Source organism: Panthera onca, chromosome C1, assembly GCF_046562875.1.
Source record: "Panthera onca isolate mPanOnc1 chromosome C1, mPanOnc1 haplotype 2, whole genome shotgun sequence".
NCBI lineage: Eukaryota > Metazoa > Chordata > Mammalia > Carnivora > Felidae > Panthera > Panthera onca.
The window spans coordinates 188,020,329-188,163,906 of record NC_138346.1 but is presented as its reverse complement, the minus strand read 5'-3'; the positions used below and the strand labels follow the sequence as shown (position 1 = coordinate 188,163,906).

The 143,578-nt window shown below is 47.5% G+C and overlaps 1 protein-coding gene and 2 long non-coding RNA genes across 3 annotated transcripts; 2 read left to right on the top strand and 1 right to left on the bottom strand.

Moving 5' to 3' along the window:
• Nucleotides 1–33,061: 33,061 nt before the first annotated feature.
• On the bottom strand, nucleotides 33,062–61,407 carry SLC2A1 (solute carrier family 2 member 1). Its single transcript, XM_060624690.3, has 10 exons — nucleotides 61,194–61,407; nucleotides 49,096–49,191; nucleotides 38,267–38,427; nucleotides 37,878–38,118; nucleotides 37,106–37,268; nucleotides 36,824–37,011; nucleotides 36,475–36,579; nucleotides 35,916–36,017; nucleotides 34,543–34,746; nucleotides 33,062–34,151 (listed from the first exon to the last, which is right to left on the bottom strand). The coding sequence occupies exons 1-10, from the start codon at nucleotides 61,209–61,211 to the stop codon at nucleotides 33,951–33,953; spliced, it is 1,479 nt and encodes a 492-aa protein (XP_060480673.1). The 5' UTR covers nucleotides 61,212–61,407; the 3' UTR covers nucleotides 33,062–33,950.
• Nucleotides 61,408–61,548: 141 nt separating this feature from the next.
• LOC132672548 (uncharacterized) lies at nucleotides 61,549–142,759 on the top strand. Its single transcript, XR_013557620.2, has 4 exons — nucleotides 61,549–62,150; nucleotides 82,592–82,765; nucleotides 134,716–134,785; nucleotides 140,146–142,759. It is a non-coding gene; the product is annotated as an uncharacterized LOC132672548 (long non-coding RNA).
• Nucleotides 74,835–77,729, top strand: LOC144617259 (uncharacterized). Its single transcript, XR_013557621.2, has 2 exons — nucleotides 74,835–75,553; nucleotides 75,917–77,729. It is a non-coding gene; the product is annotated as an uncharacterized LOC144617259 (long non-coding RNA).
• Nucleotides 142,760–143,578: the final 819 nt, after the last annotated feature.

Here is a 143,578-nt window from a genome sequence, read left to right as displayed (position 1 = left end):
CAACAGTTTCTAAAAGTAGATGACACACACTGATGGCTCAGCAGAGTGGGAGGAAGCCATGGCCCAGAATTCAGGCATGGAAATGAGAGCCAGTCTTCCCGGCAAAACCACAGAGAGGCTCTGAGTTCATGGTTGGCAGGTACTAATGACAGACAGGAGGAGTGGGTCTAGAAACTATACTCTCCGTAGAAAGTCTGTGCAGCTGCACGAGTCACCTCCCTCTTACGTCCAGAATGGAGAGTAACTAGCACTTACCTCCGGACAAAAATAAAACGTACACGGCAAGACCCCAGAAGGCTCATTCTATAGAAATCAAATCTGGTGTTGATACCCCAGAATAAAACTTTTGTCATTGTGACATTTACAAACCCTCTCCCTACCTCATCCCCCAACAACCCATCCACTCACACTACAGAAAAACCTCCCAGAAGACCCCACTCAGCTTTCCTGTTCAAGGGGGTGACCTCTCAGGGAAGCATAGAGCAACAGAGGAAATACACAGCAACTGAGGGAGCCAACTCAATTACTGAGATTAACCAACTAGATCTGTCATTCTATAAACAGGCAACCAGGAGGACCAGAGTTATGAGGACAGCTAGAAGCATGAAAGAGAGAAGGGGAAACAGAATAAGTGACTCCGGACAACAGAAAGTTATAATGTAACAGTAAAATCTTTAAAAATTCTAGTTATATCTTCAGGAAGATCTGGGAAGTTACTGCCTCCATAAAACAAAAAGGTCACTAGTGGCAAGGACCAGTTGGAAAATAGGAAATACCTTTGGAAAGTTAAACATATGACAGCTAAATTAAGATATTCAAGAGACCACTTGGAAGATAAAATCAAGAAAAGCCCCAACAATGTAGAGCAAAAATACAAAGATAAGGAAAGAAGAAATAAAGCACCTAGAAGATCAATCCTGGAAGTTCTTATGATGAAGACTGCTAGTTGTCCTCCAAAATCTGTTCACCCATTTTTTTTTTATTTTTTATTTTTATTTTTTTTTTGGAGCACTTAACTAACCAACGTTTCCCAGCCTCCTTTGTAGTTAGGTATAAGTCATATGACTTAACTTCTTATCATTGGAAAATGAGCAGAAATGGTACATGACACTTCTGGGCTTAGACCTCAGGAAAGAGCAGGCATGCCTTCAGTTCATTTTCTTCCCCCTTTTCACTTTTTGTAACCTGTGGGAACCCAGCTTTGATAGTTGCAGACTATATAGTTTGCTAGTATCGATTTGCCAGATAAAACACAGGACACCCAAATAGATTTGAATTTCAGGTAAACAATGAATAATTTTTAGTATAATTATGTCCTAGATATTGCATCCTAGTGGGTGGCAGAGCAACAGGATAAAAGGAAGTGGGTTTTTGAACTTAGCATGTAGCAGTGCTATCCCACTCACCTGCCTAGATGCTTCACAACTGTTAGTGAGAGAGAAACAGATTTTTTTGTACTCTAAGCCACTGCTTTGTTGAGTCTCTTTTTTATAGCACTTAACTTTTCATCCTAATACTTAGAAGTGAGTTAATTTCTTCTTTCTTTTCCTTTTCCTTTCTTTTTTCTTTTCTTTTTTTTCTTTTTCTTTCTTTTTCTTTTTCTTTCTTTCTTTCTTTCTTTCTTTCTTTCTTTCTTTCCTTATGGGGTAGTTTGGGAGTGCGATTTATTCTTATTATTTAAATTCATGTTAGTTAACATATAGTGTAGTATTGGTTTCATGAGTAGAATTTAGTGGTTCATCACTTACATATAACACCCAGTGTTCATCCCAGCAAGTACCCTCCTTAATGTGCATCATCATCATGCATTTAGCCCATCCCCCTCACCTACTTCCCCTCCAGCAACCCTAGTTTGTTCTCTATATTTAAGAGTCTCCTATGGTTTGTCTCCCTCTGTTTTTATCTTATTTTATCTTTCCTTCCGTTCCCCTATGTTCATTTGTTTTGTTTCTTAAATTCCACATATGAGTGAAATCCTATATTTGTCTTTCTCTGACTTACTGAAGTGAGCTTCTGCCATAACAAGACTGTAGCACATCTTACTACAGATGGTGTCTTACTGTTGCCATTGGTTATTCTCCCCCATTTTAACATCTCCAAAATTGGAATATGTCTAATAATTGATACTAGCTTAGATTTGATGAAATATCACATTACATGAAAGAGATGAGGCAGTGATGTCAACAAGATGGTGGAATAAGAAGTCCCAGTCTTTACTCCCCAACAGAGACAGTGACTGAATAACAAAGTATGGACCAAAATACCTTTATAGGAACTCCAGAAATGAGCACAGCTCAGATCAGGTTTTCTGTGGGGGGTAGGGGGAAGGCAGGGAAAAGAGTGGAACATGTATCAAACATTCTGGATTTTCAGAGGGCTGCCCAAGGAACTGGTTTATGTCTTACATGATTTGGCGTACTGATGGGAAGCCAAAATACTTTTGATGCCGCTAAGTACAAAATACTTTGGATGTCACTGAGCACAACATACTTTTGGATGCCACTGAGTGGGGTGGCTTTGTGCTACACCACGAGAGAACCTGCAATACCACAGATAGACACCAGAGGGAGCAAGAGATATATGAGGCCCTGAAAAAGAAACCACCAAACCTTTAACTGGGAAATTAGCTCACAAACTCAGAGAAATTGCATCCACCGAAAAGGTTTTCAGAAGTCCTAGAATCCCAAGCCAGGCTGATTATTGAAGGTTTCCCCCTGCTTAAAGCCAGACTATAGAAAAATCAGGAAAATAATGCATGGACAAAATGAGAATATCAAGAAAGAGATAAAAACTATAAAAAAAGAACCAAACAGAAATTCCAGAGTTGAAGAATATTTAATAGCTGAACTGAAAAACTCATTAGAGGGGTTCAACGACACACTTGACCAAACAAGGAAGAATCCATGAACTCAAGGACAAGTTATTTGAGATTATTGAGTCAGAGGAACAAAAACAAACAAGAATGAAGAAAAGTGAAGAAAGCCTAAGGGATTTACAGGATATTATAAAGCTACCCAATGTATACATTATGGGAGTTCCAGAAGGAGAAAAGAGAGAGAAAGGGGTGGAGTGGCTAATTAAAGAAATAATGACCAAGATATACCATTTCAAGTATGAGACACTCAGTAGTCTCTAAGTATGATGAATCCAAAGAGGCTCACAGCAAGACAAATTATAATTAAACTGTCAAAAGTCAAAGACAAAGAATCTTGAAAACAATAAGAGAAAAGCAACTCACTACATACAAGGGAGCTCCCTTAAGATTATCACTGTTTTCTCAGCAGAAACCTGAGATAATATATTCAAGGTGAGCGAGACAATGTATTCAAGGTGTTGAGAGAAGAAAAACCTGCCAGTCAAGATTATTATATCTGAAAAAACTGTCCTTCAAAAATGAAGAAGAAAGAGGGGTGCCTGGGTGGCTCAGTGGGTTTAGCGTCTGACTTTGGCTCAGGTCATGATCTCTTGGTTTGTGGGTTCAAGCCCCGTGTTGGGCTCTGTGCTGACAGCTCAGAGCCTGGAGCCTGCTCTGGATTCTGTGTCTCCATCTCTCTTTGCTTTTCCTCCACTCCTGCTCTCTTTCTCTCTCTCTCAGAAATAAATAAATATTAAAAAATATTTAAAAAATTTTTTTAAATGAAGGGGAAATATACACTTTCCAGAAAACAAAAGCTGAAGGACTTTACCCACTAGACCTTCCTTACAATAAATGCTAAAGGGAGTTCACAAGTTGAAACAAAAGGATGCTAGACAGAAACATGAAATATAAAAATATATAGCTTGTTGATAAATGTAAAAAAAAGATAGAGAATACTTCATTACTGTAATGGTATTGCAAAAAACACTTAACGCTGGTATAGAATTTAAAAGACAAAAGCATAAAAACAAAAAACTATGGCTATAAAACTATGAATACAATTTATATAAAGATATAATTTGTGACATCAATAACAAAGTTAGGGATGGAGAGATGCAAAAGAGTTGGGTTTTGTTTTTTTTTATGTTTATTTATTTTTGAGAGAGACAGAGACAGAATGCGAGTGGGTTAGGGACAGAGGGAGAGGGAGACACAGAATTGGAAGCAGGATCCAGGCTCTGAGCTGTCAGCACAGAGCCCAACATGGGGCTTGAACTCACGAGCCATGAGATCATGACCTGAGCCGAAGTTGGATGCTCAACCGACTGAGCCACCCAGGTGCCCCAAGAGTTGGGTTTTGTATATGATTAAAGTTGTTATCAACTTAAAACAGATTATTAGCCCTATGGTAACCACACACACACAAATACCTATAGAATATATACAAAAGAAAATGAGAACGGAATCAAAGCTTGTGAATACAAAAAATCAACAACACACAAGGAGGGCAGAAAGAGAGGAAACCAGGGAAAAAATAGCTACCAGACAGACAAAAAAAAAAAAAATGAACAAAATGCCAATAGTAGGTCTGTCCCCTTTAGTAATTATTTTAAACCTTCTTATTTTTAAATTTTTATTTATTTTAAGAGAGAGCACAAGTGGGGGAGGGGCGGAGAGAGAGAGAGAGGGAGAGAGAGAATCCCACGCAGGCTCTGCACTGTCTGTGTGGAGCCCGATGCGGGGCTTGAACTCACAAACTGTGAAATTATGACCTGAGCTTAAACCAAGAGTCAGACAGTTAACTGACTGAGCCACCCAGATGTCCCAGTAAGTATTTTAAATGTAACTGGATAAGCTCCCCAATCAAAAGACTTTGAATGGCTGAATGGATTATAAAACAAAAACAAAAACAAAAAAACTATACCCAACTATATGCTGTCTGCAGGAGATCCTCTTTACACATAAAAACACACATAGAATGAAAATGAACAAAAGAGAAAAGATCCCATGCAAATAGTAACCAAAAGAGAACAGAAATGGCCATCTTTACATCAAACAGACTTTAAGGAAAAACTGTTACAAGAGATAAAGATGGACATTATAAGGGGCAGTTGGGTGGCTCAGTGGGTTAAGTGTCCGACTTTGGCTCAGGTCATAATCTCACAGGTGGTGAGTTCAAGCCCTGCGCGGGGCTCTGTGCTGACAGCTCAGAGCCTGGAGCCTGCTTCGGATCCTGTGTCTCCCTTTCTCTCTGTGCCCCTCCCCTGCTTGTGCTCTGTTTCTCTCTGTCTCTCAAAAATGAGTAAATGTTAAAATAAAATTGAAAGAAAAAAGAAAGACATTATAAAATGGTAAAAGGGTCAATTCGCCGGAAAGATACAATTACAAATATACACGGCCTCAACACTAGAGCACCCAAATATACGAAGCAAACATTGTCAGAATGGAAGAGAAAAACAGACTGTAATATAATAATAGTAGGATATTTCAATAGCCTACTTTCAATAATGGGTAGAACAACCAGACAGAAGATCAATAAGGAAACAGAGGGCCTGAACGACACAATACGCCAAATGGATTTAACACATATATACAGAAAATTCCACCCAACATCAGCAGAATACACATTATTCTCAAGTGTACATGAAACATTCCCCAGGACAGATAGCTTGTTAGGCCACAAAACAAGTCTTACCTAATTTAATAAGACTTACATCATACCAAGTATCTCTTCTGACTACAATGGAATGAAACTAGAAATCAGTAACAGAAGAAAAATTGGAAAATTAAAAATATATATGGAAATTAAATCACACACTCTTGAAGAACCAAGGTGTTCAAATATTTCTTCACAAGGGAAATCAGAAAATATCTTGAGACAAATGAGAATGAAAACACAACATACCAAAATTTATGGGATGCAGAAAAGCGGTATTAAGAGGGAAGTTGATAGCAGAACATGTCTACATTGAAAAAGAAGAAAGTTCTCAAACCACTGACTTTATGCTTCAAGGAACTAGAAAAAAACAAAACTAAACTAAGCCCAAAGTTATCAGAAGGAAGGAAATAATAAAGATAAAGGCAGAAATAAATGAAATAGAGATTAGAAAAACAATAGAAAATCAACAAGGTACTCAGTTGGCTTTTAAGATCAACAAAATTGACAAACCCTTATCTAGACTAAGTAGGACAAAGAAGGGAAGACTCAAATAATGAAAATCAAATGCAAGAGGGGACATTGCCACAGAAGTAAAAAAAAGATCAAAAGAGACTACTATGAACAATTACCTAGAAGAAATAAATAAATTCTTGGAAACATACAACCTACACAGATTGAATCATGAAGAAATAGAGAATCTGAACATACCAATAACTATTAATGAGATTGAATCAGCAATCAAAATGCTCTCAACAAAGAAAAGTCCAAAACCAGATGGCTTCAAGGGACAATTCTACCAAATATCTAAAGAAGAATTAACACCAATCCCTCTCAAATTCTTCCAAAAAAAAAAGAGGAAGGAACATATCTAAACTCATTTTCTAAGACCAGCATTACCCTAATATCAAAGCCAGATAGACACTACAAAAAAACTACAAACCAATATCCCTGAAGAATACGAGGCAAAAATCCTGACTAAAATACTAGCAAAGTGAATTCAATAGCATATTGAAACTATTATACATCACGATCATGACCATGACATATCATGATCACATCATAGTCTCAACTGATGCAGAAAAGCATCTGACAAAATTCAACACCCTATCTTGATAAAAACACTCAGCAACCTAGGTATACTGCAACAAAATAAGGCCATATATGAAGAATCCACAGGGAACATCATAATCAATGGTGAAAGACTGAAACCTCTAAGGTTTAGGAACAAGGCAAGGATGTCCTTTCTCACCACTTTTATTCATAGTACTTGAAATTTATCCAGAGAAATAGATAGATAAATAGACAGATAAATAAATAAAAGGCATCCAAATTGGAAAAGAAGTAAAATTATCTCTTTCACAGATGACCTGATCTTACATGCAGAAAACCCTGAAGACACCATAAAAAACTGTTAGAACCAATAAGTGAATTCAGTTAAATTGCAGCATAGAAGATCAACATACAAAAATTAGTTGCATTTCTATACACTAATAACGAACTAACAGAAAATGAAATTAAGGAAACAATCCCATTTACAACAGCATCAAAGATAATAAAATTCTTAGGAATAAACTTGAGCAACAAGGCAGAAGACTCCTACACTGAAAATAACAAAACATTGCTGAAAGAAATTAGACACAAATAAATTGAAATGAGACACAAATAAGTGAATTGAAAGATAATATTGTTAAGATGTCCATAGTACACAAAGCAACATACAGGTTCAATGTTACCCCATCAATATCCTGGCATTTTTTACAGAAGTAGAAAAAACAATCCTGAAAGTAACATGGAACCACAAAAGAAAAAATAGCCAAAGCAATCTTGAGAAAGATTGACAAAACTGGAACATCATACTTTGATTTCAAAATATATTACAAAGCTACAATTATCAAAATAGGATGGTATTGGTATAAAGACAGACATATAGAACAATGGAACAGAACAGGGCCCAGAAATAAACCCATGTACACACAGCCAGCTGATTTTCATTAGAGAACCAAGAATTCACAATGAGAAAGGGTAGTTTCCTCAACAAATGGTGTTGGGAAAACTGGGTATCCATATGCAAAAGAATGAAATTGGATCCTTATCTTAGACCATACATAAAATTCAACTGAAAATGGATTAAAGACTTAAATGTAAGACCCAAAACTGTAAAACTCCTAGAATAAAACACAAGGAAAATCTTCTTGATATTGGTCTTGGTCATTTCTTCGATTGATACCAAAGCACAAATAGACAAGTTAGTCAACATCAAAGTAAAAAAAATTCTGAACAGCAAAGGACACTACCAACAAAATGAAAGGTAACCTACAGAATGGAAGAAAATATTACAAATCCTATATCTGATATAAGGGGTTAATATCAAAAATGTATAAGGAACTCCTACAACTCAATTGCAAAAAACCAAATAACCTGATTTTAAAAATGGGTAAGGAATTGAACAGGCATTTCTCCAGAGAAGACATACAAATGGACAAGTATATGAAAAGGTGCTCAACATCACCAATCCTCAGGGAAACGTAAATCAAAACCACCATGAGATGCTACCTCACATCTGTTAGGATGGTCACTCACAAAAAAGAAAACAAGTGTTGGTGAGGTTGTGGAGAAACTGGAACCCTTGTACACGTTGGTGGAAATATAAAATGGCACTACTATGGAAAATAATATGTAGATGCCTCAAAAAATTAAAAATTGAACTACCATATGATTCAGCAATCCCATTTCTGGGTATCTATCTAAAAGAATTGAAAGAAGGGTCTCAAAGAGATATCCACATTCCCATTTCATTGCAGCATTATTCACAATAGCCAGGATGTGGAAACCACCTAAATGTGCATCAAGATAGAACTGATAAGGAAAATATGGCATATGCATACAATGGAATATTAATCAGCCTTTAAAAATAAGGAAGTCCTAAACTTAAACAGAAAAAAATAGAAAATTTCATAACCAGCAAAGAAATAGAAAATCCATAACCAGCAAAGAAATTGAATCAATAATCAAAAATCTCCCAACAAACAAGAGTCCTGGGCCAGATGACTTCCTAAGGGGAATTCTAGCAGAGATTTAAAGAAGAGTTAATACCTATTCTTCTCAAATTGTTCCAAAAAATAGAAATGGAAGGAAGGCTTCCAAACTCATTCTACGAAGCCAGCATTACCATGATTCCAAAACCAAAGACCTCACTAAAAAGGAGAATTACCAATATCCCTGATGAACCTGGAGGCAAAAATTCTCAACAAGATACTAGCAAATCTAATTCAACTGTACATTAAAAGAATTATTTACCATGATCAAGTGGGATTTATTCCTGGGCTGCAGGGCTGGTTCAATATTTATAAATCAACATGATACACTGCATTAATAAAAGAAAGGATAAGAACCATATGATGATCCTCTCAATAATTGCAGAAAAAGCATTTGACCAAATACAGCATCCTTTCATGATAAAACCCTCAAGAAAGCAGGGATAGAAGGCATATGCCTCAATATCATAAAGGCCATATATGAAAGACCCACAGCTAATATCATCCTCAATGGGGAAAAACTGAGAGCTTTCCCCCTAAGTTCAGGAACATGACAGGGATGTCCACCCTTACCACTGTTGTTCAACATAGTACTGGAAGTCCTAACCTCAGCAATCAGACAACAAAAAGAAATAAAAGGCATATAAATTGGCAAGGAAGAAGTCAAACTTTCACTCTTCTCAGGTGACATGATACTCTCGTGGAAAACCTGAAAGACTCCACCAAAAAAACCTGCTAGAACTGATATATGAATTCAGCAAAGTCACAGGGATATAAAATCAATGTACAGAAATCAGTTACATTTCTATACATCAGTAATGAAGCAGCAGAAAGAGAAATTGATCCCATTTACAAATGCATCAAAACCCATAAGATACCTAGGAATAAACCTAACCAAAGAAGTAAAAGATTTGTATGTTGAAAACTATAGAAAGCTTATGAAAGAAACTGAAGAAGAGGGGCGCCTGGGTGGCTCAGTCGGTTAAGCGTCCGACTTCAGCTCAGGTCACAATCTCACGGTCCGTGAGTTCGAGCCCCGCATCGGGCTCTGGGCTAATGGCTCAGAGCCTGGAGCCTGCTTCCGATTCTGTGTCTCCCTCTCTCTCTGCCCCTCCCCCGTTCATGCTCTGTCTCTCTCTGTCTCAAAAATAAATAAACGTTTAAAAAAAATTAAAAAAAAAAAAAGAAACTGAAGAAGACATGAAAGAAATGGAAAAATATTCCATGCTCATGGATTAGAAGAACAAATATTGTTAAAATGTCTATACTACTCAAAGCAATCTACACATTCAATGCAATCCATATCAAAATAACACCAGCATTCTTCACAGAGCTAGAACAAACAATTCTAAAATTTGTATGGAACCAGAAAAGATCCCAGATAGCCAAAATAATGTTAAAAAAGAAAATAAAAACTGGAGGCATCACAATTCTGAACTGTATTACAAAGCTGTAATCATCAAGACGGTATGGTACTGGCACAAAAACAGACACATAGATCAATGGAACAGAATAGAGAATCCAGAAATGAGCCCATAAATGTATGGCCAACTGATCTTCGACAAAGCAGGAAAGAGCATCTGATGTAAACAAGACAGTCTCTTCAGCATATGGTGCTGGGAAAACTGGACAGCGACATGCAGAAGAATGAACCTGGACCACTTTCTTACACCATACACAAAAATAAATTCAAAATGGATGGAAGACCTAAATATGAGACCGGAAACCATCAAAATCATAGAGGAGAAAACAGGCAGCAAACTTTCTGACCTTGTCCACAGGAACTTCTTACTAAACATGCCTCCAGAGGCAAGGACAACAAAAGCAAAAATGAACTATTGGGGGTCATGTGGGTGGCTCAGTCAGATAAGCATCTGACTGTTGGTTTTGGTTCAGGTCATGATCTCATGGTTTCGTGAGTTCAAGTCCCACATCAGGCTCTGTGCTGATAGTGTGGGGCCTGCTTGGGGATTCTCTCTCTCTCTCTCCTCTCTCTCCCTCCCTCTTTCTTTGCCCCTCCCCCACTCATGCTGTCTCTCTCTCAAAAATAAATAAATAAACTTTAAAAAATCTTTTTAATGAACTATTGGGACCTCATCAAGATAAAAAGCTTCTGTACAGCAAAGGAAACAATCAACAAAACTAAAAGGCAACTAATGGAATGGGAGAAGGTGTTTGCAAATGATGTATCAGATAAAGGTTAGTATCTGAAATCTATAAAGAACTTATCAAACTCAATACCCAAAAAACAAATAATCCAGTGAAGAAATGGGCAGAAGACATGAATGGACACTTTCCCAAAGAAGACATTCAGATGACTAACAGACACATGAAAAGATGCTCCACATCACTCATCATCAGGGAAATAGAAATCAAAACCACAATGAAATACCACGTCACACCTGTCAAGATGGCTAAAATTAACAACACAGGAAACAACAGATGTCAGCAAGGATGCGGAGAAAGAGGAACACTTTTGTACAGCTGGTGGGAATGCAAACTGGTGCAGCCACTCTGGAAAACAGTATGGAGGTTCCTCAAAAAATTAAAAATAGAACTACCTTGGGGCACCTGGGTGGCTCAGTTGCTTGAGTGTTCAACTTCGGCTCAGGTCATGATCTTGCGGTTTGTGGGTTCAAGCCCCGCGTCAGGCTCTGTGCTGATGTTTCAGAGCCTGGAGCCTCCTGCAGATTCTGAGTCTCCTGCTCTCTCTCTGCCCCTCCTCTGCTTGCTCTCTCTCCCTCTCTGTCGAAATAAACATTTAAAAAAGGGTCACATAATGATGAGTTACAATTTATCCAAGGTATATAATAATTCTGAAGCTATGGACACCCAATAAAACTTCAAAAGTTAGAAGTGACCTTGTTACTTCTAGGTGAAAGTTCTAAAAGTCTGTATGTGTTGCTATGTGCTCTCTTTTCCCTCTGCCATAGCAATTAGGACTGTCCTAGATAGTGTCTTCTCCATTAGCCTGGGTCCCAGCCTGAGGATGATGATAATACTTTTAGCCAATTCATGATGGACATGGAGCATGAGCAAAAAATAAATCTTTAATAAGTTGTTTTTGACAGCCTTATTGAGCTATAATCGACACACAATGAATTAAACATATTTAAAGTGTCCAGTCTGATCAATTTTGACATAGGCATATACCTAGAGAGCCATCACCACAATCAAGATAATGAACATATGAGTTCCAGTCCAAGATGGCTACATAGGAAGACCCTGAACTCACCTCTCCCACAACACAGCAAATCTACACCTATTTACAGAGCAATCCCTTCTCAAGGAAGAACTGAGAGCTGACCAAACAGTGTCTGCACAGCAAAGGGTAGAGAGACCACACTGAGAAAGGCAAGAAAGACAGAGACATAGTAACAAAGGGAATCCCCACTCCCAACTACTAGAATCTGAAAGATTCAGCCCTAGAACTGTGCCAAATGGCAGGAGGAGCTGCTGGAACTCTCCAGGTTGTGGGCAGTGAGCTGGATCTGGGTGCCATTGCTGGCCTGCTTGCCCACACCAATCCTGGACCCCTAGGGCACAGGAAAAAAAAGCTGTGGGTTTAAGATAGTAACTAGAATATAAAAGATCCAGGCTTAGAACATTACCAGGCAGCAGGAGAGCTGCTGGAACTCTCTCTGTGTCGAGTGGTGAGTGCTATGGTTTATCTTCCCCTTCTACCTTGCTGGTGGGGATGGGAGTAGGGTCCAGGCACCTTAGGCAGCCTACCATCTCAGCAAGCACTGGGCCCCTAGTCCACACCAGCCCCAGATGTCCAACCAAGGCAACCCTAGCACAGTGCACACTGGGACACAGGTGTAAAGCACCCTGGAACACTCCAAGCCTGCACCACTTTGGTTCCAAATGACTTGACAGGGCACCCCTGGAGCACAGTGCCCCAGGCCTACACCTGTCTCAGTTCCAGCCTCCCTGTCAGGGGCCCCCTGTGCAGAGCATCCTGGGACACCCCCAGTTTGCACCCACTTCAGCTTCAGCTGTCCTCCCAGTGTGCCCACAACACAGAGGAGCCCTGGGATAGCCTCAGCCTGCACTCACTTCAGTTCTGGCTATCCCACCAGGTTGGCCCCAGTATAGAGTGCTCTGGGACCCCCAACCCACACCAGCCACAGCTCCAGCCAGCCAAAGTCACCAGTCACACACATTCTACATAGGGGATGACCATACATAAGATCATTCCTTTCAGTTAAGGAAGTTGCTGTTCCACCTAATTCATAGAAACAAACACAGAAAGTCAAACAAGATGAAGAGACAGGAATATGTTCCAAACAAAAGAACAAGACAAACCTCAGAAAAAGAATGAAATGAAATGGAGATAAGCAATCCACCTGATAAAGAGCTGAAGGCAATCGTCATAAAGATGTTCATCAGATTGGAGAGAAGAGTAGAACTTAGTGAGAACTTCAACAAAAAGATAGAAAATATTAAAAAGAACCCATCAGAGTTGAAAGTACAATAACTTAAGACTACATGACAGGGAATCAATGGTAGATGGGAGGTGCAGAAGAACGGGTTAGTGATCTGGAAGATGGTATTGCAGAGCACCCAAGATGAACAGAAAAAAAAAAAGAAAAGAAAAGAAAGAAAAAAAATGAGGATAGGTTAAGGGAGGTCTTGGACAACATCAAGCCAACAAATGTTCACATTATAGGGGTTCCAGAAAGAGAAGACAGAGAGAATGTGGCAGAAAACTTGTTTGAAGAAAAAATAGCTGAAAACTTCCATAACCCGGGGAAGAAAACAGACATCCAAGATCAGGAAGCACAGAAAATTCCAAACAAGATGAACCCAAGGAGATCCATGCCACCACACATAATAATTAAAATGCCAAAGACTAATAATATTGAAAACCTTTTTATGTGCTTATTTGGCATCCACATCTCATCTTTGGTGAAGTGTCTGTTCAAACATTTCCTTATTTTTTTTTTATTGGGTTGTTTGTTTTCTTTTTCAACTGGAAACTTATGGTCTTTGAAAGATACTGTTAAAGAATGAAAAGATGAGCAGGGGCTGGGGCTGGGATGTGATTAGAAACAGTAGCACAAGGAGATTTTTGTGGCAAAGGAATAGTTCTGTGTCTTGATTGTGGTGGTGGTTACACAAATATGCACATGTGATAAAATAACACATGTCTATACACCTACATCATACTGTTATGTTCCTGGTTTCGATAGTGTGTAATAATAATGTAAGCTATGATTGTGAGGTAGTAGAAAACATATATATTAGTCTCTGCCCCAGTTCTTGGCACAGAACTCCTAAAACTCTTGTAATTCCCTAAGTGATAGGAGCACTAGGAACATCTTTTGTTCTAACATTTGTTCTTTGCCCCTGGTTTCTGACACAGAGTTCCTAAGTCTCTGGGAATTTCTTTGTTCTAGGTGACTCTTGATGGGCCCTTGGATGAGGGCTGGTCACCAAAAAGACCAAGCCATGACTGGAAGCTTGAAATTTTCAGCTCCACCCACCCCCATTTTCTAGAGAGGAGAGAGGGGCTGGAAATGGGCTTAATAATTGATCATGCCTACGTGAGAAAGCCTGTGTAAGAATCCCGATCGTATGGGGTTCAGAGAGCATCCAGGTTGGTGAACATATCCGTATATGCGGGGAAGGGGGTGATGTACCCCTACTCCACAAGGACAGAAGACCCTGTGCTCAGTATTCTCTCAGCCCTTGCCCTATATATCTTTTCTGGCTGTTCATCTGTATCCCTTATCACATCCTTTAATAAACTGGTAAATGTAAGTGTTTCCCTGAGTGTTCTGTTCTGGTAAATAATTTAATCTGAGGGAGAGGAGGTCATGGGAACCTCTGATTTATAGCGAAGTCAGACACAAGTTGTGGGTAACTTGGGGACTTATTACTATTTGCAATTGGCATCTAAAGTAGGGGGCAGTCTTGTGGGACTGAACCCCTAACCTGTGGAATGTGCTATCTATAGGTAGATAATGTTAGAATTGAGTTAAATTGTGGGTCACCTCGCTGGTGTCATGAATAATGGCTTCTTGTCGGGAACCCCCCCCCCCCACATCTGGTGCCAGAAGTGTTGTGGATATGGTGGTGGTGTGAGATTAATGGGGAAATGCAGGTTTCCAACTCAGTAACCATTGAGGGAAACTGGGTGAAGCTGATATAAGGTCTCTCTGTACTATCTTTGAAAATACCTGTGAATGTAAAATTATTTCAAAACAAAAAACTAAAAAGCAAAAGACAAACAGACATTCTAAAATAAATGGTGTTTGGATAATTGATTATCCATTAGGGAGAAAGTAAAATTGGATCCCTATCTTACAATATACATAAAGTCAATTCCTAGAGTTTTAAAGACCTTGATACAAACAGAAAATTATTAGAGAACATACAGGACTGACTTTGTGACTACAAGATATTTCTTTCTCTTTTTTTAAAATTTATTTCCAAGTTAGTTAACATACAGTGTAGTGTCGGCTTTAGAAGTAGAAGCCAGTGATTCATCTCATACGTATGACAGTGTTCATCCCGAAAAGTGCCCTCCTTAATGCCTGTCACCCATTTAACCCAGCCCTCCAGCAACCCTCAGTTTGTTTTCTGCATTTAAGAGTCTCTTATGGTTTGCCTCCCTCTCTGTTTTTATCTTATTTTTCCTTCCCTTCCCCTATGTTCATCTACTGAGTTTCTCAAATTACACATATGAGTTAAATCATATGATATGTCTTTCTCTGTCTTATTTCACTTAGCATAATACCCTCCAGTTCCATCCATGTTGTTTCAAATGGCAAGATTTCATTATTTTTCATTGCTGAGTAGTATTCCATTGTGTGTGTGTATATATATATATATATATATATATATATATATATATATATATCCCACATCTTCTTAATCCATTCATCAGTTGATGGACATTTGGGCTCTTTCCACAGTTTGGCTATTGTTAATAGAGCTGCTGTAAACATTGTGGTGCATGTGCCCCTTCAAATCAGCATTTTTGAATCCTTTGGATAAATTCCTCATAGTGCAATTTGCTGGGTAGGTCTATTTTTAATTTTTTGAGTAACATCCATAATGTTTTCCAGAGTGGACCAGTTTGTTCCCACCAGCAGTGCAAAAGAGATCTCCTTTCTCTGCATCCTCGCCAACATCTGTTGTTTCCTGTGTTGTTAATTTTAGCCATTCTGACAGGTGTAAGGTGGTATCTCATCATGGTTTTGATTTGTATTTTCCTGATGATGAGTGATGTTGAGCATCTTTTCATGTGCCTGTTAGCCATCTAGATGTCTTCTTTGGAAAAGTGTCTATCAATGTCTTTTGCCCATTTCTTCACTGGATTATTTGTTTTTTGGGTGTTGAGTTTGAAAAGTTCTTTATAGATTTTGGATACTAACCTTTATCTGATATATCATTTGCAAATATCTTCTCCCATTCTGCCAGTTGCCTTTTAGTTTTGCGGTTTCCCTCGCTATGCTGAAGCTTTTTATCTTGATGAAGTCCCAATAGTTCATTTTTGCTTTTGTTTCTCTTGCCTCCAGAGACACGTTCAGTAAAAAGTTGCTGCAGCCTAGGTCAAAGAGGTTGCTGCCTGTTTTCTCCTCTAGGATTTTGATGGTTTCCTGTCTCACATTTAGGTCTTTCATCCATTTTGAATTTATTTTTGTGTATGGTGTAAGAAAGTGGTCCAGTTTCATTCTTCTGCATGTTGCTGTCCAGTCCTCTCAACACCATTTGCTTAAGAGACTGTCTTTTTTCCATTGGATACCCCTCCCTGCCTTGTCAAAGATTAGTTGGCCGTACATTTGTGGGCCCATTTCTGGATTCTGGATTCTATTCCATCGATCTATGTGTCTGTTTTTGTGCTAATGTCATACTGTCTTGATGATTATAGCTTTGTAGTTCAGGTTAAAGTCTGGGATTCTGATGCCTCCAGCTTTGTTTTTCTTTTTCAATATTACTTTGGCTATTCGGGGTCTTTTGTGGTTTGATAGGAAAATATTTCTTAATTCGTTCAAAAAAGAAAAAGAAGGGGCACCTGGGTGACTCCGTCGGTTGAGGATCTGACTTCGGCTCAGGTAATGATCTCATAGTTTGTGAGTTCGAGCCCCGTGTCAGGCCTGTGGAGTCTGCTTCAAGATTCTGTGTCTCCCTCTCTCTGCCCCTCCCCTGCTCACACTCTGTCTCTGTCTCTCTCTCTCAAAAATAAATAAACATTAAAAAATTTTTTTAAAAAGAAAAAGAGAATTAACATATTTAACTATATGAACATTAGACATTTATAGTCACATAAAGAGAGTGAAAAGATAAGCTACAAACTGAGAGAATAATTGCAACACATAAAAGTAAGTATAATTTAATATCTACAATATATGTCTATAAATCAACAAGACAACTCAATTAACAAAATGGACGAAGAAATGAACAGTGCTTTCACTCCAGAGAAAGCATAAGTAATCCATAAACATATGAACGAAATGCCAGGTTCACTTGAAATCTGGGATATGTAAGTTGAAATCACAATAACATCCAATTTCACAACCACCAAATGTAACAGTTGAATAATACCAAATATCAGCTAGAATATATACAGTAGTGGGAAATTTTATATTGTTGCTGACAGTAGTATAAATTGGAAAAGTCCCACTACCTTAAAAAGTTGATCATGCATGTACCCTACAAGCTAGCAATTCTACTAGGTATATATCCTAGGAAAACTTGCACGTGCACACCAAGAGACATGTAGAAAAATGTTTATAATGGCATTGTCCATAAGAACAAAACAAAACAAACAAAAATAACAAAAGTGACTGTTTTTATGGTTTTGAGATTTACCTAGGTCATTACAAGAAGCTGTATTCTTTGATTTTTTACTGCTCTCTTGTGTGAATACTACTGTATTAGGGAAATGCTATGACTTGTTTAATCTATTCTCTTCTTATAAAGCACTAAAGCCAGACTGTCTTGCTAAACTTTCAAGGGTACAGATAATTCTTCTCCATATGCATATTATTCCAAAGGGGAGAAATTATCCAACTTATTTTTAAGAGGTTAATGTATTACTGATAACCATTTAAGGGCAGTAGAATGGATAATCTCATTTATAAATATGGATGCAAAAATTCTAATCCAACAGCAAATTTTAACATAAGGCATTACAACCAAAGTACAGCTTATTCCAGGAATGTAAGGATTTTTTGAATATTGGAAACCATCTCTGCTTTTGGCTTCCTAACCTAGTCCCACTACTTCTGAGGCAATGGCACGGGCGAGGAGAACCATCCAGGCAGTCAGCCACTACAATTACTCTGGGAGTAATTGGGACCAGGGAGTGAATGTCTGGGGCTCATTCATACAGAAAGGCTAGTAATTCCAACACACAGATAAAACAGATATGCAAGTGCATGATTTACTAACTTACACTGACTAGAGTGAAGTCACCAGTAGAAGTGGCTGTTTCATGGATCCAGAACCCAGAAGCTCTCTTGAGTATAAAGGCTCAAGATAATATTTTCTTTCATGACATCACGTGTCTTCTGCACAAATCCCTTGTGCCTCCCCAGACCTTCCCCCCACCGTGAGGTAGAGCTAACTTCTCTAATTTCCATTTACTTCCTTTGCACATGGTATTATTGCCTCAGTAGATCACTACTTTACAGTCATCAGCATAATGGATGGATTCAGGTGAGGATCATCAATGATTGCTAAAACCATTGGGTGAAAGATTGCTGCACAATAGGTTATTTAAACAGTTGCAAAGTATAACTCCATAGGTTACTTGATTAACTACAAAGAGATAAAAGGACCCTTAAAATGGAGATCTGACGAACATCACCTGAACCAAATGATCAAACTTACTATCACCAATTAGAGACAAAATGACATTACATGCTTCCTAACATGATGTAACGGGAAGTACACATCACATATGTAGTATTTTTTTTGCCAAGAATGATTAACCTGAATCTAATAGTGGCGGGAAAGGGACCAAATCCAGATTGTGGGACATTCGAAAGACAACTTCCCTGGACTCTTCAAAATAGTAGAGTCAAGAAGGACTATCCATATGACGTGTGCATGTGTACCACGTGTGTGTGTGTGTGTGTGTGTGTGTGTGTGTGTGTGTGTGTGTGAGAGATTCAATATAAAGATGAAAGGATACTAAAAAAGGCTTGAGGGGCACCTGGGTGGCTCACTCAGTTGAGTGACCGGCTCTTGAACTTGGCTCAGGTCATGATCTCACAGTTCGTGGAATTGAGCTCTGCATCAGACTCTGCACTGACAGCGTGGAGCCTGCGTGGGATTCTGTCTCCCTCTCTCTGTCCCTCCTCTGCTTATGCTCTCTTTCTCTCTCTCAAAAATAAAATAAACAAACAAAAATAAATAAACAAAAAAAGGCTTGACAACTCAGTGCAATATGGAATCCCTACTTGGAGTTTAGATCAAATAACAAAAATGTTATAAAGGAAACATGGAGGACAACTGATGAAATTTTAATGTTATTGTATATGAGATATTATATTCATGTTACATTTTTGGATGTGATAGTGGTGTCGCAGATATTTAGAAGAATGTTCACTTTCTTAAAGAGTTATATGCTGAAATATTGAGGCATAAAATGTCTCAATGTCTGGAACTTTCAAATGGTTCAGCAAAAAAGAAAAAATTACATAGATGGATACTTAGATAAGTAAAATGTGGCCAAATGGTGATAGTTGGTGAATCTAGGTGTTGGATAAATTAGGTGTTGGATTAATTCATTATGCTATAATTTTACCTTTCCTGGGGATTATTTTTCAAAAGAAAAATTCTGCAGGAAAGTAAAAACAAAAATCTAGAAAATGCACCTAATGTGTTTTACAGAAGCAAGAGCAGGAAAGGATAAGGAAATGCAGTGCATCCATTACTAAAGCTTTAATTCTAATTGGTTAATCACCCACTGTGTTCTTGAAACCCTAACTTTTGTCGTCCCCAAAATGGAAACATTCCTTAATTTCTGCTTGTTTCTCTTCTCTCTCTTCATAAGGTCTGACTGATCTGAACAGTTTCTCCTGAATTTACTGCCTTAGTTTTATTTTTTCTAGTTAACCGTATGTCTTTCCCTCCTCCTGTACATTATGTAAATTCCTGCAGGAGTGCTGACAACACTGACTCCATCTTTGGCCCTCCATCTTGTTCATGCTTGCGCAATGACCTCCCTGGAGGCTAGGCGTTCCAGGCCCCATGGAGGTTAATGTATGCCCTGATCTTCCCTAAAGTGGTGGACAGGAGGCGCCACGTTAGATAACTTGTAAAGATTTTGGGGTGCACAGATGGTGCCACTTTAGATAGCACCGCCTTTTGACCTCACCACAATGCCCCTTGTTCTAGAAGAGCTGTGGGTTAAGATCCAGATTAGGGGGGAAATAGCTGCATGATATTTGGATTGTCTGTTCTCCTGATTTCCTTGTCAGTAAGTTACCCTGGATAAAATTCTGTATAAACAGTAGGGAGTGGTTTGCATTGTTTTTTCCATCTCCAAGTGCTTTTTCAGTTTAAATACTTAACTGACTCTCCTCCACCTCATAACAATTTCCCTTCCTAATTTCCCCTCCTTTGATCAATGCTGTCCTTTCAACAAATGGAATTCACCTTAATAGATTAAAGGAGGAAAACCATATGATCATTTCCCTTGATGTAAGGAAAACATGCAATAAAATTCAGTGCCTCCTAAAAAATGAGAAAACTTCCTTTTTAAAACAACAAAAAAAGTATCTATAGCAACATCTCTATCAAAACTCATACTCGGAAGTATCATTATGCTTCTAAACTTTAGAAGCATTTCCTTTCACATTGGTAACTAAGCAGGCCAATAAGATGGGGTACTTCTATCACCATTAATGCTCAATATGATAATGGAGGTGCTGACCAATACAATAAGACCAGAAAATGAAGGCAGATGTATAAGGATTGGAAAGGAAGAGATTTAACTGCAGATTATCTCACCATTTGCATAAAAAATAAGAATAACTAACATTTACTGAGCACTTAATATGTGCAGGTTCTGTTCAGTAAGCATTACATGTATAATGCCATTTAATCCTACTTTTTAAAAAACCCTAGGAGGTGGTCACAGTTATTGTCCCCATCTTACAGCTGGTGACACTAGGGCAGAGAAGGTAAGAAATTGACTTAAGACAACTAAGCAGTCTAATCCTAGGGCCTTAAGTTTTAACCACATTCTATATTATAACTTTACTGTCATTGATGCAACCTGCTTCAGCAAAGAGAGGAGTGAGAAGATCTGATGTAAGAAAATTAACGTGTCTTTAGAGCTGGAGGAGAAGGCATAAGAATGGTTCTCAACTTTGCATATTAGAATCACTTGGGAAGCTTTCTGAAAAACCCAAATGCCCACACTGCCCCAGACCGATTACATCGCAATCCTGGAAGAAGGGTGGAAAGGCCTCAGTTTCTAAAAAACAACATAATTAAAAGTGCTCTTAAGAGCACTCAAGGATTCACTCAAATTGTGATAGAAGTTTCCTTTCTTGCAACCTGGGTGAAGTTGCAAACTTCAGTCAGATGAATTACAGAAGAGTGTAATTTGAACCCAGGAGAAGGGAATAGACAAGAAGTCCCCTGTAGTTACGGTGACTATAAGAAGGGGTCACTGCATCCACAGGTGGCTCAGGTAGAATCACCTTGGAAGCCTGCAGAGCTCAGGTCCTGCTTCCCAGTGTTGAATCTCTTGCTGATAATGACCTCACTGTGTTAATAAATTGTCAACCCAATAGCCTCTGCTTGTTTAAGATGTCAACTTCAGCCTTGCTGAGAAGGTAACTATATCAGAGCCATGAACTGTTGAGCTGGTCACCTCAAGGTGGCCTCCCCTAGATGGTAACTCTATCATGGTTGTGAATTGCTGACCCAGTAATGTGATCTCCCTGGAGATGCTAGAACTTCTTTCTTAGTGATTAAGTAGCTTTCAACCCTGAAAAGGCTTAAAGTTAAATATAGTGATGATAGAGGCACCTGGGTGGTTCAGTTGGTTAAGTGCCTGACTGTTGATTTCGGCTCAGGTCATGATCTCACTGTTTTGTGAGTTCAAGCCCTGCGTTGGCTCCCCAGTGACAGTATGGAGCCTGCTTGGAATTCTCCATCTCCCTTTCTGCCCTTCCCCTGCTCACATACCTGTATGCACTCTCTCTCTCTCTCAAAATAAACATTAAAAAAATAATAAAAATATAGAGATGATAAATCAAATCTATCATATTCATACTTTTGTGTTTAAAATATACGTCTGTGTTGTAATTTTGAATAATAATAATATAATTCGTCATATTGACGAATCTGGTAGATTAGTCTGTGAGGTGTAAGAAAATGTAATTAAGTTTGGAAATAGTATTGGAATACCTCACAATTAGATCTACTAGATTTGTGTTACATGTACATATATAAAACAAATTTTTGTCAACTACTTGGGAAAGATTTGCTCATTAGGGATGGTAACTAAATGAAAATAGAATATATGAGATCTATAAATTTAGTTCAAAATGCTTAATGGGGGGGCACCTGGCTGGCTCAGTTGGTAGAGCATGTGACTCTTGATCTTGGGGTTGTGGATTTGAGCCCCAAATTGGGTGTAGAGAATATTTAAAAATAAAATCTGTAAAAAAAAAAAATGTTAAAGGAATTACATTTTATAAGTTTTAAAAATGGGATTAATTTTTTTTTTAATTTTTTTAACGTTTATTTATTTTTGAGACAGAGAGAGACAGAGCATGAACGCGGGAGGGTCAGAGAGAGGGAGACACAGAATCTGAAACAGGCTCCCGGCTCTGAGCTGTCAGCACAGAGCCCGACGCGGGGCTTGAACTCACTGACCGCGAGATCATGACTTGAGCCGAAGTCCGTCGCTTAACCGACTGAGCCACCCAGGCGCCCCTAATTTTTTAAGAGTTTAGATTTTTCTGCCTGTTACTTGAACAATATTAAAAGATCCCCTTAAACCTAATTAATATTTGTATATAAGTATACAAAACTTACAAATAGAATAGTATAGCTGTAAATTAAACATTTAAAGCTTAAATAAGACCGAAGTTTTGAATTTGTAAATGAATAAAGTTAATATTAACATAAAACCAAAGATGCTATAAACAGTTTTTTCTGTTCACAAAAATCTGTCCTCAGACATGAAAAAAAAACCACACTGATGCTATTATTATCTGGATTTAACCAGTGAAGAAGCTGAAGCTCAGAAAGGTTAAGACAGCAATCAACTCTATGCATGTCTGGCTCTAAAGCCTGGGCTTTTTTTTTTTTTTTTTAATTTTTTAAATGTCTATTTTTGAGAGAGAGAGAGAGAGAGAGAGAGAGCAAGTGGGAGAGGGGTGGAGAGAGAGAGAGACACAGAATCCAAAGCAGGCTCCAGGCTCCGAGCTGTCAGCACAGAGCCCGATGCAGGGCTTGAACTCACAGACCATGAGATCATTACCTGAGCCTAAGTTGGACGCTTAACCGAGTGAGCCCCCCAGGCACCCCTAAAGCCTGTGCTTCTTAACCAGTTTACATGTGGCTTCCATGACTGACCAACCCCCTAAAAAGTCAGGTGACTTTGGATCAATTAAATAAAATCTTTTGAAGTGACTTAATGTTTGCTTACATGCATTATAGATTGACTTTACAGCAAAGCAGGCAATTTTAGCTCAAGGAAAGAGAATTTATTGGCTTATATAACTGAAAAGTCCAGCTTCTGACAGGGTTGCTAGAGACTCCAATCCTGCTTCTTTCTGCCCATCTATCTATATTAGCTCCATTTAGAGACAGGCTTTCTTTCCCCTTTTGGTGCCAGATGGCTGGACCTTTCCTCTGGGCTCAAGTACAGCTAAAAAACATGTGACTGCCTCTCCCAAATGTCCCCCTCAAGGAGTCATTGCATCTCATTAACTCTGGGTAGCTTATGGGTCTGTTCACGAACCAATCACTGTGTCTGGGAAATGTGATGCTTTAATTGGCCATGCCTGTGATTGACCCCAGAATTTGAGGTAGAGTCAACTCCATCACAAACACGACAGGTTTGAAGTAGGGATTGTGCAGTGTGTGTGGGACAGTATCAGATGGACCAACATATGCATTGTGGACATCCCAGAAGGAGGAGAGAAAAAGAAAGGGACAGAGAGAATATCTGAAGAAACAATGCTGAAAACTTCCCAAATCTGATGAAAGATATGAATATAAACACCTAAGAAGCTCCATGAACTCCAAGTAAGATGAACTCAAAGAGACTCACATTGAGACACATTATGATCAAACTTGGAAAAGAAAGACAAAGAGAGAATCATAAAAGCAGCAAGAGAGAAATCATCAAACACAAGGGATCCTCAATAAGATCATAAGCAAATTTCTCATCAGAAACTTTGGAGGCCGGAAGGCAGCGAACCAACATATTCAGTGTTCAAAGAACAAAAACTGCCAGCTAGAATCTATATGTGACAAAAATGTCTTCAAAAGGGAAGGAGAAATTAAGGCATTTTCTGATAAACAAAAGCTGAAGGAATTTGTGGCCACTCGATCTGATCTGCAAGAAATGCTCAAGGGAGTCTGGAGAGGTGAAATTAAAGGACACTAGACAGTGACTTGAAGCTATATACAGAAATAGAAATCTCAATAGAAGTAAATACATGGTAACTACAAAAGCTAGTATTATTGTAACAGTGGTTTGTAACTTTTCTGCACTTGGTGTTTTCTACTTGAGTAAAGGGAATAATATTTTAAAGGAAAAAAAACCCCTCATTATTGGTTTAAAACGTGTTATGTGTTATCATAACTTTGGTTTATAACTCCAAATTTGGTTTTTGACATAATTTAAGAGACTAATTAATTTAATTTTTTTTAATGTTTGTTTCTGAGAGAGAGAGAGAGAGACAGAGTGTGAGTGGGGGAGGGGCAGAGAGAGGGAGAGGGAGACACAGAATGTGAAGAGGCTCCAGGCTCTGAGCTGTCAGCACAGAGCCTGATGCGGGGCTTGAACTCACCAACTGCGAGATCATGACCTGAGCTGAAGTCAGACGCTTAACCAACTGAGCTACCCAGGTGCCCCAGGAAACTAATGAATTTAAAAGAATTATTAGTTTATGTTTTGAGGCACACGATGTATAAAGATGTAGTTTTGCAGCATCAACAACCAAAAGGGTGGGGACAGAACTGAAAAGGAATAGGTTTTGTTTTGTTTTGTTTTTTAAGAATGTGTATTTATTTACTTTGAGAGACAGAGAGCTTGAGCAGGGGAGGGGCAGAGAGGGAGGGAGAGAGAGAATCCCAAGCAGGCTCTGCACTGTCAGCACAGAGCCTGATACAGGGCTCAAACTCACAAAGCATGAGGTCATGACCTGAGCCAAAATCAAGAGTTGGACACTTACCCAACTGAGCCACCCCGGCTCCCCAAGGAACAGATTTTTTGTATCTTATTGAAGTTAAACTCTTATAAATTCAAATTAGAGTGGTATAACTTTAGGATGTTAAGTGCAATCCCCATGTAATCACAAAGAAAACAGCCACAGAAAAATCACAAACAAAAGGAAAAGAGAAAGGAATTTAAACATTTTACTACAAAACAAAAACAAAAACAAAACAAAAAACTAAACACAAAAGAAGATAGTAATGCAGAAAACATGAGACAAAAAAAGCTATGGGGTATATAGAAAATAAATAGCAAAATGACACAAGTAAATCCGTCTTTATTAGTAATTACATGTAAATGGGTTAAATTCTCCAATCAAAAGACAGACTGGCAGGATGGATCCAACTAGATGCTGTCTACCAAAGACTCACTTTATTTATTTATTTTTTTGGGGGGGGTTATTTATTGGGGCACCTGGGTGGCTCAGTTGGTTAAGCAACGGGGTCTTGATTTCGGTTCAGGTCATGATCTCACAGTTTGTGAGATTGAGCCCCGGGGCAGGGTCTGTGCTGACAGCACAAAGCCTGTTTGGGATTCTCCCTTTCTCCCTCTCTCTCTCTCTCTCTCTCTCTCTCTCTCTGCCCCACCCCCACTCACTTCCAGGAGCTCTTTCTCTCTGTCTCTCTCTCAAAATAAATAAATAAACATTTTATTAAGTTTATTTATTTTGAGAGAGAGACAGAGAGCATGCACATACATGCATGAGTAGGGGAAGGGACAGAGAGAGATAGAGAAAGAGTGAGAGAAAATCCTAAGCAGGCTCTACACTGTCAGCACAGAGTCCGGTGCAGGGCTCAATCTCACAACATATGAGATCATGACCTGATCCGAAATCAAGAGCTGGATGCTTAGCTGACTGAGCCACCCAGGTGCCCCCAAAGACTCACTTTAGATCCAAAGACAGATAGATTGAAAGTGAAAAGATACAAGTATGTAGTCCATACAAATAGTAACCAAAGGGGAGTAAAGATAGCTCTCCTAATATCAGCAAAATAGACTTTAAAACAAAAAAGTTTACAGATTACTAGGGGCATGAGCAGGAGGTAAGCATGTTAGAAAAAGCAGGCCATAGAGTACAGAGCCTTAAATGACAGGTTGGGTATTCTTTCTGCAATGTGCAGTCAACAAGGCTATCCAGGAGTAAGGACTGATAATCCCAGATCTGAGTGAGAAGAACTGAAACAGTGAAGAGTATGGAGGAAGTGAACTTGGTTGAGGAGGTATTTCAGTTTACTCAGAGAACAATAAATGTTTTCCCATAAATGACTTGGCTTGAAATATCCCTTATTGAGCTAGCCTCTGAAGATACATCCTAAAGAGTCAGATGTGATTTTTGAAAGTATAAAATGAAAGACTAAAGCCTGCCTGAGCTCCAGCACCTTCACCCAAAGAATAAAAGAACAATTTTATAGATTTTTGGCCCAGTTGCTTTGGATCTATGTGGTTTTTAACAAATCCAGCATAAGTTGGCTATATAATAATAGTTATTATAGTAACCATTTAATGAACACTTGCTGTGACAAGGTACTGTAAGTCTCTTCTCATCCAATACTCACAATGACCCTGTGATGATATACGTTCAGTTATTCTCTTTTCATACTTGAAAAAACTGAGTCTAAGAGCAGCCACAGAATCAATATGCAGCATTACTTAAAGTTCTGTGCTTCCTATTTCAAAATCATGTTCTCAGCCACCACACTTCACATACATAAGCAGTTGCACTTGGCGAACAGCATATGGCACTGCCCCCGGGATTATGGGCTCACAAAAGAACTGCTTGACTTTTCTTTTTTAATGTTTTATTTATTTTTGAGGGGGGGGAGGGGTAGAGAGAGAAGGGGACAAAAGATCTGAAACGGTGAGCCCATGTGGGGCTTGAACTCATGAACGGAGAGATCATGACCTGAGCCAAAGTTGGATGCTCAACTGACTGAGCCACCCAAGAGACCCAAGAACTGCTTGACTTCTTTAGGCCTCAATTTGTTCAGCAATAAATGGAAATAAAAAATGCTTCTTTATTGAGCAGGGTGATGGAAGATAAGACCAGTTTTTCCTCTTGATTGGATTTTAGAGGAAGCAGATGGAAATAGGAGGCCAGTTAAGAGGGTGTAGTTACACTGGCACCCAACTGCAGTCACCTCATCTAGACAATGGGCATAATAATAGTAATATCTACCCCCTAGGGGGTTATAAAGATCCAATGTATTAATAGAGGTCATAGATTTAGAACAGTGCTTGAGAAATAGTACTCATTATCTAGACGCCAGCTGCTATTGGTATTAAAGATAGAAACTAGGCCACCAGGGATCCTTGTGGCTGTAAATATATGTAACCTCCAAGCAGACAGAGAAGCCCGCACTCACTTTGGCTGCCTCTCAGTTGGCATTTAGCTTGGAGGATTAGCTAGCTATAATCTTGGCTAATAGAAAGAGGAACACAAAGACATGACATGGATGGAGACAGAAAGTGTTGAAAACCTAGTTCCTATTTTTTATCATTTCTCTGGTCAAGCACTACATGAGGAACATACCACTGGGTCTTGTCTAATCCTCACAGATCTCCAAAGTCAGTATTCTTACCTGTGTCCTTTGTCTTAGCTTCCAACTCCCACCTCTGTAAAAAGACAATAAAAAGTGATGAGGAGTTGTGTCTGGGCAATATGCCCCATGAGCCTGTACTCCTGGCCCCTATCTTCATATTTCTTGAGGATCTGCCACTAAGAACCAGATGTCAAGGCCAGGTGTCAACAAAGCTATGGTGTGGGGGGACTGGGACACACTGTAGATTACATCACAATCTGCACTAAAGCATGTGGAAATAAATGATAAGCTCCAAATACTTTGATATGCCTTGTTTAAAATTAGAGTTTAAACCCTAGGCTACAAGTATCAATGATACTTCCTGAGAAACTTTGAGGGCAGCCTATTGACACAAGCACTTTTGAAATACAAAACACTAAAAGACCTTCTATCCTCTGCTTAGAAAGAAGGGGGGGGGGGGGGGCGGCGCCTGGGTGGCTCAGTTGGTTAAGCATCTGACTCTTGATTTTGGCTTAGATCATGATCTTGTGATTTGTGAGTTCTAGCCCCATGTCAGGCTCTATAAGTCTGCTTGGGATCCTTTCTCTTCTCCTCCCCAACTTGTGCACATGCGCACGCTCTGTCTCTCAAAATAAATAAATAAAGCTTAAGAAAGAAAGGAAGGAAGGAAGAAAGAGGAAGGGAGGGAGGGAGGAGGGAGGAAGGAAGGAAGGAAGAGGAGAGGTAAGAGAATATTTACCTATAAGTTTTTATAAAGTTTAATTAAATCTATCCTTATTCTTTATACTTATTTCTACCAGAGACAGCAATTGAATTCTGAAGCCTCCTTACTAGGAAAGGCAATGAAATTCTTGTAACGGTCAGAGGTTTGTTTTCATAATTATCTTTCATGGGTTGTTGTAACCCTACAACTCTATTTTTATTATAGAAAACTACATATGTAGAAATGTGGAGAATTAATTGTATTGGTCCCCTCAGAGTTGTAAAATATGCCACAGGAGTTTGGATTTGCTCACCAACCCTGTGATAACTAACATGCTGACCATAACCACTGATCATAAATAACAGAAAATATAAAAATTGTGAAGTCTCTTCTTACATTTAAAAACAAAACAAAAAAGTTTTCATATGGTCTAAAGGCCCTGTGTGATATAAACACCCTTTCACATTTCTGACCTCTTCTCCTTGTTACCCTGGTCCCAGTTGCCCCAGCCTCCTTGCTAGTCCTCCAACACATGAGCATGGTCTCACCTTTGCACCTTAGAGCTTACTGTACCCTTGACTGACAAGGTTTTTTCCTCTCAGACATGTGTATGATTTGCTTCCTCGCTTCACTCCAGCCTGTACTGAAATATTGCTCCCTCAGGGAAGACTTCAGGTTATCTCGTCTAAAACTGACCTATCTGCACATGTCCTCACAATCCATCAGCCTCTCTCCTAGATTGCCTTTTACCCCACAACACAAATCACCATCTGATACATTTTTATTGATTGCTCACACTCCTGCCCCCCGCCCCCCATTCCAGCCCCAGAATGTAAGCTCCTTGAAAGACTATCTTTCTTATCCCCAGCACTGGAATAATGCCGGACACCCAGTAGTTGGCCAGTAAATGAATGAAGCAAAATGAAAGAAAAAATCTGAGTCCCAAGACAGGAAACAGCTTGCACTGGGAATCCATCACCACGTGGTTTACGAGATGCTGACCGTCAGAGCCAGAGATGACCTTGAGAATGGAAGAGACCCCTGGGAAATCACAGAAATCTCAGGGGTAAGTACCAGACTTTCTGAATAGAGTGGAAGGGAGAATATGGACTAATTCTAACTGATGCCAGCTTTATACATATCTTATTTCATGTTAATATCACTACAGGCGAGGAAACTGAAGATCAGAAAAGGGAACTGATTTCTCCAGGGTTATTCCACCAAGTAACATGTTCTTTCCAAGACACCACACAGCTTAAGAAAAAGCTTGGCAAAGAGTGTATGCTCAGTTAAGTAACAGTTGAAGGAATGAATGGATGCTTTGTAGAGAAAGTGACAGTTAAACGGCCTTATAGAGAGAGCAAAGGCAGACCAGGAGAAAGAAGGAGAATGAACAAAAAGTTTTGGGTTAGGTGAGGAGCTGTCCAGGGAACACTGAGCACATCATTGTGGCTGGATCCTAGAGTGCTGAAGGAGTGTGTTGGGAGATAAGGGCTCCAAAGACCAGAATGTGAAAGATCTTCACTACTAAGTTAAGGAATTTGGGCTTTATCATGAGATAGTGGGGAGCATTAAACCCTAGGATAATGTAGTCAGACACTGCTTTAGGAAGGTCATTCTGGGATGCCAATGACAGGGTAACCAAACAGATTTGTTGTAATAGTCCCAGTGAAGGATTATCTCCAAAGCAATCTATTCTCTCTGAACCCCTGAGAGGTTGAGGTTAAAACCTGCCCCAAGTGTTCACACAACAGCCACTAGTTGGCAGCAGTGTCCCAAGGAGCAGCTTCTCCCGGGGCTGTGATGGGATAAACCACCTGGTGGACAACAGGAGTAGGTGGGAAGGCCATCTGCGTGGAGGGAACCCAAAGCCCCTAAGGCAAGGAGTATGTAAAGGTCAAAGGACAGAGTAATCAATGCCTAGAGGATGGTTCAGGTGAGGTGGTGGGGAGGGGGCAGTGGTGAAAGATGAGGCTGCGTGTGAGTGCTAGAAACTGATCCTGAATGGTCTTGAATTTCTGGACTAAGGAAGCTGGGCATTATCCAAAGGGAATTGAGGACCCAGGGAAGGTTTTAAGTAGGAGAGAGACATGACCAGATGTGCATTGTATAAAGATTTGCAAGGGTGCCTGGCTGGCTCAGTCAGTAGAGCGTGAAACTCTTGATCTTGGGGTTGTGAGTTCAAGCCCCACATTGGGTGTAGAGATTACTTAAAAATAAAATCAGAAAAGAGAAAGAAAGAAAGATATAGATAGATAGATAGATAGATAGATAGATAGATAGATAGATGATAGATAGATTTGAGAATAAGGGAAGGCAGAAAGCAGAGAGAACAGTGAGGAAGTGCTTCAGTGATCCCTGGAGAGAGATGAGTGGCCCGCAGCCTGCAATAAACAGAATGGGTCAGATCTGTAGGTGATTTAGGAAATCAAAATCATAGGATGAGAAAGGGGGCACTAAACATACTGAACATTCATTCCCCCTTATACATACGGTGAATTGTTGGATTTTCTGCCTAAAACTGCCCTGGAAAAAAAATCAGATTGTGGAACATCACTGAATCTAAATTCTAGTTCATTTGGTCGCCTGACCAAATTGTGTGGTGAGATCTGAGGCCAAAGGAATGGCTCAGCAGTTGCCTCCCCAGTCTGGTGTTGGGACAGCCAACTCCCATGTAGTTGATGGAGGAAATACACGATGCTGCGGGGTCCAGCGGGTAACCTGATCCAGGTGTCCAGGGAGAGGAGGCTTTTGAGCAGAGGATATCCGACGAAGGAGCTCACAAACTGTCAGCGAACTTAGCTAAGCCCTGGAAAAGAAGGTGGCCGGGAGCACTCTCGTTACCTATTTACTCCTTTTCGTCAGAATGTGTAGCCGTCCCCTTATGGGCGATAGGAATCCCAGGTGGCCTAGGTTCTCCAGGTGCCGGCGCTAAGGTTCAGCGCAAAGGCACCTCCCAGAAGGCAGACTTACAAGACGCTACAGGATCGCCGCCGGAGAAGCCAGGCTGTGATTGGTGGTGGCCTGGGGCCCGCCTCCCCGCCAGCCAACAGTGCGGCCTGATTGGCGGAGGTACCGCGTAGCCCCACCCCTCCCGCGAGGCGACCAAGGGAGCGACCGCCAGAGCAGGTCCTGGAGCACCGCTGGTGGGGTCTGGGGAGGACAGCCTGTCGCCCCGGCCGTGGTGGACGCCAGGAGAAAAGGCGTCGAGGGAACGGAAGCTGTGCCTCCCACAGCATTGTGGGCCACGGCTGGGGCGGGACTGGGCTCCGGGCGCCTGCGCGCACTGCGCACTTTGGGAAATGGCCGGCACCAGGCACATAGGGGCAACCTAGTGCGGGCAGGGAACCAGGGAGGGGGTTCTCGGGCCTTTTCACACCCGGGTCTGGAGCCCTGGGCCGGGGCGGGGCTGGGGTGCTGTGGGCTGTGCCCCGCTTCGGAGCCCGGGGATCGTGGGCGCCAAGGAGCGGCGCGGTCTCTGCACGCCATGGTCTTTGCATCCTCGAGCTTCGGCCCTGGGTACGCCCCTTCCGCCCCAACCCAGCCCTGGTCTGTTAACTTGCATCCAGCGCAGCAGCCGCCGAGTGCCGCCATGAGCTTTTAAGAGCCTGGATGAAACCCTGGCATTCTGGGCCCCTAACTCTTCTCTTTACACTGCCCCTTCGGGTGCCTCCTCGAAGTTTACAAAGATATCTTGCTTTCAGCGTTAGATTTTTGGAGAGACACAAGGCTTTCTCCATCCCACGCAACCTCTCACGTGGCCTCAACCCTTCGCGCTTTAAGCCTTCAGGCTCAGGCAGGGCATTACTCTGAATCGCACCCCTCATTTGTGAGATGGGGATGGATAGATAACGCCTCAGATTCTTTGTAACTAATAACATACATAGACACTTCCATTTACTAAGTTCCATTTCCCTTCTCACTCCCTCCTCTTGGTGCCAAGGAAATTTTATAGTTTTGCCTGACTGCAGTTATAAAGGCTTCTACCGGCAGATTCCCCTGATTTTCTCCTCTGAGTCTCTAGGGACAAATACCCTTAGTGCTTTATTTCATCAACTATTTTCCAAGCGCCTGCTGTGTGCCAAGCCTGCCTTTAGTGCTTAAGACACAGATGAACCAAATTTGACTTTCTATGACATTGATACAAGGGGAAAATTAGGAGTTGTAGATAAAGGGTGCAAGAGTACAGTGCCATAGGAAAGGAACAGAGGAGGCCCTTGAAATTCCTGGGTGGGAAAGGGGGTGAGAAGTCTTTTGAGAGGCCCCAGTAGCATGTAAGCTGGATCAGAGGGGTCATTTCCTAGTTTAAAGGTTGGAGGAAATCAGCTATGGGGTAGGGGTTGTGTAGTGTAACTGTTAAAAGTAGGGGTTCTAGCATGATTTACTTGGAGGTTTCAGGCACATAACCTCTGAGCCTTTCAAAGGCAGATATGGTACCTATCTCACATTCAAGATAATGTGTATCAAGGCCTGAGCATCAAGGTTAGCACATAGCTGTCATTTTTTGAATACCAACTATCATGTGAAGGAAAATAGGAATGTCTTGGATGCCAAGATATTTAGATTTTCTCTGGGGAATAGGGATTAGACAGATTTTTAAGCAATGGAGGGTCTCCCATCCAAGTACTAACCAGGTCCGACCCTGCTTAGCTTCTGGAGATCAGAGGAGCTCAGATGCCTTCAAGGTAGTATGACCCTAGACTAAGCAATAGTGGGTGTTCAGTCCTTGGAAGGGACTGGGTTTCAAGTCACAAAGTTCAAAGTCACTATAGCCATTATTTCGCTCCCATTCCATCTCATTCTCCCTACCCTTAACGCACAAGCATTTCAAAACCATGTTTCTAAAAACCAGCCATTTATATCTGTTTAGGTAAGTTACAGAGGAAGTAAGGTGGTGTATTTACAAGTTGGTTTGTCCAGATAGACTATAACTTAGTGTCTGTATTTAATATTGACAACCAAAAAATATATATAAATATCTTCCATCTATACACAGCAGGGCAGGAGTGTCCATGTCTTCTTGAGCAGTGAGTTCTCAGTCTCCTACGGCCCTCCTCTCATGGTGATCGTCTGGCCCTCAGTGCAAAGGAGACTAGAAGCTGGCAGCCCAGTCTGGCCCTTCCCCTCTCCTCCCTGCACTCCAGTGCTCCCAACTGGTCTCAGGCAAGGCAAGATTACTTTGAGTGGTTGGGCAGGAAGGGATGGGTATGGGCGAACCCTAGTGGAGCCTAACCATTAGGGTAGGGAGATCCAGGCCTCAGAAGAGAGCGGCCACAGCTACCTCTTGGGGTAGAAGCCTCATAGTTCGTTGTTTGATTAGTATGTCCTTGGTCATAGGTCCAGCCCTACAGATTAGCGTGGCGAAGAAGGCAAGTGTCTAGGCAGGACTTGGTCCCCACCTTCAGGTACTGAGCCATTCAGAGTGAAGTCTGGGTGTAGGTACAGGAGACTCTGGCTGATAAAAAAATAATAACAAAATCAGTAATAAAAAAAAATTATAAAACCTGTTGCTTGTCTGAATAGATCTGAGCAACAGTCTTGTTTTTGTTAAAATCCTGGAGCCATTAAAGTCCTAATATTCTTCTGGACATCACTGTTGGCTGAAGAAAGGAGCCCCAGGCCCGGCTCTGCTGAAATCCATCAGTTTGAAAGTCTCATCCAGCTGCCTGTGCTCCGAGAGATCCTTGGGGCTGCTGGGAGCAGGCCGGGCTGGTGGTGTGGGGCACCTCACACTTGGGAATCGGCCCCCAGGGGGTGAAACAGCTCCTCGGGTGTCTTGTCACTTTGACCGGCTCCTCCCTGCCGGAAGCCGGAAGCAATCTCATCGAAGGTCCGGCCTTTCGTCTCGGGAACTTTGAAGTAGGTGAAGATGAAGAACAGAACCAGGAGTACGGTGAAGATGATGAAGACATATGGACCACACAGTTGCTGAAAGACACACACACACACTTGGTTGGAGTACTGATCCTACATCCTGACTGTAGGACCTTGGCTTATAGGACTTGATCTTTGATCTGAAAAAGGGAACAGCTACTCAAGGCCCAGGCATGCTGGGATGATTAAATGAGACTGCCTGCATCTCGCATATGATGGGCTCCAGGGAGCAGGGTCCCACCGCAGAGCAGAATAGAGACAATTCAAAGCTAAGGAAAGAACCCTGGAATTGAGGTGTTTTTAGCTGTGTGACCTGGGCTTCTGAGCCTCAATTTCCTCCTCAGCAGGATTCCAATGAGAACAGCTGGGAGAGCATTTTGCAGAGCAGCATAGGGTCCTGCATGCAGGAGAGCAATGGTGAGCAGGGACAGTGCAGGGTTCTTACCTCTACATACTGGAAGCACATGCCCACAATGAAATTGGAGGTCCAGTTGGAGAAGCCAGCAACAGCAATCGCAGCTGGGCGAGGACCCTGGCTGAAGAGTTCAGCCACAATGAACCATGGGATAGGGCCAGGGCCCACTTCAAAGAAGGCCACGAAGCCAAAGATGGCCACGATGCTGAGATAGGACATCCAGGGCAGCTGTTCCTGTTGAGGACAACAGAAGGGTGGAAAGTTAGATTAGGTTGTTATGGATCCTCAGAGGAAACCAAAACTGCAGAGGTAGCCCAGGGCAGGGCTAAGAGTCCTAGGCTGGGAGGCAGTCCTGGGGGCTGATCCTGGATTTGCCACATAGCTTAGGTTCCCTCCACTGGGTCTCCGCTTCCTCATCTGAACAAAATGATCTAAGTCCTGCAGGATGGCTGTGAGCTCAAGCCTACCCTCTGGGAATGGTAATGCGGTGTGCACACGGAAGGTGCTAAGAAGAGGTCCCTGTGGTCCCCTGGCTCTAGATGCAGAGCAGTCCGCCTGAAGCAGAATGCTGTGGAAGAGCATTCCTAGGACTAAGTGTTAAACAGTTTGTAAGGTGCCCAGCTCAGGGCCAGCAGAGTAGGCCCAAAGCATGTGGTCCTATATCCTCATTCTCTTCGAGGAGGCCACAGTAGAAAAGGTATAGGCTTTGGGTCTGATCCCAGATCTGCCCCACATCACCTGCTGCGTGCTGGACCTCTCAGGTATCACCAGACTTTCTATGCTCTGGTTAAGTTGTAAAATGAGCATACTGTTGCTTCCTTGCCCAGAGGGTAGACAAAGGAGGGTTCGTGCATGTGAAGTGCCTGGCACAGGGTTACCACAGTGGTTACAGTCACAGGCGCAGGGCCAGTAGACCTGGGGTCGATTCCTGGCTTTGTCCTTTATCTGCTGAGTTACGAACCTCAGCAGGACTAGAATTTCTCACTTGTGAAATGGGAATACTAACTACACCTGGCAGGGGTGAGAACTGAGAAAAGGCATGTTTCCATGTCTTGGTGGTAAGGAGGGGAGTACTTTCTAGGGCTGTTCTGAAGATGAACTAAGGTCACAGTTGAAGACTTTGGAAGACTTAGTACTGGGCAGAGCAATTCCTGGGGAAAGGGGCCTTAGGTCCTGGGGCCAGAGGTGCTGTGGTGAGAAAGCACGGAACAGGGAGGAGCCAGTTCAAGACAGGATGTGAGTGGGTAGGAGACAATCTAGGGAGCCAGAACTAGGGAGAAGGCAGCCCCTACCTGGTCTCTGGATGCTTCTGGCCAGACTGGGGCTGACACAGTCACTCGGATCAGAAGCTGTCGTGAGCTTTCCCCCCAACCCCTGCTGTCTCCCAGAGCAGAGCAACTCACCAGCAGTGCCAGCGCGATGGTCATGAGCACAGCACAGCCTGCCATGCCAGCCAGGCCTATGAGGTGCAGGGTCCGCCGGCCAGCTCGTTCCACCACAAACAGCTGTGGGCAGAGACAGAGTCAGTGCCACCCCCTCCTAGTGCCTCTCTGACCACGCCCGCCCCCCATCTAGAGGCTCGTCCCAAGTGTTGAGAAAGCCAAACAGCACTGCCTCCTCCGTGGGGCTCAGCTTAAGGACCACATAGGATCTGAGGGGCAGAGAGCTGACTCCAGGCAGCAGGACAGGGGGTGAGAGCCAGCCCCAGAGAGCCAGACAGCGGAGCATCCTGGCTGTGACTTTGGGCAAGCCGCTGCCCTTCTCTGAGCATCAGTGCCATGGGCTGTTTGATATGAGTAATGAACTTGACAGGTTTGTGAGGACGAGACGACACAGCACTCGGGAAGAACCTGACACACTGCTTGGCTTGCAGTAAATGCTGCCGTTCGGTCACAAGGCCCTGAGGCCACCCTGAGCTGGACCCTGGCAGCTGACCGGTGGTGGGCAATGACGCAGACTCACCGACACGACAGTGAAGGCTGTGTTGACGATGCCGGAGCCAATGGTGGCATACACAGGCTGCTGCACCCCCGCCTTCTCGAAGATACTTGTGGAGTAATAGAAAACCTAAGGGACAGAGAGTTTGTTGGGACTTGGCCAGGTGCCGTGGCTCTTTCCCCACCTCCGTCGCTGTGGGTGTGGGACACGGGTGAGTGTAGAATGAAGGGGACATGTCTGGGTTTTGGTTCTGAAGGAAAGCTGCTCCATTGGAAGGGGCTTGTCCGTTTTAAGTTTGGGATCTGTTCACAGCACACACTTGACCACGGGATTTGGCTGGGCCCAAAGGAAAGGGTGGGTGAGGGGCACTCACAGCGTTGATGCCCGACAGCTGCTGGGACAGCTGCAGGACCACGGCGATGAGGATGGGCTGGCGGTAGGCGGGCGAGCGGAACAGCTCCAGGATGGTGACCTTCTTCTCCCGCATCATCTGCCGACTCTCCTCCTTCATCTCCTGCAGGTCGCGGGTCACGTCAGCCGTCCCGCGCAGCTTCTTCAGCACTGGGGGAACCGGAGGGAAGGTGGGGGTGGCTCAGAGCAGGAAGGAGGCCGGGGCGGGAGGGGGGCTGGGGGGAAGGCAGGGCCCCGCCCGTACCGCTCTTGGCCCGGTTCTCCTCGTTGCGGTTGATGAGCAGGAAGCGGGGGCTCTCGGGGCAGAAGGGCAGCAGGACGCACTGCAGCAGCGCCGGGACGAAGATGACGCTCAACAGCAGGGGCCACAGCTCCTCGCTGCCCATGATGGAGTCCAAGCCAAACACCTGCGGGCAGCAGGGGTGGGGAAAGCCGCCCTGAGCGCCCTAGCCCCGCCCCCACACGGGCCCCGCCCCCCCCAGTGGCCTCCGTGGTGTCAGCGGCCACTTTACCCCAGTGTCCTCATTTGTCACATGAAGAAAGGAGGACCGACCTCACAGCATAAGTGGGAGGACAAATGGCACACGGCATAGGGGCTGTCACTCTGCAGCGGGACAACTTTGGGGAGGGGAAAGGGAAAGCCTTCTAGAGAGAGGGTAATGTATACAAGGAAGGCCTCAAGGCCTGCAGGCAGCAGAGAACCTGGCATGTGGAGGTCCCAGGGGGCTTCCCTGTGGCTGGCTCCCCAGGGGAAGGACAGGTCACGAGGCTGGGACCAGAAGGGTCAAATCATCTGGGACTTGCGCTCACACCAGGGAGGCCTTGGCGGAACTATGAGTGACAGAGTGCTCTCTGGGGCCTGTGCCTACTAGGGTGTGTGCACGAGGCTATCCCTTGCTGCAGGGCTGTGGAAGGCTGGGTGACAACTCTGATCAGGGTGTCATCTGGACACAGGAGAGCCACCAAAGCTGTGGGGTGAGGGCAGTGCTGGGCAAGGAGACCCAGCCCCAGCTTACCTGGGCGATGAGGATGCCAACAACGATGCCCAGCTGGTGCAGGGTGCCCAGGGCCCCACGGAGGGCCGTAGGGGACACCTCCCCCACATACATGGGGACGAAGCCTGTGGTCAGGCCACAGTACACACCGATGATGAAGCGGCCCAGGATCAGCATCTCAAAGGACTTGGCCAGTTTCGAGAAGCCCATGAGCATAGAGGACAGGACGGCCAGCAGGTTTATTATCAGCATTGAGTTCCGTCTGGGGGTGGGGTCACAGGTCAGGTGGGTGCCTGGATCTCCCCAGATTCCCAGGGGCTAGGTCATAGGCAACACCCTGAACAGGCAGGGAAGTCTCCCCCACTCCCATCTGGGATGCCCTGGCCAGGGCCAGGACCCCTTCTGCTCACCGGCCAAAGCGGTTAACAAAAAGGCCCACAGAGAAGGAGCCAATCATGCCTCCTACAGAGAAGATGGCCACGGAGAGGGACCACAGCGTGGTGAGCGTGGTAGGCAAGATGCTCTCCCCATAGCGGTGGATCCAAGTCTGGTTGTAGAACTCTTCAATCACCTGCAGTGGGGGAAGCAGCCTGTTGAGTCGGCCGGGACCCAGCCTCCTTTTCCCCTTGCACTGCACTGCCCCCTCAAAGAGGGCCCAGCACCCGGCCAGACCCCAAACTCACTGCATGTCATTGAGCCAAGTCCCTCCCTTTTGTGGGCCTTAGTTTCCCCAGGTGAGAAACAAGGGGATGGGCTCCATCTCCAGAGTGGCACCAGCTCTCCTGCTTCCCCCAGGTGTGATTTCCAGTGCTCTATGGTTTCATCTGTTCCACAGAACTTGCTGGAGTGGACAGCAAATGACCAATGGTGGAACTTCAGGCACAGAGCAGAGAGAGGTTCAGGGAGAAAGTGCTTCTTCCCACTTGCCCCTTTTCTCTTCAAAGTGCCTAAGGTGCTAGGCCCTGGCCACCTGGGCCCTGTCCCCAAACCCCTGCTGGGAAGGAAATACAGCTGGACAGATGGTTCCACGTTCCAGACGCTCTGGGATGAAGGGAAGGCTCATGGACTTCACGCTCAGGGCCTGTTGTGACCAACCTGCACATAAGACATGCTCCAGAGACTTGTGCAAATTGTTTTCTGACCCCCAGGCCCAGCTATTTGTGGGAGTTACACCCTGAAGGACCCATGGCCTCCTCCCCTCTCCAGGGTGCCGAGCTGGGAGGCATGGGGAAAGCTAAGGACAAGGAAGCAGTTCCAGGAACTGGAAACACCTGTCCTAGAGGCCTGCCCACTACCCCCGCCCCCGCCCAATGGAGGGCCTTACCTGATCCACCGGTTCTGCCTGAGCACGTTCACCCTACTCTAAGGCAACACAGATATACACCCAGTGCCACGGGACTGGCCAGACCCACCCAGCCACATGCGTAGCTGGGCACAGGCCCAACATACCCAGAAACAGCTTCCTGTGTACATGCACCATCACACACACATACTAGTGCTCACACGATCTGAATATTCCCGGCTTCAGCCAGTCACAAACCTGGATGTCCCTCTTTCCCTTCAACCACCTGCAGCTAAAACTTGCGTAGCTAGCCCATCCTGGCACCCCTCTGCACATGCATGCTGCAAGTTCATGTGCACGCAGCAGTATGCAGCCTCTTAACACAACCTGCATGCCACTGCCCTTGAACCTCTCTAATCCTCCCCCAAGCCCCAGGGGTCTAGCAGAAAGGATGAGGTGGGTAAGCCATAATTGCCAAGGGGAGAACGAGGCTCTTGGTCCCAGGAATGCTCATCGAGTATGCTGGGCCTGGCTGCACAGTTGCAACGGGTCCTTGACCTCTACCTTCTTCCTGTCCTGCTGCCATGATCTGTCCCAAGTCTGGAGACACCTGACAGAGGCCGGGCTCTAGGGGGTGAGGACAGATTGACACAGGAATGGGGAGAGGAGAAAGGCAGACCTAAAGATCTTATGTCCCAAGGAAGCCAGACAGAGTGTAGGGCTTAGGAACCTGGACAACAATTGAGTTCAGATCCCAGCTCCACCATTTATCTCAACTGGGACCGAGGGCAAATTATTTCATCTCAAATGGCGACATCAGCAATATCTATTTCATCATGCTGCAGGGGAGTAATGAAACGTAGAGTGCTTACATGGTTCCTGGCACGTTCACTGAGCCAAGGGACCCCACCATGTTCTGGTACTGACCCAAGGGCAGTCAGACCACTGACAAAGTACAACCAACCCTGCATCCCATCATTCAAAATCAAGGCTCCTGTCAGGTATCAGTCTGACCTCCCCACCTAACACCATCTCTACCTTTGCTCTCGGCCTCATTTTCATGCTCTTCATGGTTACTCTGCCTTGAAGGCCCATCCTGCCTTACCATGCTGAAACCTTTTGAGATCCAGCTCAAAGGCTCCCAGGAGTGTGTCCTCCCTGAGCGCAGGGACCCTAGTGGATTCACACTGGGACCTGTCCCAGAGCTGGTGCCAGGGATCCCTGGTGAGTGAATGAAGAGAAGGCCTTAGGCTCTCCTCCTGGGAGCCCCTGCTTCTGCTGGGGGCAGAAAGAAGGCAGATTTTAACAAAACAAAACAAAGTGCTGTGTTCTTCAAGGGATAAAACCAACCCCAGAGGAGGACTGGTTGGGAGCAGTAATGGTCCATTTATCAGGCCCTGCAGAGAACAAGCTGTCCTGGATAAGGGGACTGTCCAGATAAATGACGCTTGCCCCACTAAGGACCCATCATCAGGGTGGAAATCTTTCTCCCTTCGTCACTCTCACTCTGCTGCCCTTGGGGCTCTCCACGGGGGCAGGAAGAGATGTTTGCCCCAGATGGCCTTTAATTGATGCATTCTGTAGTTCTCAGGGTCTTCCTCCACACCCCCGTGGTTCAGATGCTGTCTCAAGAGAACTCTCCACATCCAATTTAAATTTTGCCAAGAAGTCAGCTAATGGAATTGCCTGAATTGTGTGCAGAGTCAACAAGGGCTGAGTAAGGGCTTTCTACCTAAAGGAGCTTAAAGATGTGAGGCTGAGGTTTCTGTTCTGGCTGCTCGGGTCTTTAACCCTCTTCTTGGGGCTGGCTGGAGATGTTGAGGCAGCCAGTAAGAGGACCACAATCCCAGAGGCTCCCTTCCCCCAGTGAAGTGTGCTCCTTGTGGTAACAAGTGAGAGGGACCAAACCTTGTCGAGAGGTAGCTCCTCAATGGCTCATGAGCTCCCCTGCTACTCAGATCAGACCTCTTTATGGGCATGCATAACGGGGAATACCCAGCCCCCTTCACCTTCACCTTGGCCTCAGGCTCATCCTTTCCACCCCCAGCAGCACTTCCTGGCCAAGCTGAGGCTGCGCAGTGAGTTCCTGCCTTCTGATCTGGGGGTCTATGCCCCACGTGGGGCTGAACTGGCCCTTGGCCCAGGAAAGGCAGGGAGTCCCTGGAGAATGGGAAGAACCCTACGTGGGGACAAGTTCTGGGGTCACCATCCACCCAGTCCCTGCCCTCAGCATCCACCCTAGCACTGGCTGAGTGCCCCTAAGCAAAGAAGGGCCTTCTTCCTCAGAAGGATCCCACAGACCCAGTCTCCACTACACAGTCACTGGCAGCCTCTGCAACCCTGGCTCATGTTTGAGGCCTGGCTGGTGCTTCTGAAAGCTCCCACTCCCGTGCTCCCTCCCACCTCACATGCTTTTCACGAGGCTGGAAGACCCTTGATCCTGCCACCGCCCACATCCAATCAGTCACTAGGTCCCGGTCAGTTCGCCCTCTTCATCTATCCTATTCTCTGCCTGTACAGCACCTGCCCTAGGTCTCACCCGGATTCTCCTCCTGACTCCTCCCATCCACCCAACTGATTCTGCCTCCCGTGATTAATTACTCTCCATGGAGCCCTGCACATCAAATGCATCAGGTTTAGCCAGATCTGTCTGTATCTCTGCTCCCTTCCCAACCTATTCCCAACCTCTCTACCCACCGAGGGTCTGTGTGAATGCATGCATGCTGGGCAGAAGTGGGGGGTGCTCCTAGTCAGCTTGAGGGGGGACCGCCATGGCATCAGACTCTCAGGAGTTGAGGGCTATGAAGGATCTCTGTCCAATCACCCCACATTGACCCTAGAGGGCAGATGCCTGCTTAGTGACACTGTAGGAGCCAGCGTGGTGAAGCAGACCTCCTCTGGGCTGCTGAGATCCCTTAGACTGGATGGTTCCCAGTAAAACCTATTCCTCATCCCAGCAGTTCTCAAGAGGGTGGCAGTGGCGGGAGGCTTGCATCACATCTGACTCCTTGGGAATCCCCCCTCCTCCCTCTCCCCACCCGGGCAACTGTGGGAGAAGGACCACACGTCTGCCTGTCTGCAGAGGAAGTTCTGACTTCCTCTGTGTCTGGGCAGTGTCTGTAGTGAGGGCCTGGGCATGAGGCACAGTCTGCTGCCCAGCATACAGAATAAGCGGTTACTTAAGTCACTGTTGTTCTTTCAAGGAGAGAAGCTGCCATCTTCAGAGGAGCATTAAGGACAGACAGGGTTTTCCATTTTTAAAGTGCCTGAAGATATAGCATTATCCTAAGGAATTTATAGTGCAAGAAAGACCTGAAGGAACTAGGGCCCTGCCTCAAGGAGTCTTTCTTCAGACCCTGCCTGGCTGCCCCACTCATAGAGAAACCCAGCAGGTCTGCAGAGCCCCAGGGCACAGGCTTCACCTCGGGGAAGAAAAGCTTTCTAGGCTTCAGAGGAGGAGATTGTCTACCTTACAGGTAGTGAGCTCCCTGTCAGCAGGGAGCATACAAGTCAAAGTTTAGGGCAAAGATTGCTAAACATTTTATGTAAAAGGCTTGACAGAAAATATTAGGGTCTGCTGACCACATATGGCCACAGTTGCTTATTTTTCTTCCCCCGTCTCAATGTAACGTAATTTTCTCCCCCCTTTAAAAACGTAAAAACCATTCTTAGCACATGAGCCATACAAAATCAGCTGCTAGCTGGACCTGGCCTCCCTGCCAACCCTTGATCTAGAGTTCTAGATTACTGCCAAGAGAAGGGGTATGCTTCAGAACCCCCAGCCGGTCTCAACATCCTTCCGTGTAGACTCCTCCAACCCAGGGTCTTCTAGATCATCCTGTGAGGGAGAGTTAGAGCTCCCACCTCAGCTTCTCTTCTCTCTCCCAGATGTTACTGGGGGGCGAAAGGGTTAAAGAGCCACCTAAGCTCTGAGCTCCAGTTAGAAAGAGGAAAGGGCCAGCTTGTCCAGTTCAGTCCCTCAGCCCGGCCTTGACCACGATTTCCTATTCCCTGCTATCCCTTCCCCCACAGCTACCCTCCCTCAGCCCAGAGTTTATGTCTCCATAGCAACTTTCAGCCACACCCCAGGGTCAGCTGAGAGTTCAGAGCAGATGCCACAGGTGGTGTTGGACAGATAGCCCCACCTGCTGGGTCCCCTGGGGCCCCTCCTTGGAGCCTGGGGAAGAGGCCCAGGCAGCCAGATGGAACTGGAAGCTGGGCCCCAAGCCCACAGGAGAGGTTCCCATCACCCATGCTGCTTCTCCAGAACAGCCCTGGCATGGTTTCTCTCTAAACCCAGGCCAGGCCTTCACCCTGGCCTCCTCACTGGTCCCTGATCTCCAGAGTCTCCCCTGCCAGCAGAGAGATCTTCATGTCCCTGCAGGAGCCCTGCTCCCAGCCCTTCTTGGCTCCCCATTGCCCCCTCCCACCCCCACACAGTGACTCCCCCATACCACCCAGGCACCCCACATTGCTGCAATTTCGCTTGTGCTGCTCCTCTGCCTTCTCCCTGGCGAGTTTCAGAGAATACACAAACACTCCTCTGGAGAGCCTTCCTGAAAGTACCCCTCCTCCTCACTGCAGTGGCTCTCAAACATGGGCGGTGTGGCTTTGCAGAGGACATCTGGCTACGTCGGGACATTTTTGGTTGTCGCGCTGGCAAGGATGCTGCTAAACATCCTACAATGCATGGGACAGCCTGCCACAGCACCAAAGAACTATCTGGCCCCAAAGGTGAATGTTGAGAAAAACCCTGCTCTGTGGGCCAGGTACCTTCTCCCTCTCCCTTCTCCACTCCCACAGAGCCTGCCCACGCTTCCATCCACGCTTCTGTCCGTTGTTGCCCCAAGAGCTAACTACAAGGAAACATGTGCTCCCTCTAGACTACATTTCAACACGGGAGACGTCCGATTCATCTGTGTCACTAGGTCCCAGCACAGGGCTAGGGGTAGAAAGAGTTGTCATTAATTGATAAACACGCCATGAATTCGAGGGGCTTAAGCGATGACGTAGCTATGACAGGGCTATAATGGTGTAAGAAAATTATGCAACCATGTGTGGGAAACCGTTGAGATGTCTGTACGTGACTGAGCTTGACTCGGCCTGGAAGTCAGAGTAAGAGGGGGCAGCTGGGTAGCAGTTATAGGTGTGTGAAAGGGTGTTTCAGTGCCCATCTGACTGTAGTATAATTGCCATTCCTTCTACGGTGGTCAAGGATGCAGACTGGAGCCAGACTCCCTGGATTCCAATCCCAGCTCTGCCACGTCCTGGCTGTGTGTCCTTGGTTTAGTCGCTTAACATCTTTGTGTCCCAGTTTCTTATAAAACAGGGATTATAGTGCGTACCTAACAAGGTGATTATAAGAAACAATCGAATTCTGATTTCTGTGCACTTACACAGTAAGCTGTAAGGGTCTGTATTAGTGGAGATGGGTGAAGGCCAGAGGGAACACAGAACTCTCTGGATCTTGACAGAGATAAGGGGAGGCTACCTGGAGCCTGGAGCCCAGTGCAGCCCCAGTGGGCAGAAGTCTGGGCTGAGAAGTGGGCCTCTAGTACTTCCGCTCATAAGCCGGGTCATCTCAGGCAGACTTCGCCTGCTTTCCAGGCCAAGTTCCTCCTTTGTCAAATAAGGAATGCTAAACCAGTGGACCATCAGGCCCCTTCCAGCCCTAACTCTGGCTTCTGAGGATGCTTCATTCTGAGACATGCCCGACACTGTCCCTTGGCCAGGAACACATGGTTTCTAAATGGCCTTTAGTCATCTCTATTGGCAACTCGGCCATTTGGGGAAGGGAGAGGCCGTTCTCTCCACCCAGTATGGTGGTCAGGATGCCTTGTTCATTTATTTGCTCTCTGTGTGGCTGGGCTTCCCTCCTCCTTCCTCCCCAGAAGGCAGGAGGCCTGGCAGGGGCGTCACAGTGATGTGGTCATCACTCCCTGGTGAAGCCTGGAGGCCAGCCGTAGCTCAGCCTCTCACTTTCCAGGTGACCTCATCAGCCTAGTTTCCTCCTTTATAAGAAGGCAAGATAACCCAGCCCCACCCACCTTGTGGGGTGGCCATGAGGAGATGATTTATGGGGAGGTGCTCTGTAAACATTTAAGATAATGTTATGATTAATTAACCACTTCCAGGAGGAAGCCCTTTGGGGCCTTTTTTATGGAGGAGCCCCAGCTTCTGGCATCCTCACCATTAGTGAGGTGCAGGCTCCTCAGGAAAGCAGGCCGACCCGGCCAGCCCAGGGCAGCTTCCTAACAGTCCTAAACAGACAGGGGACATCAGTGTGTGGGCGCAACACTTCTGCCACCACATGACCCCAGTGCCTGGGCCACCTGCCCCTTGAAAGGCTGCCCCCTCCCCCTCTGCATAAGCCTGCCTTCCTCTTTCTCCAGTGGCACCCAGAAGCTCTCCATTAGCTATGTTCTGGATCTTCCCAGGGGTCTCCCCGAGTGCGCAGACCTTGGCACAGCTCCACCCCTGCCCCACCTCCCACTGTCTGGGATAGAGCCTGTAGACCTTGTGGAGCGAAAGTGTCCGCAGGGCTGAGGCAGGGCTGAGTCACTGTGCTCGTCACCCTTACCCTTGTGTCATCCCATCCCCTCTTCGCAGCTTAAGTTTATCACATTGAACCCGCCCCTGCCTGGAAGGACTATGACCAGACTTTCGAGAAGTGTCTGCAACACGGGGAGTCCGAGCACACACCCTGGAAACACCACTCCATTTCAGTGTGTGCACAATCAACTGTGGCCACTCCGGGCCTCGCTGCCTGGCTCCTGAAGTGATCTCTGGACAGGTGTTCACAAATGCTCCCAGAAATGCCCTCTGTGCCGCCCACCAGGCCTGCTAGACGCCCCGGCCAGCTGCCCCTCCCATCCTTCTCAGCTGTTCTCCCCTTCCGTCTGTCTCTAATTAGGCGGGAGGCACTGAGAACCCGAGAACTTCACTGTGGGTTTGTCCGCATCTACAGCCTCAGAAGAATCTCGGGCCCTCCCCGCCCAGTGCCACCCTGGTGCCTCTGCTCCAGCAGCCCCTGAGTCCTGAGACCTCTCCCCAGCTCACCCTCACCCTCTCTGGTGATTCCTTACAGCACATTTAAAAATGAAGTCTTCGCATGGGAAAAAGCATCCCAGCCAGATGACCCCTGCAACCACCACCCTCTTTTCTTCTTTCTCCACTAAGTCTCTTGGAAGAGCCATCTCTAATCTTTCCCATGCCCTCCGCCCTCCTCAACCTGCTGGAGGGAGGTTTCTACCCACATGGCTTCACCCAAACTTTGGTCACCACAGGGTCACCATCCAGTCTTTGGCATTCAGCAATATGGGGCTGACTTGTCCAGGTTAACCTCTGGGGCACCTGATAGCACTCCTTCTTCACCTCATCCATCACCTCCTACTTGACTCTTCCTTCTCTTTTCATTCCAGTCTCTCCAGGACATCTCCTGCTATTTGGATACCAGTGACCAGCGCTCAGGTTTTCTCCAGCTGACCACACGCCCGAGAAACAGACCCCCATGTCCAAGTGCTTCCTGTACATCTCCAAATATGTCACCTCAGTTCTGGCACCTATCAATTATTCCTCCCATACCTGCTCCTCCAGATCCCATATTGCCCAAGCCAGAAACCTAGAAGCCATTTTTTTTTAAATGTTTTTTTATTGAGAGAGCATGGAAGTGGGAGAGGGGCAGAGACGGAGAGAATCCCAAGCAGGCTTCGCACCATCAGTGTGGAGCCTGATGCGGGGCTGGATCTCACGAACTGTGAGATCATGACCTGAGCTGCAATCAAGAGTCAGATACTTAACTGAGAGTCACCCAGGTGCCCCTAGAATCCCTTTTTAAACCCCACTCTTATCCTCACACTGAACTGATGACCAAACCCTGCCCATTCTTCCTGCGTGGTGTTTGTTTTTCCTATCCCTATTCCAAAGCGGCTTTCTTGCTATTTCCTGGTCTCTCATTTCCCATTCTTAGATCCCTCCCACCGCCCAGATGCCCGAATCCTTTCCCTAAAATGCAAATCTGATCATATCTGTCCTCTTCAATGAGTCCCTATTGTCCTCACTCTGAAGTCCCTACTCCTAGCTTGGCCGACTCTTCGGTGCCTACGTGCCCGTCCTGATGGTGCCCTGCCATGCCAGCGGCTGAGATTTTCTAGATGAAATCTACCCACGACGCCCTTTGTAGTCAGGCCTGGGCTTACCTGTTGGCCTCCCCAGCCTTCTTTCTCTTCCCACTCACCCTACAGACACACGAGCCTCTCTCCTCTGCATACCAATCCCTGTTCTGTTTCTGGAAAACACTTCTTCTATCCTGATCTTAGAGTCCCCGTTCTCTCATTAATTCACTAGGTGATAGGTCGAGACATCACTTAATCCAGGAGCTCTGGACTTTGGACACACATTAGGATCAGCAGGGGAGCATTAAACATTCCATGCCCAAACAGCATCCCAGATCAATTACATCAGAATTGGGAGTGTCAGGAGCATCCAGGACACCACAAGTGCAGAACTCAACCTCCCTCTAAGACTGCAGGATTTCCATCTGTAGATTCCCAAAGGGAGTCAGTGTCGAGGCACGCACCTTGGCAAGAGTTGCTCAGAGCACTTAGCTAAAGCAGGGCTTGGTGCTGTTCCAAGCATGGGAGCCATTTCAGACGAGTTTGGAAAAGTCCCGTCACCTCCGCTGCAGCTGAGCATGACTCAGCAGGCCAGGCCTTCCTGGTGACCTGCTCCCGGGCATCAGGCATGGCCCCTCACAGCCACCCTCTGCCTATTTGGAGGAGGACAGCTCTGACTCCCAACACTCCCAGTTCCCCCAGACAGGCCACTGGGCCTCGGGAGCCAGCCACACTCACTTTCTAGCCTCCCCTTCTGCACAATGAATGTGGTCCCGACAGGACTGTCCACTCTCATTTCGTCCTCCCCAGGAAGGTACAGATTTTCCAACTGACATGGCGACTGATCAAGGAGATAGCCTGTGGTTGTGGAAACAGAGTCTGGCTTCCGGAGCCACCATTCACTAGCTATGCGACCTTGAGCCTGTTGGTCATTTCATCTGTCCAGGGCCTCAGTCTTTGGGTCTATGAAATGGGGACTCACCACCCAACCTCATAAACATATGCAAAAGGGCTGGTATAGAGAAGGGACTCCTTACAGTATCCTGTCCTGCCCCTTGACCCCTTTCATCTTCTCTCCTTCCTGAAGCAGGTGGGCTGAGCTGGGGGTGATCACGGGGGACCCTCCCAGTCCTGACATTCAAGGAACAAGTGAGGACGGATCTGGGATGTGCTGTGAGAAGAAGGAAGCAAGCCTTCCTTCCAGCAGACCCCTAATCCCTCTGGTTCCCTAGGATAAGACACCATTTTTGATGTGACTGGCGCTGGGCCTCCAGGGGAAGGAGGCTGTTTCCACATGGAACAGGATGCTTTACGAGGGAGGGTGGTAGGAGCACCTGGTCTGGAGGGCTCCATGGCAGACTAGGGTTGGATACCAGCTCCATCCCTGCCTAGCTGGGGGGATACTGGGCAGGTTTCCTTTCTCTGGCCCCTCTTCCCACCTGCAGGAGGGGAGTGCTGGCTGATTGTTGCCTGCCTGCCTTATAGAGCACTGTGAGCAGCAAGTGAGGTAAGCACCACAAAGCCCTATGTAATCCCAGAGTGTTATGTAAATGGAGCATCATCACACCAAGCATCGTTTTGATTATTAGAAATGTCCGTGTGGGTGCGAGGTTGGTCAAAATGACTTATAAAGACCCCATGATTCTGCAGCCCTGAGATTCCAAGGCCAAAGCCAAGGGTTTTTGACCTTTTCGGGGCCAGAATAATTGGCCGGTGGGAGCAGATGGTGAATTGATGTGAACGACTGACACCCAACAGGCAGGGTGAGCATGTGGGATGTGGGGTGTGCAGTGTGCAGCACAGCAAGCTGGTGTTGATAATCCAAGGAAGGCACGGCACTCACCTTCTGGGGGGCATTGATGACTCCAGTGTTGTAGCCGAACTGCAGGGAGCCGAGCACTGCCCCTCCCACGGCCAGCATGAGGCGGCCAGTCAGCTTCTGCAGAGAAAAAAAACCATACTGTGACAGGCATGTCTGGGCCCAGGTTACAACAGGGCAGGACATGGGCTGGTTCCCTCGTTCAGATATCTGGCCTGACTCCTGGCACCACACCAGCCCTTCTCCCAGGAAACTCGGCCACTTCCTGATCTCAGATGCCTGAACCAGCTCCGGGGACTTCTAGACACTGGGCCGGCCAGACTCGTTCCTGGGGAGAGAGGGGAATTAGGGTCTTCTTTCTTTGCAGCCAGGTCTTGGCACTCCGGAGTCTCATTCCTCTGGTGGAGCCATGCCCTGGGTCCAGGTGGCTCTAGACTGTTTGGGAAGCCCAGGAATCAACTCTCCTAAACAATGGGGGCCAAATTATGTGGGAGGAGCTGCATAGGTAGGGGGAAGCACCCTAGATTTGGACCAGAGAATGCTGCCTTCTGATTCTAGCCCCCCTGCTACTTGTTCTGTGAATTCCAGCAGGCTGTCGCCCATCCTCACTCCTCCCTGGACCCTCGTTTGTTTCTGTGCAAGACGGGAACAGTCATGCCAGTCAGCATTGGAGGTGGGGTCTTGCCCTTTCCTCTCCTCTCCTCCCTCCATTGACGGGGCAGGAAACTGAATCCTGAGAGGCAGAGTAAGTCCCAAATTACTCAGGAGACTGCAAAGAGCCAGACTGGAGCTCAGGGCTCCTGACTCCCTATCTCGTGCCTTTCATGGCAACCATCTGCAGACCATGAGCTTCCCAGGGTTATTTGGACATAGATGACAACAGCAAGGAATGTGCTTTGGAAAAGTACAGGACACCAGGCAAGTAAGAGTATTGGACCAAGGTCTTTCTTCCTTTTTCTTTTTTTCTTTCTTTCTTTCTTTCATATTTATTTATTTAGAGAGAGACAGAGACAGTGTGTGAGAGAGGAGCGGGGGGGGGGGGGGAGGGAGAGAGAGAGAGAGAGAGAGAGAGAGAGAGAGAGAGAGAGAGAATCCCAAGCAGGCTTCACACTCAGTGTGGATGGAGCCGGACACTGGGCTTGATCCCATGACCCTGAGGTCATGACCTGAGCCCAAATCAAGAGTCAAACATTTAACTGACTGAACCACCCAGGCGCCCGTGGCCAAGGTGTTTCAACGGGCAAAGGTCTGGGAGAGAAAAAGGGTGGTGGGTTTTTGTCCCATGGCAGCCTGGGGCATGAAGGCCACAGGCAGGGAAGAGGCCGGCAGGCAGGACAGCCCTAGGTGAGCAAGATGACCTTGCTGGAGAAAGGGAGAGGACTCTTCTTTTCTGGCTTATAAAATGAAAAAGCCAAGGGACACCTGGGTGGCTCAGCTGGTTGAGCATGTGACTGTTGACTTTGGCTTAGGTCACGATCTCAGGGTCGTGTGGGATTGAGCCCCATGTCAGGCTCCGTGCTGAGCACAGAGCCTGCCTGAGATTCATTCTCTCCCCCTCTCTCTGCCCCTTCCCTGTGCACATGTGTGCTCTCTATCAAAAAATAAAAATAAGATAAAATAAAATAAGATAAATAAAATATAATAAAATAAAGAAGCCAAAATGTGACATGAGGCAGGCCCTTAATTGGTTGTGAAAGAATGGAACTGGGGGAGGGGCACCAAAGCAATTGGCATTCACTGTGGGCACCACACACACCCTGGGCTGGGGGCTGGGCGCTAGGGGGGAAGGTTGGGAAGCACTGAGCCACACATGTGGAGGGGAGAGCTGCTTGGCCATGGCCTTCGGCCTCAGTTTCCCCACAGAATCCCGAAGCAGCCCTGACTTCAAGACCCTCACAGAGAGCACTGGGCTTATGGTTAATCAGACAGGTTTCTAGTATGGCCTTTTCATTCCCTAGAAGCTTTCAGGCCAACGATCGCAAAAGCCAAGGTTCTCACATCAGATGCGGAGAAAGAGAAAGAGGCTTTGGCTAGTACAAGTGCACAGGCTGGTCCATTCTTCATCAGATGAGTGCTGAGACCACCTTCCCACTGGCCCACCTGGCCCCTTTCTGGCCCAACTCTGGACATCCCTCCTATGCTGGAGCTTTCCTCATGGCAGAGGCTGGGTGGAAGAGAGACTTTTCATTTTACCCCCTTTTGTGTGGTTTTGAATTTTGAACCATGTGAATGTGTCACCTACTCAGAAGAATTTTTTTGTATAAGCCCCGTGGTTTCATATTACTTAGAACAAAGCATTTAGATAAAAATATAAGTGAAAAATAATACAGATGATAACGTGGATCTGGTAAGAGCCATGCTGGTAGCACAGGAATGAATGACACTGCAGCAGGGGCTCCATGAGAGCTAAGTCCTCGTATTACAGACCCTGTTTTCAGTCTGGCTCTGATGTTCCAGGGGTGTCTGGGCCTCTGAAGTTGTTGCTCTTAGGGCCCTGTTGGGCAGCTGTGGCCTCTGGCAGTAGGGGCTACTGGGAGCCAAAGACAAACCCCTGGGCTGGAATTGCATGGGCAGGTCAAGGTCAAACTCTACTTTAGAAAACCTGCCTACCCACGCCCTGGGTTATATCCACAGCCACCCAGGCAGGCTGCTGCACTAGGACTAATGCTCAGTGGCCCATGCTCCAGGCCCTGGATGAAAGAGGCCCCTGTCCTGACATCAAGGAAGAGGTACCCCAGCAAGTGCAGAGGCCAGAGTGGTCTGAGTTTCAACAGGGGGGTGGGGGAAGGCATTGTGGGAGCCCTGGAGGGAGAGACTTCTAATTTCGCCTGGGGACAATCGAAAGATAGGTTCCCAGGAGGTGACATTGGAGTTGGGCCGTGAAGGACATGCAGACAGTCTGCCAAGTGGGGAAGCAGCGGCAAGACTGCATTCCAGGTAGACAGAACAGTGTGTGCAGGGGAAAGAAGAGGGGCCTGATTCCACCAGATTAAACAGGGAGCGCTCCGTGCAGCTGGGTGCAGCTGGGTGCGAGATACAGGGGGAGGAGCATCACCCACTCCTGGGTAGGCTGCCCCCACCACATCCAGCTTGATCATGGCTGTACTGAGAATCAGGAGACCTGGGCTGAAAGGCCAAGAACTGCTTCCCTTCACTTGGGAGTTGGGATATGTGGAGGCCTCTGGGCCTCGGTTTCCTCACATAGGAAATGGGGATCGGAGTTCTTTCCCTCAAGAGTTGCTGTCAAGTTCTGTATCAGTGGCCATCATGGAGCCTGGCAGGGTTCACCTGACAAGCATTTGCTTGCTGAATCAGGGAAGAATGGGAAGCCACCCTCAATTGGGCCACCAGGGCACCATCTGTCCCCACCAGCTCTGTGGCTGCAACTGAAATGCCGTGATGGAATCATTCATTCCATGTGATTCCACAGATACTTATTTATGTACCAAGCTGATGAACTGCTTGGTGAAAACTTAAGAGAAGGGGAACAAAGCCCACAGCTGTGGCTTTCTTGTGAGGCCTTCTTTAGGAGTGGAGGAGCAACATATTTGGGATCTGTGACCCCCAGCAGCCCATCACCGCCCTGGGGCTGAGGCTACCTTCTAGAACATCCCACACTCTTCCAGGGTTTTTGCCCTTATGTCCTCTGCAGTCTCTAGCTGTGGCTTCTAGCAGTTGGGAATACCCATTTGCTGTTCACCTACCAGTCTGGGAACTCCCTAAAAATGGGACCTGGGTCTTACCCAGCTCTGCAGCCAGAGTGCCCAGGGTCGGGCATGGCACAGAACATTTGTAAAACAGACCACTTTGGAATTTAGCTCTCAGGCAAAACAGGCTCTACGTGTATCCACTTTGCCAGAACAGTACTCATCCTAACAGATTTTAACCCGGCCATTATCGAACCTCTGATGAGTACTGGAACATCAGCTCTGAGAGGCAGAGAAACAGGCTAACAGTAACTCACAACTCCCGGGACCAGAGAGAAAAGATCTCTGAAATTAGGCAGAGTACAAACCCTGACTCTCCTAGGAGCGCCATAGACCTCTCAGTTCAGCAAATGCCCAGGCTCAGAGTCTAGCACAGAGGAGGTCCTCACCCCCTCACCCCGACCAGCCTTATGCCAGTGTGAGGGTCCCAGGGCCCACTGAGGGTTCTCCCCCTCCCAGGGTGTCAGCCTCAGGACCTCTCCTCCTACATGCCGGGATGCCAAATGGCACCGGCCGTGTCGCATCACTTGCTAAGCATTGTGGCCTTTTGACCCATGCCTGTGTGCCCTTCCTCAGCACAGTGCTCCAGCCTTGGGTTTGGCCCTTGGTCAATATTGGCAGAGGGAGGGCATATGGCTACTGCCATTCAGAGGCAGGGCCTTCTCTGCAGGAGGGTCACGGTGCTGGCACGATCCAGACGTTGCTCTCATCCTGGCCTCCTCCCACAGCTTCCCCATGGTTTTGGGAGGTGCACTGAAGCCTAGGACATGGGGAGCTTTTAATGGCTTGGCCCCCAGTTCTAAGGAGGGCGGGAGGGGTTGGTGAGGGAGGGGATTATGGAATCCGTAACAGCTCCTTTTTTATTTATTTTGTGTATGGTTCTGTTTGTTTTTAATTCTGGGCATTAAAAAAGAAGCCCAAGAAATTGCAGAATTCCTGTAGCACTCTTATGCGACAGATGGGGAGCCTAAGGTCAGAGGGCAGAGGCCCAGGATAGTCAGAAAACAAAAGCCAGGGCTGGGACTTGAGTTCTTTGGATTCCTTGACTGGCAGTTTACTCTCTGACCTCTTCCATCCTGCCAAGTCTTTTCACAAAGAAGAGTGATGGGTTACCCCCTCCAAAGCCTAACCTTCAGGTGACCTCAGGCATTTACTCCTCTTGCCGTTTCCTTCAATGCACCCCACGGTGGCCCTGGGGACAGAAGGTACTCATCAATCTTTAAAGCAGAGGGGAAAGGAGGGAGCTGCTGCATTTATCAGTACCAGCAGCACCAGTGAGGGAGGCCCTAGGCGCCATGCCAGGGGCTCACGGGTACTGATTTAAATCACCGTGAACACACGCTGGGGGAGAGATTACTCTGACTTCACAGATAAGAAAACGGGAGGCTCTGAGAGGAAAAAGTAGATAATCAGAAGGTCCTCGGCTTCTGTGAAGCTTCCAGCAGGAGGTCTCTGATGCCAAATCCTATGCCCTTCCTGCTCATGTCCTCCCCCACACCTTGCTTCCGGGTACTCTCCCTGAAGGAAACAAGGTTTCTACCTGGTGCTTCCTATGTAGGTCAAATTCTATTCTAGAAACTTTTGGGCCTTGGCCAGTCTGAGCCAGGACAGCCCAGGCCAGAGCTCAGAAAACTTTGGCCACTTGGGTAGATTTTGCCCTAAGCCAAGGTTGGCAAACTATGGTCTGTTGGCTAAATCTAGCTTGCCAGCTAAGAACGAAGTTTACATTTTTAAGTGGCTGGGAAAAAAAAGACTAATATTTTGTGGTACATGAAAATGATACCAAATTCAAATTTCAGTGACCACTAAGAACATATTATTGGAACACAGTCACACTCATTGATTTATATGTTGTTTATAGCTGCTTTTGCACTACAATGGCACACAGGGACCATATGGCCCACAGAGCAGAAAAAGTTCATCAATCTCTGCCTGAAGCCCTATGTCCTCTGAACGGCTATGTGCAAACCTAACACATGAACTGCACAGGATTTTCAAAGGCTTCCACGTAAAACCGAATCATTCTCTCTAAAAAACCAAAAAGGTGTTTGTCCTAAAATGGGATGTTAAAAGCAAACAAGCAGGGTTGTATGCATGGGCCTTGGTCAGGCCCTGGACATCTGCAGAAACCGACACCCCTGACAGGTACCCATTCAGTAGTGAGACAGGCACCAATTCGACCTTGATGAAATTAATTTGGTAAAACCACGGGAATATGCAGAGGTCCCTGGCAGCAGACAAGTTCAAGTCCCAGCCCCCCCCCCCCGCCCCCGCACTCGCATGACCTTGAAAAAGCCCCTTCCCTTCAGACCTCTTTTTCTCCACAAGAAAGGTTTCCTAATAACACATTACTAAGGGAAGATCATACCTGTATGCCCGTTCCCAACACTACTCTAGTTGATGGGGATTCGGCAATAAACTACAGCAAACCCCTGCCTGCACGGAACTTGATATTTTAGTTGGGGGCGGGCGGGCAGAAAATAAATACCTAAAATACATCAGGCGGTGAGTGGTATGAAGAAAGTGATGGGAGTGCTATGGCTTAATCACAGTGGGATATGCCTGTAATGGAATATTATGCAGCTGTTGATGAAGGGAGCGTCAGGGCAGACTGTTAAGGGAAAAAGCAAGGTGAAAAATAATGTGTAGGATATACATTTTGTGTAAGGAAGGAGAAGAAAATGAACTTGTACAATGGCACTTGGCTTGTAGGGGCAGAGCAAATACACCTGTAAATATTTACCTCTGAGGGGTGGTGGGTGAACAGGATGGGCTGCTCAGAACTATGTAGAGAGTGAGATTCAATCACATAAAAGTCACATTTATAGGCACATATATACACATGCCCAGAAAGAGGTCTGTGAGGGTAAACACCAAACCATTACAACTGGGAGACAACATTCACTCTTTTGCTTTGTATGACTGACTCCATCAGTTCTGTAATTTTTTAAAATCCTCAACCTGACCCAGAGAGGTGGATATGACCCCCACTGCACTTGAGAAAACAAGCTCCAACAGGAGGTGTGTAGCTTGCTTGAGGTCAAGTGGTAGAGCTGTTTCTGATGGATGCCTTCCTCTGCCCCCGGCCCGACTCCCAAATGACAGTGGTGGGCCAGCCGTGGGCTAGGAAATTTGGGCAGATGTCCTGTCCAGCTGAGGCCTCAGTAGCCAAAGGTTCCATAAGCTGGGTGTGGCAAGAGGTCTCTCCCCTTTCAGGATGCTGAAGCCCTCCCCAGGGAGGCGAAAACCAGCAAGGTATTGGTGCTGAGGTCTTAGAGAGGGTGAACTCTGCCCTCATTCTGCCCTGAGTTCAAGGCCTGGGAGCCCTGCTCAGTTACTATAAAACCCCAACATTTATGCATTAGCTACTGCCTCCCTGGCTTGGTGGCCGGATGGCAGAGCCTTGGGCTCCACTCCACCCCTCCCACGGAGGGAGGTAACAATCAGAGGTTTGTTTTGGTGGCCAGGCTTGGGCCTGCCGGCCTGGTCACAGCCTCTGGGAGACCACGAGGCCAACCAGGAGCCTTCTCAGTCTCCACCATCCCTGGGATGCCAGTTACCCAACTGAGTGGCTTTGTCACCTGCGTGCCCAGGAGTGAGGCGGGGGAAGGGTGAGGCTGCAGATCCCAAGCCAATGCTGCACACTTCTCCCTTTGTTCCAGGCCTCCCCAGCTCTGCCAGCCCTGGGGGAGGGGGAACTGAATGCCTGTACCCTTGGAGCCAGAGAAGAGCTCTAGGCCCTATACCTCGTGACCAGGAGGCACTGGGTAAAGCTGAGCTCCCAGAAGTCACAAGCTGATTACGGAGGATTTGGGACTGACCCAGCTCTGGGGCAAGTAGAGTTGGGTCCCCAAATGGCTCAGCATGGGACAAGGATCATCGTGGATATGTTTATACTGTCCGTGCACCCAAAATGACCCAACAAAAGGTCTTCCCACCTCAACAGCCTCCCCCTTGAGTTGGGGCACTTGGCCAGCTTCACCATACCTGCCACGGGGTAGCAGGCTCCACTCCAGGGAAGGAAATCAAGGCTCTGAGGAAAGTCACTTCCCCAAGGTCGTGTTTTTGTGAAGACATGTTTTATTTCCATTCACAGAAGGGTTTCAGCTGTCAAGTTATGTCTAATCCAACTCTTATTTATTTGTTTGTTTAAAAAAAATTGGGGGGGGGGGGAGTGCCTGCTGGCTCAGTCGGTTTTACATAAATAAAAAAATAAGCATTAAAAAAAAAGACTTTTTTTTTCTAAGTTTATTTACTTAGCGCATGGTTAGAGAGAACAAGCTGGGGAGGGGTAGAGAGAGAAGGGGACAGAGGATCCAAACAAGTTCCCTGCTGACAGCAGAGAGCTCGATGCAAACCATGAGATCATTACCTGAGTCAAAGTTGGATGATTAAATGACTGAGCCACCCAGGCACCCAAAAAACTGTTCTTAAAAAAATTTTTTTTAATGTTTCTAAATTTATTTTGAGAGAGAGAGCATGCATGAGCATGGGGGAGGAGCAGAGAGAGGGAGACAGAGAATCCCAAGCAGGCTCCCCACTGTCAGCACAGAACCCGATGAGGGGCTTGAACTCACAAACCATGAGATCATGACCTGAGCCAAAATCAAGAGTCAGACGCTTAACTGACTGAGCCACCCAGGTGCCCCTATGTAATCCACCTTTGAAACTCCTACTGCACCCAGAAGGAGCTTGGCAAGTCCTGGAGTGTGGGAATTCTTGTTCATCTGGGGTGAATGGAGGGTTGGCACAGAACACAAGGGTGTGGAAAAAGCACCTTTTTTTTTTTAATACTGTAGAACGTCACAAGTTTTTTGTGACACCCTTATCTTGGACAAGTTTCTTTCCTTCTCAGGCCTCATTTTCCCCATCTGTCAAACGGAGGGCTGGGTCATGCACCTGAAAGTCCCTTCCTGCTCCAACTTTCCTTTATCCTCTCATGTCTTCCTAGAAAGGCTGGCAGCATGTTTTGCAGTAGAAGGCTCAGTGTGTGACCTTGGGAAAGTCATTTTTCATTGGACGGTGATGTCAATTGTGGCTTGTATCTCCCTCACAGATGAGACAGACGAGACAACACAGCCACATTAGCTGACCCATCTCTGGGCCCAGCACTCCTAGCCAGGTGCTACCTCTGCAACCTGGCTTCCCAACAAACCCTGCTGCAGAAGAATTGGTCAGTGGGATCTTTAATGATTTACCCAACCAACCAACACTCGTGGCCTGGGGATTCTGGGGCTCCCCAAAAGCTCACATTGTCAGAACGCCAGGCTTCTGGACAGACAGAGGCCACCACCCAGGTACAGGTCACCTGGGACCAAGGTAAGTCTAATGCATCATAGGAGTCCAAAGAAGCAAGGAACATTTATGGAGCATCTATGGGGACAGACACATTTTTTTCTGAATTCTTACAGACACTCTAATAAAAAATTACATCACTCTGCAGATGAGGGAACTGAGCTAAACTGGAATTCAAAACCACATCCACGGGACTTCTAAAGTCTAAGCTCTTCATACCACTGAGGAGCTGAGGAGCCCTGCAGATGTCTGATTTCTCCTTCATCTGGAAGGCAAGATAGCAGAGATCCCGCAGAGACCCAGGGCACCACAGGGAACTAGCCAGGAATTCTTCACAAAGGGCTGCATGAGATGTCCCAGGGGAGGGCTCACCTGCTGCCCAAGAGGGGGCATGAGTGAACCCTTGGCTGGGAGGGGAGGCATTCAACCTGTCCCCCCATTCAGTTAAATTCAGCCCCATGCGCAGAGGACACGGTAGAACACAGGGAAGTCAGTTGAATCTATTCTCAGTGATAGGAGATGAAGGGGAACACAGCAGAAAGAACTTCAGGGGCGCCTGGCTGGCTCAGTTGGTGGAGCCTGAACTCCTGACCTTGGGGTTGTGAGTCTGAGCCCCACGGTGGGTGAAGAGGCTACTTTAAAAATCTAAAAAAATTAAAAAATTAAAAAACAAAAAAAACACCAAAAACTTCAGAGTCAGACACGCCTGGTTTAAAAGACCTTGGGTAAGGGCCATAACCCTTCTAGGCCTCAGTCTTAACATCCTGCACAAAAAAGGGCTGTGCTTGCTGACCAAATCAGCAGTCTCCAAAGAAAAAAAGTTTTATTCCAGAATATATACAAATGACCTACACGGGGTTTAGGAGGGGGAAAAAAAGTGTGGTTTTTTACCATAATTGTTACCTGTGTCTTTTTAAATTTCTATTTTATGTAGTCATATAGTCTACTATTGTAACAGGGCTATATACACGAATTTTTAAATAAACCACCGAGAAGGAGGTGCTCCAAAATTATTTACTGATGGGCAGACAGTCAAGTTTGGAGCGTATTGCATGAAAAACACCTACCAGCTACAGCATTGAGAACCAGCTCATACAAGGCAGCCTTTGAGAGTTTAGGCAAACTCCCTTGAGCCCAAAATTCAAGAAAGGCTGTGGTGAAAGGGAGCAGTGGAGACTGAAAGCCCTTTCTGACTAGCCTGGGTTTAGATCCAGCCCCGCCATTTACTAACTGTGTGACTTCAGGAAAATTACCTCCCTTCTCTGAGCTCCAGACCTGTGAACCAGCAGGGCTATATGGAGGGTCAGTGACACCATGGTATTTTAGCCAAGAGCCTAGTAAACTGTAAGTGGCTATTGATTTTCTCCTGCACTTTTCTGTCTCTGCTCAGAATGTTCATTTATCCACTCCACAAATAAACACCCAGGTCCTGCTGAACAGTTCTTACTGTTGAGGAAGTAAAAAAAAAAAAAAAAAAAAAAAAAAAAAAAAGCCATTCTCTTTTACAGAAGACAAACTGAGGCCCAGAGGGGTTAAGTGGCCTATCAGGGCCCTGAGATAAAACAGCAAGTATCTGGACTTGAAGGTCTCAAGCCCTCACCACCAGCTAAAACTCACTTCTTGTTTTATTTTTATTTTGTTATATTCATATCCGAGCATAATGGCTCACCCATGAATGTGGGGTTCCCGACTCAGGGTCTCAACTCAAACCCAAGGGCCAGGGTGGGGTGAAACAAGCTGTCTGGATTCAACAGGTATGAAGGAGATCCTCTGTACCCCTTGAGAGGACAGCCCAGCGTCAGTCAGGCGCCACTCTGCCCAGGCAAGACCCGCTGGGTCCCGCTCACACCTCCACAGCCCATAGGAAGGGCAGTGTAGAGTTCAGTCCTCTCCCCGCCTTCCAGACTTTTTTAAAAAAGGGGTGTGGGGGGGGGGGGGGGAGACACCCTCGTGCCTCCCCCTGCCAAGAAGCTGGGAAAATTCAAGAGGGCGCTTTTCAAATTAAAAAGTCACTTGCAAATACTCTATACAAGGGGGAAGGGAGGGAAGAAACAATGCCCTGCACACAGGAGGAGATCAACAAATATTTGTTGAAAAGGAACCGTTCTGGGAAAGTCACAAAGATCCCCTGCAAGACAAGCCTCTTTACAGATGAAAAAAGAGATCTTATCTAGGCAGTTGTTCTCCCCCCGAGGAAGAGACCACATCTCTTCAGAGTACGGAGTGCCCGCCGGACCCCGGGCTCCTGGCGTGCGCTCCTCTCTCCGTGGCGGCTAGGGACCCCTTCCCGGGCCGGTCCCGAGGGGCTCGCACTCTCTCGGGTGCTCTCTCGACCCGGCCCTCGCCAGCCCCGCCCGAGCAGGGAAACGTGCCACCTTGGAGCTCCTTTCCCCGCTACTTGGCAAAGCTTTGGGGCCTGCACTACGCGGAAAGAAGGGCCTCGGAGGCCGGCTTTCCTTCTCCGCCCTGGAGCCGGGCATCCTGGAGTTGAAACCCCGGCCTGAGAAAAGTGCCCTCCGCCTCGGAACCTCGGAGGACTGGCTCCGGGACCGCGCGAGGCCGTGTCTAGCGCCAAGCAGCAGGCCGCGCGGAGTGCGGCCCCCCGGGAAAGGGGAGCACCGGCTCCGAGCTTGCCGAGTGGGGGCGGGTCCCTCCGCCTCCGCGCGCCGGGGCCGGGGCCGGGCCGGGGGCTCGGCTCGCTCAGCCAATGGGCGCCGCGCTCGAGCCCCCTCCCCCGCCTCGGGAGGAGTCCGCGCGGGGCCTCCGCCGGGGAGATCGTGAGCGACGTGCCGCGCCAGGGCCCTGGGTGCCTTGGCCCCGCCGGGCCGCGTGGACGGCGCGGCGCCCCCGGAAGGAAGCCAGATACTCAATGCGGGCGCCAACTACGCACGCGGCGCCCTCGCGCCCGCCACATCCCGAACCCATCCGCACCCGCGTCCCCTGCCCCGGCAGAGCGCGGCGCTGCAGGCCAGCGCCGAGGAAGGCTCAGAGAGGCGCGCCGCCCGCCTCGGGCGCACAGCGCGGAGGGGCGGCGGGGGAGGTTCGGGCAGGCGGAGGGTCGGAGGGGTCTGCGCCTTTGTTCCGGGCGGGGAGGGCCCGCGCCGCGAGCGCGCGACTCACCTTGCTGCTAGGCTCCATGGCCGCGCTGCGCCGGAGGCTCTGGCAGCGCCGGGTGCGCGGGCGGTGACGGGCGGACGGGCGGCGCTCTCCGATTCAGGCTTCTGCTCCGGTTCCGAGACTCCGACTCTGATTCCGGTCGTTTGGCCTCCTGCTCCTTGGCGAGCTCGTTCCCAAGACCCTCGGCCCACGATCTCCGCGCTAGCCGGGGCTACCTCTAGCTTCTTGCCTCGAGCGCGCGGACGGTAGAGTTTATAGGACCCCAGCCATTGGCTGGCGCTGCCGGTGTGTGTGGGGTGTGTGGGCAGAGCCTGGGGGCGGGGCCTGGGGCACGTCCGGGGCGGGGCTCGCGGGGAGGGGGCCAAGGGTGGGGGAGGGGTCGGGGGATGAGGGCTGGAAGGCGCCCTGTCCGCCCTTCGCTCTGGCGGCGGTTCTCTCCCGCTGCCCGTGCCCTGGGTCCCAGGAAGCGCGCTCGCTGTGTGACGCTAAACAAGTGTGCACACCTCTCTGAGCCTCAGGGACTTCTAGCAAAATGGTGGAGCTGGTACCCGGCTGTACGGCAAATTGGGAGCGGCGTAGGGTAGCGCTTAAGAGCGAGGACTCTGTGGAGTCCTTACTCCGCCGCCAGATAACTTCCGTAAACTAAGGACAATAATAGTGCCACCTCATAGGTTTGTTAAGATTAAGTGAGTTAATATTTATAAAGTGTTTAGAACAGTGTCTGTTTCGTGCTAAGTGCTATTTAAGTATTTGTTAGATTAACTACAGGAGGTCTCGCTCCGAGATTTTCTCCTAACCCCCGTCCACCCCCAACATTCCTGTTTGCCAGCCAAGCCTTGCTTTAGCACGGGCTGGGCCCTCTGCCTGAAAATCCATACCCACCTCTTCTCTGGGCTTTCGCATCATTCCTTTATGAAGTCTTCTCTACTCCTGACAGGACATGTGAGTCTATGGCAACAGGTAAGTGTGAAAAATACGAACGCTAAGAGCACAGGAGGCCTTGGGTTTAAGCCAGCTCTATTGTATACCAGCCCTAGCATGATCCCAGGCAACGTGCCGGCCTTTGAGCCTCGGTTTTCTTACGGGTAAAACGGAATTAATACCAACTTCAACCTCATGTGCTGTCGTGAGAGTTATAATTTCCAGATAAGTCCATGAAGTACTCAGCGCTTGCTGACACACAGCAAGTCCTCCTTAGGGGTAGTGGTATTACTTCACCTTCTTTCCTCTTCTAAACTGTGTCTTACTTGAGACACAGTGAAGGCAAAGACCCCCAGTCCAAAGTCCCGAGGTTAGGCAGAGCGTCCCTTTTCCTGTGGAGAGGGACAGAGAGGGGTTACTTTCAGCTGGAAAGGAGCAGGCTGAGCTGACCACATGACTCCTGGACTCGTTTGTCTGGGCTGTGTGTCCACTGCTGCAGAGGGGGCCCCCTGGCTGGGCCCAGAGCTCTGGAAGGAGGAGCAGGCCCCTTCTGGACACACACCTGCAGGCGGCTCCTATTTCTGTGGTCAACCAGCTGCTCAGCCTGGAAAGCTTGGGGGTACCTCTTCTTCAGGTACCAGTGGCCACCAAGTCCTGTTGATTTCAATTTCTGTACCACCCCATCCTCCTTCCCTCCCTGCTGTCTGCAGGGCCTCTGCTCCTCTGGTCTCACCTCCATTCCTGACCTTCACTGTCATGCCCTGTGTGACTGATGCTGCCGGAGAGGGAGCAAGGCCCAGCCTGCTTAGTTTACCAGCTCTGCCTCACCTCCACACCGGCATTTTCTACATCTCTACTCTTGCTCGGGTTGTTCCCTCTGCCCGATTCCCTCCACTTCCCCCCTCAGTGTGCCAGAATGCTTCAGACTGCACAAAGTACCTCTGGAATGGGGCTTCTGGAAAGCGTCCCAGAGTCCCCCAAGAGAGAATCTTTATCTTCTTTACCCTTGGGCCCGTCTTTCTTTTTTTCTTTTTCTTTCTTTCTTTCTTTCTTTCTTTCTTTCTTTCTTTCTTTTTCTTCCTCCTTCTTTCCTTCTTTCTTTCTTTAGGTTTATTTATTTTGAGAGAGAGGGAGAGAGTTCATGGGGCTCAAACTCATGAATCATGAGACCATGACCCGAGCCAAAATCAGGAGTAGGTCGCTCAACTGACTGAGCCACCCAGGCACCCCATACCTTTGGTGTTTCTTAGTGTGCTGCTGGTCCTTCCTATCCTCCCCTAGACGGAGCACCCTGAGGACGGCTTCTGTGGTGGAGACACATGGTGAAGGAGTGAAGGCAGGTGATAATGAACGATCAGATGAGTAGCTAGTCTGCCTGTTTCCTGCCAACGCTTCCAGTATTTCCTTAAGTACCTTTTTGGTTTTGCCACTTCCCTGCTCAAATTCTCCATAGCTCCTTGTTTCCAAGCACATTCAGTCTATTGTTCATGCCTCTTCCCAGCTGTGAGTATGTCTCACTCAGCCCATGGGCCACACTCACCATCAGGCTTCCTTTCCTTCTCTAGACCAGCCCTGTATTGGTCACTTCCCCAGGGATAGACACATACGTGTCTGTTGCTAGCTTTATGGAGCCCCTAAACTGGAAAGGATGGAAGAGGAGAAATGGAGAGCAATAATACCAAGTTGAGTGTACAGGGATAAGAATGTGCATAGGAGCAGAAGTTGTACCCCAGAAGAAGGAGAGGGAGTAGAGAGCTTCAGGGAAGGGAGGGGGCATATTGAGCAGGGTTTAGAAGGCTGAACATGAGTTCACCAGGTGGATCATAGGGAAGGCCATTCTTGCAAGAGGGAAGAACATGTGCAAAGACAGCAGGTAGAGAGAGAGTAATTGCTAAAAGGAAGAAAGAATCTCTCGACCATACTCAGAAACTGATGGTGGACCCCTGGATTCAGACTCCTGAGTCCCAGTTCTGCAATTTATTTGCCAAACATCACTGAGCAAATCCCTTCTCTCTGAGCCTCAAGACTCATATCTGTAAAATAGGTATAACAATTTCCTCCTGGATCGGCCTGAGGAAAAATGGATATGTGTAAAAGTTTATCCAAATAAACAGTATTAATTAATAATGTCAAATCAAATCCCCTTCCTGTGTGCAGGGTAGCATTAGAAGACAAAGCAGAATGGCCAGAAAAACAGCTTTACCTTCATCCCACTTCATCATACCTGCCCAAAGAGACCCCCGTTATCTGCTTGAAATTCCATTTCTGGGTGTTCTCTCTCTGTAAAAGTTTTATGACCCCCCCAGAGGCTGCCTTTTAGAGGTAAATTCATGAGAAGCTATTAACTGGATCAGAGGTTCGATTCTCAGGTGGGCTAGTTTATTTTGGGGGGTGGCTGAGTCCTGGAAAACAGGATTTAACTCCAGCCAGAGAGGTAACACCAGAGAAAAAGCCTAAATGGCATCTGAGCCTGGAAGTTTGGGATGTGAGGGAAGAGAGAGCATGAGCAAATGCCCGGAAGGGGTCATGAAGGTGCAGCCTAAACCGCAGACCCCTCCTAGGCAGCCCCTGTGGCTGCCACGTAGGGACTTGGGAGAGAGAGGAGATCAAGTTAGGGAGAACTGGAGCTATGGAAGAGCTGGGGTCATAAAGCCCCTCAAATGCCAGGGTATAGGAGTTAAGACTTTATTCAGTGAGCGTTGGGGAGCCATGGAGGGTTTTTGAGCAGGGGAAGGACCGAAGGAAATCTCAGCTTCCCCTCAAGCCTCCCCTACCCCAAGGTTTTAAAGAAGGCTGCAAAGGAGGCTGTGGAGTCCTGGTGCTCAGCTTGGAGGGACTTAGGGCCCCCTCCACTCCCCCTCAACCCCAAGCTGTGCTCACACTGGCAGCTTTGTTCCCTGGAGGCTGCCTTTAGCTCTGGAAGGAACTCGACTTTTTCTGGGTCTGATTCCAAGCAGTTCCAGCCCTAGCCAGTCGGAGGAAGGGCTCTCTGGGACTGAAGGGGCGGTGCCAGGTGGCCCAGCGGCTGCTGGCGCCTGGGTGCGTGCCTGAGAGCACGCACGTGGGCTCGGGCGGAGCTGTGCAGGGCGGTCCTAGCGGCTCCCTACCCTCGAGTGAGTAAGGAGGCCCGGGAAGAGGTTTTTGTTTTGTTTTGTTTTTTTTTTTCCTTTTGCCTTTAAAGGCAAGCTGCCCGGAGAAAAGGCGAAAAACCGTTGCTGAGTAAGCCTCCGCTGATGCAAGGGGGGCTGGCCCTGGCTGGGACCGGGGCGCCCCTAATCCTTAGTATGTTTTGCAACTCAAATCCTCCCAGGCTGCAGGTAAACACGGTGTTGGACTCCGGGAAGGCCTGATGGGCCAAGCAGGACAGTTTTCTGTTTAATATTTTCATTCTAATTTGCACACCTGTTCAAACCACCCGCTCTCCGAGAACTTTTCAGTTTGCCTTCTTTATCTTTTCGTGCACCCTTCCCCGGATCTCTGCAAGCGTTCTCATCGGGGCAACCACCTGCTCGCTAATGCTGGAGGACAAAGAGGGAATATATTCCTTCTCCATTCTCTCCAGAGCGCCAGGCTTGTCTGTACAGCTGCCTCCATGAGAGCCCTCTAAATGTCCTACAGGTACCTACCTAGCACTCACTTTGTTTAACTCTAAATCCATCTTCCCCCTCCCCCGCCCCCCCCCCCACGGTCCCCACCTCAGAGATGGCTCCTCTATCCACCAGATTGCCTAAGCCAGAGACCTAGCATCTTCCTTGACTCCTCTTTCTCTCTCATTCCTAATATCCTGTCCTAAGAACTCTGTCCTTCCAAAATATCACTGGACTCCACCCCCTCCTCTTCATCCCCGCTGGCCCTGAGCCAGCACAGTCTAGAACCCCCGTTATCCATGCTCCCACTTGCCACCAGAGTGGTCTCTCTAAAACGCCCAGCCACTGCATCCTTCCCTTGTGTAAACATTTTTCCCAGGCATGCCACACATGGCTACATCTCGCAGACATAATGTGGAGTGAAAGAAGCCATATGCAAAAGAGTGTGATTTCATGTATACAAAATTCAGAAACAGGCAAAACTTACCTGAGGGATTAGAAGTCTGGATAATAGTTACCCTGGGAGGGAAGGCAGTGACTATCAGGGGAGCTGATATGAGCGCTGGGACTGGTATAAGGCAGGATCAACATTACTGACATTTTCCTTTTACCCTGAGCTTTCATATGACTCAACACGGTACCATTACTAATCCCATCTTCATATAAAATTTAGATATTTTGTCATCATGGATTTTTTTGCATTAACTTTGAGTTTTTGAAAAATACCACACTGAAACATTGTTTATCTTGATGACTGAACTTTTTGACCCCTCCCCCCACCCCGCCTTAAATTTTACTGTGGAGGTGAGAGCCTCACTTGCTATATCCTAGCCCTGACCCGGCAGGGAATGTTTTGTAATCAGGGTGTTAGTTACAGGGTGTGTTCAGTTTGTAGAAATTCACCCAGCTGTATACACTTTCAATTTTTGCACTTTTCTGTATGTACATCATGCTTCGATTAATTTTTTTCCTTTTTTTACTTAACGAAGTAAGTCCACTTGCCCTAGCATCTGTAGCACCAAGAACAGTACCTGGCACATGCTGGGACTCAGTACATAGTTGTTGAAAGAATGAATACAATATTATTCCAGTTAACTTAATTCCCACAAGAACTTGATGAGATAAATATTTTTCTCTCCCATTTTCTTTTTTAGATTTTTTTTCATGTTCATTTTTGAGACAGAGAGAGCAGGAGAGGGGCAGAGAGAGAGGGAGACACAGAATCGAAAGCAGGCTCCAGGCTCTGAGCTGTCAGCACAGAGCCCAACACAGGGCTCGAACTCATGAACCGGGAGATCATGACCTGAGCCGAAGTCAGAGGCTTAACCGACTGAGACACCCAGGTGCTCCTCTCCCATTTGTAAAAGAGACAACCGAGATTCAGGGAAGTGAAGTAATTTGACCAAGATCAGGTAGTAAGTGTGAGTTCTAGCACCTTGATGAAAAAAATAAAAACTCTGACGAGCAGCACTTGTTCAGGTACTTGGCCCAACACCAGCACAAGCATGTGCCTGGGTCTGGCTCTTATCAATTAGATTACAATGATTTGAGCCTTATCTTTCCCCAGGTAACGACCTCTTTGGGGCAGGGGCTCAGGCTTCTGTCTTCTCTCTGTCCAGCTAGTTGCTGAGCACAAGGAAGAGGCTGTAAATGTTTAATAAATAAATGAAGCAAAGAATGAATGAATGAGTGAGGAGTCTGTCAGTGATATGTGGTATGGAGAGCACAGGTATTGGAGACAGATCTGCTAGCTGTGTGTCTTTGGGCATATAACTTAGGCTTTCTGAGTCTCGATTTCCCCAACTGTAAAATGAGAGGAATATTAGTACGTACCTCAAAGACCAATTGAGAATAGGAAGTGAGAAAATGATTGTCGGGTGACCGGCATATAATAAATAGTTGAAAAATGATAACTGTGTTTTACGTTCTCAAAGCTGGGTTTACGTCAGGGTGGCAGGAATCTACCTCTTTGGATTTCCACGTATTGTTTTCTGGGGGCCTCTGGAGTTAGAAGGAGGGGACCTGATGCAGCCACGAGGGCTTTCCTCCTCAAGCCCACAGACAGGGAGAGTACTGGAACAGTCCTGAAGTTGGCCTTATGGCTCAGCTCCATCCGGCCAGTGGTACCATATTTGACACGTTGTGTTCTCTCTGTGAGCCTCAGTTTTGTCTCTGTAAAATGGAGCTCAGAACAGTCTTGACCCTATGGGGGCCACTGAGGAGGGTTCATCAGCTTGTCCCTGGGCCTCGTGCCCAGTAGACTCTCTGTTAAGGTTGCGTCTGAGGAATTAATCTGGCACCCTAAGGTAGGACCAGCAAGAAGACTGGAGCGTCTCAGCGACCCTGAGAAGCCCAAGGACTGATGGGAAAAACAAACAGCCTGACCGGGGTCTCTTTTGTTCTTAGAGACTTGTTTCTCCTGAAAAATGACATTGCCCTTTATGCTGATGCAACTTTTTTTAAGTGTGTAAGATACCTTCCCACGCATCATTCCTTGCGTCCTCCTCACACCTTGTGCTGAGGGCAAGACTAGATTTATTCAGATTTCCACAGTGCGGTTGAGGAGACCGAGACGCGCAGGAGTCAGACGCCACACCAGAGGCGGGATCTGGTAGCAAATCGAAGGTATGAAACCTGGGCTTCTTAACGGCCGAATACCACCGTGCGGCGATTGGGATCCAGACAGCTCATTCCCCAAGCAAGCAGCCTCGACCCAGCAGGTGTCACGCTGTGCTCACCCCCCTCCCCCAGCCCCCACCTGGATGCCACCTGGCAGTCACACGCACATTCATCAGGAGTTGCTGGCTGACTCACACCGTTTATACCAGAGCTGACTCATGCTTTAGAAGGGGGAGAGTGAAAACCAGTTGGGCGCCCCAGAGAAACCCTCCCTTCCTCCATGAGGCTTGAAATGAATGCCCCAAATCCATGGAAGTTTAGTTCTAAAAAAAGGAAAAGTGTCGTGGGCTGGCTGGAGACAGAGGACTCAGAGAGGGTTGGTGGTTCCGCCATGCTGGGCTGTGTTACGGGTCTGCTGGGTGACTTCAGGCCAGTCACTGTCCCTTTCTAAGCCTCAGTCTCTTCCATTTTGTAACGAGGAGCTTGTAACAGGTACCCTCCAAGGCCCTCCTGACTCTGGGTTGAGAGGCCTTGTCATAAGAAAAAGTCATGCAGGGGGCGCCTGGGTGGCTCAGTCGGTTAAGGGTCCAACTCTTGATTTCGGCTCAGGTCATGATCTCACGGTTTGTGGATTCGACCCCTGCATCCGGCTCTGTGCTGACAGTGTGGAGCCTGCTTGGGATTCTCTCTCTCTCTCTCTCTCTCTCTCTCTGACCCTCCCCCCACTTGCTTTCTATCTTTCTCTCAAAATAAATAAACTTAAAAAAAAAAGAAGTCATGTGTATGGACAATTTGCTGTGTGCCAGGCGCATGGCTAAGTGCTCAGCGTGGAATTATCTTCTTTAGTTCTTATAACCAATCCCAGACCCACTCCATTTCACAAAGAAGTTAACCAAGGCACATTTCTCGAGTAATGTGCTCCAGGTCAAGCAAGTAAACAAGTGGCAGATCTGAGAACTGAACCCAGTCTGTTCCTAGAACTCTCATAAGCTGCTCTACACCCATTCTGTTGATTTTGCTAGACCTCACTTTTCTCATTAAAAAAAAAAAAATCGTAAAATATACACAACATGAAATTTACCATTTTAGCCGCTTTTAAGGGTACAGTCCGGTGGCATTAAGTGCATTCACACTGTTGTGCAACCATCACCACCATCCATCCCCAGAACTTTTTCATCCTCCCGAAGTGAAACTCCTTACCCATTGAACAGTCACCCCCATCACCTTACCCCCAGCCCCTGGTAACCACCATATTACTTTGGGTCTCTATGAATCTGACTGGTCTGGGTACCTCATATAAATTTTTCTCATCTTTAAAATTATGATAATAAAAGTTCGGGTAATTTGTTCCTTCTCCCAGGGGAGTACTTGGCTCCAGTTCTTCCATTCAGCAGCTGTGTGCCCTCAGGCAGGTTGCTTCATCTCTCTCTCTCTGAGTCTCCCGTTTCCACAACCCTAAAATTGGCCTAATGAGCCCTGACTTGTGGGGCCGTTAGCAGGATTCCAGGAGACCATGAGTGAAGGTGTTCGGAGGGTGCGATGCCACTGCTAGGGCTTGTTATATGTACCTTCTTCCTGGAGCACTGGGACCGGGACCCTGGCTTAGATTTAGGGGTATGAGAGCTGGAAAGATGTTCAGGTTGCACATGTCAACCTATGTACAGATGAGAAGACTGAGGCCCAGAGAGGTAGAAATGACTTGTCCGGAGTCGTGCACAGAACTCCACGCATCTGTGGGCGTCTATGCCTTGAACACTGTGACCTGCAGATGGCAGGTGCCCAATAGATGTTTGCTGCTGAGGCTGGAAGGTGCAGGCCATGGCATAAAGAGAGGGTCTTGACTGCTCAGCTGTGGAGCCCTGCCCTCAGGCAGCTTCTTGCATTCCATCCTGTGTACCTGGTATTGGAAGGTGGCTGGTAGAGCCTTGCTTATAGCAGGTGCTGGGGCGATATTCTTCTATCTTGGCTTGTTCTTCTTTTCACTGGTTCCCAGAGGCCTGGGAGGTTCTCTGTGCCTGAGAGTCCCATCTTTCTTATACCCTTAGAGTAATCATTGTTAGGATTTTTTGGGTGCAAGTATCAATATCTTTAAGCCAATTTCAGCCAACAAAGGAGAATTTATTAAAGGATACAGAGGTGCCTCACAAACCAGGGGCAGAAAGGCAGTTGGATGCTGACAAAGCTGTGCCATCAGCGTGGAGGCTGCCACAGGGATGGTCTGTGTCGCTCATCCCTGCTTTATTCTTCTTTCTCTGCCCAGACAGGCATGTCTCCACAAGGCAGATTATGCCAGAATATGCGTGGGACCATTTCAACGACCCTCAGGCTGATTTGCCTGTCTCTTGGTCCTGGTTCTAAGTTTGTAGACAAGAGAAGCATATCAGCCCAGTTTGGGTGAGATGTTTATCTTGGGTCCGATTGGCTATAGTCAGGTGATGGGGTCATAGAGCACATACCAGGCTGGCAGGGCTCACCTCTGTGTGGGGGTGGGGCGGAGGAAGATGTGTGATTCCTGATGGAGGCACACAGGCAAATATGTGCACCCATTAAAAATGTTGTTTAGGGGCGCCTGGGTGGCTCAGTCGGTTAAGCGTCCGACTTCGGCTCAGGTCATGATCTCACGGTCCGTGGGTTCGAGCCCCGCGCTGTGCTGACAGCTCAGAGCCTGGAGCCCGTTTCAGATTCTGTGTCTCCCTCTCTCTCTGCCCCTCCCCTGTTCATGCTCTGTCTCTCTCTGTCTCAAAAAAATAAATAAACGTTAAAAAAATTTTTAAAAAAATGTTGTTTAATGGACATATACCGTCATTGACATGGAAAGAAAGTCAAGAGGGTTTTTTTGGATGAACAAAACAGGTTACAGAACAAGCATGTTTATGCCATTTTTAAAAGTAAATATCATATGTAATGTAAATGAATCTCTATACACAAATGTAGGCTAAATATTAATTGAAATGACGAGTAGTAGACTTAGGGGTAATTTTTATTTTCTTCTTTTGTAATATCTGCATTTTTCTGATTTTTTTCCCTAAAGAATGAATATCAGTTGAGTCATAATGAAGGTGCTCTTACTTCACAGGGCTGCAGTGTGTGCTAAGACATTTATTCACTTATTCCATAAATATTTACTAACCATCTCGTGCATGATGGTGTTTGCGAAAGCCACGCAGTGATGGGCCAGTGGTAGATACTCAATAACTGGGCTCAGCCAAGGCTCTTCTGTCAGGTGGCACACACGGGAGCTGGGTGCTCAGTCACAGGTGCTCTGTTCTACGGGTCTACATACATTTCAAAAATCTAGGAAATGAAAACACTGGGGTGCTTCCACTATCTAAGCCACTCCAAGCTGAGTGGCTTTAAACGGCAATGATATGTGATTTCTCCTGATTTTGTGGATTCAGCAATTCTGCTCCCTGTGGTGCAGCTGAATTTCCTCATGCAGGTGCATTCAGCGGGATACTTGGTGCGGGCCGGTCTCTGCACGTGGTGTCACACTCTCCTCTGTCTCCAGTAGCCTGGGCTTCCTTACAACCTTGTGTCTGGGGCTAACAGGGAGCATTCCAAGTGGGCAAACCCCAATGTGGGGAAACGTATCAAGCCTGCTCGTATCAATGCAAATTGTTCTGAATATAATTTGCTTTGTTGTCTAATCTATAAGGAGCACTTTCTCAGTAAGTGAATATTCTTCCCAACTTGACTTTTAATGGTTGACTGATAGACTATCATTGGTTTAACCAATCTCCCATTGATAAATATTTAGGTGGCTTTCATTTGAGGGCAGTTGTGAACAACTCTATGAAGATCAACTTTGTACCAAGAACTAGGTATGAATCCTTTCAAGAGAGGGATTATGAGGTCAAAGGACAGGAATTTTTAAAGCGTTGCCAAGTCACCCGTCAAAAACATGGTATGCATTGCACTTCTACCAGTGTAAAGGGACCTGCCCTTCTCACAGTCCTCTGCCAATACTGGGTGTGGTCTGTCTTTTTTGTCTTTGTCCATTGGATCGGTGAAAAATAGTATCTCATCGTCTTCAGAAGAGAGAAAATTAAAAGTTGCCTCACCCAGAGGCTTAAGGAGAGTTCTTGTCATTTACTCAGAAGTGGCCCTTTAGGCCCTTTTGTGTCTAAAATCAGTGGACACAAAGCCAGTGCGATGCAATGTGTTTCTGTCCGCTGACTCAGGCTGTAAAAAGGAACATAGTGCTGACAGCTGAGCTCCTGACAGTGGAGATGAGGTCACTGTGTCCCCGCTGTGCAGTCGATAGGGACAAGTGCTCTGCTTTCCGGTCTGGTGTCTGCGGGTCTTCCGGTAGTCACAGGGCACATGGCCTCACCTGCCACGCTGCCACACCCATCTTGGGTCTGGCTCTTTCCCCTCTGACCCACTCTGGAGGGCCTGATAGTTAGGTCTGGACCTGGCTGGCTATGACTAATGAGAGTTGTAAGGAGAGGCATATAAAGCGGGACCCTGCGTCCTTGGCCTTGAACAGCCAGAGCCATTCCTCATGGCCTCAAAAACTCATGAACTGGGGGACACCTTCCTGTGTGGTAGCAAGGGTCCTGGACTCGAGCCAGCAAGCAATGGAGCCTTTCTGAGCCTCAGTTTCTTCATCTAGAATCTTCATCTAGAATGTGGGGGTAATAGAGCTTTAAGGATTATGTTCTTTCTCTTGCCTGATACCTGTAACTTTCACGGGATCCTCAAAGGTTGGGAGTGTCCTGCTCACTTTACAGATGTGGCAAAATGAGGCCCAGAGAAGGGAAATAACTTGCCCCCAATCGTGCAGCTAATAAATAGCAGAACTGGAAAACATGAGTGTGATTTTAAAACCCTGCTGTCACCCAGCTGGACCAGTAGAGCATTCTCAGTGGGTGGGATGACTGGGCTGGGGACCCACCACGGAGAGCCAAGTTTACTGCTGGAGTTCTCCAAAAGGGTGCTTGACTTCACAGCTATGATTCTACTTTGTTCCACTCTTCCCTCAGAAGGAGGCAGGGCCCTTCACTTAGTAACTGCTACCATTTACCTAGGGAGGTATTACGCCTGTGTTAGGCGCCCTTTATATGTACCTACTGCCTTTCCGCATTCAATTCCCATGGTGATTCTGTGCAAAGGTCTTCTTGTGATCCCATTCATTGGATGGGGTGCTGGGGCACAGGGAAGGTCGGTGACCTGCCAGGGCAACAGTGCTGAGTTGCATGCTCACTGGAGTGAGGTACTCGGGGCTGGACCACCACCAGTATTTGCAAAGCATCTTGTCTTCTGATCACCAGAGCCTCTTCTCAGCCCTGGAAGGCAACCACTGTTTGCCTTACAGATGGAGAAACTGAGGCCCGGGGAGAGGAGGAGGCTTGTTTCCTCTACAGACTCAGCCTACTCAGTCCAGATTGCTGTATGGGGAAGTAATGGAGAAAAACTTGCCAGCAATGAACGGACTTCAGCCTGCCAGCTGAAGTGGCCTCAGCCAGGGCTGGGTGTTCCTTCCAGGGAACTCAAGGTGGGGCAGGATGAATGGGAATGAGCTTAGAGGGCAGGCCAGGCCAGAAAGAGGAGAGGGCTGGTCTCTGGGGGGATCATGGGATGAGAAAGGGAGCCTAGAATGGGGCTTGGCCTATGGATTCCTTACCAACATGTTTAAAAAGGGGCCATGTGGGAGTGTGGAGCTCGGGAATCAGGGCTCCTGGGTGTAAATAATGTGTGTGCTACTTATGGAAATGGGGAGTTTGGAAAAAAATTATTATATATATATATAAAAAAAGTGGTGAGTTTGGGGGCAATATTTCCCTGAGCCTCAGTCCTTATTTGTAAAAGGGCTGAAGTGTGGTGGGTAAGACTGTGCAATCTGGCGCGATCTGGAGCAGTGCCGGGAGTAGATCTCGGCTCTGCCACTTCCAGGGTGACCCAGGGCAAGGGCGTTTGCCTCTTTGGGTCTCAGTTTCCTCATCTGTATGATGGGCCTGCTAGTAATAGTAACCCCCTCACCTGGCTGTTGTGAGGATTTAATGGCTTCAAGCAGGCTTTTCCCCTAATCAGCCTTTGCTTCCACTGTCATCATCATCATGATCATCATTTACCTCCAAGGATGTTTGGAAGGATTTACCAAGGCTGCTGGTGCAAACTGGTGCAGCCATTATTAGATAATTACCGAGCAGAGTGACAGGTGTTGTGAAATTCACAGGAAGGAGATAAAAGTTCTGCCTGGCTGGGTAGGAGAAGGGTGTGGAAGGCTTCCTGGGGAAGTGGTGTTTTCTGGGCGTGAAAGGATGTACAGAAGTTCCCCAGGTAGAGGAGGGGGCAGGTAGAGAGATGAATTTGAGGAAGGGCTCAGCGGTGAGAGAGCCTGAGCGTGTCTGGGAACCACAGAGCCGTTTCATTAGTTCCTATGCCTGTTGTCCATGTGGCAGAATCACCCAGAATACTTTAGAAAAACACAGATTTTTGTGGTTCCACCCAGCAATATGCTGAGTAGTAGGTGTCAGGTAGGACCTAGGCTCCCTAGGAAACTCTGGTGCCCAACCAGGTATGAGAACCCCTGCTCTGCGGAGGAGGCTATCTCTAAGCAGGGATAGGCCTCACTGAAATACCAATCCCAGACCTCTAAGATCTGAGCAGAGATCTTGAGAAGGTGGGGAGGTAATACAAGCAATCCCTGACTTAGACTCCTCCCCCTCTCCCCCTCTCCAAGAGAGTCCCACATTCTGATGGCCACATTTGCCACCAGGGATAGACCCCGGAGATGCTACTCCCCTGGCCCCAAACAGGACAACTTTCCTTCCCTCTGTCCATCCATCCATCTGTCCGTTCACCAGACACAGTTCTTGAGCTCCCTCACATGTGCCAGGCAAGATTGGAGGTACAGTGGTGAATAAAGCAGACACTCTGCGTTCCCCCTACAGAACTTTCCGTCAGCCCCGGCTCCCTTAGCTGGCGGAGCATGGTGTGCTTCGTCATCAGGAATGTGGCTAAGTACAAGAGAACTGGGACAGGAAACCCACCCGGGGGGCTCAGACAGAGACAGCAGCAGCGCCCAGTGGCCCAGCCTCCAGACTCCGTGGCTTCCTGATTCTTCTCTCCCACAGGCCCCACCTCCTCTCCCAGATGGCTCAGGCCTTGCCTGCCCAGCTCTCAGGCTCTCCCCATGGTGCCTCTGCCAGGCAGGTCCTGGTGCCCAGGGGAGGGGTGAGCTGTGCAGCCTCCACCTCACCCCCCAGCCCACAAAGAAGCCAACAGCCTTTGGTAAGACCTGAGCAACTCTTCTCAAGGGCAGGGTCAAGGAGCATTTCCTCACAGGGGTAGCAGAAATAACAAACACGAGGAAATGACAGGGATTCTGGGGATTTCAGAGCACGCAGCCTGGGTACAGGATGGACCCACGCAGAGAGATGGGGGGAGAACCTTGTTGCAACAACTTCCTTGCCCCCCGCCAGAGTCATCTCCTTGCGTCTTCAGTGCTTTTATTCAGTCCTTCTGGTTCATCACAATCCCTTCCCTGCTCCAACCCCCACCCAAGCTGTCACCAGTGTGGGTGCTGCGATGTCACTGTCCCACTCACTCACTCTGCCATTCATTCATTTCTTCCCTCATTCATTCAACATATAGGTGCCACGTGCCAGACACAGGATGAAGCCATAGGCAGATGAGAGCCTCTCGTGGAATTGCCAGCTGAGCGGGTAAACAAACAACAATGGGACAACGGTAATACAATGTGACTATTGCCACCATGGAGTTTTGCTCAGGGTGCCAAAAACCCAGGGAGGAACCAAAGGAAGGCTGATTCTTGGTGAAGGAACAGGAACTTAAAGAGAGTGTAGCATACGGTGGGAACAGCAAGCATCAAGGCAGTGAAAGATGGTTTGCAATGGCTAGAGCACAAGGAAGGCTCAAGGGACAGAGGGAGTGGAGCCTGGAGAGGTCAGAGGGGTGGTCCATGGAGGGCCTTGAATGCTGGGCTAAGGAACTAGAACTTTCCACCATAGGCAATGGGGAGCCATTGGAGGATTGTGAGCTGGGGAGGGACACGGTCAGATTTGTGTCTTCGAATGACAACGTGTGGCAGCTGGTTTGGGGGAATGGGCTGGAGCAGGAAAGGCCAGGCTGAGCAGCCAGGAGAGGACGACACATAGTCCAGGTGGGAGAAGCCAAGGCCTAACTAGGGCAAGACAGGTGGGTGGCTCAGCAGGTGTGAGCACCTCTGGGCATAAGAACCGAGGTCAGCGTGGGGCAGACAGGCTGCAGAGCTGGCCCCATCAGGGCGACTGGGCGTTTTTAGGGCTTGAGGTCAAAGACAGGCTGAGGCAGGCAGGAGCTCTAGGAACTCTTGGCCTTTGGGCTGGGGTAGGCTCAAGGTCAGCAGATGCAGCTGGGTCTGGGTCTAGAGACTTGGGAGGTCCACAGCAGGACTCCAGCCTGCATGCAGGCATCAGGGCAAAGTCCAGCCCCGGAAAAGAGTTCCCAGGAGCCAGGCAGGGTGTCAGAGCCCTGGTCCTGAAGGAAGAGGCTACGAGGCAAAGAGCAGAGGACTCCTGCCTCCAGTTCCTTTATGTCATGAACCACTTCCCTTCTATGGCTACCTGTGAAGATGGGCTGCGGAGGCACCTGGGGCTACTTTCTTGCTCATGCTTCGTCCGTCTTCAGATGAGGCTCCCCTCAGACTCATCTTGAGTCCAATGACCATCTGCCCCCATCCTGGGGAACTGAAGTCTGCATGGGGTCTGACCTGCCCCTGGCTCCAAGCTCTGGTGAGGATGGGCTCGGGCATGGCTCCACCCGCAAAGCGTGCAGTTGGAATGCCACATTTACCGCCAGGAAGTTTCTTGTAAAGATATATACACTTACATTATAATCCAGCAGTCCCACTGGTAGGTATTTACCCAACATGGAGGAGAGAGTATGTTCACCCAAAGACTTGTAGGCAAAAGGCCATAACAGCTCTATTTGTAATAGCCGAAGACTGGAAACGATCTACATGCTCGCTGACAGGTGACTAAAGAAACAAATTGTGATATAGCCATACAATGGGGCGCTACTCAGCAACGAAAAAGCATGAGCTAGTAATGCATGCAGCAACATGGACAAATGTCAAAGCCAGTTGAATGAAAGAAGCCAGAAAAGAGAGAGAGCATACATAATGCGTGTGATTCCATTTTTATGAAATTCTCGGAAATGCAAACTAATCTGCATTGACAGAAAGCAGACCCATGGTTATCTGGGATGGAGGGTGGCGGAGGGATGACAAGGAGGATGACCAAGGGGATGAAGACCTTTCGGAGGTGATAGATAATGTGCATTATCTTGGTGGTGGCCAGAGTTTCAAGTGCGTATACATGTGTCAAAACTTGTCAGATTGTATCATTTAAACATGTGCTGTTTCTTGTACGTCAGTTATACCTCAATAAAGCTGTCTGAAAACTCTGATGCTAGTTATGCACGGTCATAGCCAGGCTGGTCCTTACACAGCATCCGTCACTGTGTCTTCCTCCCAACCACCAGGGCACAGCAAAAGGTTGCTGTGCACCAAACTCCGTGTCCTAAATACTTCCACTAAATATATGCAGTTTGGGGCGCCTGGGTGGCTCAGTCGTTTAAGCGTATGGCTCTTGATTTCAGCTCAGGTCATGATTTCATGGTTTGTGGGATCGAACCCCATGTCAGGCTCTGCACTAACGGTACGGAGCCTTCTTGGGATTCTCTGTCTCCCTCTCTTTTTACCCCTCCCCCACTCACACTATCTCTCTCAAAATAAATAAATAAACACTTAAAAAATGTATGAATGGAGTTTTCGGTTAAGCCTCACAACAGCCTTGTGAGGTGGCGCTGTTACTATGATCTCTGTTTTACATCTGAGGAAACTGAAGCTCAGAGAGGTTAAATCACTTCTGCAAGGAAATGTCATCTCACTGAATCCCAGCCCCAGCATTTGCTCCTAACCTAATCCAAACTCTGTTTGATTTGTTCTTATGATTATGCAAACATTGTGATATTTGTGGAGAACAGCGTCGAAACATTTAAATTGTTTTCCGTCTCTTGTATATCATTAAGTATCCTAGCACATCTCATAATATTTAGTTTTTCCATATTTTTATCCATATGAAGACAGTGTTTTTACTACCGTAATTCAATATGTGCATAAACATTTGTTCCCCCTCCCCCAACCCTGCATATTTACATGTGGTCTTATACTCCTCTGAGCAAAGAACACCAAGAAAAACAGTTTTTAGGTAGGTGATTTTGGGTTCTCAGGGAAAGTCCTGAAAAGTGGGATGCAAGACACAAAGTGTTATGCTTTTTCCTCCTTATCTGGGTCTAAAAAAACACAACTCAACCTTTTTCCTGCTCAGTCTAAGCTGGAGCCTTTTGGGAGCTCTAATCTAGACATCCTTGTGACAGTTCAAACACCCATTCTCCCTCTTTGCAGGAAGTTGCTCACTCCCCACACCAACAACAGGTTCTGATTGGTTTTAGCCAATCCATATATCCACAGCCATTGTCCAGGTTTGGCCCCAAAGCACATCAGAGCCAGTGAAAAGCAAGATTTCTTCTGTTACTCCTGAGAAGGAGAAGCGGCCTCTCTTCTCCATGGGTGCTACCAGGAGACACCCCCCCCCCCTTTTATGGAACACTGCAGGGAGGCACAAGGAGGCTCTTGGCAGACTGGTGGTGGGTGGTGGGAAGTTTTCGAATGGCACTGCAGACAGAGGTCAGGGCAGAGAGATAGAGAGCACCCCCTTCCCCATTCTCGCTGATGTTTGAGCCACCGGAAGCCAACTAACAGATTCCTTCTGTTTAAACCAGTTTTCATTCATCCATTTATTTGAACAACATATACTAATCTCTCCCTATGTGTTAGATACACTTGTAGGAGCAATAGGAGTTAGGTTTTCCATGACCAGAACCCTAAATATAATCTTAACCCAATCCTTAGTCATAAACTACAACTCTGATCCTTTTCTAGCGAAGAGCTTTTAATGGCAAGAAACAAAGGACGAAGGGGCATTAGTATGAGAGTATGTATGGTGTGCTAAGCGAAATCCCAGGAATATTTTTTTTACTTTTTAAGTTAATTTATTTATTTTGAGAGAGAGAGAGCGTGCAAGTGGGGAATGGGCAGAGAGAAAGGGAGAAAGAGAGAGAGAATCCCAAGCAGGCTCCACACCAGCAGTGCAGAATCCGATGTGGGGATCGGACCCACAAACTGCAAGATCATGACCTGAGCTGAAGTCGGATGCTTAAGCGACTGAACCACTCAGGTGCCCCCCACGAATATTCTTACAAAGATCCTACAGTGCTGGGCCTCAGGAGGTCCAGATGGAGGTAGGTCCCTAAAGATGAGGGATGCAGCCTCTGTCTAATCAGTAGAACTTCATGTCAGGGTCTAAATATCAATCATCTCCACTAACAGAGATCCTGAAATGATTTGTTCTCTGGACAAACTGTGATCCCTTTATAGATTTTTTTTTTTTTTTTTGAAAGAGAGAGGGCGCAAGTGAGCAAGGGACAGAAAGAGAGAGAGGGAGAGAAGTGGGGCTCACCTGGGGCTCAAGCTTACCCAAAGCGGGACTCAAACTCATGAACCATGAGATCATGACCTGAGCCGAAGTCAGATGCTTAACCAACTGAGCCACCCAGGCGCCCCCTTTATAGATCTTTAGTAGCAATCTCCACCGGACAAATACTGTAACTCATATATATGATACTGGACAAAAATAGTAAATCCTTTCAAATGTATAATATTAGAACTCCTTTCAAATTAAAAAATTTTGCTCACGAAAGTGCTCAGTGCCTTTCCCCTTTGGCTAAACTTCCTAAGATTTCATTTTTCCTACCTTGGTACTCTGAGGCCCCCTCCTACACTGCTGACCACAAGGCCAATCTTGGAGGTGGCTTTGTGTCTAAAAAGAAGCCTGTATTTTTAAAAAATAGGTTTTATTTAGACACAAATTACACGCAATAAAATTCTCCAGTTTCTAGTGTAAAATATGATTGACAAATGTATAGTTGCATAGCCCCCATATATATAGATATACATGTATCTATACCTCGATATGTGTATTGAGATAGAAAGCATTTCTATCACCCTAAAAGTTCCCTGCACCCTTTGAAGTCAATCCCTTCCCCCTCCTCTCAGCCTCTGGCAACTACTGATCTGCTTTCTGTCATCATAATTGTGAATTTCCAGGATTTCTTATAAACGGAATCATCTAATATGCATTCTCTTGTGTCTGGCTTCCGTCAGCCAGCATAATGATTTTGAGATTCATCCATATTATTGTGTATATATCACAATAGCGGTAGTATGCTGAGTAAATTCCATTCTGTGGATATACGACAGACGGTTAACCCATTTACCAGCTAATTGGCATTTGGGTTCTCTTCAGCTTTTGGCTATGTTGAACAGAGTTGCCATGGGCATTCACTTATATGTCCCTCAATAAATATCTCTCGGTAAATATCTCTTGGGCAAACATGTAGGAATGGGATGGCATGGGTGTAATATAAGTGCATATTTATTTTACAAGGAACTGCCAGACTGTTTTCCAAAGTTGGACCATTTTTCATTCCCACCAGCATTATAGGGGAGTTATAGTTGTCCACATCCTTGTTAACATTGGCATGGTCAATTTTTCTATTTTATTTTTTTATTTTTAGTCATTCTAGTGGATGTGGAGTGGCATTTCATTGTGATTTAAGTTTGGGTTTCTCTGATGACTAATGACGTCAAGATACGAGTATCTCCTTATGTGCGTTTTGGCTGTTTATGTATCTTCTTTGGTGAAGTGTCTAATCAAATCTTTTTTCTATTAAAATAGTTGGTTGCCTTCCTACTTTGAGTTGTCAGAACTCTATGTATTCTGGCTAATCCCTTATCTGATACGTGTTTTGCAAATGCTTTCACCCATTTGTGCCTTGCCTTTGCCTTTTTAATGATGTCTTTTAAAGAGCAGAAGTTTTTCATTTTCTTTTATGGTTTCTGACTTTTGTGTCCTATCTAAGAAACTTTTGCTTAGCTCAGGGTTTCTTAATTCCAGTACAATTGTTATTCTGGGTCAGATAATTCTTTGTAGGGGGAGGCTGTCTGTGTATCGCAGAATATTTAGTAGCTTTCCTGCCCTTTACCCACTAACTTAGTAGCATCACCCCTCCAGTTGTGACAACCAAAAATGCCTTCAGACATTGCCAAATGTTTCGGGGGTGGGGGGAGGGGAGCCTTTCCCAGGTTAAGAAACACTGACCTAAACCAACAAAAAAATTATTTTCTTCTACATTCTCTTCTAGAAGGTGTATAGCATAAATTTTTACAATTTCTATGACATATTTTGAGTTGATTCTTGCATTTGATGTGATGGTCAAGATTCATTTTGTTGCATGTAGATACTTAATTGTTTTAGACCCATTTGTTGAAAAGGCCATCTATCCTTCCCCCATTGAATTATCTTGGCCCCTTTATAAAAAATTGATTGACTACGTTAACTGTAGGTCTATTTCTGGACTCTCTGTTTATTCCACTGATTTTTATGTCTATCCTTACATCAATACTGCACTGTCTTGATTACTGTAGCTTTATATTAAGTCTTGAAATCAGGTAGCATAATACTGAAACTTTGTTCTTACTTTACAAAATTGTTTTGGTTGTCTTAAGACCTTCACATTTTTTGTAACTTTGGAATCAATTTGTTAATTTCTACAAAAACATCTTGCTGGTGTTTTGATTGAGATTGTATTGAATCTATAGATCAGTCTAAGATCTATACAATACAATACAGGTATTCTCATCTACAAACATACTTTATCTTTGCAAAGTTTTATTCACAGCGTTTTGTTGTTTTCAATGTACTGGTTGTGGTGGTTTTAAAAATATGCTCAGGGGTGCCCGGGGGGCTCAGTCAGTTAAGTGTCCGACTCTTGACTTCAGCTCAGGTCATGATCTCACGGTTCATCGGTTTGAGCCCTGCATTGGGCTCTGCATTGACAGTGCGAAGCCTACTTGGGATTCTCTCTTCCTCTCTGACCCTCTCCTGTACTCTTGCGCACTCTCTTTCAAAATAAATAAATAAACTTAAAAAAATAAAAAATTAAAATTGAAAATATGTTCAGAAATTATTTGATATACCTCCGTTTCAAAATTGGAGACTAATTCTCCCCTTGAGTAAGGGCTAGATGTGATGGCTTGACTTGTTCAAATGATACAATAAGGCAGAAGTGACAGTGTGGGGCTCTGGAGACTAGGTCATAAAAAAACACTGTGGTGTTCCAATTGGATTGCCCTTTCTCTCTTAGATCATTCACACTGGGAGAAGCCATCCGGTATGTTGTAAGCAGCCCTATGGAGAGTTCCATGTGATGAGCAACAGAGGTTTCCTGCTAACAGCCACATCAAGCCTTCAGATGACCACAGCTCTGGCCAACATCTGGGTTGCAACCTACGAGAGACACTGAGCCAGAGCCATGCAGGTAAACTGCTCTTGAATTCCTGATCCATGGAAACTGCAGTAGCAAATGTTTCCTGTTTTAAGCTACTAAGTTTGGGATAATTTGTTACACAGCAGTAGATAACTAATACATACATCTTGCATTTATTCTGTTAAACGTATCACTATTTGATTTTTTGATGCAATTTTATTTTTTAGTTTTATGTATTTTTAAGATTTTGTTTATTTCTTTATTTTAATTTTTTAAATATTTATTTATTTTTTAGAGACACAGAGAGAGAGACAGACAGACAGAGCACAAGCAGGGGAGGGGCAGAGAGAGAAAGACAGAGGATACAAAACAGGCTCTGCACTGACAGCAGGGCTCAAACTCACAAACTGTGAGATCATGACCTGAGCCAAAGTTAGGTGCTTAATCAACTGAGCCTCCCAGGAGCCCCTAAGATTTTATTTTTAAGTGTCTCTATACCCAGTGTGGGGCTTGATTTCACAACCTCGAGATCAAGAGTCACTCTACCGACTGAACCACCCAGACACCCCTTGATGCAATTTTAAAAGATGTTTTATTTTAATTTTTTAAGTTTAATTATTTATTTTGAGAGAGACAGAGACAGTGTGAGTTGGGGAGGAGCAGAGAGAGGGAGAGAGAGAATCCCAAGCAGGATCCATGCTGTCAGCACAGTGCCTGACACAGGGCTTGAACTCAAGAAACTGTGAGATCGTGACCTGAGCTGAAACCAAGAGTTGGACACTTAACCGACTGAGCCCCCCAGGCACCCATAAAAGACATTTTAAAACTTTGTTTCCAGTGGCTTATTGCTAGTATATAGAAATTGGATTGAATTGAGAACATTGGCTTTGTATCCTGTGACCTTGCTAAACTCAGTGTTAGTAGCTTAGAAGTCTATAATTTTGATGTGTTCATAAAATGATGTGATAATCCTCAATTCCCGTTTGGTGAGCATGCTGCTCTCTCTTTCCAGTAGTACACTTTTAACAAACAAAGTTCTTACTAATTTCGAGTCTCTGATCTCACCCTCTGACACTGGGAACCTTGAGGACCACCAGCAGCAAAAGTAGGAAATGGACTTTTACATTCACATCTCAACACTAACTCCACAACTCAATTACTATCCAACTTTGCTTCACTTCATTCTGCCTGCTATTAACTCATTTCCTTTCCTTTCCCTTTTTTAGCCACTGGCTTAAACAGGTTCAGATCTCTGGACTTCTCCCTACCATAATTCCTTTGCCTCCATTTTCCTACCATGTTTCCCAGTGTTCCTCACTTCAAGTTCGAAAGTGTGACGATCTGGTTTGGCCTGTCTCAACTTTTCCCTCCATGTCATTGGTTGCCTGGCAGCCCTCTAGTCAGGTCCCCTTTCTTCCTTCCAGTTGTTTCTGTCCACGGGGTCAAAATTCCGTGGTGCAAGTGTATCCATTTGGGCGTTAGGAGTGGGAACAGAGTGATCCCTTGAAAGGAGTGTGACGTGGTGGGTCCTGTGATGCAATGAAACCTCTCATATAGACCTCCAACCCTAGGCCCTACCTCCTCCTAAACCTCGAGTGACCTTAACACTTCTTGTCACCCAATCCGTGAAAGAAATGCAAATCCCATTTATAGGATTGAACATTCTTTTTTTAAATGCTTTTTTAAACGTTTATTTCTTTTTGAGAGAAAGAGTGTGTATGTGTGTGGGGGTGGGGAGGGGCAGAGAAAGGGGGACAGAGGATCTGAAGCAGGCTGTGCTCTGCCAGCACAGCACCTGATACGGGGCTTGAACTCACAAACCGGGAGGTCATGACCCGAGCTGAAGTCAGATGCCCAACTAACTGAGCCACCCAGGCACCCCTGAACATTCTTATGCTTAACATGCATTATCTTCATCCTCTCTCCCAAACCCTCCCACCCCTTTCCTTGCTCATTCACAATCGGAACTAAAAAGGCCCAGAAAAAGCATGCACTCCAATCCATGAATCTGACAGGTGAGAGAACTGTGGCCCGGAGAGCTAAAGCGAACTTGCCCAAATTTATATAGAGGCAAAATGGGAGTATAGGCCTCCTGATTTTCCCAAGATCCCCTCTCCCTCACTAACCAGTACTTGACTCCTTCAGACATGCCCACCTCCTCCCACTCCCTCTGGGGTCTGATGGGGCAAGAAACTGGTACTACAGTCTAATGGAGGCAGGCAGGGCCAAGGAGCATGTGGCAGTTAGGACTCAGCTTATGTTGTGGGTATTAGGTGTCCCACCCTACCCAGGATCAGACTCTAGATCTTAGTGAGTGAGTGCCTGGGGGTCTAGGTCCAGGTTTGGCTAGGAGATGAGAAGTACAGAGGCAGGGGGCTGGCTGAGTTGGAGCTAGAACCAATAGACCTGTGTTGGTTTCCTGCTGGTCCTATAATTACCACAAACTGGGGAGCTTGAAACAGTAGAAACGCATTTGTTCATGGCTCCGGAGGCCAGAAATCTGAAAGCAAGTCATTAGCAGGGCTCCCCTGCCCCCGGAGACTCTGTTCCTTGCCTCTTCCAGCTTCTGGTGGCTGCAGATGTTCCTGGGCTTGTGGCCACATCACTTCAGGCTCTGCCCCCATCTTCACGTCTCCTTCTCCTCTCCGTGAATGCCGGTCTTCACCTCTCTGTATCCCTCTGACTCTTTCTTATAAGGACACTTGTGATGACTTTTAGGGCCCCCTGGATAATTCAGGAGAAGCTCTTCTTCTCAAAATCCTTAGCTTAATCATGTCTTTTGCCATAAAAATAAGGTAACACTCATAAGTTCCAAGGATTTGATGTGGATATCATTTGGGGCACCTTTTTCAGCTCACCACAGACCTCATTATCCTCCTTCCAATGGCCTCTGAGCCGGGGGATGGAGTGGCAGCCTTCCTTATTCCTCCTGGGAGTCGAGGGGAAACTGGAGGTAGCCAAGAGAGAGAATAGTTATGGCCCTCCTACTTATTAGACACTACATTAGCTTGGGCTGCCATGATACAATACCACAGACCAGGTAACTTAAACAACAGACATTTATTTTCTCACAGTCCTGGAGGCTGGGAGTCTGAGATTAGGGTGCAGCATAGTTGGTCTCTGGTGAGAGCCCTGTTCTTGGCTTGTAGACAGCCGCCTTCTTGCTGTGTCCCCACAAAGCCTTTCTTCCACATGGACATAGGGGGAAGGGAAGGAGAGGGAGAGAGAGAGAGTGAGCTCAATCTCCCTGGTGTCTTTTCTTATAAGGACACTAATTCTGTCCGATCAGGATAGACCCCTCATGACCTCATTCAACCTTAATGAATTCCTTCAAGGCCCCATCCTGAAATATAGCCATACAGGGGGTTAAGCTTCAACGTATGAATTTGTAGGAAGGGATACAAACAGTCAGACAAGAATAGACCCTTATGTTTATGTTTTTATTGAATCATCTTAACCGGGAATTAGTATTCTATTGGACAGATGAGGAAACTGAGGCTCACAGATGAAGTAACTTGTCCGAGTCACTCACCCAGCTAATGAGTGTCAGAGCCAAGATTCCAAGCCAAGCCACGCTGATTCCATTGCCCTGGGCTCTGCTGGAACTCCACGGTTAAGGCTTCAGCTCTGCCCTGCACTCATAGCATCACTGCCTCTTGTGAATAGTAAGGGAGATGATTCATTTTCAGAAACACCAAATAAAAGCTGTGCTGTCTAGTTAACACTAGGTTTACAACCTACTGGAAATATGTATAACACCCCCCGCCCCTCCACAGTGGAGTCCTAAACCCTTATACACTTCACTTCCTGGTTCTGCTTCCACTCTCTGTTTCCAGGGCTTATTTTGGAGGGCTTTGTAAGGAATGTGTGCCAAAGAACAAAGGGAGGAGGGACTGAAAGTCTCTGCATCACCTCAGGGAATATACATTTCTTCCAATCAGACTGCTTTTTGCCTTATATGGGCATAGGTGATATTGGGGGTCGGGCCCTAGGCTGTAACCTCTGTAGTACTTAGCCAATGAGGAACCAGGGGAGGGACTTGCATACTCGGAGATAAATCGTCTGCTGTAACTGCCTCAAGTGTGCCTGTTCGTCAGACATCTGCTCTTACAAGAAGGTTGATTAAGGCCTTGCTTTACTGTGCTCCGAGTCTCCACGTCCCTCTTTTGATTGGGGTCCCTCCTTTGATTGGGTCGATCGACTTATTTCTAACACTCTGCTTTTACCTGAAGTACAAACTCAAGAGTTCACAGCTTCCTTAGCGTAGCATCTTCAGCCTTCAAGAAACCAATAAGCTCATAGCTCTCAGGTGTCTTGAGGAAGGTGATCACTGAAGGAGGAAGATAAGAGTCCGTGGGCTGGGCTTCCCTGTGTCTTGGCTTGCTTGAGCCCTGTGGGGGTGGGGTTTAGATGAGAACAACCTGGGGAGGGGCCAGGGAGAAAGCCCTCCTCCCCTGGGAGTGCAGAGACTTTAGTTGAGGTCCAAGCATGACAAAGCACCCACTCCATGGGTGATCTCTGGCAGTCTCTTTCACATTCTGGACCTCGATTCCTTCATCTTCCAAATGGGGGATTCAGTTCATTTATAAGATATGTTCAAGTCCTGAACTTCTGTGACTTAAAATACTGTCATCAGGAGCAAAGCCGTCCGGTGAACAGAATGTTGTTGCTCATCACTACCATTCAGTGAACATTTACTTCATTGCCATGTGCTTGCCCATGTGTTGGGCAATGCTGAACAATAGAGGGCATGCAGAGGGAGGGGAGACCCAATTCCTGGCCTTGGAGAATATTAGTGCAGGTAGAAAGGCAGATATAAAGGGAGGGGAGGGTAAGAAGGTATATAGTGTGCACAGGGCCCTGGTGCTGAGGAGGTTGCTGAGGGGGAGGGGCTCAGAGGGCAGAGTAGAGTTGCGAGAGACCCCACATTCAGTAAAGCAATGAAGGCATTGTTGTCTCCATTTTACAGTTAAGGAAACTAAAAGCTCCGAGAGAGAAGTGGCTGCTAAGTGGTCAGGCCTGCCTCCATTTCGGGTCCTTGTCTTTTGTTACAGTTTGCCCTACACTATAGGTGACACTGGGACGGGGACAGAAAGGAATCTGACCCAGACACTGAAGATGCATGTGAGAAGTTCTCAGTCTGGGGAAATGGACAATCAACACGCAGCTCTAGATTTTCAGAAAGCACAGCTTGGCCACCTTGTGGATGTCAGGCTTTGGACCCAGGAGCAGAGGGACTGAATCAAAGTGTTTCCAAGCCCTTGGGGAGCTGTAGCCTGCTGGGGCGATGACACATTCCAGGGTCAGAGCGGTGACAATCCACAAAAAGTCTCAGCCTAGGCCTGCTGAGGGTTTTCAACCCAAAGAAATTTATGGCCTCGGACATTCATTTATTCATCCACTTATTCACCTACTCACTATTCCTTTCATTCGGTCACCGCATTATATCTGTTTGGGGAGCCTGTCCTCCCTCTTTGGACACCAATCCCCAGGCCTGTGCCCCTGGGCTACAGTTTCAAGTCTGCATTTGTGTAACTTGTTGCTCAGTGCCTGGAGGGGGCAGGGCACGGGCCTGGTCTCCTGCCTCTCTGGTTGACCTAGGGGAGATTGAACCAGGTCAGTTGACCTCTCTGAAGCTTCTCTCTGCTGCTCCCAGAGCTCCCTCTCCAAGGCATGGGGACTCTAGGCCAGGTTGCAAGGGGGAGGTATTTGTGAGCACAAGGGCCCCACTCCCTAAATCTGCAGATCAGGTCCAAAGCAGAAGGGCAGAACTGGAGGGGAAGATCACAGAGCTTGGCCCTGTTCACCACTGTACTGATAAAGCAGAGGCAACCACTGCTTTATCAACCACCCACTGCTTTATGCAACCACTGCTTTATGCAACCACCCAAACGGTAGGGGCCCAGCCTTTCAGTTCCCAGTTCTCCCGCTGCCTACAAATCTATCCTGGGTGGTCCCCAGGCTTTGCATTTAGCTGTTTAGATGGGGGATGGGAGGTCCCTCCGCAAAGGCTTGGCCGGTGGGTGTGGTGGGGGAGGGCAGCCGCTCCCGGTCCAGAAAACATTCCCTCTCAGTGCTTTTGATCTCCTGTGAGCCAGGCCCCATTCTTTCTCCCTATCTGTCCCTGGATTGCCCTGCGCCGAGGACAAAGTGGTGGAGGAGTGGAGGCGAGTGCGGGGAGGGTGAATTGGAGAGATAATGCAAAGGTCGTTCTGGGGTTCATTCTCTAACCCTTCTCGACAGTCGGGTATCTCTTGAGTGGCTGGTGAGGGGCACGAACCGACGCGTGCATGTGTGAGATCAGGTGTGGACAAGGGTCTGTGGGACTACACACACGTGCACGCGCATACGTGGGTACCCATGTGTTTGCGGGATTGTGAGCAAGCACGAGGGTAGCCTGTAGACACGAGTGCCCGCAGTGGTGGTGCTGCGGCTGGCTTGAGAAGGCGTTGGTCTCCCCACTGACCTCCATCGGCGCCACCTCTCCCCCTCCCTTTGATGCGGACAGGACTGGACAATCTGTCATAAAGGGCCCCTTGGAGACCGGTCCATCCAGGTTGGCTCCTAGATAAGACATTCCGGAGCGCAGACTTGTGTACCCGGATGTCCTTGTACATCGAATTCCACTTAGAGGCCCGAGGCGGAGTCCTCTTCCTCACACGCGGGGTGGGGGTGTGGTCGGGGCATGCGTGAGTACAGGGGAGCCCTGCCCGCGCCTCTCCTGCAAATCCCGGGACTGTACATTTCACCACCTGCTCGACCCCGCCCGGCCGCCGGCCTCGTCCCTGCGGGCCCCGGGGCAGCCCCTCTCTTTGTCTGGGTCCAGACAGGCGGCCCGTAGCACCCCGACCCCGCCGCCTGCCTCGGGTGCAAGAGACTGCCCCGCCCCCTTTCGGTCCGCGGGGCCCCGGAGGCGCGGGCGGCCGGGCAGGTAGCGGGCAGGCGCCGCCCCGCCCCGCCCGACGACAGGGCGCAGGGTCACCTGCCTGGGCGCGCCAGCGGACGAGCGCTACGTGCTCTGGCCGCGGGCAGGGCGGGGGCGGGGGGCGCGGGAGCTGCCCGGTCGGGGGCTGACGGAGGCGGCCCTCGCCCCCTTAGTCCTGCCCCTTCCCGAGCGCGCCCCGCTCCTGGCTGCCGCCGAGCTTCCCGGTCGGGGTTCGGGCGACCCCTCTCCCCCACCCCCGACACCCCCCCCCCCCCCCCCCGCCAAGCGCAGGGCCCGCCTTCCCCGCCCCCGCCACCTGACCACCTTGCACCCCAAGGCCCAGTTCGAAGGCTGCTTCTGGGAAGCCGCCTCTGACTCCCGGTTTTAGTCAGTCCTCGGGGCGCCCTCCGGCTCTGATCACTCGGGTCGAGGCTTGCTTCCCCTCAACATGCAGGGCGGGCCCGCACTGCCCGGCACCGGCCCCACCGCCACACTGCCGTCTGTCCTCGGAGCGGGAGTGAATGGGCGAAGGCAGAGAGGGGCCTGAAGGAAAGCCGGGCGGGGGCCACAGCTCGAGCCGATGCGGGAGCTTCCCTGTCAGTCCCGGCACCACCGACCCTAGGGACGCCTTGGGTGCTTCATTTACGTGAACTCCTCAGCCAGGACCCCCTAGCCTTTGCTCAAGCTGTTCCTTCTGCCTGATACACTCTCTCTTCAGCCACAGGTGCACACTGGGTCCTGGGGATCGCTCCTGGGGAAGCCATGCCTGATCCTCGGGGCCTTGTGGTGATCTGTGCACCTGACTTCCGTGCCAGCTGTTTACGCATAATGTTGCATTTCCCCCTTTTTATGACCCTGCCAGATAGTGAGGTGACAGCCTTGGAGTGACTGACCTGGGGTGTGAGCTCTGTGCTAGAAAGACATCGAACACCAAAAAGACATCAAAAATAAGCTCTTTCTCCCACCTCACACTGTGGCCTTGCTCTCCCAGGCCGTCCTCTGGGGACAACTGTTCCTCTGAACTGCTCCCCACCTCCCCTCAATCCTCCCCCCTCTCAGGCCAGAACAGGGCAGGGCTGGGATTCTTGCTCCAGGGCTAGGTCAGTCTGGGTCCTCTGTGGCTTTGGGCCTCCTTGAGGAATTTCAGGGGTGAATGTGCAGGGTGTGGAGAGGGGTGAGGTGGGAGCTGCAAGAATGTGGGGCTCCCAGAGGGAAGGCCAGCAAAAGGTGGAGAGGGCGGTGTGAGTGGGCTTTCCTGGGAAAAGGCCCTGGGAAGCAAGGGCTACTTTGAATGACAAAGGTTCCCTGGGGAGCAGAGGAAGGCTCGGGAGGGTGGGAATGTGGGAGGAAGAGGCTCAGAAGGGCGGGGAGGAAGCTGCCCAAGGGCTTCCATCCGCAGCGGCCCTTTCAAGTCCTGCTAAACCCGTAACAATGAGAGGAACTGACCTGTGGACACCAGGGGCAAAGGATGATTAACGTAATTCACCGAGGAAATACAAAAACCTTATGAAAATGTCAGAAATCCCAAAGTACAAATGAAAAGGAGATTCCGGCTTTTCTTATCTATAGAATTGGTCAAGATAAAAATAATGAAAACACCAGATGCTGGTACGATGTGGGGGAAGCCAGGGCCTTTTTTTCTGCCGAGGAGGTAAATCGTAGTATTCTGCAGGATAATTTGACAGTACGTATGAAAACTTTTAGAAGAGTAATCCTTTGAGTTAGCAATTCTGCTTCCAGGATGTGCCCTAAAATCAAAGCTGATGTATCCCAGTCTTATTTGTAATTGGGGTAAATTGGAAGTCTTCTAAATTTTCAATGACAGGGACCTGGGTAGATAGACTGTGCAGCATTCGTAGAAGGAAGGCTGTGGGGAAATTAAATATCACACTCTTGAAGAATATTAAAGAGATGAGGAAACCTCAAGATATGCTGGTAAGTGAAAAGGGGAAGTTATAAAACAGCATGACTCCAATTTTATACGATGTGTATATAAATATGCATAATAGCTGCCACGTGTAGTGCTGGGCTGGGTGCTCTACCGTGTGCTAAGGACTTCACTCAGTCTTCCATTCAACCTTCCCAGCAACCTCGCAGAGGGAGAGTCTACTAACTGCATGGGAAAAAAACTGCGAGGAAATTAACCCAGATCGGAAAGCTGGTTTGTGCTTTACCCAACAGAGGTGGGAAGTCAGCAGAGAACTTTAAACAGGTGAGCAACAGGTGAACAAGCAAATCATCTAGGTGGTTGAGGAAGATCATCGTGTAGCGGTTTGGATGAGGGACTGGAGAAGCCGAGAGGTAGGGAGACCTGGCCGGAGCCTGTTGCAGGATAAGGTAAATCTGGTTTTGACTCGTGTGAGGGTCGGAGGAAGAAAAGGTGCTCTGGAAAGGGTCTGGAGAGGATCCAAGAGGCAGAAACCCGGGATGACCCATCTCAAAGAAGTCCAGGGAGGAGAGTGAAAAAGGGAATGTGAGGAATAGTACAAGAGTGCACGCTTCTACGTGGGGCCTTGTGGTGTCTCTGCCTGCACCCAGGTAGAGGATCCCCCAGAACCTCCCTGGGCTCCCTGCCTCCTTGCCTGGGGCTTCCGTGTGTTCTTTGGTAACCCCAAGGCCTCCCCTCCCCCACCTGAGGGGCATCGTCATTCTGCTTGCCCTCGAGCAGTATTTGGAGCTTCAGATGAGAGACCAGAGACAGTGCTTTACAAACTGTCCAATGTATAATCTCTGACTCAGGCTTTTTAAGTCTCAGGCTATTCTGAGGCTAGTTGGTAATGTTTTCTCTTGTCTTTGGTGGCTGCTTGGCTCACCCTTTTCTTCTCCGACCACATCTCTGTTCTGACTTGCTTCATAGCCTGCCGTGAGTCGGCAGCTGGCCCATCCCAAGAGTTGCTGTCAGCCATTCGGCCCTGATTTATTGAGGGTGACTCTGCCCTGGGGCCTGCTCTTTGCCCCACGGCTCCTCCCTTCACTCTCCTGCGTCTTGAAGGTCTTCTTCTCTATCATATTTTCCCCCAAGAGACCCAAGTTTATACCATAATTTCAAAGGGGAACAAAAATTCCTCTTCTACCTACTACTTCTCTAGCTCCCTGTCCTTTTGCATTCCTTCCTAACCAAGCTTCTCCAGTAATTATCTACCTTTTTTCATCTCCCTTTTGTCCTTTTTTTTTTTTTTTTTTTTAAATCTTCTTTCTCTCTCTCTTTGTTTTCCCTCTTTGTCTCTTCATTCTTTGCAGTCAGGCCTCTGCTCCCGCCTATCCACTGAAATTCTTGTCATGATCGCTTTTGGGTTAAGTGCTAGCCCCCACAGGATATGTCCAAATCCTAACCCCTGGAACCTTTGAGGTGAACATATTTGGAGAAAGGGTCTTTGCAGATGTAATTAAGTTAAGAATCTCAAGATGAGATCAGCCTCGATTTAGGGAGGGTGGCAGGTGTGTTTACAAGAGAAAGCCAGGAGGATCTGAGACTGACGCAAAGAGAGGATGATGACTCTGAGATGCAGAGGCAGGGGCCATAGTAATGCAGCCACAGCCAAGAAACACTGAGGATTCCAGGATCCCCCTGAAGCAAGGAGAGAGGCCCAGAAGAATCCAACCCGCTGATATTTTTATTTCAGACTTCTGGGCCTCTAGAACTGTGAGATGATGCATTTCTATTAATTTAAGCCACGAGTTTGCTGTGATTTATTACTGCTGTCCAAGAGACTAGTTCAGTAATAATACCAGCAGCCAACATTTATGGAGTGCCTACCCTGTGCCTGGCACGGTTCTAAGTTTTACATGCATTATTTCATGTAATGCACGGTTTACATGCATTGTTTCACTTAATTCCTACCACCAACCCAATGAAGTGGACATATACAAGCAATGTCAACAAAAGCAGGTTTGGGGTTTTTTTTGTTTTGTTTTGTTTTGTTTTTATTGAGGGTTTTTCTTGTCTTTGGCATTTGAAAATTGAACCGTCCACCTGAGCGGCATGTTTCATTATTTTTCTCTTTTATACGTGAGGAGCCTGTAGACCCAAAACTTAGGTAATTGCCCAAGGTTACACAATGAGTATGTAGTGGAGCCAGGATTCCAGCCCTGGTAACTCCTGTGGGTGCCTTTAACTGCTTTGCACTTCCCAGGCTTCTGGTAGAGAGAGATCCCACGAGGCCGATGGGCCGAGTGGCCCAGGGCTGGGTATTGCAATTGCAGGGCTGTAAGTCGCCAAGCGGCCGGTGAGTTTGGGGGAAAGACTGGGACTAGGAGAGTAAGTCGGGCTGAAGGAGGAGGAGATGGGAGGTCTTGGTGACCTCAGACAGCATAAGCCCCTGGAGCAACAGAGCAAGAGCCTTGTCTGTGGCCCCCCCTGGGGACTCTGGCTTTTAAGATCCCTGAGCCGGCGCAGTTCTGAGACATGATAGGTCTAGTTGCGGCCATGGGAGTAAGTGATCAAACATCAGTGGGGCGGCTGGGGGGACAGGAGGGGTGTGGGCAGGGAGATTGTCAGTCGACTCCACTTGGTCAAGGAACCTGGGAGACAAAGATCATACCATAACTGATCAACTGCTCTGGGAGTTCAAAGCTTTGAGCCAACACCACTCTTTGTTCTTATCATGAAACAAATGGAACCTGAGCTGGTTCTTGAAAAACAGATAGGAGATGACGAATGCAAAAGCCAGCAGGGCTTCTAGGTAACAGGCACAGCAAGAACAAAGACATGGAAGGCCAATGCACAGGGCATCTAATTTAGAGTTTAAGTTGGCTCTAGTCAAGGGTGCATGAAAGGAGACGATGGGACTGAACTTTGAAAGTGTCCTAATTTGGGTACCCTGCAAAGCAGACACTGAATCCAAGATTTAGGTGCAGGTGCTAGATTTCACAGGGTGTCCTCAGGAAGCATAGTGAAGGAGTGGAGAAGAGACAGAGAAGGGAGAAAAGTCAATAAAAGATGAGCAAGTTGCCTCTTAGGTAACTGGGGCTCAGTCCCACAGGGGACCCATGGATAAACTATGTGGAACACACTGCAGAAAGTGTCCCACAGAAGGACAAGGAAGCTGGAATATTTGTCTACCCGATCCAGTCAGTCCTCTGATCCTGCTGCCACAGAAGGCTCTTGGGCAGAGACCAGCCACTCTTGTTACCAGTCCACAGTGAGTTAAATACTAAAATTCTGAGTAAACATTTAGAAACATTTTGCAGCAATTTGACATTGCTTTGACATCCAAGTGCAAAATATGAAAAAATGGCTCTGAGATGTGTTGTCGATAATTCGAGAAACGTTGCTCTATTCAGTTATTTCTTGAAGAAAGGCATGAGCGAAGGAGACCATTGTGGCACTAGTGGGTCCTCCATAGGGAGGCCCAGGTGGGCAGAATGTCCATCCCACCACTTAGATGGTGGTTTTGTCACTCTGTCATCCAAAGGAAGCCTTCCTAGGAACCCTACCTTTAGCATAGGCTGCTACAGGTGATATGTCTCTCCTGGCGACCAGAAGGTCAGACAACGAGGGTCAGGCGCAAGCAGCTCCAGTGCCCAAGGGCTCTTTGGTTCTGTTCCAGCTGGAAACTTGCAGATTCTGCCCCAGGCTTGTGGGCCTCTAGCACCTAACCCTGTGCTTCTACCCAGTGCCCTGGAAGGAGGGTGATGGCTAACAGGAGCTGTCTTTGGGAAACCACCCTAAGACCAGACAGTTTATTGCCACCTCCCATCTTGACAATGGATCCTTGAGTTGGCGCCAAGGATGTGGCATGATTCCTACTCTTGCCTCCCCTTGGCTGGAAGCTGTCTGATCCAGGGTCTTGGGTCAACAGAGCAGATCTAGGCACGAGTATTCCTCAAAGCCAAGATGACTCAGGTTGTCAAGTGTGAGCCAAAGTAAAGGCCCAGAAGCTAGTTCAGTCCTTTAAGGGAGTTTAAAGATCCTCCACCCTGGCTATGTTTTCACTTACCTGTTCTGTCGTGCCTGGTGCAGTGAAAATAGCCCTGATACCCTGGGTTGAAGCTCAGTTCTGCTGTTTTGCTGAGTAATTTGGGGCTGTTCACAAAACCTTTCTGTATCTCAATTACCACACTTGGAAAAGGATAGAACACCCACTTCACAGGCTGATTCTGAGGATGAACTGAGATAATGCTATGGAGCACCTAGTATGCGTGGGCCCTCAGAGTATGGGAGTGGATATGAGAATGTATCCTTCCCCTTCCCGGCAGCTGGGGAAACTGATAAGAATTCTGGCTTGGAGTCAGACGGACAGGTTTTTGCTCAAGCTCGGTCATCTCCAGCGTGTACCATGGGTAAGTTTCTTAGCGTCTCTGAGCCATGATGATCTCATCTATAAAGAGCAAAATACCTACTTGCCAGGTCGTCGTGAGGATTAAATGCGACCAAATGTACAGAAGAATGTGGCACCCTGTAGATGCTCACTACATGCTCGTTCATTGAACACCTACTATTATTAGTGATGTTGGAGACTGCGTCCACTAGGTCAGGCATTGGGGATACAATGGTGGGCAAAGACCCACTCTCTTGCCTAGGAATTCATCGAGGGAAACGATATTATAAGGGAAACAGATAAACGTACAGATAATCAAGTCACAACCATGGCACTACAAAGAGAGCTATAGAGTGCTAAGTAAAGATGTAACAAGATAATTTGACCAACTTTGGGAAGTCAAGGAGGGCTTCCCTTAGGAAGTGGTACTTGAGCCAAGTCTGCAGCATGAGTGGGAAGAACATTCCAGATGAAGAAACAACATGTGCAAAGTCCTGTGATGGGGGTATTCTAGGAAGTTAAAGGGACTCAAAAGAAGCCAGTGTGGTAAGAGCCCAGGGATGGAGGGAGCATGAGGTACAGTGGGTCTGGAGAGGAGAGGGGAAGTCAGACCTCACAGGCCTTGCAGGTCGAAAATCCAAGAGGAAGGATAATAAGAAATACAAGGCTTCTGGGAAAGAGTGAAGGGAGGGCATCAAAACCCAGGAGGAAAAATTGACCTTTGATGAGAAAATCAGCTTCCATGTTGAAATAGAAGAAAAAAAGAAAAGGATGGGTATAGAGGTGTGTGTGTGGTGGTGGGTAGAATATAAGGGATGAGGTTTTCTTTCTCTGTTAAGTAGAAGATAGAATCACCACTGAGAATGAAGGCAGAAGAAGCTGGCTTGAGGACTGTGGTGAAGATGTGACAAGGCCATTGAAGGGTGGATGATTGCTGGTCAGTGTCCAAGGCCCTTTTGAGATGAGGGTTCCAGAGTCTTGGGAAAGTCCTCTGCCCCATGGCATGTAGCTCTTAGCAGTGTTTGGCTGCCAGGCACAGCAAGCCACAGGAAGCAAATGGGGAGAGGTTTGCCCAATCAGTCTATCAAAAAAAAAAAAAAAAAAAAAACCAAGGGGGGGTGGCAAGAGAATTCATGACATTGGCAAGACTACCATTGAAAAGTTGGACCTTCACTCTGAGCTGCAGTAAAGGAAGACATGACCCACACCTGGTAGAATGGCCATCATCCAAAAGACAAGATATAGCAAGTGTTAGTGAGGATGTGGAGAAAAGGGAACATGTATCATTGTTGGTGGGAAATGTAGATTGGTGTAACCACTATGGAAAACAGTATGGATGTTCCTCAAAAAATTAAAAATAGGACTATCACATGACTCAGCAATCCCACTCTGGGTATATAGCCAAAGGAAATGAAAACAGGATCTTAAAAAGGTATGCACACTCCTGTGTTCATTGCAGCATTATTCACAATAGCCAAGATATGGAAACAACCTAAGTGTCCCTCTATTGATGAATGGATAAAGATTTGGTAGGTATACAATGCAATATTATTCAATAGTGAAAAAGAAGGAAATCATGCCATTTGTGACAACATGGATGAACTGTGAGGGCATTATGCTAATGAAGCAAGTCAGAGAAAGACAAATACTGACAATATCACATTATATGTGGGATCTAAAAACAAAACATAACAAAAACCTGTTAAACTCACAGAAATAGAGAGTCCAGAGGGGTTGCCTGGGGGTGGGGGTGGGGGGAAAGACATGAGAGAAAGAAGAGGGTTGATGGACTAGAAGAAGATAGAGGGTCAGTGGCTGGAGAAGCCAGTGTGATGGACAGTTGGAGGCGACTAAGGTGGTACATGTGGTGAAAGAGTGGAGGCTGTAGTCAGTTGGATGTTCAAGTTGTGATTTTTGAGCTGGGGCCATTATGGTTGTTGGCAGGATCCAAGGTGGGGCTGTGGGAGGTGGTGAATGATGAAGTGGGTGTATATATTTGTGGGGTCACATGAACTGTTTTCTTTCTCCAATTAGCCCAACAGCCTCTTTTTTCTCAACCTTTAGTTTACAACAACCTTGCCCCTTCCCTCTAGACTTCTTCAAGCTTCCTTCATGTTTCAACTCAGAATGTCCCTTCCACAAGGAAGCCTTCCCTAACTCTTACCCCAAGAGGGGACCCTGTGAGAATTAAACATCTTGTGAGGTGGAGAGATGCCACACCTTAATCACCTCAGCTGTGTTCCTGAATGTTCCCTGACTGGGTGGAAACCCCACAGCAGGCACTTGTTATAATTATTATTAGTCAGCAGAAATGACAGCTCCCATCCACTGAGTGCTTATCATATGTCAGGCTCTGCGCTGAGCTTTAACACACATTTTCCCCACTCATCCCCATTTCGCAATAATTTTCTGAGTAGGTGGGACCACCACACCCTCTTTTCCAGATGAAGAAGGCTATAAGAGGGCAGGGGACTTTCCCAGGGTGTATAAGCAAATAGTGCTTTGGCTCCTCTTTGTATTTCTAGTCCCAGAGCAAAGGGGAGCCATGGGTGAGCCACAACTCACCCTGCTCAACTTCAGTTATCTGTGTCATACTTGACCCTTTGCAAGGGGTTTGCATGGGCCTCAGCTTCTCCAGAAGTACAGAGTCAGATATAGAAGGGTTTTCCATGGTGAACCTAGTTCAGCTGCCCTGTTCATGCTGAAAACCCTGTTGTGGACTGAATGTTTGTCCCCCTCAAATTCATATGTTGAAGCCCTAACCTCACAATGTGATGGTATTTGGAGATGGGGTCTTTGTGCCGTCATTAGGTTTAGATGAGGTCACAAGGGCAGGGCCTTCATGATGGGGATAGTGCCCTTATAAGAAGAGACACCAGATGGGTCTCTCTCTCTCTCTCCCCCTCCCCATGAGCAGGCACCAAGGAAAGGCCATGTGAGAACACAGGAAAAAGGCAACTGTCTGCAAGTCAGGAAGAGAGATCTCACCAGAAACCAAATTGGCTGCCATCTTGATCTTGGACTTCCCAGCTTCCAGAACTGTGATAAATAAAGCCACCCAGTCTGTGGTGTTTTGTTTTGGCAGCCGAAGCTGAGAGATATAGCCCCTTTTCCATATCCTTTCAAAGTGCTCACCTCTTTCCCCTCATAACGGGGAGCTCACTGCTTCCCCGAGGCAGCCATCCATCTTGGAAGATCTGTGCCTGTTGGCAAGGTCTTCCGTTGTTGGGGAGGAAATCTGCCCACCACGGCTTACATACAACAATCCCAGCTCTGTCTTCTCGACCCACCCAGAACAAGACCATTCTCTCTTCCCCACCACCCCTTCAGATATTTGCAGGCAGGGACTGTGACCATCCCACCTACTGTAGGTCCCATGGGGACAGAGGCCATGTCTGTCCTTTTTATTTCTGTGTCCCCAGCACCTTGCACAACACTTGCCCCAGAGGAGGAGCCTTATACATATTTGTTAGTTGAATGAACAAAACTAGTTCTATCCGGGTTAAGTATTTCCAGTTCCTTTAACTGTACCTCCAAGAACCTGATTTCAAATCTTTTCTTCAGTCTCTTTCTTCACCATGTCATGCTACTTTTCCAGAAACTGAATTTTTATTCCTGTAGAAGAATGAGGTGTTGGCTCTTACAGCTTGATGAATTGTCAGACATTCCTCCTCTGTCTTCCCTTTTCCTGCGCTCTTCTGTCTTCTCTATCCTTCCAGGTTACACAGACTCCCCACAAGAGGACAGTGAATGTTGTAAAAAGCAGACAAAAGGGAAAGAAAAGCTGACACTTGTTAATGTTCAGTACGAGTCTTTCCTTGCCTAGGATAGGACAGGCAGGGTGGTGCAGGCATTAGGGAACAGAGCTCTGAACCCAGTAGGACAGAGTGCAAATCTCAGTCTTGCTCGTTGCAGAGCTGTGTGATCTGGGGTAGGTGGCAACCTCTCTGAGCCTCGGACTCCTTATCGGTGAGACACCTACCTTTCGTCCCCACCTCAGGTGGAGAGTAAATGAGATCATCAATACCTGAGACAAATCCCTTAGCAGGGTGCTCAGCACATGGTGCTACAGAACATTGATGCTAATAGAGGATGTGGAGGAAGGCAGTGGGTTCTACAGTGGAAGGGAGACATCGTCTCTGTTGGAAGGAACTGGGTTCAAATCCCAGCTGACTTCCTGACTCACTGGGTCACCTTGGACAAGCGGTTTTCCCTCTCTGAGCCCCCATGTTCTCATCTGCAAAAATGGAGATGCAAGGCAGTTGGAAAGACTCAGTGAAAGGGTGGCATGAAAGTCCCCAGCATGGTGACAGATCCCCAAAAGAAGTTTGCTCTCTGCCCTTTCATGTATAGTGTGAGCTCCTGTGTCTCCCTCTCAGTGAGTCATTCAGAAGGAAAAGCTGATTCTCTTGAGTAGACCCACAGCCACATCGCTGTGGAGAAAAAAAGTGCAGGTACACAGGGCTGTCAGAAGAAGGGCACAGGGCCAGTCCCCAGGTGTGCTGACACCCCCCCTCCCCTTCCAGATGTCTTCTGCATAGTAATATTGTTCTGGACCTGCTGAACTTGCTGTTGAACAGAACTTAGAGTGGTGCCTAACACCTGCACGTATAAACACTTGACTATTTATTGAGTGAATAAATGAACAGTATGGAATGAAACCTAGGTTGTTGGGTTTTTTTTTTTTTTTTTTTTGACTGGTACACTCTTCATCCTGCATTTATGAATATATTTTAAGTACAAAATAACACATTTTAATTCTGGAAAAAATAATTAGAAAATACAGTTGATCAAAAAGAAAAAATAAGGGGCACCTGGGTGGCTCAGTCGGTAGAGCATGAGACTCTTGATCTCAGGGTTGTGAGTTCAAGCCGCACATTAGGCATAGAAATTGCTTAAAAAACATAACAATCCCATGCAATCCTCCTGTCCAGCCATAACCACTAGTGTTAACAATTTGCCATTAGATCCTTCCAGGCATCCCCCTAAATATCAGTCAAGGTATATGTTTTGGGAACTGGTTTTATTTTTCTTTTCACTTAGTAATACTGTGGATGTCTCTCCATGTCATTGAAAAATTTTCTAAGACCTTTTCATTCTTTTTTTTAACGTTTGCTTTTGAGAGAGAGAGAGAAACAGAGCATGAGCAGGGGAGGGGCAGAGAGAGAGGGAGACACAGAATCCGAAGCAGGCTCTAGGCTCTGAGCTGTCAGCATAGAGCCCAATGCGGAGCTCAAACTCACGAACTGTGAGATCATGACCCGAGCTGAATTTGGATGCTTAACCAACTGAGCCATCCAGGCGCCCCTCTAAGACATTTTTAGATTTTACTCTTTGCTATTTTATATTTTACTATTAAGCTATACAATAGATTTACTATTATATTATTTATACGTATTTATAATTCCATTGAATGAATGTTCCATAAACCTATCTTTTGTAATTTGAAAGACAAACATTAAAAAGTCCCTCTCGAGAATTGTGTCTGCAACTCTGTCCCCCGGGATTTGATCTGTTCTTAACAAGGCTGGAAGGGCACTAACCACTCGTGGATTATATGTTGCTAATATGTAAGCCCTATCGATCCATCCTGTAGGAGCTGAGGGGTGGGTGGTTTGTGTGGTGGAGAAAAGCAGGGCTCTGATGTCTGATGCCTGTGGCTGAATGCCCAGCTCTGCCACTCCTTAATTTCCCCATCTGCAAAATGGGGATAAGAAAAGCTCCCCTCATGGAGTCATTGAGAAGATGATATGACTTACTATATGAAAAGTGCATGGTTAGCAGTCAATAAATGGCAGCCATTATTATTAATATTGTAAGGAAGATGTGTTTAGCCCCAATTTATAGGTGAGGAATCACATAGCAAAGAGCTGAAGTGACTTGCCCACTGACAAAACTTGAAGAGAATCTAAACGCTGTCTGGCTCCAAAGGGAACTAGAATTTATTAAGTTTCTGTAATACACCACATTCTACAATAGGCATAATTTTGGGTAGTGTCACCTTACACCATTTAAGACCTAGCAAATATGGGACATAGAATATCCTAAATCATACTTTTGTGTAGATATTGTTACCCTTACTTAGTGAAAGAAAAATTGAGACCCACAGATGTTGAGCGATTTTGCCCAAACTCAGAAATCAGCAAATAGTAGGGCTGGGATCGGAACCCTTCACGCGGTGGCTGCCTGTCTCTCAAGCGAGTCTCAGAAGTTAAATGGCTTGCTCACGGTGTCGCCACAGTTTCTACTTTGTCATACTACCTCCCCAAACAGTCCTGTGGAATTTTCCAGGAATCTGGGGCTGGAGGTGACCTCCGTCTATGGTCATTAGATGCTGGAGGAAAATGACCAGGACAGCAATATCCTGACCGTCAAAAGATCACACTTGGTGCCCAGGGGGCCAAGTAGGTGAAATGCAAGAATCCCAGGCTGGAGATCAGAAGTGTCTGCAACCCCCTCCTTCCCTGCCTGCCCCTTCCTTCTCCCATCGGCCCTGGCAGGAAGGAGTTGTTGCCATTAGCTTCAGGAAGCAGCTCGCACAAAGAGACAGTGCCGCACCTTACCCTGACCCCTCCTTTCCCCTCTCCTCCAAATAGTGAAAGTCGGAGTCATAATAATTATCACGACAATACTTACCACGTAGGAAGGACTTTTCATACCTTTCTTCAGCCTGGCCCACCCAGGGTTTCCTGGCCTCCTCTCGTGGTGGGGACTCTCACAAATACAGCAGGTGCTGTTGGATCCCTGAGTCCATCTTCACGATCACCTCTGAGGTTGGTGGCTGTTGTCATTCCTGGGTGACAGAAGAGGAAGCAGGCTCAAAATGGGCAAATACTTTGCTTAAAGTCCTGCAGTGAAGGTGCCGGGACTGGACCCCAAGTCTGTCTGATTGCAGAGCCCTTGATCTTAATCAGTATCCTGGACTGCAGAGTCAATGTTGGTGCTGGGCACTCTGTGGCAAAGGGACCTGGGATGCTACCACTTTGTGAGTGTACTTGGGGGGAGACGGGGTCTGGAAGCAGCACCTGAAATACGATTCTGGGTTGGGCTTCTTCCTGGTTTCCCGTATGACTGTGATGTACCTCTCTGTGCCTTCAGAGACCTCAGTACTACAGGGTGAGGCTAAGAGGCCCGTGCCCTGACTGGGCCGTGTGAGGAAATCAGGAGAAGGAAAACAGGAGCAGGGGGAGCACCTCTGAGCACCAGGGAGCCATCAGCAACCCCCTGGGCCCCACCTCCGGTCTGTGGCCTCCACTCTCTGTTTGAGGATTTATCTAAAATGAAGTCTACCTCTGCCCAAAGTTAAGCTGCAGTAAAACCCAACACTGGGGGAGGGGGAAATGAATATATGAACTATTTATTTTTTTAAAAAAGGGCACTGGACGTGGGATCAGAAAGTCTGTGTTTTGGTCTGGACCTATCATTGCCAAGGTGTGGAGCGAAGTCCAGTTTCCTCCAGCTTGAGCAGGGCTCTGGGTCCAGTTCCATCTCCTCTTTGGGCTTGATCTTGAGATCTGTGAGACGAGGGCGTCTTTCCAACGGTCTCTCTGACACTGGTGCACTCCTATGGTGTCTACTGTCAGATTCTTGTCCCGAAGCCCCTAGGTTCACCTCACTGTCTGGGAAGGTGCAAGGGCCTGGGACTCTGGGTTCAGGTCTCAGGGAGGACACAGGGATGGGGGCGCAGGTGGGTAGAGGACGGGAAAGGGGCACAGTGCCATGAGGACAGACCGCTCCTGGCTTGGCCCCTGTGTCTCCCCCCTGCATGGTGTGGGGGGCCTGGCCTGAGATCAGAGGTCCACCCGCGTCAGCCCTGGCTGGGCCCTCGCGTCAGGAGGCGCCTTCTCAGCACAGAACAATGCGGGCTCTTTGAAGGGTTGGGCAGCAGGGGATGGGTGTTTCTCCAAACATAGGGCCTCCTTTGCAAAACAGGCTTTGATTCCCAGGCCCGGAGGCCCCAGGTGCCTGTTGGGCGGCAGGCGGGGGCTGGGGGCTTTGTTTGGCAGGAAGAGGGGACTTGGAGACTTGGGAACAAAGCCTGGGACACAGCTGGCCAGGGCTGAGGGCTGGCCTGGGCAGGCAGGTCAGGCTGGGATGCCAGTGGGGGCAGTGGTCCTTATGTCTCGGGTCAGCACCCCTCAGCCTGGCTCCCTCGCATGGTAGGTCCTGGCTCTCTCGCGTATGTGGAAGAGGCCATTGAACTCCAGGCTATCATGGTGGTCCACCGGCTCCCCATGTCCCTGCTCAGGAGCGAAGTAGGCAAAACTGAAGTCTAGGACACAGAATCCAAGAGGTGGGGAGGAAAGAGCACTAACCAGAGCCCGCTGGCCTGCACTCAAGCACCTAGGTCACCAAGATGGATGATGGCTCTTACCTCCTGCCAGACTCCATGTAGGACACTTGACAGGCATGTGTCGCTGATTTAACCCTTGTTTTCTCGCTTGACAATGGACTAGAAGACCCCATAGGGCCTCTCTGGACTCCTCTCCTATCACTCTCCCACTCACTTGCTCCACTCCAGCTACTCTGGCCTCCTTTCAGTCCAGAACATACCAGGCACACTCTTCTCTCCACATCAGCTGTTCTCATCACCCAGAATGCTCTGGCATGGCCAACCCTTCATTCCTTTACAGGGTGGCTCACATCCTATGCTCTCAGTGAGGCCCATCTTGAATACTCTCTGCAGGACGTGCCTTCCAGCCTGCTCTCCTTTTTTTTTTTTTTTTTTTTTTTTGTCTTTCTTTCTTTTTTTAAAGTAAGCTCTACACCCAGCATGGGGCTTGAACTCACGATCAAGAATTGCATGCTTTACGGACTGAGCCGGGCAGGCATCCCCTAGCCTGCTCATCTATCATGACCCCTTAGCCTACTTTTTCTCTCCACACTGCTTTTTGTCTCCTGCTTTATGCTGGTTATTGACTCTCTCGACTAGATTGTAAGCTCCACTACGTCAGGCACCTTTGTCAATGTTATTCACTCAGGTACCTCAAGCACCTAGAATAGTACCTGGTATGATTGAGACATTTGCAAGGTTAACTTTATGTCAACTGTCTAGGTCAGGGTACCCAGTTGTTTAGTCAAACACTAGCCTAGATGTTTCTGTGAAGGTAGTTGTAGATATGAGTCATATTTATAATTAGTTAACTCTAAGTGAAGCAGATTACCCTTCATAATGTGTAGATGGGCCTCATCCAATCTGTTGAAGGCCTTAAGAGCAAAAACTGAAGCTTCCTGAAGAAGAAATTCTTCTCAAGACTGCCACATAGAAACCCTGCCCGAGTTTCTTGCCTGCTGGCCTGCTAAATTTAGACTCTAGATTGCAACATCAATTCTTACCTGAATTTCCAGGTACTTACCTGAACTTCCAGCCTGCCCTGTAGATTTCAGATTTGCCAGCTCCTTAAAATGAGGTGAGTTTGCCAATTCCTTAAAATCTGTCTTGCTTTTTCTGTCTCTATATATTTATAAAACCTATTGGTTCTGTTTCTCTGGAGACCCCTGACTAATACAGCACTCAAGAAATACTAGAGTTGAGCCATAAGAAATTGCTGTCTTTGTGAGCTAAAAACAAAGGGGGGGGGGGTTAAATACCAGCAATTTCCTATGGCTCATTCTAAAATTTGTTGAATGAATAACTGAATGAACCATAAAGCCATCATGAGGTGGGCGTTATCTTACTGACAAGAAAACACAGACTCTAAGAGATGAAGCTGCTTGCTAAGAAGGGCACAGCAAACGGTGGCGGGTCTGGGATTCGAACCTCAGACTGACTCCAAGGCTCCTAAAAAATGCAGCAGCTTCTGCTTTCTCTAACCAAGCAGCCCACCACAGGGAGCCCAAGCAGAGCCTATCTCCATTGAGAGCCTTAGTTTGAGAAGTCAATGAAACCGTGGCCCCGAGAGTGGGCCAGTTTAGAAGCTCTCCACCTGCAAGTTCTGAAGCCACCGTGAAGGTCGCTGTACCAGCGTTGGCTCCCTTCCTCTTGGGCATAGCTTGGGGCTGCCGGTGGCCTTCCTTGGTCCCAGGGTCTTTCCACAGCTGCTGATAGCCTCTCTCTAAGGGAGTCTGAAGAGAGACTGACAGAAAGGCATTCTTCGTTGTCTCACCAAAAATGGAGGCATCCCGTGGGGAAGGCAGCATGGCATGCTGGAGTGTGGTGGTGAAGGTGGTCTTGGCGCCAGAGTATTTGGGTCTGAAACTTGGCTCTGCCACTTAGCAGCCAGGTGACTTTGGTCCACTGATTTAATGTGTCTGAGTCTTGGGCTCCCCATATATATAAAGTGGGATAATAATGCTTTGCCCCTAGCATTATTTCAAACACTAGATGAGATAATGCATGTAATGTACTTAGAATTCTGAGAGCTCAGTAAACAGTAGTAGTTAGCATTATCACTTTTAGCAAATAATATCACCACAAAGTTTTAGATATTGCTGGAGGCAAAGAAGGGAAGTTCACAGCATCTATGTTGGGGCCCTGATTACATCGCTTTGTCCCCTCCAAGATTCCCTCCCCCTCAGTGTGATGGGCCCTTGGAAGGGGACCTGATTGTCATAATTTTCTGTGGTTTCGCTCTGGTGAGTTTATACCATCCAGGTGTTACCCTCTGGGGGGTATTCCTTGTTTAGACCTGAGCTTTCATTCTGGCAGAAAGCCTTTGTCTGCTGTTTAAAAAAAAAAAAAAAAAAAAACAAAAGCAAATCACCAGCACTTCAGTCTCCTGGAAATGACACCCCATGGCAGATAATTATAGTACCTTGCATTTTTCATATGAACTAGTGTTTATGTTAAAACTGTAAGGGAGGCGTGACAGTGACAGGTACCATAATCCTGAATTTCACTGCCAGAGGAGCTTAGGTGCAGAGGAGACTCAGCTTTTCCGAAATCATCGGTGGTCATGCCAAGCTGTAAGCTCCCCATGTGCTCCACTCCTTCTTAAGCGTGAAAACAGCTCACTCTGAGAGAATGCCGTATCCAGAGAGAGGGTGTAAGACAATTCTCCACTCTAAATGCATTTTATAACAAAAGCTTTATTACTATTTCACATAGAGGTAAACAAACGCAGTATTTAGAAATAAAATGCACACACATTGGAAACAGCACGCTTAAATTATTTTTAACCAATAATGGTATGAGATCAAAGAGGCTTAGACACCACATCTCGGGGGAGCTGTCCTGAACTTTGGCTTTCAGGATGACTTCCTTCCTGCTCCAGGGCTCAGCTCAGGTCGGTCCCTGCAGGGGAGCAAGAGAGACCAACAGCATCATTTTTCAGACGTTGGTAGACCCTCAGCATGGTCAGAGTTGCCTTCTCGCCCCAGCTCTTGGACTGTCTGGCTCTCACTGGTGTAGGAGGTTATCGGCACCAGAGCCTTCAACAGCTTCTTCCTGTTATCAGAGCCCAAGTGTCCAAGAAGGAGTCTGAACCTCCTGCTTCTTCCCATCCTGCTGGGATACAGTCTGTCCTTGGAGCGAGAGTAAACAGAGGAGGTGACAGTGTCAATAAATGTCTCCCGTGTGGCCTTGGCTAGCATACATGCCTTTCTACTAAGGGGCACAGGTAGATTTGTGTTCATGGCCCTTCCTATGACACACACAAGAATAAATATTAAGACAGGAAATAGTAATAAAAATAAAGAAAAGAACAAAGAGGAAAAGAATGTCCCTTTGTGGACTCTGAAAGAGATCTTAAAAAGCTAGTTCTGGGTAATACAAAGTACTATCTTTTGAACCTTGTCACACCATAGGCGATGAGTAGCAAATTTGGTTAAGAGCCAACATCACCCGAAACAACGAATTTCCCAGTCACTTACAAATATACAATGAGCATGTGTCAGTTAACTCATTCATTAACGAGAGAACAAGTAATATGGTACAACTGGTCCAAAGGATAATTACAAGAACCTCACATTTACAGGTTATAAGAATGCTGTTGTATTAAAAAATATTTACAAAACTGGTCTATCCATGGGGCAATAATCAATTGTGTTGCACAGCTTCCAATTCATTTGATTTCTATGGAAAAGAAGAATTTGCATTATTATCAATTTTGCCCAATGTAGAGAGTTGTAAAATATCTTAAGGGTAATAAGATGTGAAGTTGGCCTGGAAGAGAACTCTAGACAGGGCACCCAGTCATCTTTTATGCCATGTCAATGCCTTTCTCACAATTTTTCCTGACACCAGAAAAATAAATTTGGCAAATACATCCAAAGAAAGTCATTAAAGACTTGGTTCTATTTGAATCAAAGTGGGAGGTGAATCACTGCAGAGTTCCATCTTTGTCTACATATGGATGGTTCCAGAGAAGGCAGTATACTATCGAGGTAGGAAGCAGGAGATCTGGGTTAGGTCCAACCTCACCACTCTGTAGTTGGGTGGCCTTGGGCCACTCCCTTCTCTCTGACTTACATGACTTCTGACTTTCCCATGACTTCTGACTTGCAAAATGGGGCCAATAACAATGACATTACAGAGAGGAAAGAACTGTACCAAGCCTGGTGGATAGTGGGAACTCAGGGCACAGGGGCTTCCTTCTGGCTTCTTGAAACTATTCCCAGTGGCTACTCAAGGTGTGTCCATCTTTTCCAGGTGCAAACACTGCCCATTTAAGCCACCTGGCACTTCTGAGTGTGAGATCCCAAGTGGATGGAGTTTTGTCTGTGTAGACCTTTGTAGGCACCGAGCAAACCCTGTGAGAAAGGTAGCCAAAGTCTTCTTCTCTTTGGAGGAAAATGGATCCTGACCCACGGTGTCACCAGAGGGCAGGTGTCTGGGAATGTAGGGAAGGGATGAAGTCAGTGAGCCCAGTGCAGAGCTAAGAAGAAATGTTGGTTAAGAGGAATAAGCCAGGGTTTCCTACCTTTCAGGGGATGGTAAGAGACCTCTTCAAAAATAGGATGAAAACCTTACACTCACTCCCCAGAAATAGGTATATAAGTTGGCAGGGGCTGTGGCAGATAGCTCAGAGGGGCTGGGCCTGGAATGGGCACCCTCTGCAGCTCCCTCCCTTGGTAAGTGTCTCTGACTTCAGAGGAACTGGGGCCAGCCTCACAGAGAGAATGGGAGCTCCAAAGTGAGAGGTGGCAGATCAAGCTCCTTCCTTATCACCTAAGTGGTGGGAACAGGTGAGCTGCTGTGGCCTAGATGGGGCTCAGCCCCTTAGAGCCTTTCCTATCTTACCTGGGGTGGGGGGGGGGAGGGCTGCCCTAAGTCTCCATCACCCCAGTCTTTGAGTCCACACAGCAGAGGACCAGTGTGTGTGGGGGTGTGGGGGGGGAGTTGATGGGGTGGGAAGACTTCCAAAGGGCAAGTATGGGGCCTTAACTCCCTCCCTCCATAGTTCATGGGCTCCCTCAGGAAGGTAAAGGATGTGGGCTTTGGAACTGACTTGGGATTTATGTCAACTGTGGAGGTGCACCCTTCAGCTCTCCCAAAAAAGAACTCGCTGTTCAGCTGTGTGGTTATTTTCTAGGGCTGCCATAACAAAATACTACACACAGTGGCTTGTGTAACAGAAATTTATTTTCTCACAGTTCTGGAGCTGAAATCAAGGAGCCAGCAGGGCCATGCTCCCTCAGAAGGTGCCAGGGAAGGACCTGCTCCATGCCTCTCTCCTGGCTTCGACTAGCCTCAGACATTCCTTGGCTTGTAGATGCATGATTCCAATCATCTGTCTTTACATGGTGTCTCCCTGTGTGTCTCTGTCTTCAAGGGCCTTCTTCTTATAAGAACACTACCCATGTTGGATTAGGGACCCAGTCTATTCCAATATGACCTCATCTTAATTAATGATATCTGCAAGAACACAATTTCCATATAGGGTCACATTCAGAAGTACTGGGAGTTAGGACTTCAAAACATGTGGGGTTTTTTTTGAGCAGGAGGAGTGGGGAGACATATTTCAATCCCTAACAAACTACCAGGAGTGAGGGTGTGGACCCCTCTTGCTGCAGTAACTTCAGGTAGCTGCGCTTTCCCCAGGCAGCTCTCAAGCAGCGGGACACAGGCTTTATCAGACCTGCATCACCACAAGACAGCCTCCTCCTGTTCCTCCCCCTTCGTCTTCCACAAGCATTTGCTCCCAATGAGCATTTGTTACTCCTAACTTCATCACTGTCTGCTTTTTGAAGGGCCAAAACTGGCATAGGCGGTAAAATGAATTTATTTACTGGATCACTTGCTGCCCAGCTGGCAGTGAAGACCCCATCCCCGGGGGTGTGTGGGGCACAATAGTCCTTGGTGCAAGGTGGCAGCTCAGTTCCTAAATCCTTCACCATTAATGACTTGGAAGAATACTCAGAGGTGTGCACACCCTGGGCCATGGTGTTTGAAAAACACGGGGCATGGGCGATGGAATTAGCTGGCTGTATTAAATTGCATAAGTTATATTGACCCTCCAAAGAGATAATGGAGAGTTGAGAGCACTCAAAAAACAATACCTAAGTGTGAGGAGGTTTTGGGGTGTTTTATAAATAAGCCTTTATCTCCCCAGAGGGAGAGCAGAAAAAACCTGTTATCAAAATCAGGATTTAATGGTATGGAGCTTCAAAAATGATAAAATGTTCAGCTGAGGCAAATAGGCTATGCAAAGGCCAGGGTCCTGGTTGGGAGAACTTGGGACCTGTCACAGGATGAGGACACGTGGGATGGGGACACGTGTATAGAGGGTGATGACTCCTAGAAAAGCCAGGAGCTTTACAATTTATAAATTACAATTATTGTAAAACTAGCACAGTTAAGGTGCCAGCCAGAGGAGCTTGACTGCAGAGAGGTTTGGAGATGGTTAATCGAATAAAGTATCCCTTTATTCCTATTGCCCTTCAGGCAAGGTAGATCGGTAACCAGCAAAGGTGTCATTAAAAGAAAGCAAGAATGTTGAAGCAGGAGGTTTAGGCTGATTATCCCAATAAAATATCACAGTTCTTTGCTCAAAGTTCTCGGACTTGATCCAGTTTTTGGGTCTTTGACTCAGTAGAAGAGAGAACTTGTTGACTAAAGAGGTGACTGGGTCTCCAGGAGAAAGGACTGTGCAAGAAGATGGCAAGCATTTCCTGTAAGAGTCTTCTCGGTCCTTCCCCAAAAACACTGATAGCCATTCACTCAGAAATTGTTTCTTGAGGAAATGGGAATGCCCAGACACTCCTAGGACTATTGGACCCAAGATCTGAGTTGACATTGATACCCAGAGACCTGAAATGTCATTGTGGACCTACCTATGAGGGCCAGCTAATAATGCCTGGAGTCTTGTCCTTTGGGAATGTGAGACCACTCAGTACTCACTTCTCTGATCTCTGAATTTATGTTGACATGGTTGGCAGATAGGGTGGTTCCTATATTGGGTCCTTGCCCTGTGAGGTAAGAGCTACCACACTGGAGAAGGCCATGTGGAAGCCTTTGAATCTGTCCCCCTCTCCCTCCTTCCCTGTCTGCTCTCTGTCCTCCACACTCTCATTCCCACCAAGATAGTAAATCAAGACCAATGTTGTATCCTGGGGGTGGCGGAGATGGCAATATTAATGCTATCATTAAGGATCTCAAGATGCCTGAGTGGTGGCCCCTATCATACCTTTGTTTAATTTATCAGTCTGGTACTTGCAGAAATCGGATGGATTCTCGAGTATGATCAGAGACAACCTAGAGCTCTATCAAACAGTAGCCTCAAATGCAGCTGTCGTGCTGACCCAGGGTCTTTGCTAGAGCAGATGAATATGGCTTCAGGTCCGTGGTGTGCCACTACTGACTTGGTAAATGTGTTATTTTCCATCCCAGTCAGGGGACAAGATCAGGGGCTCCTGGGTGGCTCAGTCAGTTAAGCGTCTGACTTCGGCTCGGGTCATGGTCTTGCAGGTTCGTGGATTTGAGCGCCTCATCAGGCTCTCTGCTGTCAGTGCAGAGCCCCTTTCAGATCTTCTGCCTCCCTTTCTCTCTGCCCTTCCCCGCTTGAGCTCTCTCTCTCTCTCTCTTGCTGTGTGTCTCAAAAATAAATAAACACTAAAAAAAAATTAATAAGGAAACAAGATCATAAAGAGTTCACATTCACATGGAGTGGACAATGATATGCATTCATAGGCTTCTCCCTGGGCTATGTTCATTTTCTTGCTCCTTGTCACAATCTATCCCAAAGTGTTGTGGACTACGTGCACATCCTGTAGAACATCACATTGATCCATGTCATTGATAACATCAAAAGCTAACCAGGAAGATGAACAAGAGGTGGCTAGCACACTGGAGGCCTTGATAAGACACATGTGCGCCAGAGGGTGGGAGATAAGCCCTTACAGATTTACAAGCCTGCCATGCCAGGAAAGATTTTAGAGGTCTGGAAGTCAGGGGCGTGTTGGGACATCCTCTGCAAGGCAAAAGACAGATAGCTGCATTTTGCTTCTGCCACCATAAAGAAGGAAGCATGTGCCGGTTTGACCTTTCTGGGTCTCAGAGGTACACATTCCATATTGAGACACACTGCTCCAGTCCATATGTGGGTGACCAGCAAGGCTCCTAGGTTTTTTAAAAAAGTATTTTTAAACGTTTATTGATTTTGTATTGAGAGAGAGAGAGAGGCAGGGAGAGAGGGAGAGAGAGAATCCCAAGCAGGCTCTGTGCTGCCAGCGCAGAGCCCGATGCGGGGTTCAAACTCGTGAACTGTGAGGTCACAACGAAGAGTCAGACGCTCAACCGACTGAGCCACCCAGGTGCCCCAAGAAGAAAGGCTCCTAGTTTTGAGCGGGGCCCAGAGCAGAAAAGGGCTCTCCAGGAGGGCCAGGCTGTAGCGCAGGCAGTCTTGCCATTCAGGCCATGCGATCCACCAGATCCTGGTGTTGGAGGTGCCAGTGCAGAAAAAGATGTGGTGTGAAGTTTGTGGCAAGTCTGGGAAGGAGAATCACAATGGAGGCCCTGGGATGAGGAGTGAGGGCTGGCCAAGGTGATAGCCGTGGGCAGAGGGTAGATGCTGCTGGGGTAGACTTAGGGATCATGGAGGAGGGACGTGATGAGCACTAACTGATGCTCCAAGATCAGCTGCAGGGATGGGAGCTGTAGTTTGTCCCACTAACCTCCCTGTTCTAAGTCTCTTCCCTGCAGGAGGAAATCCCACTGAAAGCCTGGAGAAGTGCATCCGTGTGGGGCACAGGTGGGCTGCGGGAGCCATGGAAGGGTACCACTCAGACCTCTGTTCAGTGAAGGGCTCACCATTCAGCTGCAAAGGGTGCAGGAGATGACAGCTTTCAGCTGCAGAGCCTTCGGGCCAAGGTCATGCTCTCTGGGCATCTGGGTCCTAGAGATCTGGTCATTTTTGCCCAGTGTGGGCCTCTTCTAATGGGAAGTCTTTGCTCAGGGGCTCCCCACTGAGTTGGCTGGATTTTGTCAGTTTTGCATCACAGTCCGACAGCAGCCGGAGCAACTTTCCATATCTGGAATCACAGCAGGTGACCCTGGGCTTTCAGTGTCCATTGGATGGATCCAGAAAGTGAGAGTCACTCAGAGGCCCCATTGGAAGGCCACACCTTCCCCCTGACAGCCTCTGGTAGTTGAAAGGGCACAGGCTTTCGAGTCAGACATACCTGGGTTCTAATCTTAGCCTCTCCGCTGACTGGTCATGGAACTTTGGTCTCTGGGCTTCCTGAAGAGGCTTCATCTTTATCATTTTTCTCTGAGTCCTCTCTCTTTCTCTTCTCCTTTCCCTCCAGACTGCATGCCCAGCCAGAATCCTGCAGGAGCAGATTCTCTGCCAGAGGCTGCCAATGCCATTGAAGAAAAGTCTCCATTTCCCTCCTCAGGATCATAGCCTTCTTTAATTACCAGAAGGAGGCCAGGCACCCAGACATCTGAGCTGAGAAATTTAGCAAAGTTCCTTGAGTCCCACTTTGTACCGTGTCCCAAACTGGACCCTTACCCATAATAACCTTCACAAAAACCCAACGAGGCAGGCTCTGTTGTTATACCCGTTTGATAAGTAGGCAAACTGAGGCTCAGCAGAGAAGGCTGACTCATAACTGGGTAAGCAGGGAGACAGGCCCACAGTGAATTTGGCCCACTCTGGCTTGCGGTGTCTAAATGCTGCAGGAGGCTGCTGCAGGGACTCCTGGGGTCAGGCAAGTCATGGCAGACCCCGAAGACAGACTCCTTGGAGAGTTTGGGATTACCAGAGCTCTTTGGATAACAGCAAAAGTCATGATAACAATATCAGTTATGATTTGTTAAATCCTTACTACATGCCAGACATGGAGGGTTAACAAACATGATCTCATATAATCCTCCCGGCAATCTGAGAGGGCGGAATTGTTATCCACAATCCCCCATCCTGGCCGATGTGACTCCAAAGCTCACACACATTCCTTGATGCAGATCCTCATCTCCCCTCGATAATAATTACTGGCCGTCACCCAGCAGACCATGTCTTGGCCAGGCCCCTGCCCTGCTCACCAGTCCTCCTTTACTCGGGCTCCTCAGGGCTCCTCAGAGCAAGTCCGAGCCTTAGCACGAGGTTTGAGGCTTAGATCACAGAAAGGATAAGCCCTTCCTAGGTGCGGCTGCGTCCCACCTCCCTGACACGCCGAGACTTACCCTTACCGAGGATGGAAGAGACTTTCTAAACCCCATTCAGAACAAGAGAGAAAAAAGCAGGTGTGCTCTTGATGTTTATAGGACAGAACAGAACAGAACCCCAAGGACCCTGCCTTCTCCATTAAAGAGAAAGCTCTTTAAACCAGAGAAGTAAAACAATCCCTTCTGACTAACAGGAACCAAAGGCCAGGGGGGCGCTGAGAAGGGGCTGCCCCCGACTGCCATTGCTCTGTTTGAGGCCTTCCAGGCAGAGATGGGTCATTCCGGGGGCCCTTCTGGGAAGGTGAGAGGTGCCAGGAAGAAAGCCAAAAACATGTTGCCTCTATTCGAGCATGGGAAAAATGGTGCATTGAGCTTATCATAATCCTAGGCAAAATTCCAGAAGTTCCTTTCCTAAGCAGGGATTACTGGGAGCCAAGACAGGTTCACTTAGGTCAAGGCATGTCTAACTTTCCAGATTTCCCCTGTAGGAAGGGTGACCAGAACATGTTGTGGGAAAAGGGTCGCAGATATAGGCTTTAAAAATAAGACTTTGCTGTTACAAGAACTGCATTGAGGAAGAAAGGAGGGAGTTCATCAGCCAGGGTCTGGAATCTACCACACCCCAACTCCCTACATATAAAAAATTATAGGCTTCTTTTTATAGCAGAGTAGACTCAAGAGCGATGCCAAAATTTGTCTTGTGGTCAGCAATGGAGGAGGAGTCTTGGGACACACAGGAGAGAAAGATGAGATGCCCTGAGGCATGTGAGGATGTTGGCAACAGACATCTGAGAGGGCTGATAGTATTAGTCCAATAAAGCACTTAAGATCTAGAAAGGTTGCAGAATTTGTCCAGGGGAATAACACATCAGGAACCTCTTAGACTACATGACATGAATTAAGGAAGGGCTGATTTCCTCATCAAGCGCCACTGGCACCAAGGTCAATTTTGCGATTGAAATGTCTTTTTTTGAAATGCCTCTCACATGTCTCTTTGAGGGTTAATGGAGACATATGGGTCAAATCAGGGTAGCGCAACCTTCACATGGTTGTTTGAACCCCTCTACTCAGGGGAAGAGGCATTAATTGATTCTGTTGGATGGGACCCTGCTGTTTTCATGACCCAGACTAGCAGCAATGTGGTCCTTCCACTAACACTCACTGGTGTCTGCTGAGGGTGTGCCCTGTGCAGAGGAAAAGAATGTGTGTCTGATGTATGAGAGGAAAACCCTGCTGGATGCCCCCTGGTCCAGAGATTGGTCCTATGCTACCCTCTACCTGCCTGCATGGCATGACCATTTCTATTCTGACAGCCATGGAGTGGAGAGGTTCAAAATTAATGCTCTGGAGTCAGACTGCCTTCCTCCCCCACCCCATCCTATTGCAACTTAGCTGTGCCACTTACTAGTTGGGTGACCTTAGGCAAGTCATTAATTTATCTGTGTCTCATTTTTTTCTTGAAAACGGAGACAGTGGTGGTGCCTAATTCATGGGGTTGGAGCACTGACTTTCATTTTTTGACTTGTGACTCACAGTAAGAAATACATTTTGAAAGACCTAAATGTGAGACAGGAAACCATCAAAATCCTAGAGGAGAGCACAGGCAGCAACCTCTTTGACACTGGCTGTAGCAACTTCTTAGTAGACATGTCCCAGAGGCATAGGAAATAAAAGCAAAAATGAACTATTGGGACTTCATCAAGAAAAAAGCTTCTGCACAATGAAGGAAACAATCAACAAAACTAAAAGGCAACCTTCAGAATGGGAGAAGATTTTGCAAATGACAGATCCTATAAAGGGTTAGTGTCCAAAGTCTATAAAAAGAACTTATCAAACTCAACACCCAAAAACCAAATAATTCAGTTAAGAAACGGGCAGAAAACATGAATAGGCATTTTTCCAAAGAAGACATCCAGATGGCTAACAGACACACGAAAAACTGTTCAACATCACTCATCATCAGGGAAATACAAATCAAAACCATGATAAGATACCACCTCATAGCTGTCAGAATGGCTAAAATTAACAACACAGGAAACAACAGATGTTGGCAAGGATGAGGAGAAAGTGGAATCCTCTTACACTGTTGGTGGATATGCAAACTGGTGCAGCCACTCTAGAAAACAGTATGGAAGTTCCTCAAAAAATTAAAAATAGAACTACCCAGCAATTGCACTATGAGGAATTTATCCAAAGGATTCAAAACTCCTGATTCGAAGGGGCACATGCACCCCAAAGTTTATAGCAGTGCTAGCAACAATAGCCAAATTTATGGAGAGAGCCTAATGTCCACCAAATGAATGGATAAGGTGGTATATATAGTATATATATGTATATATACCAATGGAATATTACTCAGCCATCAAAAGAATGAAATCTTGACATTTGCAATGATGTGGATGGAGCTAGAGTATATGATGCTAAGCGAAATAAGTCAGAGAAAGACAAATACCATATCATTTCATTCATATGTGGAATTTAAGAAATAAAATAGATGAACTAGGGGAAAGAAAAAAGAAAGGGAGGCAAACCATAAGAGAGACTCTTTTTTTGTTTGTTTAATATTTATTTATTTTTGACAGAGACAGAGTGTGAGCAGGGTAGGGGCAGGGAGAGAGAGAGAGAGGGAGGGAGAGAGAGAGAGAGAGAGAGAGAGAGAGAGAGAGAGAGAGAGAGAGAAATACAGAATCTGAAGCAGGCTCCAGGGTCTGAGCTGTCAGCACAGAGCCTGATGCCGGGCTTGAGCTTGTGAACTGCAAGATTATGACCTGAGCTAAAGTTAGACACTTAACCGACTGAGCCTCCAGGCACCCCAAGAGAGACTTTTAACGATAGAGGACAAACTGAGGGTTGATGGAGGGGGGTGGGTGGGGAGAGAGGCTAAATGGGTGATGGGCATTAAGGAAGGCACTTGTTGGGATGAGCACTGGGTGTTATATGTTAGTGATGAGTCACTAAATTCTACTTCTGAAACTAACATTACACTGTATGTTAACTAACTAGAATATAAATAAAAACATTAAAAAAAAGAAAAGAAATACATTTTACATCAAGATCCAGTATTGATGAACTACAGTGTTTTCTCTTCTGTTCTGTTTTGTTCTATCCTTTCATTAAGCCAAATGATAGTTGAGAGCCATTAAATTGATTTTTACTACTTACATGGGTCACCGCCCACAGTTTGAAAAATGCTGGGTTAAGGGGCACCTGGGTGGTTCAGTGTCCGACTTCAGCTCAGGTCATGATCTTGCAGCTGGTGAGTTCAGGCCCCGCGTCCTGCTCCATGCTGTCAGCTCAGAGCCCACTTCAGATCCTCTGTCCCCCTGTCTCTGCCCACCCCAATTTATGTGCATGCACTGCTCAGTGAGTGCTCTCTCCCTCTCAAGAATAAATAAAAACATTGAAAAAAGAAAAGAAATATCCATATTAAAAAAAAAATGCTGGGTTAAGGTTTTTCCAGAGTATTGCGTTCAGTTCCAAAAGCTACAGTTTCCTTTACCCGTTTCACCTTTTAAGAAAACTATTTTCAAGCTAGAGGGTGTCCAGAAGAGAATGATCAGAATTGTTCTTTATCTCCTTTCCTTTTCTGCCTTCAATCCACTCTTTCATTTGATTGTTTCTTCATTTATTCATCCATTTATCATAGGTTTAGTGCCTGTTTCATCTGAAAAAGAGACTCCAGAGAGAGGTTTGCCTGTAAATCATGGGAAGGAGGAGCTAGAAAGACTCCTTGCAGTGCCCTAGGCAGAACGGGGCCTGTGGGAGAAAGGGACAGAGAATTCTGATCATCACATAGAAGAATTTTCCAGTCTTGGGTGCTGCTGGATGATGGGTCTGGCTGCCGGTGCTACTTCTCTTTGGCATTGAGCGATCACAAGTGGGAGAAGGGAAGCCATGAAGAGGCTTTCACTATTGGGTGGAAGGTGGGCTGAAGTTGGTTCTTCACCCCACGGTCCCTTGAGCCTGGGGGCCTGCTTGAGTCACTGCAGGGGTTGCTATGGGAATGGGGAGGAAGAATCTAGCTGGGGTTCTGTGCCCCTACCTGACAACCAACTTATTTCTGGTTTATACCATGGGATTCTCTATGTGGTTTATTTTGGAAGGGGGTACTGTAGACACGTTCCACTGATTTTTTTTTTTTTTTTTTTTGTAAGTTTAATCCTTAAGCCAGGAGCTCATTAAATCCTTGGGAGTCTTAGAAGCAATCATTTCTAGGATTCTGGGACTCATTTTTTTCCTTACAAAAACAAGTCCATTAAAATTACAGCATAAGCCTTTGTTTTGTACTCTTAAATCCAGATATAATTGAGAGCAAGAGTTAAAGAATTACAAATGTGGCAGGATAATAGATTGAGATGTTATTTTGGGTTGATGGTGTCTCTTCTCCCTGGGTGCCTCCCCATCATGCCCCTCCTCCAGCCCAGCTGGAGAGCAGGGAGCCTCGTCTTTGTGTTCCTTTGCCTCAGGGGGTGTTGGTGAAGACGGGGCTGAAATCAGAAGTCCCCAGCAGACAACTGGTCTTTCAGGCTTTTTTGATTGAAAGCCTGAGTTTATTGAGGGGATTGTGCTGAAAGAAAAGGAGGAAGGAGAGGGGGATGGGTGGGTGGGTCCTGGGAGGAACTGGCAGAATTCCAGAGGCTGCTGTATGGTTCCCTTGGGAGTTGGGACCTCAGGCTCCCACACTCCTTCCATCCACTGAAGCTGTCGGTATCTGGGCTAGTCTGCAGTGTTTCTTAAACATTAGTGTGCACATGAATCACCTGGGAATCTGGATAAAACGCAGATTCTGATGTGATAGGCCTGGGTGGGGGTCCTGAGATTCTGCATGTCCAGCAAGCTCCCCAGGGACTCTGATATTGCTGGCCTTCAGACCTCATTTTGAGTAGCTAGGAGCTCAAAGGGTCATTCTTTCTTCCTCCTCCTCCTCCTCCCTCCTCCTCCTCCTCTTCTTCCTCTTCTTCCCCTCCTCCTCCTCTTCTTCTTCTTCTTCTTCTTCTTCTTCTTCTTCTTCTTCTTCTTCTCTTCTGACACAACATAAGCCTTCCAGACTCTTGTGCATCCTCAGAACAGGGAAGACCCTCCCAATAATGGAACTGGAATTTTCCATCAGTGCAGCATAAAGGGATGCACAATTAGGTTTAATTTGATTTGAAAGAACTCACACACTTGAGCTTGTGATCGCAAATTCATAGCCACTGCCCAGGTTAAGCTGCATCTCTATGGGAATTCAAAGGTTATTAACCCCCTCTGTCTTCAGGGTTGGATTCACTAAGTGGAATTCAACTGCTTGCTCTCCCTTCCCAGGGTGAGAAATTCTCTGGGTATCCAGTCCTTTGTTTCAGTTTTCCTGGGAGTAGAGGCCACTTCTCCTCCCCTCCCTTTCCCAACCCCAGGGGGTTTAAATCCCTTTAACTATCTGCTTATCATCATTTCGTAGGGTGGAATTTTATCTGTCCCTATCTTGCCCCTGCCTGGAGGCACAAATCCTTCTGTCTGGGTCCTCCCCCCAGCTGGGGATCTGAGATAAACCTCGGAGTCACAAAGGAATGGAGTGGAATGCAGCCAGCTCCCTCCCCTCTTTCGTGGTCTCTCCTTTCTGGAAGTGGTGTTAGTGGCACCTGTGTTCACTTGTTCATCTCCACTTCCTTCGCTTGCTTAGAGTCCTACCTGGGAATATGCATTATTTTGTAAAGCAAAAAACACTAACCATTCCCTCCCTGAACTAGTTCCTGCCAACCTCAGGGAACAATTCTTAAATGGGGCATTTATTTATAAAAGGAGCTCCATTTATAAAAGGAGCAATTTTTTTACTGTTTATTGATTTTTGAGAGAGAGTGTGCGCGAGTGCATGGGGGAGGGGCAGAGAGAGCAGGAGAGAGAGAATCCCAGGCAGGCTCTGTGCTGTCAGGGTAGAGCAAAGAGGAGCGATTTATAAATACTCCTTGCCTAGAAAGCACAGTACTTTGCATTGCGTGGTACATTTACATTTTTCAAAGGAATCTAGCATTAATTGAGCATCTATTTGTGCTAGGGACAATAACCCTTCCCAGCAACCCCTATGAGGAGGTATTAATACCCCCTCTCCCTTTATCCACAAATATTTAAGCGAAAGAGCCTTCCTGGTTCAAGCAAAAGCTATCCAAACAAAAGCAGAAATGTTGTTTGCAAGAAAGAAAAATGAAATTTAGAGAGGCAGAAAGCTGGAACTCTGCTTCCTGAACCCATGGGGGACACCCCAGAGGGTTATTTCACCTCTCTCTGGCTAAAAGCAAAATGTGATAGATGGGAAGTGTGAGGTGGCTGCAGTGAAGAAGGGCTCAGTTCTCAGGGAGGTGGGGAAAGTGGGTCGGGCGAGTTTCTGAATGTGCCAGTGTGCTGGGTCTGGTTTCCGAAGAAGTGAGAGAGTTAGCACCAGGCTGTGCCCAAGCTTGGAAACTAGGTGACATGTTCTGCCCAGTACCTTTGGCACCAGGAGACCTGGAGTCTAACTTAACAGTTCCACTCACCAACCAAGGGCCGGGACCTTCCAGGTTCTAAACCTCAGTTTTCCCTTCAGGGAAGTGGAGTTGTTGGACTGCATCCTCTCCAAGGTCTGAGATGCTCTGATCTTCCAGCTTGAGAAGGGAAATGGCTCCCTTGCCTGAGAGGCTGTGACTTGTTTGCTTTATTGGAGGGGGTGGGGAGTGGGGAACACACATATACACACACATACATTGGGGTCGAACTGTGTTAGGTGCTGTGGATGCATCAATGAGTAAGACGGTGCTTTGTCCTTGCCCTCGCTGAGCAGACAGAATGTCAGAAAAGGCAGACACACTTTTTACCAGTTACTGCTTCACTGAGGGTTAGAACAGAGACCAGAGTGTTAAGAAGGAGCAGGCACGTGAAGGGGAGAAGAGAGTTCCAAGCAGAGGAAACAGCATGTGCAAAGGCCTTAGGCAGGGACAGGATTACTGTATTGCTGGGGACAGAAGGAAGCCCGAGTGACACCAGGGTGAGGGGAGATGGAAGGACAGTGATGCCTCTTTCATGGTCTGGGTCAGGCTACAGAGTTCTTTTGGAGACAAGAGATTGAACTAGGTGCCCCTCTGTTTCTTCTTCCTACCTACCTACACACACACACACACACACACACACACACACACACACACACACATACCAACTTTGGGAAGCCTTGCATAGAGCTGGGTAGGGGCTTTGTGGTAGATCATTCAAGGCAGGAAAAACTCTGTTCTTCTCCCCCCACTCCCACCGGTGGGGGGACCTTGGGGTCTCGCCCAAGGAAAGGAAGCACTGCTTCCTGGTTTATGTTGAGATGGGAAAGACTTGCCCAAGAACAATGGCGTTTTCGTAAAACACCACTTTGTTCTGGTGAGACCAGGAGGGGGTTTCCTTCGGGACCTAGCCTGGTCCCATTGCCCTGGCCTGCCAACCACAACAGCCACATGTCATTCCCTCAGACCAGCCTTTCATCTGAGATACTTGCTCACGCACAGCCCTGACCTGCTTAACCCTTGAGACCCCACCCTGCCCAGGCAGCAGCATCTCAGGGCTACAGATCCCAGGACAGGCCGGCCAGGGGAGTCTCCTGGGGGAACCAGTGGATGACATGACAGTCCCTGATGTCCCATTTGAAGGGTCTTCTGGAAAAGGGCTCAGATTTGTCCTGGGAGTTTCTCAGCTCAAAAAACCTTCATAGCCCCAGGGTCAGAAGGACACCCCTCTTCAGGTGGGGAAACTGAGGCAGAGAAAAGGAAGTGTGATCACTGAGGCCACACAGATTGTTAGTGGTAGAGCCAGGGCTAGAATGCAGGGCTCTGACTCTCAGGCCAGCACTCTTCCCACATACTGTTCTGCTCTAGAGGAGCGGAACAAAAGTTGGGGAAGGAAAGGGATTAAGTCTACACTGGACAGACAGACAAATCTACAGGGGCCCAGAATGTCTGGAGGGAGATTCGGAGGGAAAAGCATGTGTGATGTCGGGAGCTGGACTTCTTGATGTCACAGGCAGGAGGGGGTGACTCCTATAACCACTTCTGTGTTTTTCAGGCATGCATGGCTGTTCCTCTGTGAATCGCCAAATGAACCAATTGAGCGAAACAATCAAGTCTGTCCAGAGGAGGACATTAATGGGAAGTGAGTGGGCGTATAATTGTATAGTCAGAACAATAAGTTGGAAGAACTTTGCTTTTGCTTTTCTCCAACTGTTGTTTTCGCATGCTGCCTGGCATTAGAAGCTGGCTCAGGTAACCGGCGAAGTTTCTCATCTGAAGGAGGAGGTGGAGTGGTGGTGGTGACGGTGTTGGGGGTCCTGACGTGTTCATGGCGGTGGGGGTATTGCTGACAACTCTGTGGCGGCTACAGGAATGGCGGTGTAGGTGTCGGTGGCGCCATGGTTAGCAGTATTGGTCGTAGTCAGGGTGACGGTGGTATTGTTTATAGTATGGTGGTAGTGACACCGGTGGGGAGGTGGGTTTTGCTGGTGTCCAGTTGAGCAGCGTTGATTGTAGCTATGGTAATGCTGGGAGCAGTAATGGAGTAGCAAATTGACAATCATCTTGGATGGTGGTGACAGTGATCATGGGGTTGGTATAAGGGTTGGTGTAGGAGTCGGTCAAGATGACTTCAGTGATGTTCTGTGTTGGCGGTGATGGTAGTGGCATGGGGGTCAGTGCTAGCGACGGCACCATTTTTGATGGCGTTGGGGACACCTTCCTGGCTCAGGTGGTGGGACCGACGGATGAAAGTGGTGGCGTGTGGGCGCTGGCAACAGTGGTGAATTTGCTAGTAGCCTTACTATCAGACTGATGGTAGTGGCGATAAAGGAGATGGTCACAGTGATACTGGTGGTCATAGGGACGCGGGGATTGTAACCAAGATGGTGGTGATCACACTGAGAGAGGGACGAGTTCAGGCAGAGACCCCGGTATTACAGGACCTCTCTGGAGCTGACAGTGTGCTGGACGTGGAAAGCCTCACTACGTTGCCCCCAAACACTCCTTCCCATTTGCTGCCATCCTGGTGAGGATTAGTTCTCTGTGTAGGAGGAGATGGCTGCCTTTTGGGGGTCAGTGGGGATGATGCTGGAAATAACTCTGTCGCTAGGCAAGTAGACAGGGAGGGAGGCTCAGGACTGCTGAGCTGGAGAGCGCTCTAGGGGGCAGGTCAGCAGGAAACAGGCATCCGAGGGCATGCCCGTGGTGGGGGCCACATCGGGCTGGCATGGAGGCAGCCGTGGTGGCCGTGCAGGGGCTCACGTAGCTGGCAGAGCAAGGCCTGTACTTCCTGCTGACTCAGCAGAGCAGGCTGGGACTGATTCTCCTGGACTAATGTGTCTTCTCCCCAGGATTAGCTCACTCAGCTCTGGCTGGGAAAGGGGGAGGGAGGCAGCCTCTCCCATCTCCCCAGGCTTAGGGGCCCTTGGGGAAGCTGTGGGCAGACGGTGAGGCCCCAACAGGGGGCTAGCAACAGACCCTGTGTGCCCTTGACCTCATTCCCAATGGGCCCCCACTTGGCTGGCAGGGAGCCAGGCTCCACAAGCGTCAACGAATCTAACAGTCCTGTCCCTCCCCCCGAAACCCACTCCATATGACTGGTTCACCCTGTGTTCCTGTCCCAGCTCTGCTATGAGAAAGGCAGCACAGCCTGGAGTGGGGAGAGTAAGCTCTGGAGTCAGACCAGCTCGCCTCAATTTCCAAGTTCCCCCCACATTAACTGTGTGACTCTGGGCAGTCACTTCCCCTCTCTGTGTCTCAGGTCATCGTCTGTGAGACAGAGGCAATGGCTGTTGTGACATCAGATGCATTAAGGCAGATGAAATGCTTGAAGAGTTGGCATGGAGCGGGCATTCGGTTTGTTTGCTGAAATTACACTAACTTGAGTAACTTTAAGAGACTCTTAAGCTAAGTCTGTTTTCTCACCAGCAAAATTGGGGATAATCCTTAATGTACACACTTGATTGAGAATTGAAGGGGATGTAATGGGGGAAAGGGTCCATACCAAATAGAACAGTAGTTGCTACTGTCCTTGCTGTTGCTAGTACAAGGGGTGCCCCAGCGTCCCTCTGGAGTAGGGGGCTCGTGTTACGTAGGATTCTGGATCCCTGGAGCCATGCTGTCCAGGGACCCCAGGACCTGGTGCCAGTTCCTGCTGTCTCCTGACACTGGGCACAACCCTTCTCATGACGGGAGGGTGTGAAGAGATCGGCAGCCCCATGTCTAGCTTCTGCCCTTTCCTCTACCCCCACCCAGGACTCACGCCAAGGGTGGGGTGGAGAAAGGAAGAGAATGTTCTGGGAGAATCTTCCCATACTGAGGCTTCTGTGGAATCTTTTCTCATACCTTTATTCTTACCTCTCTTTCTCTTCCTTCCCTTCCTCATTCTCTCATTCATTCATTTCCTCATTCATTCGTTCCTCTACAAGGCATGCAAGTCTCGGGGTCTGCCTTTGTCCCAGGGCAAAACTAGTTTAGGTTTTAATCAGGGCTTCGGTAAATAATTCTGAGATGGAGAGGGAGAGAGAAAGAGAAAGCATCAAATGAAAATTAAACTTTTTTTTAATTAAGGAAAACTATCAACAGTGGTGCTGTTTAGATAGCAAACATCAACACCTAAATAAAAGAACGACTGTATCACTTGTTTATCTTCTCAACTGTAAAAGAGATAAAAACATACACGCTCACGGATTATTTTATTCTGTTTGTTTGGACCTCGGGTGCATGGAGCTGGTTACTCATACTCCTCTCTGCTAATTTAATTTCCTCCCTTCTTCCCAGATCCCTATTCTCATTCCTTACTCCCTTCCTCAATCCAGGAATCTACTCCAATATGTTTTTTTGTTTGTTTGTTTTTTGTTTTTTTTTGAAGAAACCTTTATGCCCAACTTGAGGCTTGAAGTCATGACCCGGAGATCACGAGTCACATGCTCTACCACTGAGCTAGCCAGGCACCCCTCCGATATGATTTCTAAAAAAATATGTCCTTCAAAGGGGCTTGTCTTTATAAAGTATGCATTTTGAGGGGTTAACCAAAAAAAAAAAAAAAAAAAAAAAAAACCACTATTGCACTATAAATGTTTCTGGTCCTACTCTTCTTAACACCGTGACTTTGAGGTCTGTCCATGTGACTGTATGCACATTGTTCTGTCCCTTCTGGCTACTGCAGAGTCTTCCATTGCAAACATCCAACATGCTCCACTCATTTCATCCCCCCACATGATAGACACACCCTGCCACAGCCTCATAGCCTCACTGCAAACATTACATACAAAGCCCTCAGTTCTGAGCCTGCCCCGAGCTCCCGTTCGGCAAAGTCAGCGATAATTACTGGCATGTCATTATGGCTTCTAGCAGTGCTTTAGGCAACATCATTTCTATAATATTTAATAATCAGTTGCACAAGTGCTTCTTTTTACCTCATCATGATGTGGCACAATTCACTCCCTCACATACCGCTAATGTTTGCCGTAATCCGTGTCCAGTACTGTGATACGTGTTAGGGGAGGTGGGGAGGCTGTGTTGGGTGCCTGGCCACGTGTCCCTCTTTCCCTGTACAATGGGAGGGCTGCATCTGAACCCCAGGGGCTCCCCATGCCTGTCTGGACAGCCATGTGATCCGTGTCCTCAGGACTGAAGGGACGAATTTCACCAGGCCCGATGTCCTCAAGATGCTCACAGTCTAGGGAAACAGTTTAGGTCGGGTCAGGGGTGGGACACAAAGCAGTCAGCGATCAATTCCTTTCATAAAGGGAATGGACGAGAAACAAGAGCCAACGTTTGCTGAGTTCTTATTGTGTGCCAGGCACCATTCTCAGTGGTCAGGTAGCCACAAAACAACTGTAGCAATATATTACTACCTTTCCCATTCTTCAGGAAGGGAGACAGAGGTCCAGAGAGGTCAGTCACTTGCCTGCACTCACACAGTTTATAAACGGGATACCCAAGAACTGAAGTCAAGTGCCCGGGTTCATAATCACAACGCTAGGACCTCCAAAAGATGAGGAAGGTGAGGAGGTCAGATGTGATTGCAGAAGACCTCACACGCCAGCCAAGTGGCAAGGAGGAAGGCCCAGGAGGCCCCACAGGAGAACCCAGGTGCCGTGAGGTGAGTGTGCAAGATCACGAGAGCGTGTGAGGGTATGTGTGTGGAAAGTGTCATATATGGGTGTGTATGAATGTGTGTGTGCACCAGTATGTGCACGTGGGTGTGCTTGAGCGCATGTGGGTGTGCCAGGTACACACATGTGTGCCACAGTGCAGGTCCCATTAGGACAGTGTGTGTGTGTGTGTGAGAGAGAGAGAGAGAGAGAGAGAGAGAGAGACTGTTGCAGGTAAGTGTGGGAATCTCTGGCTGTGCACGGGCTTCTGCATGTGGCCGGTGGGTGTAAATGTGGGCCTTGGCGTTCCTGCCACCACGGGGCCCCAGGGAAGCTGTCAGAGCCCATCAGCCTGGACTGGTATGAAGAGCCTGGTCTCGGCCTCAGAAGCTGGATGGGCACACATCAAAGGCAGCCTGAGCCTCGTACCAGTGGGGTGGAATAATTTAATGAGGGTCCAAGAGGGAGGCTGCCGTTGGTGAAGGGTAGGCAGGCATGCCAGCTTGTGCCCAGGGCAGCTCCCAGGCTCCACAGCCAAGCATCTGCGGTCTGCATATGTGTTGGGGAGGGGGGAGGCTGTGTTGGGTGCCTGGCCATGGTTCCCTCTTTCCCTGTATAATGGGAGAGCTGCATCTGAACCCCGGGGGCTCCCCATTCCTGTCTGGACAGCAATCTAGTCCCCAGGTATCCATGAAACTTCAGGAAAACAAGAACACCAAGTCAGGCATTTTCATCTGTAAGGCCCTTCTGGCGTTTCCATGAGATGGAGCATGAAGAATCATTCCTAGATCAACTATTCTAAGCCCCTCACCTTACAGAGAACTGTGTGTGTGTGTGTGTGTGTGTGTGTGTGTGTGTAGATGGATGTCCTTTGTGGGGAGAGAGAAATGTGGGGGATCCAATGTACTCAGTTTTTAATGTAAGATGTGGGTGGAAAAAGGAGGATTTGGGGTCAGGAGTAGGAAAGGGGGTGAGGATGAAGATTCATGTGAGGGCAGAGTGGCCCTTACCAGGAAACAGTTTCGTGATAGGCAAAGCAGAACGCTATCCTTGTCTCCAGGGTCTTGGGCAATACATACAGCTCTACTCTGTGCAATGATCATGGTGTGAGGGCTTTCTCCTAGGAGGCTTTTGTTACAAATGTCCTTCCATGGCAAGAACCTCCCTTGGGTCTTAGGCCCATCACACAGCCACGTTCAAACTCCTTAGCCCTCTATTCAAGGCTTCCTCCAAACTCTAGGATCTAGGTTCTAGACTTTAGGACCAAGGGCTGCGAATTCATGGTCTACCACCTGAAGCCAGCCTACAAAGGAGTTTTTGGTTTTTTTGTTTCTGTTTTTTGTTTTTGGCCGCCACAGATCGACAAATATTCTTGAGCATAAAGGCTTTGGCCACGGCATAGACTATGCTGTTAGACACAGGCCCCACTGGCCCCTATTGCTCACACCCACCCATTTCACTCATTTACATCACCTGCTTGGCACCTGAAAGCACTTGAATTTGGGACTCTTGAGCTTGTGCTCTTGGAGAGACAGGCTTGTGTATTGTATGTGTCACAATCCAGCACATAGTAGGTGCCTAATAAATGTTTGATAAATGGCTGACTCCAGTTTGCCTCATTTCTTGTATTTCCAGCCTACCCTCCAGCTCTCCACCTCAGCCCACACTTAAGCCGCTCTCTGTTCCCTGAAACACAATTTTCCCTCTGGAAAACTTCTTGGTGAACTCTGACTTGCCATTCAAGACCCAGGTCGAGTGGCCTCATCTCTGGTCCAAATTGAGAACTCTCTGCCCTGTTCTGTCACCATGTCCATCCGTCTCTGCGTTACAGTCCCGAACTCTGCGTTGTAAATGCTTATTTATTTTTGAGACAGAGAGAGAGAGGGAACATGAGGGGGAGGGGCAGAGAAAGGGGAGAGAGAGGATATGAAGCAGGCTCTGCTGACAGCAGAGAGCACAATTCAGGGCTTAAACCCACGAACCATGAGATCATGACCTGAGCAGAAGTTGGACGTTTAACCAACTGAGCCACCCAGGCGCCCTCAACCCCTTCGTTGTAATTATTTGTTCACGTGTCTCCAGCACAGAGCATCTGTTATTATAGAGCTGTGACAGTTGTCACTGTTTATGGGCTAGATTTTGAGATTAGTTTGTATTTGATACATACGTTGGGTTTCAGTCACTGAGAAAGACTTAAATGGACCATCTCAGAGTGTCATTCTGAAGCCTGAGTCAGACGGCTCACTAACTTTGGCAAATCCCATTAGCAGTTATGGGTGTTTTGCCCCCAGATCCTGGCACCCAGATCCTCATCTTCGGTGGGTGTGGGAAGAGGCCTTAGGACTCAGGGTCTGGCCCTTGGAGGGAGGAGAGTCCTCTATGTGGCTCCAGGCAGAAGACAAATACTAGCTCACAAGCCAGAACTAGTCCTGCCTCCAGCCTGGCCTGGCCACTCCTGGCCCCATGACTCGGCACTTTCTGGGGCTACCTGCTGGGTTTGGCCAAGGCGAGTTGCCTGGGCCTGTGGGAACCTGCTGGCAGAGCGCACTTCCCCGGGGCTGTGGAGTGCGATGCCGGGGCACACCCATGCAATGCCATGCTGGTTCCAGGGCTGCCCCTCCTAAAGGCTCCGTGTGTGGCTCCCGCTGAGGGTCCAGCCTTAGCTGTGCAGGGTTTCTGATCGGGGTCAACCGATCCCTTTTGCATCAGGATAGTGGGTACATGTGATTTGAGAGTGAGAGAGCATGGGCGTGTGTAAGTGTGTAGGTGTGTGTAAGTAGATATGTCAGTGTCAGGATCATGTGAGAATGAACGTCCATGAATGTGCACTGTGTGCGGCTATATATGACAGGCGTGTGTGTGTGCGTGCATGCGATGAGTAGATGTGCAATGGCATGTGTGCAAGACATACAAAACAAGAAAGATTACGTGTGGGGTGTGAATGACCATCCATGGGTGCAAGTGTATGTTTGCATTCGTGGGCTTGTGTGTAAGAGTCTGTGGGTAAGCTGTGTGGCATGTGGCTGTGTACACAGGTGACTCTGTGTGACAATGGACGTGTGAATTTCAGTCCTGATTCTGCAATGTCTTGAAAACTTAAATCAATCCCTTCCCCTCTCTCTTTCTGTAAAATGGAATGGCATAGACACGGTGATCTCTTAAGCTCCCTTCTAGCTCTCATAGTCAGTGACTGGCTTAGGGGTTGAGCACAAGTGTGGGAAAGTTGTGTGTGCACTTGTGCAAGTGTGTGGATGTGTGAATGTGTGTACGTGCGTGCATGCAAGGGCATTGCTTTGAATTCCGATTCCACGCTGAACAGGTGTGTAGTTTCAGCTGAGCCCCTCCCCCTCTCTGGGCCTCAGTTTCCTCAGCTGCAGATAGAGCTCATGATTCCTATGAAACTATTCTGAGGACTGAGAAATATTGTTTGCAAAGTGCCTAGTTCAGCATCTGGCTCAGTTCCCTTTCTGAGAGGTATACGTGTGTGTGCATGTGCATATGTGGACATTCATGTGCACATGCTCGACTGTACAGGTTGGCCCAGAGAGCGGGGTAATTGCTCTAGATCACTCCAGAAACTGGGGTTTCTGATTTCTCTCTGCTAGGTACAGAGCCACCCAGGAGAGGTAGAACTGGGCAGTCAGTCTCCAGCTACCCGCCTGGGCTCACGTGGTCCAGAGGGCTCCCCACTGCCCCAGACTGCCTGTCACATGGGTGCAATGGCCTGGAAAGGAGGATTGGTGCGGGCAGGAGACAGGCTCCCAAATCCGCTTAGTGCCCACCCCACCAGCATATTAGAGACTAAAGAGATTCTTTTTCTTCTTAAAGGGTCAACTGCTAGCCTGGGATGGTGGCTGAACTGAGCACGAGACTTTGAGGTGTCAGAGTGGGGGCCAGGAGTAGACAAGACCCTGCCCTCAGAGAGTTCCCAGCCCAGTGGAGAAGTCAGACGGGGTCGGTGGCTTCCTGGCGTCTCTTCTCAGGGCAGGAAGGGGTCATGCCCTGCACCTGAAAAAGCGTTGGCTCAGGGGAGCAGGTTTTCTGGAAGGAAAGAGGCTTGAGGGCTTGGGAGAGGCTGGAGGGGATAAGGAGAGACTGGGACATTCCAGGCGGGAAGATGAGAGTGGACAGAAGTGTGAGGTACGAACAAGTACAGTGCACGCGCACATGTGTGCGTGCCTGTGTGTGTGGTGCTCGGGGGAGGACCAGGGAGAGGATGGTACAGGGCCCTTGGCGAATATCAAATACAATCCTTCCACCTTCTCCGTGAGGAAACTGAAGTTAGAGAAGGGAAGGGAGGTGCCTCTGGACAGAGTGAGGTCATGACTGATTCCCAGCTTGAGTCTAGGGTCTGCCTCCAATTCCCGGGTTCTAAGAGGGACGTCAAGCTGAGCTGCAGGGGCCTTCTCTTACTGGCCTCATAGGGGTCGCAGTGAGCTGGGGCTGAGACTTAGCAGTGATGTCTGCCTTCAGGCCAATGGGAGGGTCTGGGGCTGGCTCTTAGGTTTCTGTCTAGAGGCCCCAAACAAACCCAGAGCAGCTGGTGACACCTGTACCTGATCCACCAGGGCAGGTCCCAGTGCCAGACACCCAGAGAAGATCCCCAGCTCTGGATCACATACACTGTCTGGGCTTCCAACCGCCATGCCAGAGAAAGCTCCAGCAATCTGACCTGGAGAAGACCACATCTGGACTCTAAATACCGAGAAAAGATCCCTGCGCTTGTACCAGATGCATCTGGATGGGCTTCCACTGCAAACCTAGAACAGCCTGCGTATATTCTTACAGCTTGATCCAGAACCTCAGGGAAGATCCTGACATCCAGTTGAGAACACCCAGAGAGAGTCCCAACATCCAAACTCTGAACACTGAGGAAAGATTCCAACACCTGGACCAGATCACACCTGGATTGGCTTCCAAGTCAGACTGGGATCCAGAACACCCTCATTGGATCCCTACAACTTGCCCCCAGAGCTGGTCCCAAGATGGAACAGACTCACACAGGCCTCCCCTCGCCCCTATCCATCCTTGGTTGAGCTCATCATGAGAGACCTCCCAAGGGGCAAGGCTTTTTTCCAGGGAAATCTGTGGTCCTGAGTCAGGACGCGTGGGTTGGAGAGGGGGGCGGGAGGCCAGCCCACGCCTTTCTCGCCTTTCTCGGGAAGGCTTGGCTGGTGGGCTTGGCAGGTGGAGAGGGAGGGGGAGGGTGGTGCGCGGCGGCCCCCTCCAGCTGGGGCGGAAACGGGGCGGAAACTGGGCGCCCTGGAGGCCCTGCAGCTCCCGCGTCGGGCACCCCTAAACCGCCCTCGGGGCGCGGGGCCAGGAAATCTGGCGCCGGCCCTTGAAGCGGACCCAAGTCGAGCGGGGGCGGGGTGGCCGCTGGCACCGCGGCCGCGGAGCAACGTGATGGCGGGGCCCCGCCGCGGCCTCGGGTCCCCACCGGGACAAGGCTGCCTCTGTGCAGACGCAGCTGATCCCTGCTCTCGGGCGGCAAATCCCTTCCGGCTGACAGCCCTCGCCGGCTGGGGCCAGGAGGCGTGGGAACCGGGAGCAGGGCTGGGGGCTGGGGGCGAGGTGGGCGTGGAGGAGGGGAGCGCTGGGGCGGGAGGCACCCCGTGGAGACCCGTCTGCTCCCAACGGTGTTATTTCAGCCCTCAACGTAGCAAGGGGTACTCCACTTCCCAGGTAGGGAACTTGAGGCTGAGGCAGGTTGAATCACTTAGACCCAAGTGGCACACAGCCCATTTCCTAGTTAAGACCAGCCTTCCGAATTAGGCCCCATGATAAACTATATATATATATAATTGAGGGCTAGGTGGCATTATGAGTCCCATTCATAAATGAGGGAACTGAGGCTCAAAGCGCTGACGCCACCTGGCCAACGTTCTCAGACAGGCTGGGACTGGAGCCCGCCTCTGCCAACTTTGACCTGAGGCAGCGGGTGCATGCCGTCACACCTGCCACCAGGTAGTCATGGAATATCCAGGGGGAGGCCCTGGCAAGGTTGTAAGTCACCGGGTACATCTGGTCAAGGAGTTGTGTTGCCGGGTTCTTGAGAACCAGAGAAGGTCTGGAGTTCATCTCTTGGAGGCCAGATGTGGGGCTGGAGGGGCAGGGGTGGGGAGTGGGATACAGTGAGGGAGACAGGTGTGAGGGTGGAGGGGGCAGGTGGGCCTGAGAGCACACTGGCGGGGAAACAAACCAGGGGAAGGGTCCTGGATGCCCCTCTGCTCTGCCTCTAGCAGCTGGGGACCAAGCAGGAATCTCAGAGGCTAGAGAAAGGGTCATGGCGGGGGTGGTGCTCCAGACCAGCCTCACCCAGGCCTCTGGGAACAGGGTGGGGATTGTCCAGTGAATTCTTTGGAATGAAAAAGTGGCGCCTTCTCAGTGCTGGGGGAGCCTGGCTGGCTCCTGGGTTTTGTCTAGTTCCTTCCCGCCTCCCAGGATTGGGGCAGCTCAGGTTTTTTCTCCCCTTTCTTGACCAACGTTTGACCTAGACAGGCATTACGGGCGGGGAGGGCTGCTGAGGGAGAGGGGGGAGGATGACAGGGGCCTGAATGGGGGTTGGTGTCTGCTGAGTGTGCACGTGAGCCTCGGGGTGTGAATGCGACTGTGTGTATGCATAAGACGAATATCTCTGGATCACAGTCCTATTTGTGTGTGCCTTTGCACATGGGTCTACGTGCCTGGCAGTGTGGGCGTAGTGTATCTGCACGTGTCATTTGTGTCTGGGCACCTTTGCCTCATCGGGATCTGCGTTATCTCTCTGGCCTGGAGTTTATGGCTCTACTGATAACTGTGACTCTTTGTCTGTGTCTGGGTCTCTGCCTCCCTCCCGCCCCAACAGAGCCCTGAATGCCACTTTGCTGCCTGAGTGTGCAGAGGAATGTGGGGGGCCAGGGGAGAGGGGAGCACATGCCCTGGGCTGCAGGCCTGCTGGTTATGGAAAACTACTGAGGGCCCGGCAGGCCAAGCCGCCAGGAGCCAGGCTCATTTGCCCTTCTAGACTCCTCCCACCCCTTTCTCTGTGGGGCTGAGGACCTGCTGAGATGGGTCCTCCATCAAGTGGAGAGCACGGCCTCCCTCTCACCACTCCCACTTCCCAGATGGCTAGACAGGCCTCTGCTGCTCCCTGGGCCTCAGCGTCCCTGGGGGAATGAGAGGGGGTGGGATTATATGTCCTTTGAAGTCCTTCCCAGTTCTGACATTCTCTCCATTCTGTGAATGTTAAAGGGATTCAAAGAGAGCAATTTCACCTCCATTTCGGGGACCATGAGAACATAGGGCCTGTGCTGCTAGAGCAAGGAGAGCTGCTAACGATGATCTGGTCCTACCTCTCCATCTTGTGGATGGGAAAACTGGGGCCCAGGGCCAGGGCCAGGGGCCCAGACCCCTGTTACCTTCCAGAAGGGGAATGACCAAGTTGTCAGGCCTCCTGCTTCCCAGTCACTGGCCTTTCCCCCCTCACGGCTGCTTTCTGGTCCAGCCTGCTCTGCATGGAGGAAGAGGCATTTAGGATCGCTTGGGAGGAGGGCTTGAGCCAACAGGCACCAGGCAGCAAGAAGGCATGGGTTAAAGTGTAAAAGTGGGCAGGTGAGGTATACAGTCAGGAGGGCAGGCGGGTACCCATTGGGCACAGTGGGTGATAGGACTGGAAAGGTGTCTGAGCTCTATAGGAGGGTCCTCGGAGGCTGGGGAGAAGGGCGTGGACTTCATCCTAGAAGTGTCTCTGGCAAAAAGACAGGTTGAGGGGGCACCTGGGTGGTTCAATTGGTTGAGCGTCTGATTCTTGATTTCAGCTCAGGTCTCGATCTCAGGGTCATGAGTTCAAGCCTGTGCTGGGCATGAAGCCTACTTAAAAAAAAAAAAAAAAGGCAAATTGGCAGCATAGCAGAATGGTTAAGGGCTGATGCTCTGTGGTCAGGTCAGATCATCTGTATTCTAATCCTAGTTTCAAGACGTTAGCAACTATAATTATATAACCAAAAGGGGTTGCTTAAACTCTCTATACCTCACTTTTCTCATCTTTGACATGGAGATAATAATAGTACTTCCCTCATATAGTTGTTGTGAGGAATTCATGAATAAGTGATAATATAGGTAAAGCCCTCAATGCCTGACACGTAGTAAGGCTCAATCATGGTTCTGATGATGCTGACGATGTAATCTATATTTCAGTCTAGGCTGGAGGGAGCGAGTGAAAGCAAGGAGACCAGTGGGGAGCCCATGGATGCCATGTGGATGAGAGGTATGAAGGTGTGTGATGATATCCCCTGAATGGATAAGGGAAGGGGGCGGAGTGCTCAAAAGGTCTGGGGTGTTGCCGGAAGGTGGGCAGAACTCTCCCACTGAGTGGCTGTGGGGTGTGAGTGGGAGGCAGACTTTGAGAACGGCTTCACCAGTCATGGAAGATGTGCTAGGGTCCGTGTCAGGGTTTGGAGAGGAGGGATGGATTCCAGAAGTACTTGTGAGGTGACTGACAAGGACCTGGGTGGTGGTGGGAGAGGGGATGGCAGTCTGGGCTGAGCACCCATGGGCAGACAACAGACGGGGACTGGGGTTGAGTGTGGGGTGGGCCTCTACAGGACTTGTTATCAGGCTCAGAGCTCAGGAGCCAGGTCTGGGCTGGTGATGGGAGTGAGAGCCATTCGATAGGCCCATGGTGTGGGCAAGGTCAACAAGGCAGGCTAGAGATAGAGGGAAGGGCCTTGGGAGCCAGGAGCCCCTTCTGAGAAGCAGAACCTTAGAGAAGCAGCAGCCAGAAGACTGAGGAAACCCCAGTCAGCCACGGTCAGAGGGGGCGAGGGAAGAGTGTGCTTCAAGGAGGAAGGCACAACCACGAGAGTCCCTTGCTGGGAAAACTGGGAGGGATTTGGGAAGAAGAGACAGAGCTAGAGAGAAAGTGCAGAGCCGTGGCTTTTGGCCATGAGGAGGCCACCAGTGACCTTTGTAGAGTCCAGGCTGGAGAACAGGGGGCAAAACCCAAGCTATGAGGAGGTGGGGGATTAGTGAGCGGAATTGGGGGAGTGGAGACAGAGGTTGGGGGTCCCATCTGCCTGGAAGCTTGGCTGAGGTGAAGGGGGAACAACAGATGGCCTCCAGGCCGGAAGGTTCTAAGACTCAGGGTGAAGGGGAGACAGGAGTTACCTCCTTACTTTTCAGGTGGAGGAACTGAGTCTTAGGAGCGTTCCAGAGCTTGTGCAAAGTAACAAGAAATTAATGTGGAGGACAGCCTGAGATCTCTGACTCTTTTATGTGGTAGTTTTTAAAATAGACACTTGAAACAGCATAACACACACACACACACACACACACACACATACACACAAGTGCAAGGGAAAAATGTAAAAATCACCTATAATTCCACCACTCAGAGACAAGCATTTTTCCCATTGTGTGTTATGCCCTCCCACTTTTTTCTCTGCTGATATACATAAATACATACTAGGATCATGTACCTGCAGTTCTGAACATCCCTTGTCTCATCTAGCAATATGCTTTTCCATAGTAATATATATTCCTTGAGAATTTTTTTTCTTTGTTCACAGTCTACAGAGGGAGACCAGACTCACGGACAGGATCCTATAGCAAGCAATCTAGAGCAGATTAAGGAGGCAGTGCCTTTTCAGGGTGTCTGGGGGCCATGGCTGGAATGTTGGGGGTTGGGAGTGCAGTGGGATGGCTCATGGGGTCCTGGATTAGTCATTGGTTCACTGGGTAAACTATTTGTCCTCTCTGGGCCTCAGAATCCCAGAATCTCAGACAAGTCTCTTGAGGCCAGCTGCCACCACTTGTAAAGTGGTGGAGGGAGAGACATAGAAAATGAAACTGCTGTTACCATCGTACTTCTGCAGGTCATTAAACCAATTGAGCCTCCGTTTCTTCATCTGAAAAGTGGGAATCATGTTTACCTACTCTGGCTGTAAGGAGTCTGGTGAGAATCAAATTAGGTTAACTATTAAAATGCCTAAGAATAACTAATATTTGGGCAATGTTGTGCTGTTTACCACATTATTTCACTTACCATTCCAGCAACCCTATGAAGCAGGAACTATTTTTGTACCGGTTTTTTTTAGCCGAGGAACCAGGACTTGGAGAGATGAGGTTACTTGTTCAAGGTCATAGGAAGTAACTGGTAGAGTTGAGATTCAAGCCCAGGTCTCCCTGTTACCATGGATCTTTGTATCTGGATCCATGGATCTGTACTGCGCTGTTCTGACATGGGGCGTGCAGGCCTGACTGAGAAGGAGAAAGACTGGCCACCGTTTGGTTTAACTGCTGTTGGCCAAGGCACCGCCATCTGTGGGGAGTGGTCGCCCTCTGGTGTTCTAAATGTGACATGTCTGGACAGACGAGAACTAGCAATCTGCCTGTCCCAGAAGAGAAGTGGGGTAGGAGGAGCTCCCAATAACCCCAACTCATCCTTTCAGAGTTTGGGGGTTCAGGGAGAGTTAGGGCACATCTCACCTGACAGTTCACTGGGCGCAAACCTGGGCCGCAGACAGCACTGGGTAGAAACTTTGAAGGAAGAGGCACAACACTTGGTTGTATTTTGGTGGTAGCACTTGCCACACTTGGAAATACTGCTTTGACCCTTTTATCAGGTGACTCCAAAAATTCCAGTTTTGACTAGGACCTTGAGAAAAGAGGGCTCTGCAGTTGATCTGCCAGCTTCCCTGCCACTCCAGTGATTTGACTAGCAGATATGATGGTGCCCAAAGTGTCTATGGAGAATGAGGACATTGGAGTCTTTGGTAAGCTCCAATAGACAGTCTTGGGCCGACTTCTAGGTTTTATTTTTTTTTTAAGTTTATTTATTCATTCATTTTGAGAGAGGAAACATGAGTGGGGGAGGCACAGAGAGAGGGGGAGAGAGAGAGAATCCCAAGCAGGCTCTACACTGTCAGTTCAGAGCTTGATGTAGGGCTCGAACTCAAGAAACCGTGAGATCATGACCTGAGCTGAAACCAAGAGTCAGACGCTTAACCAACTGAGCCACCCAGGTTCCCCCAGACTGCTAAGTTTTAAAGCAGGGCCAGAGAAATCCTCTTTATTTGAAAAAATATCTCCGGGGCACCTGGGTGGCTCAGTGGGTTAAGTGTCCAACTTCAGCTCAGGTCATGATCCCACGGTTCGTGGGGTCAAGCCCTGTGTTGGGCTCTGTGGTGACAGCTCAGAGCCTAGACCCTGTGTTGACAGCTCAGAGCCTGGATCCTGCTTCGGATTCTGTATCTCTGTCTCTCTCTCTCTGCCCCTCCACTGCTTGCACTCTGTCTCTCTGTCTCTCAAAAATAAACAAACATTAAAAAAAATAAAAATAATAAAAGTTTAAAAAAAAAGAAAAGAAAAATATCTCCTGGTTTGCTTCTGAGCCTTGGTAGAGACCAGATGCCCAACCATGTGACACCAAGAGACTTTGTGATCATAACTGCCTGTCATGAGCTGGTATTATTGGATCACTATGGATTCACTGAGGCATGAGGCTGGGTGGACACAGCAGCAATGCCCTGTGTGACGAAAGTAGTCATTCGAAAGTCATGAATAAATTATAAGAACAAGTGTGTCAGACTCCCACGTCATTTCCTCATGCAATTCACTCTATGGCTTCGCCAAGTAGTCCCTATGACCAACTGATGGAGGATGAATAGATCTGAGCTTGGTTCACAGATAGTTGAGTGTGGTTTGCTGCTGCTAGAGAGGACTTTCCTGAGGATAGACCCTGTTAGTGATGGTCCTGAAAGACATGACTGAAGGAAAAGGTTCCCAATGAGTCAGTCCACTTGGTCATGGATCCCCTATCAAGGGAGAAATGGTCCGAGATACCTATACATATTAATTCCCCATTCCATGATGAACGGCTCTGCCAATTGGTCAATGGCCAAGAAGGAACAAAGACTGAGAGTCTTGGGGGAGGAGTTATGTTAATGGGCTTATGGGAGTGGGCACGAAGCATGCAGATCTGTGACTTACGTTAATGTCTAGAAGAGAGCAGTCACTTAGGACACTTAAAAAAAGCACACATGCCACCTTGGTCTCTCTCCTTGGCCATCCTAGAACTTGCTCAGTGAGTCCAAAGATAATGGCCATGGTGGCATGGATGAAAATTCTGCATGGGATCAACTACATTCACTCCCTGTCACTAAGAATGACTTAATGCTTGAACTTCTAACATCAAAGAATGATGCACAGCCCATGATATGGTACCGTTCTTCAGAGAGACCTTCCAGCAAGTAGCTGGCACACATTGGATGCCTTATACATTGGATGAGCCCACAATTTCTTCTTGCTAGAATTGATAATTTGATAGATTTTCATTCTCTGACGCATCACCTTCAACAGCACCATTACCTGAAGTCTTACAGAATGCCTGTCCATTGTCATGGCATATCTCATATATTGTCTCAAGTCAAGGGACCTGTTTCATGGCAAAGAACATTAGACAATGAACTGATCGCTACATGAGTCACTCATGCATCACTCATATGCAAGAAGTAGATATCCTCATATCGCAAAGTAGCCTGCCTGATGTAACAGTGAAACAACTAAGTGCAAGCTCCACTAAAGCCCCAGCTTGGGGGCAGTATCTTATGGGTATTTGTGTGTGTGTGTGTGTGTGTGTGTGTGTGTGTGTTGTATATGTGCTGACTCAATGGCTGTGTCCCTAAATCAGGAGAATATCCAGGTCCACACACAAAGGGATAGAATTGGGATTGGCTCTCTCATTGTCAGTCCTGGCGGCCTGCTTAAGAAATGTGTGCTTATCATTCCTGCAGATGGAGGCTCTACCAGGCATCCTGGTTTCTGGTTATGGCGGGAAAACACTTTCTCTAGAGGACACAGTAAATTTTTTGTTGTCTTTGACGCTGTGACTCCTACTTAGCGGTTTTAGTTTCCTCATGCTGGTGGACCAATGGTGAAGAAAAGAGATCCCAAATAGGCAGTGGTAATTGCCCTGATTCACATTAGGACTTAGGGCTGTTAGTACACAATAGGGGAGGGAGCAATATATCTGGATGCCAGGAGATTCATGGGGGTATCTCTTGGTGCTTCAGTGCCCAGTGGTAACCATGAATGGGCAATTGCAACAACCATGGCCTAAAAAAAACACAGCAACTAAGGGCTAAGACCCACTGGGGATGAAGCTCTGGGTCACCCCTCTAGACAAGGAACTGAGACCAACCGAAGTGCTAGTTGAAAGTGAAGGAAATCCAGCATGGAGTGTGGAGGAGAATGGTGACGAACATCAATTATAGCCTCAGGATCAGCCACAGGATCAGCCACAGCTTCAGTCGTGTGGACTGGATCTTGGGTTGTTAAGCCTATTTAAGTCATTGTAGGATATTGCAACTGGCCATTATCCTGAAGCATTGAGCTTGCACTTCTTCTCTTAGGTAAGAGGGCTTCTTGTTGTCGTATGTGTTGCAAATCTCATAAGAGGGTGTGAATAGACATGAGTGATGCAAGATGTGCACATAAGCCCAATGTATGTGCCTTCCTAGATTTGCTCATGTGCCCTTCCTAGGCCCTAACCACTTACTCGATGGTGACACTTGTCCCCTCTTGCCATGCCTCATCTCCTGACACTTCCAACTCTCTGGCCTCTTTTAGGCTTTCTCTTGCTGTCTGTTCCATCACTTGATCTGGGGGAAGGCTGCTACTGGCATGACACGAAGACAGTCAGGCAGCCCTATGGAGAGACCTAGGTGGTGAGGAACTGAGTTCTTCTGCCAAAAGCCATGTGAAGGCACCACTGGAAGCCATCCTCTGGTCCCAGTCAAGCTTTCAGATAACTGCAGCTTTCCTTGACGTCTTGACTACAACCCGGAGAAACTGAGCCAGAGCCACCAGGAAGAAGCTCCAGAATGCAGGACCCACAGCAACCGAGATAGTGTTTGTCATTTTAAGCCAAAGTTTTGGTGGAATTTGTTTTTCAGCAGTAGATAACAAATCGGTATCTTTATGATATCCCCAATGATTCTTGATCTTGGTGTTAGTATTATTATTCCCATCTGAAAAATGGGGATAAAAATTGTGTCTCACTCATAGAGCTGTTTGTGAGGATGTAAGATGCTCAGAATGGTGCCAAGAACAGAGTGGGGATTCAATGGATATTAATAGTAGTAGGGTTAGTAGTAATCTCAAGATTCAAAATCCCAGCAAAGAGAATCTGATAAGCCTGGCTTGGGTTATGTGCCCTCTTCTTGGGCAAGGAAGCACAGGGCGCTTTGATTGAAAGCCCACTGAGTCTATATTTACTCAAAGAAAATGAAAATGTTGCTGACAGATGAAGGGGCAAAGGTTGCTAGGCAAGCGAAAGCAACATAGGTTACAAAGGGTGTGTGTACTTTGAAGGTTCCTTATACATAAAGCCAAATTGCTTTCCAAACATGTATCAATATCCGCTCCTGCCAACAGCAGGAGAGCCTCCTTCTCTCTCCATCTTTGCTAACATTGCTATTATCCTGAAGAAAAAAAGAGCCAGTTTAATGACTCTTATTGTTGCTTAAGTCTACACTTCTTTACTAGTGAAGTTGAACATGTTTCCATGTTTCAATGGCCATTTGTATAACCTGTCTGGTGAATTAAGGAACACTCATCTAAAAAGTGCAATTTAGAATTATTTTTATAGATTTATGGGAATTATGTATGTGTTAATAGTATCTAGTTAGTTTTTTAAACTTTTTGCTGACAGTGTTACATTTTCAACAATGGAAATCGATCAAGCTTTTTATTTGTTCCATTCTTTTACGCTTGGAAAGTCTATCACGTTCCAGAAGTTAGAGAACTATCTATCTACCTGTATTCTTTTGGTGAATGGTTATTTTATTATTTTCATTTGATTTGAATTTATGATTTTGACATATGGTATGCAATGTGGGTCTTAAAACCAGATTATTTTATTTTATTTTTTTGTGGACTTATATGTTTTAATGTCTGCTGCCCTTCTCCCACCCTCACAGGTGGAAGGGTTTGGAAGATTACCACTCAAATGTATGTTCCCAAAGTTCTCTATGTTCGAGTTCCCACTCTGAAGCTTCACAACAACCAAAGTGAGCACAGAGTGGACAGTGGGGTGTGTGTTTAAGGCCACAGAGTTTTGAGTCCTCTGGGGAGTGGCAATAAGGTACAAGAGTTCTTCATGGAAATGGGAAAGAAATAGTGATGGGGGGCTGAGGAAAAGGCATCTCCTTCTTGAAATCCTGGTGTGGAGGCCCAAGGTTTCTTGACTCCAGCTACCAATGCTGACAACTCCTTCAAAGAGAAGAACGCATCAGCCCCTTTGCCATGTGCTGTCATCGGAGGGGCTGATTTTGCTGGCAGTCTTGGAGGGTGGGTGATAACCTGTAAGTTTAGCTGAAAGATAAACACCAGCTTCAACTTACACCTGAAAGCCCAGAAAGCAAAGGAGTGGTCATTATTTACCACCCACTTGCCACTGGCCCTCCAGAACAAAAACTCGTGTGATTTTCACCTTCTGCTGGATTGCCACTGCATAGGAGTCCCCCACTCACACCCAAATTTCAGTCTATTTAAGAGGATGGTAGCTAAGAGGAGAGGGACAAAGCTGAACAGTTACAACAGGTGGGTGCTCTCGAGGCTAAGGTGCAGTGAAAGAGAGAATCGTAACAAAAGACCAGCCAGAACTCCTAAGATGATGCAAATGAACCTGAAAAAGGCTTTCCAAAACTGTAGGACAGGATTTCTGAATTTAGAGACTTGGTAGGTTGGTTAAAAAGTATGGTTGGAACTGAGAACTGAATTACCATTCTGATTGTTTTAAAAAAAAATCTTATAATCCAGTATAAAAATACAAAAGAAACAGAAATCTTGAGTGGAAAAAAGTAGTTGACTCAAATGATAGATCTAGGAGGCTGAGCATGCTAATAATAGGAATTACAGAGGGTAAAAAAGGGAAAATAGATGGAGAAGTAATAATTAAAGCATGAATAGAAAAATGCAGCTTTGTCCAGTTAAGTGTGGGCTAAATTTACCATTGAAAAGCCCACGCTAATTCTAGTTCCTTGGCCTACATGTGACAAACACACATGAGTGTATATAATTAAAAGAAAAAAAAAAAAGAGGGATTATAGATGAAAACTTCCTGGAGCAAAAGAAAGGTGAGCCTTCAGATTGAAAGAGCTCAAATAATCCAAGGTACCATTTTTAAAAAAGGCAAAAAGTCACTTCCGTGGAAGTTTCTAAACTTCGAAGATAAAGAGAAAATCTTCGGCTCAGGTCACGATCTCACAGTTCGTGAGTTTGAGCCCCACGTCGGGCTCTGTGCTGACAGCTCAAAGCCTGGAGCCTGTTTCAGATTCTGTGTCTCCCTGTCTCTCTGACCCTCCCCCGTTCATGCTCTGTCTCTCTCTGTCTCAAAAATAAATAAACGTTAAAAAAAAAAACGGAAGTAAAACTTCGAAATTCACAACTTTGTGGAAATTAAACAGCACACGCTTAAAGAACCAACAGAGCAAAAGAAATCATAGGGAAATTAGAAAATACTTACACATGAATGAAAACACAATATAACAAAAGTTAAGGGATGCAGCTAAAGCAAGGCAAAGGGGGAATTTTATAGCTATAAATGCCTACATTTAAAAACAAGAAAAGTCTCAATCAACAACCTTAAAAATTTACAACTTAAGGAACTAGAAAGAGAATAACAAACTAAACCCATATAGCTAGCACAAGGAGGAAGATAATAAAGATTAGAGCAGAGATAAACAAAATAGAGAACAGAAAAACGACAGAGAAAAAGAATGAAACCAAAAGTTGGTTCTCTGAAAAGATCAACAAAGTTGGCAAACTTTTTGTTGGATGGACTAAGAAAAAAAAGAAACTCAAAGTATTAAAATCAGAAATGAAAGTGGGGACATTGCTACTTATTCTACAGAAACAAAAAAGTTTGTAAGAGGGAGAGAGAAAAAAATGAAGTTCAACACCAATATCTGGAAACGTTTGCATGAACAATTTGACCCTGACAAGTTAACTGGTCTTAGATTATCAGTGTCAATATTTAGTATAAAAAGTTTATGTATGT

What these genes read in the sequence shown, in the direction of transcription:
- SLC2A1 (XM_060624690.3), bottom strand. An exon ending in GGAGAACCGGGCCAAGAGCG is followed by an intron (nt 37,012 to 37,105) that starts GTACGGGCGGGG and finishes CGGTTCCCCCAG; the next exon opens with TGCTGAAGAAGCTGCGCGGG. An exon ending in AGCTGTCGGGCATCAACGCT is followed by an intron (nt 36,580 to 36,823) that starts GTGAGTGCCCCT and finishes TCTGTCCCTTAG; the next exon opens with GTTTTCTATTACTCCACAAG.